Source organism: Pangasianodon hypophthalmus, chromosome 29 (assembly GCF_027358585.1).
Source record: "Pangasianodon hypophthalmus isolate fPanHyp1 chromosome 29, fPanHyp1.pri, whole genome shotgun sequence".
Lineage (NCBI taxonomy): Eukaryota > Metazoa > Chordata > Actinopteri > Siluriformes > Pangasiidae > Pangasianodon > Pangasianodon hypophthalmus.
The window spans coordinates 5,018,998-5,129,312 of record NC_069738.1 but is presented as its reverse complement, the minus strand read 5'-3'; the positions used below and the strand labels follow the sequence as shown (position 1 = coordinate 5,129,312).

Below are 110,315 nucleotides of genomic sequence, written 5' to 3'. Positions count from 1 at the left end.
AGAGATACCATATGGCTGACCATGGAACAGTTTTTACTAGGCAGATTAATCAGCGTGCACAGACGACACATGATCTTTTTCGGGAAAAAAAGATACGATAGGATCTTAAAGTAATGCCACTGCAGGTAAGAAGCACTGACAAAGCCGAGCAAAATAAAGTGCGGCGCAAAGCAGTAACATAACTCTTCTCTTAGTAACACAACCACCGTCACCTCATGGTTAAACATATAGAGAAATAATAATAATAATAAGAAGAAGAAGCCACGCAGACTCCTGTAATATTTTTATGTTATATGAGGACAGAATACGACATCTCATAGCCGAAACATTCGTGAACGACTTTTGATCACAAACATTTCATGTTACATTAAAAAGTTTGTTAAAAGATGATAATGGTCATAAAACCATTAATTGTAATAGCTTTATGACCATTATATCGTAATAGCTCAGCATATTATGCTAGCCAGCTACGTCAAAAAGGCAGTAGGTAAATATTACACGTATAACCTTGGTGAATAGTTCTATCAGTATTAACACTGTCATGCTAACCACACAGGAGTGCATCTCTGGGGAAAAGTGTAGCTCATTGCACTACTAGCTTACTTACCGAGTGAGCTAGCTATCCAGTTAGACTGCTCTGAACTGAAACATGCTCACACAAAATGGAGGCTGTGTGTTTCGCTGGATTAGAAGGAACATGTTTTATGTCTCAGAACAGCATCAGTGAATTGTGTCTCTTCTAGCTGCACATGTCTGTAGTCACTAGTGAAAAACAGGAAATGTCCTATTTTACTGTTCATTTCATGAATATTCTTTAATATAACACTGTTTAATGGCCTGTAGTCGACTTCTGTTTTTTTTTTCATTCCCTTCTGCTTCAATCACGCTCCTACTCATGTGCTTCACATGCCAAGATGGTTTAAAGACTTAAAATGAAGTTAATATGTGATTCTGAATTGTGAAATGAAGTCAGGTGTAGCAAATCTACTTCATTACATTCTGCTGTCATTGTAATGAGCTGGGTTTTTTTTCTTTCCACAAGATGGCAGCAGATTGAAATGCAGAATCTTTGTGAATGTAGTGGTGTGTTTTGTTTTCATGTGAGTATTACAGAGCCATCAAACTCTTATCTATCTATCTATCTATCTATATATCTATCTGAACTTTGTAAAGTGCACTGGATATTTTTTAACTTTTTACTTTTTGAATAGATTACAGTGTCACCCTGGCTTTATCTATATTTCCATCTGTCTTCCTGTCTGTCTGTCTCTCTCACTATCTCTCTCTCTCTCTCTCTCTCTCTCTCTTTCTTGTAACAGAATTTCCAAGGAAATTCCCTTATGATCACAGCACAGGTTTTATTTTATGAACGACAGAGCAAATACTGTACCACCATATTAATTTATTTGAGCCTTTATTATTAGAGTTTTTTATTCTTAAACTTTACACTCAATCAGATGTAGGTTTGTAGCACAGTGTCACATCGCAGCTAAAATCACAGTCAGATTAAAGTTAACATTCAGTTATCGAGTTTTAGCTGAACCCCTTTCCTTTCAGGTGACCTGTTAGTTAGGCTGACAACAATGCTAACTACATAATAACCATAAAAACATTAATATAAGTTCACTGTAATGTGATTTTAGAAAAGCAATACAGTCGTGGGCTCCCTGGATATACATCACAGACCCCACTTTGAGAACTGTGGCTACAGACCATGAAATTCTGCTTTTCTTTCACTTTATTTAAATGGTCCAATATACAGCTGATCATGTTTAGTAGATAATTAGACTAATTATAATAGACGATTAACTCATCCATAGTCCTATCACAATTTCCCATTCAGTTTATGTGGACTCCATTGATGCACTTGATGACACTATTATGTCATTATTAGATTGGAAATGTAATTTGAAAAGGAAATAAAAACACCACAAAGACACAAAGAGATCTCAGCAGAAGCACTGGCATTTGTTTTGTACAGGCAATAACAAAACACAGGATTTCACATATTACCTTCTCAAACATAAGTGATTATGAGCAGGTTGGGGAAACACTGGACTCAAAGTCCCAGAATGCATTTCATCTTGGCTAGTTAGCAATCTGTGAGATGATGAGAGCTGAATGGTGTTGACGGTGGTGTTAGCATGCAAGTTGAAGCTGTGGAAGCTGATCTAGCTCAGCAGAGGGTACAGGTGAGTAAAGCGCTGCTGCATCGCTCTCTTAGGCGAGTGGCATTATGGGTACACTTGCACAATTGTACACACAATACTTTTGCACAATTAAAGATAAATTATAAGGATTAATATACAAGTCATTCAGGGTGGATTTTTCCTTTAAAGGCACAAAATCAGTAAATGGAAAAATTCAATAAAAGAAACGACAATTGTTTTAATTCTGTTAAAAATAAAGCACTAAAAAATTCACATCTACTGATGATGAAATGTCCACAATAAAAATACTGTGCAGTTTTAAGTACAAATGATTAACCACAAATACCCAGAGACACAGGAATGAGCAATGCTTTTAATATACTACATACTTTAAAATAAATAAATAAATAAATAAATAAGACAAATAAAAATTTGAATACATTCAATTGAATATGCACATATACCAATATTTAGTTGCGTAAAAGCTTATTTAAGCGATAATGTGTGTGGGTGTGTTTGTGTGTGTCCTGAAGTGATTCCTTTTCACAGATATGACTGTTCCAGGGGAAACGGTAGATGATTATTAATCGAGAAATAAATGCTTAGTGATTATGCTGTGACGCACACACGCAGCTAAACATAGGACCAGGCACAGGCTGGACTTTAAATGACATACTCAATGCCCTGATTAACGAGCAGGTTAAATGGTGAACTTTTTGTCCATTTTTAATTATTGTGTGCTTTATATTGTATTGGGACTCACAGTTAGAGCTGAGCTTGCTTGGCAGAAGTGTTTCATCAAAGTATGTCACAGCCCTGATTCACTGGAATTTCTTAATACAATTCTTTTTTAAAAAAAAATCAGAAATCGTAAACTTTTCAGGAATAGCCTGATCACAGACAGGGTGAATAAATATAGGCTGCTCCCTCACATATCCTGAGATTAGAAACGATTATAAAATGACTGTAATGTGATTATAAAACCCCCAGGACTCCTATTTACAGCTCATGCCAAACATTCTGTACCCATAATACACTTATCCTTAATATTCTTAATAGCACTGTTTGTCTTCTCTACGATTGTATGGTGTCATGATTTATAATCCCACTATCTGATGTCCCTTTTGAGTCTGGTTTCTCTTAATGTTTCTTCCTCATGTCGTCTCAGGGAGTTTTTCAACACCACCGTCTTCTCTGGCTTTTTCCTTAGGAATCTAACCTAACCTGACCTAACCTAAATCTACATCTGGATTTCTGAAAAAATGCTTTGTGACAATGAAGTGAATCAGTGGATTTAAATGCAAATGTCTCGTTTGTGTATCGAACAGAAGGAGGTGATGATGTAGTGCCTCCTGGGGTTGTGCACTTGGCCAGGTACTAGTGGACTAGTGAACAACTGTATGTTAGAGATACAGCCCACATTTGCCAGAGCATCATATGCCTTGCAAACCTGCATGGCAGCTCTCTTTTATTTGGGCTGTAGGCAGGGCTTCATTAGTCATCACCAGTGTCTCTACAGCAGGCAATGATCTGTATGTATTTTTAAAATATGTGTATATATTATTTACAAAAGATGAACCCTACAACTATTCCTCCAGGAAAACTGGAAAACCCTGTTCACTCCCAGTATGTAACAACAAATAGCAATTTGCAGAAAATAATATTATTATATATTATATATAATATTAGATATTATCTCCTATTATCTCCTGAACTTGAGTTCCTCACCTACATCACTCCAGTTCATAATCTTATCAACCATATCTAATGTGACTGAGTAAGCTAGCTAACTATCTTTTAAAAAATATCTTTCTCCAAATCAGGGGACTGTTGTTTATAGATCAGATTTTCTTTCGGTTTTGGGGTTTGTTACATTCCAGAAAGATCAGAAAACTTCACAGACACGGACAGAATCAGAATATCTCCTGGAGCTGGGATGCACTTACAGTGCTGCTGTGAGTCAAAATGGGGTTCTTAAAGCAGTATTGCATTTAAGAGTGATGAGAAACACAAACAATGAATGTACAAGTTAATATTTTTGAAATTATATTAAACAAATAAATAATTATTTGTGGATTCCAACCAGAGGCATGCTGCCGTGTGCACAACTTGCTGTCTTCGTGAGCGGCCATTTTTTTAAATAAAAGCATATTTCTTTTGTGAATTTCAGGCCAGTTTGTACAGAAATAGGGCAGAAATATATATTTTAGGAGTTCAGTAAGGCAGTGTTTAGGTGAGGCTACTGAAGCAAACAAACAAAAAAACCCTGAACAGTAGTTTATTCTTCTTCTTCTTCTTCTTTTGTTGTTGTTGTTGTTGTTGTTCTTCCTCTTATTATTATTATGATATAGTAAACACTAACTGAATAGCTTATCGATACAAATCTTTCCTTCAGATAAGATAAAGCGCTTAAATACCAGGAACAATTAAGCTCTTAAATAAATAGCAGGATCCCTATCTTTTGAATAAAAACTTTAATTCTTGTTAATCCCTTCTTTCTGTGAATTGTGTCATTTCTGCACAGTCTGTACTGTTTTTGGGTTTCTGTTTTTCCGGAATGAGATCCATGTCATTACTGCAACCTGCTGAAGAAAATCGTCCATCTTGATAGTTCATAGCACATGTTATTTAAATAAATCTCTATCCTGAAAAATTGCTGTTAATACTAATGCCTATAATAGTTATTAATGTTACATTCTCCTTACTGATGGTTTAGAGTGAGCATTATTTACAGCATAGCATTTAAATATGCTACATGGGTCCCTGGAGGACTAGTGGTTAGGCCTTGGTGCTCTCACTGCCATGGCCTGGGTTCGATTCGCAGCCAGGGAACCAACTCCATCATTGGGTTTGCACAAGACAGTGCACAAGACACTTCCAGTGCCGGTCCACAGCCTGGATAAAACTGGGGAGGGTTGCGTCAGGAAGGGCATCCGGTGTAAAAACTGTGCCAAATCAAATATGCAGACCAATGATCCGCCTTGGCTGCTCCCGCTAGGCGAACAACTTAGAAAGAAGAACAACTTAAATGTGTTACATGCCGACATACATGCATTACAAGACTCCTGAAAATAAGTAGTAGAAGATGAAATATCACCGCTATATAATGTAATATAAGATGAAATATCACGGCTTAAATCAATGTGATATCAATATTATATGGGATTAATGGTGTGTAGCTGCGCTTATGTGGAAGAGTTTGGCTTTAATTGAATTTGGGAGAGATTACCTTGGTAACACTTGGATATTGTTTGGTTACACCTAGCATTGTCTGCTTAACCTTTTACTTTTCATTGTTTTCTCTACCTCATTGCGTGGCTATAGAGTCACCATGTAAACAAACCTTATCAGTAATCATCATAACTGTGTTTATAGCAGCTGATAATGTTCATTCAGTTAATGTGAACGATGCCACCTGCGTTCACCTGCGACGGGTGTTACGATTCGCTCTGCTTATTCGATTCCACGCTTTAGGGAATTGAACTCTTTTGGTGAAATTTGATTCAGTATTTTGGAGCAAATTCCACAAAAGCTGCGCAGCCTACAATACTGATCACAGTTTCATACTATCTCTCTGTCTTTAATAAAATAATTTTTTTTTAAAAATTGGAGAGAAATTTTGCAGAATCATAGCTGTGCTTTGATGAGGAAACCAAAGATAAGTATAGAATTGCACAAGAATAATGTAATAATGTAAATTCTATAATGTGAAAGATGAAATAAATTGTTTAAATACACAATCATGTTTCTCCTAAATAAGCTAAGGATGGTGATGTAAATGATTTTTAATTCATTCATTTTTGGAAAGTGATTCTTGTGATTCATTTTAAAGAGTCGTTCAGAAGAACAGTTGTTTGTTAGAGTCAGTTTTCTAAATGGCACTTCATCATAAGGGAGGAGTTAAAGATTAGCACTGGTACTTCTGTAAGAACACATGAGGGTGTGATGCTGGATGTCAAATTTAAACTGCATTAATCCTGTTCCACCTAAAATACAGTAATGTTAAAGCTTCCTTACATGCAGCTGGGGTCTGAAATATTTTCAGATATTTTCCTACTTGATTTGCCACCTTTTAACCCCCCATATATTGCTAACTTAAGCCTAGCAATGAACAAACAGGTTCATCAGTTGCATAAAATGTTCCTTGCTTCTCTGAAAAAAAAAAAAAAAAAAAAAAGTAAAATTGCATATGCACTAGTGAGATGCATTAGCATTAAAAGCTTGCAATTGCAGGAAATAGCTGGTACAGTAAATCTAAAATATGTAACAAAATATATTTTAAAGCACAAGACTACCACACACACAGTTTCTGAAGCTATACACACAAACATTTATACTGAAACAACTGACAACAGACAATAGTTGTTATTTATTTCAAGAGTTTATTTATTTCCCCAAACCATTAAAATGTTAATACAACAATATAAAACATATATTTATATTTTTACAATAATTCTTTACTATTATAAGTTTTACAAAGTCATGAAATCAGATGAAACAATTTACACGTACAATAATTTCTTTAAAAATTCCAGAATCCTGCCATTTATAGCTGTTTTTAGGCAACATTGTAAGGTAGCTTAACTGTGACTGCAAATCTTTCCCTCAGATAAGATTCAAAAGCTAGCCTCAGAAGCACTTTAAATACATGGGTAATAAATAGTATGACATCAATTTTCATCTTACTGGCTATAATACTTATTTATATTCCTGAGATCATGATGCACACATTAGTTTTGTTGACAAGCGGACGTCATGAACAGGTGGCATCCACACGTTTTTCAGTCCGTCAAGATCAACTCTCATCTCTTTAAAATCTGTAAGAGAGAACACAACAGTCATTAGCTTTGGATAAAATTACAAACAAATTTAAATCCTAGCTTCACACTTGGGTTTATGAGAACAGTGCAGGTTAAAATCTCAGATCTGCCAGACTCCGAGCCAAATTTGCTTGAGTTTCGGTACATTATGGCTTATGGCAATGGCCAGGGTAATGTGTGACAAAAGTGGCCCGAATGTAGGATTCCATAGTTAAAGCATTTAGTTGAAATTGGGCCAAAACCCCATTCTTGTGTAGTATTTTTAAATTTTGGTTAAAAGTTCAGCCAAGATATGTTTGCTGTCTGAAATCAGCTTCTTTCATTCTGCAGTGGCGCTTCAAGGCTCATGTAGCTAACAAGTAAGAAGAACTTAGCTACCATCTAAGCATTGTACAAACTGCACACCTAAATTATGCCAAAAACTCAACTCAGTCACGTCAAATTGGTTTTTGATATCTAGGAATATGAACAAAACTATGTTGCATAGCGAAAGCAATACTAGCAGCCATTTTAAAGCCCACTTAAAACGTCAAACTTACACTGAACGTGTCCTGGTTGATCAACTACACTTGGGGTTTGTGGGAAATGGTGTAAATTTGATTTCCTTCTGAATAATTCATTTAAATCTCAACTGCTCAGCTGTTTCAATGGATTGGAGTTTGGCTCACATGATGATCCATTTGGATAAAAGTGAATAAATGTGAATAAATGTAAATGAACCCATATTTGATGGATGTACAGTAGCTCACTAATATTTGTTGAGCTTTTCTCAATCTTATGAGTCAGTTGTGGACATTTTGGTCATAAAGACTCATGTGGGAGTGAGCTTTGATTGCATAAGCCTTTACCCAGCTTACGTTCTCACCACATTCTGCATTCTGACTGAATAACAGGGCGAGGATGTGTCGGCCAAAGGTGTGACCATTACACATGGTGCATATATAAATAACCTTACGGCTTTATTTATATATATTTGGTTGTCATGGATTGCTAATATCTGCTGATCCTTTAGCTAATTTGCCAAATCATTATAAAATGAGTCATTTGTTAGCCTTTATGAATGTACAAAAATCAGTTTTGAATGCTGTTTAATAAGGTGTCATAAGGTGTTGATTAATCTTCTATAACAGCCGCTCTAACAATAGTTCTGGTTGAAAGTCACAGGTTTATATTAATGCGATTAATACGTTATCGTTTTTATAGTAACGTACACGGGGACTTGTGCAGTGGACGCATCACATAAAAGGATTAAAACCATGTGTGATTGTGGATATGGTGACGCTTTCTATAAGGAGATGTTTATTTAATATTTATAGAAGGAGTATCCTGTGTCAGTGCTTTGTAACAGTCGGAGTTAAAGCCGTAACTTTAAGTTATTATAAGTATTGAGTGAAAATCCACAAACAGCGAAATGTTTATGGCTTGTAAACAGTAGTAGAAAAACCTGGTAGAATTTCAGTAGTCTGTTCTAATTGTATTTGGTTTGGATTAAAGCTGCCAGATGAGTAAATGCAGTGGGCCACTGTTTAGTATTGCAGCGGCTTTACATTAGTGCACTGGTCTTTGTGTAAAGCAAGCCACTCCCAGTAATTACTCTGAATCAGACCTACTGCGCTCGAGTCATGTGCGGAAGGATCAATTTATCACGAATATAAAGTATTAAAATCACTCTCGCTAATCCCGAGTGACTGACAGTCAACCACAGCTTGTTTGGCTGCGTGAAAGAAAGATTGTATAACAGTAGTGGATGGGTGTTATACAAACGATAGCAAAGAAGTGGATGAATGCGGTACTTAGATTAATGTTTGCTAAGTCTGTTAAGTGAAAAGACTTCATATACAATGGCTTCAATAGCTTTCACAGCCAAAGCACTGAACCATAAAGAAATCACCGCAGCCTCCTGTTTTCTTTTAACGCCTTTGTTTATTGTTGTAAAGGGAGGAAACTTTGACTGGTGGTTTTAAGTGATCAATGAGATGCTGTAGGACCCTTGACCATAGAAATCGTTATATTAATGTACCAGGCATCAATATTTTGTTCAATGTTTGTCCTGCATCTAAATACCACTACAGACTCATACCGGAGGAGGCTGGTTTAGTTTTTGCCCTGTTAGTTTTGCTTCTGTAATCTCCCAAGCCAAATCACTAGCTTCGCTACAGATTCTGGTATGTTTTGTCAATAACTGGGGCTGAGAACTGCCCACTTTAACAGAAAGAGGCTATTTGACTAACATAGCAGATGACCAACCAGTCCTACTTTTCAAACACATAAGATTGTCTTGTTGTGCTTCACACAAAACTTTTGAATAACTTTTAAAGACGAGATTCTGTCGAACTTTTTTTTTTTTTTTTAAACCAATGACTATATCATGTTACAAAAAAGCAGTGGGTTGCAGTCTTCAAAGGTTTTGCTGGAAATCAGTGCATAGAAGTGTGAAGTGCCAATCAAATTTCAGCCTCCAACATTCTGAAGGTTGTGACCAGAAACGTATTTAAAATATATCATCCATTCACTGAGACTAACTAGTGTTGCTGTAGTTCAGGTTTGTGCTCACTCCTGAACAAAAACCTTTGCTACAGGTTTTACCCTGTACCCTTTAACCTGTAATTCACTTTATAATTAGCTGTTGTCTGTGATTTCTACTCATTTCTTTTAGTGTGATTATTGGGATTTTTTTAAACATTGTGTTAGCACCAAGCTAAGAGTAGTGTTCATTTACCATTTATATGAGAAGGCAACTACCACTATCAGGCCAAGGCAAAAATTCGATCATATTAATCACTTTACAGTATAAACTGCAGCACTAGGTAGCAAACTAAAAAAAAAAAAAGACTTTTAGTTTGGAAAACACAGTAAAGTTTGTTCATGTTCATGACATACCTCACTTACAGCATTGCTGCTTTACTTCATCATCTCTCTGGGTTCACCACATACATCCCTGTTCGGTTAGGCTTAGGTTTTGGGCTTTGAGTTAGATCGTCCTGGTGAAGACACAATGGAAAGGCACAAATATCTCATTAGTCATTGTGGAGATTATAAATTACTGGGAAAAAAACACAGAAATAAGTGTGGTATATGATTGTAAGCCTGATTAAACTAGGAGCTTATATGTGTGGTGGTCTGGGAAAACCTTCCACATGGTGAAATTTTGACATTTTCTACTGTATATATAGTTCTGAAAGCTACTTTCCTGAACTTCTTTTTTGCATGTATCTCAGCCTATGTAATCTGGTGAGTCCCAAAAGTGAAAAGGGATTCATTTAAGGATTTCATTATAACTGCAGCACAGGAGCATTGCAAATATTTTGACAGCTGGTAATTGATTACAAACTGAATTGATTAAGATTATGTCCATTTCACTATAGTATCTAGCTAGTCCATACATCCATCCATCCTCTGTACCGATTAGCCTACACAGGGTCGCAGGGAGCCTGGAGCCTATTCCAGGGGACTTGGGGCACAAGGTGGGGGACACCCTGGACAGGGTGCCAACCCATTGCAGGGCACAATTGCACATACTCGTTCACTTACTAGGGACAATTTAGAGATGCCAATCAGCCTACAACACATGTCTTTGGACTGGGGGAGGAAACCAGAGTACCTGGAGGAAACCCCCAAAGCACGGGGAGAACATGCAATCTCCACGCACACAGAGTGGAGGCAGGAATCAAACCCCCATCCCTGGAGGTGCAAGGCAACTGTGCTAACCACTAAGCCACTGTGTACCTAGCTAGTCAATAACTTAATCAAAGCCTGACATTCACTGTGTCACACTTTTAGACATCGGTTTTAGACCTACTAGCTAATTTTGGATTTTGATGAACAATGCTAGTGTGTATAAGAAATATTCAAGTTATCTGTTTTATGTGCAAAGTGAGAGCCGAGAGTATAAAGAGGGGCTCTTACGAAAGGATAGAGGTTCTTTTGCGGAGTGTGAGGGCTGTAAGCTGGAACAGACAGTGGCTCTCTGAAGGTGGTTCTCATATAGGGAGTGTGTTCCTGCGGTGGCAGAGAACGAACGTCGTCCTCGTTATCCACACAGCACCATCTTACCAGCTGGGGAAACATAGAGACAGACAGAACAAGAAAAGATAAATAACAGTAATACCACGACTGCAGATTAATCAAAGAAACTAGAGTAAAGCTCTCTGAGCGTCAGTAATCTCTGGAGCTTTTTCATATTCATCATCATAATCACTGAAACCTTCGAGACTGTGCTGGTTGTTAATCACTGGGATTTGGGATTTGCTTTCTTTCCTCATAATGCTTAAGGTCTTGCTCAGATTGTGTATGTGCAAAACTAAAACAGTGAAGGAATTCTTACCAGGATGATGATTATGATGATGAGGAGCAGGATGGCGATGGCGGCCAGCACGAGTAAAGCGATAGCCCAGCCAGGGACTCCTTCACCATGGTTAGATGAGGGGTTGCTGGTTGTGGAAACAGGTTCTGTTCTACTATCTTTTTTGCTGGTGGAGGAAGAGTTCGTAACTCCAGTGTGGGTCGCAGGGCCGCTTACTGAATGACTGCTTATGGTGTGGGAAGAGGACTTGGAGATGGAGGTGGTCGAGACACTGGGCTTTGGATGCTTGGTTGGGTGGAGAATTGGAGGTACTGAGCTTTGTCCACTAGTTGCACCGATTGTTTTTGGGGTTGTGGTGGTTGTTGTTGATGTTGTGGAAATTGTGGTGGTGATTGTTGGTTTTGTGGTTTTTGTTGGTGTTGTGGTAGCTGTGGTGGTGGTGGTGGTTGTTGGTGTTGTGGTAGAGGTTGTTGTTAGTATTGTGGTGGTTATTGGTGTGGAAATTGTGATGGTGGTCATTTCTGGTGTTGTGCTTGGTGTTGTGGTGGTTGTTGGTGTTGTGGTAGTGGTTGTTGTTGGTATTGTGGTGGTTTTTGGTGTTGTCGTGGTGGTCATTTTTGATGTTGTGGTTGGTGTTGTAGTGGTTGTTGTTGGTGTTGTGGTGGTAGTTGTGGTCATTTTTGGTATTGTGGTTGGTGTTGTGGTGGTTGTTGGTGTTGTGGTCGTGGTTGTTGTTGGTATTGTGGTGGTTTTTGGTGTTGTCGTGGTGGTCATTTTTGATGTTGTGGTTGGTGTTGTAGTGGTTGTTGTTGGTGTTGTGGTGGTAGTTGTGGTCATTTTTGGTATTGTGGTTGGTGTTGTGGTGGTTGTTGGTGTTGTGGTAGTGGTTGTTGTTGGTATCGTGGTGGTTGTTGGTGTTGTGGTTGTTGTCGTGGTAGTTGTGGTTGTTGCTGGTGTTGTGGTGGTTGTTGTGGTGGTTGTTGTTGGTGTTGTGGTGGTTGTTGTGGTGGTTGTTGTTGGTGTTGTGGTGGTTGTTGTGGTAGTTGTGGTTGTTGGTGTTGTAGTGGTTGTTGTTGGTGTTGTGGTGGTTCTGGTAGTGGTTGTTGGTGGTGGTTTTGTGGTTGTTACAAGTGAATCTGTGGAGAGATCAGCGTTAGTATTTCACATTGTGATTTCACAGACATATTTTGAACATTTGATAGTTACGTACATTGTGTGTGTGTGTGTGTATGTGTGTGTGCATACATACCCTTTATAGTTGCAGTGTTGATTTGTAGGCCATTTATTTCATTATTGATAAGGGCTAACAGAAACATGAATTTGAGCACAACAGCATTGGTCTGGCTATTTTGGAATGCAATGATGGAGTCTGCAATCACTGATCCCTTTCTGTTAGTAAACAGGGTCAAAAAAAAGAAAGAATATTATGAGGTGATTATTATAATCTTCTAGCTAACTGCTTTTACTGCACTTAGTACTGAAGTAGCGTACCTGAAACTCATGGATGTCACACCTTGATAAGCTGCACTATTAGGACAGCTGGGGCAACCATAGACAGAGTAGAGCTTAAGAAAAAAAAAAACAATCGAGGTTACATGTAGCAACTTAGGGTACCATATGTATGTATGCATGTCTAATATATTTGACGTTTAGACTTTAAATACCTGCTGGTCAATGAATACAGCATGTCTGTGAAAGCAAATATGAAGTGAACACTCACTGCGTTGCTAACATCACTGTACATCTTCTTATAGTAAGGAGAATCGGGGTCCAGGAGAGAATCGTTGTAGACGCGGTTCGTGATCTCAATGCTGAAGTAATAACTGAATGTGTCAGTAACAGCCAACGTCTCTGGGTCCATCACATTTGCACATTCAGCTGAGGCTGCAGTGGTAAACAGCATTAAATATCATCATTACTACCTGGATGCTGTTAGTAATTGTGTGGCAGTCTAGGGAAATCTATTACATATCACTTCAGCTGAATTCTGACAAAAAAAAAAAAAAGACGAAAAAATGTGTTTCCACCAAATTTGGATTTTTCTGTCTATGGCATAGTTTAACATCTAGTTTAAGAAAACATAAACGTGTTTTACCAAAAATGATTTGTAACTTTCACAAGCTAAATAAGGTAAATAAGGAGCCAGGTTAATAAGCACAGCTGCAAAAACAGTTGTAGGTCATCTGTATAAACATAGATAAACATAGTTTTCATTTTTTTATATTTTATTTATGGTCAATTAAATGTAAATAAAATCAATAAATAGGAGTTGCTTTTAGACACTCAGTGTTTCTGTCTTTAGGTGGAATTCTTGTTATTATTATTATTATTATTATTATTATTATTATTATTAAACAATATTTCACTTTTGGGGCCAACCAGGATTTTAAACTTTTTAAATTTTCCCAAGGCCATCACACAATTACACAAATTTAAATTCTAAATAAATTACACATTTTTAGTCAAAATCCAGAAATCCGATTTGATAAAATGTAGATGGTACCCTTTGATAAACGCTGACAGTTCTCATGCAGTCCAATGTTTTATTAAGTGTATAAATGTTATTAAGATATTATATTTTACCACAAAAGTATTTCTTGCATTCTTTCACAGGTCTCCATTTCAACTTTTAAAAAAGAACGATTTTCACTGGACAAATATTTGCAATATTACGAAGAAGAACTGCTCATAAAATAATCACGTTTTAATTGAGGAATTTGAGAAAAGTTTGCAAAATTGCAAAAATAATTTGGTGTCTTTTATTCTTATTTCTTACCTGACATCACTAACACGGCGATCCAGAGAGACGTCCATGTAAACCAGAGCTTCGTGGAGACCTCCATCTGGAAGAAACGTGAATAATATTGATAATCTCGGATGTGGAAGTGGAATATTCTTGGGAGTCGGTGTGTGTGGGAGCGCTGGTCAGTGTCAGAATGAAGTGAAGTGGTACAGAGAGGCTGCTTTTGGAGTCTAAAAGAGTCTGATAAAAAAAAAAAAACAACAAAAAAAAAACAGCGTGATTAATCACACGAAAGGTTATTGGCCTTATCAAAAGATCTACTCTGTAGAGAACCAGGTGTGGCTAACAATAACACAAAAGCCGAAAGCTGCTAGACGTTTTAGTAGTGTGTGTATCTCTGATTCATGACACTGTTACGGCAGGTTTGTTTGATCCTCAATATATAAATTACGGTGGTGATATAATCGTATGCTTGCGTCAATAACCTGCTGCACCTTACTCTAACAGTTTCATTTCAACACAGTTTCTGTGTTCTCATGGAAACGTGGGTATTGCACAAAATATAATACATGATTCAACTCTATTCAATGATATTTATATAGCGGTTCTAATAGTAGACATTAGAGGTTTAGATCTCTAATGAACAAGCCAGAGGTGAAAATCTCTCAGATGATATGAGGTCGAATCTTTGAATGGACATGTTTGCACTTCAGTCATACTTTTACATGAAAGGGGGGTGTGTATGTAGCACTGCTCAGGCACCAAAAATAATCACATCACTATAGAAATGTAAATCCATACATTCAGACAGCTATAGTATTATTGGCCCTCTTGGTAAAGGTGGACAAAAAAGGTTATGGAAAGTGGTTTTATGGTTAATTAGCCTAATTTTACACTAAACATACTGTAAATGCAAAGAAATTCTGTAGAGCAAAGATGCTTCAAAAATAATGAAATTAAATGTTTCTACATTTAAATTGAAAAAAGTCAATATTTGGTGTGACGACCCTTTGCTTTAAAAAATGATTATGTTTTTTATCTGAAAAAGTGATCTCTTACATAAAATGCTGCTTTCTTTACTGACATACAAACACTTTTCTGTAACATTTAATTTTGTGCTGGAAAACTAATGATTGGAATCTAAAATGTTTTCGTACTGAATTGATATTGTAAAAAACATAAAATAAAAATCTATAACAAAGTTTGTACTGAAAAAAAAAAATAGGATGCCTAAGTTTTTTGCACAGTACTGTATGTGAGAAATCTCAACTTTAATCGAAGTATATATAGTATATATTCTTTGAAAGTTAAAAAAAAAAAAACCTGCATTCAACATTCACTTAGCTGATCATGTGGCAGCAGCATAATGCAGAAAATCATGCAGATACGGGTCAAGAGCTTCAGTAAATGTTCACATCAAACATCAGAATGGGGAAAAAATGTGATCTTGGTGACTTCAACCATTTTGTCGGTGCCAGATGAGCTGGTTTGAGTATTTCAGAAAATACTCAGATTTTCACACACAACAATCTCTAGATTTTACCAGAATGGTGTGAAAACCCGAAAACATCCGGTGAGCAGCAGTTCTGCTGGCGGAAACGCTAGACTGGTTTGAGTAGTAACTCGGTAATCACTCTTTACAAATGTGGTGAACAGAAAAGCATCCCAAAAAGCACAACACATCAAACTCTGAGGTGGATGAGCTACAACAGCAGAAGTCCACATCAGGTTCCACTCCAGGAATCTGAGGCTACAGTGGGCACAGGATGACTGAAACTGGAGAATTGGAGATTGGAAAAAGACTAGGTCAAATTCATTGAGATCACATTTTCCCCCTGTTCTGATGTTTGATGTGAACATTAACTGAAGCTCTTGACCTGTGTCTGCATTAGTTTACACATTGTGCTGCTGCCACATGATCAGCTAGTCACATCATTGCATGAAAGATCAGGTGTAAATGTGTTTCTAATAAAGTGGACAGTAAATTAATATTAATAACAACAGCACTTCAAAGGTTAAAGGTTAGGTTTCTCTCATCATTTCAGTTGAAACAGTGCTATTTCTGTGTTAAATAAATATGGAGATAAGAAAATAAATAATCAGTGCTGGTTTCAGCCACAAAAGGGCCGACAAGGACTTCATTTCCCAGCAGCCCAAATCACGTGACTCCATCACATGCCCTGTAAATACTTGCACCTGTTTTGAGTTTGCTCTAATTAATAACCCTATTTAAATCCCATTTTTCCTGTGTTTCTTTGGTTAGCTTTTGTCATGTGTAACCCATTGTTGCCTGTAGAGAGTGAGAGTGAGAGCGCGAGCGTGTGTGTGTTTTCCGTGCTTCTTTTCACTAGATCTTATTTCAATATATTTATGATTCTTGCATCTGCTTTGTTTAGTTTATTCCCGTTTTCTTCAGTAAACTGTCTGCACTTGCATCTGTCTTCAGTATCTGACACCTGGTTCTTTTGGTTTATTCATGAAACACATTCAGTCTTTCAGGAACACAAAGAACAGACACAGGTTTGATTATTAAAATGCACAAAGAGAAGCCAAAAACAATAAAGAAGGCCAACAGTGACTAACTTGTATTTATTTAGAATTTAAAGGGGAAAAAGGGCATTTAAAGAAAACAAGAAAGCAAAAAACAGACATGAGCCAAAGTGTTTTCACTGACTAATCACAGGGTAATTGGTAATTAAGGCTAAGTTCTAAGTACTAAGGCAACGTTCATGCTACAAACTTTTTTTTTTTTTGCTCAGATTGGATCTGTCTATCCTGATGATTTACGTTTGTGTCTGCAAGTGACCCATATCCGTGCTTAACAAGAATGCATTTGTTCCTCCAAACACCACACGTGCATATGGATTTCTTTGCCAATTTTTTCACTACACTACACTACTAGATTACAGTTTTGCTTGAATCAGTTCCCTAAATATCAAGTAAATCATCAATTTCTCCATCCTTCCACTGAATATATGCTGCATCTGAATTAAAATGTGTAGTCTGAACTCAGCAAGGGTTCAAGCTACGAAGTGGGAAAAACATAAACGCTTCCATGAAACATGTGTCTCATTAACAACAAGCTAGCCAGCTAACATTAGTGATCATGAGTTTATGACATATTTACTTTCTCAGCATACTGTATGGTCAGTTTCATAGATTTAAAAAACGAATATGTTTATGTTGATTGATAGAAATAAATACTACTATAAACTCATTTAAAGTAATGCAGTGATATTTTATTTACTGTTGATGGTGTGTGGTGTGAGAGGCCATGTTGACATGATGTCATATGCTGAACACGGGGTTGAGAGACTTTTCTGACTTTCCAAATAGGAATTCCAAGTTTAAGGGGCGTTTTCTTTGGTTTTTCCTACTTGGATGTCATCAATTTTTGAGTTACAAGCTTTAGTCGAACGCAGCAGTAGGGACTGTTGTTGCTGTCATCTCTTGTTCTGCTGTATTGGGGCTACAGGATGATGATGATGATGATGATGATGATGACAGTGATATGTGCTTGCATATTGGGAAAAAACCCCATGAATTCCAGTCTGAGGATTCTCATTTATGGCACGTAGACACTTAACAGATATGAATCAGATTTAGGACCACGTACAAAAGTAGCTTATAAATCTGGCAGGAGTTTTTGGTTCTGTTTGGCCTTAAAAAACAATTTACACACATCTTCACTAAAAGGTTGATAAATAAGGCCCACATTAATACTTTTACATTCTCCACTAATGTTTAATAGATTGTTCAGTAGGAAAATAAAAACTTTTGTATTCTACCACAAGATTTCAGCTTTTTATGAAATCTGTACTGGAACTTCAGTGTTTCTAGGAGCATAAATGTTTACAGAGAAAATATACATGTTGAAAAATTCCAGAGAAGTCAGTGTTGAACTATTTTTGGGCTTGTTTAATCTCTTCCTGTTGATGAACCTTTTAGATTTTTGTGTAAAAATATTTTTCATGGTTGAGACTATACACACAATACACTATATGGTCCTTTAGTCAAGTCAAGTCAAGCAGATGTGCAGTACACAGTGAACTGAAATAACGTTTCTCCTGGACATGAGCTACAAGATACATGTATAACATAGACAGTGTTGACAGGATATAAATTACATGCAACAGGAATAAGGAGCAGGGTGGGGGTATGGGAAACAGTGGGGGTGAGTACACAGAGGGACAGTAGAGCATAAATACATCAATCCCAAGAACATTTAACATGATCAAGAGATATTGAAGTATCCATAAGGTTCATAGGTGTGACTAGAATGACATTTAGTATAAAGTATAAGGTGAGAGTGCAGGAATGGTTGTGATTGCAACCTGACATTAATTTAAAGCCACAGTGATAAAATAGAGTGAACTGATAAAACCTGACATGTTCATTTTATTCCACATGAAACGCTGTTATTGATCAGAGAGGTGGGTTTGCAACTTTGCACGATTTTCATCAGTTTTCTATCCTTAAAGACACCAATTCCCAACCCTGATCCTGGAGACCCCTCTGTCCTGCACATGTTAATGTTTTTCCTGCTCTAACACACCTGCTTCAACTCTAATAAGCTGATAAGTTAAATCATGTGTGCTTTAGGAGAAACAGAATGCCGAGCGTTCCTGTGACGTCTCTGTGCTGCTGTGGGTGTGAAGAATGTGACATTAAAGCCTGTTTAAATATTTGTCCTGAATGAGTGCTGGAGTTCGGAAGCTGAATGACTGTGGTCCAGGTTTATGCTGATAAAGTAGGGCTTTGTTAGTAAACTCACACACACACACACACACACTCACTCACTCTCTCTCCCTCTCTCTCTCTCTCTCTGACATGATATTAAATCACTATTTTGTATTGATTTTAAAATCTGGATTAAGTAAATTGCCAGAATATTTACGCAGTAAAGCACTACTGTCAGAGCTGCTGTTATGGAAAACTAATGAACACTTCCTGACCAATCAGAATCAGGAAGAATCATAGAATCATAGTCCTGCAATACAAGTCAAACAGAGCAGTGCAATTTAAAAAATAATAATAAAATACAGTACTAATATCATCAAAAATTTGTCCCGTGCAAAAATGTTGTTGCTATTTTAGCTACTAATATAATATAGAATAGAAATAAATGTAATATGTAAGTTCTTAGTATTTAAACAGTACTTTCCGGTGAAGTGAACTCAACAAACCTCATCATACCTCATACTGTAACCTCATGATATTAAAGGAGTGTGTGTGTGGATCTCATAGCCTGTATTACTACTGCAGACGTTTAAGTCTGTTTATTCAGTATTCAAAATCTGGTACAGCTTTAAAACCTTTTCATTTTAATACAAAGTAGAGTTAATAGTCATTACAGTCTAACTTCTCACACATCATTTATGTTCCAGTGACTCCTGCTTTTGGAAAGTGCTAAAATGGGATAGAAGCAAGGATCAACAGATACACATGAGATGTTAAATGAAGTTCATTGTAAAGAGTGTCATAAATTCAGTATTTCTTTTTTTACTATCATATAGCAGTGCGATAACAGGCCCAAAGTGCAAGGCAACAAAAACAGCATGAATCCATGAGGTCGTCTAAGTTCACTGATTATCTCACTGATTATTTCTATTACACTGTACAGTAAGTTCACTTATTTTACTTAAGTGTTGTAATCCGTGCTAATAAAAAAAACAATTATGCCACCTATGGGTCAGAAAGCAACATTACTGATCTAAATAATGTTTTGCTTCAGATACAGTATGTTTGGAGTGGACGAGTTAATGGCAACACCAACTGAACTTTTTCTTGCAATGCAATCTGGGATATGACTCGCATCTATCTTTTTAAATTCAAGGTGTGTGGGTTATTACAATAATTTCTATAATTAAATACTATAGAAAATCCCCATTAATTGTAGTTTACATGGCATGTGGTGTAGATTTAAGACATAGCCCTTGTTTCCACCCAAGGTGCTTGTGTGTTAAAAATAACTGAGGTTCTGTGAGGAATCCAAAACTCTCATGATTTATTATTAGGACAATATTAGAACAATAAGAACAATACTGCTGCTTTAACAAAACCACACATCTGTTTGTCCCATTAATACCATTAATAGTTAACTGATAAATTATAAAGTCAGTTACACAAGCCTACACTTACATACTGTAGGTAAAGTAGGTAACACACACAGTTTTCTGTTCTTTAACCAGTAGGTGCTTAATAGGTCATTTATCGGGTCATTTATTCCTGAATATTCCACCTCATGGTCATGTCCTTTAAGACATGATGCTGATGACGTCAGTGCTGTTGTCCTGCAGCTAATATATACGTATATGAAAAATATTAAGCACGTTTTGGTCAAGTTTACATTTAAATGGATATATATGACTTGCTAATGTGCTATTTAAACACATTATATTGTAATTAAATTCAACAACACAATTCAACATGACTCGCAGTCCAAAAAACGCTGACTTGGAAGAAGAAAGACCTCCTTTCAATACAAACGTGAAGCAGCACGGTCAAAGGCGTAAGGAAGTTGTGTGGCTGATTTTTACACCTAATCACAGGAGTCTGGACCAGTGGCTCAGGTATGCCAAGATGAGGAAGTACAATGAAGTATTATGTTCATGGGACACTTGTCCTGGATGCTATATGTCCAGCCCTGAAAGGGGGTCAAAACCAATGGACAGGAAATAATCAACAATGAAGAACGTGTGATTAAAGGCTGGTGAAAGAGCTGTTAGCAGGAAAATAAGACAGCACAAAGAATGTACAGTATTACAACCAAAACACTGAAAAAAATCACAAAGAAAAAACAAGACATACAGAACAATCAGATCATGACTGTCACATCACCTCAGGACATTTCACCTTTCCACCAGCAGAGGTTCCCCTCCCAAGAGTACTACTTCGTAGACACTTCCTGTTAACACCATATATAAAACAAACTCAAATTCTTTGCAAAGTCTTGCCAACTCATGTCTCATGTTTTGACTACTCTTTGACTACTTTACTACTTTACTAAATCACAGAGGAAGTGTGTAGGGGAGATACTTGACAAATACTGGCTTTACCAGCATAACCATGGACTTAATCATACAGCTTACACAATTTCAGGACAAATATTTAAATTCAAATTAAAATCTCCTTCCTCAAACACAGGACCGCTCAGTCAAAAGGAATGTCATGACGAGGAATGACGAGGCTTTCTCTCCCACTTTTAGTCACCACTCTGCTATGGCTCGGCTTTCTGTTTATCCTAGGATAAACAGGATAGAGAAAGGATTAAAGTAGTAAAAATATAATAAAGTGGTCATAGCTATAAGCCATAAGCTTGTAGGCGGTGTTATTGGTAAAGTACGGCCCCAAAAGGGTCAGAAACAGACCTGTTGATAGGTAACTATGCAAGAACTAAGCAGGAATAAATTAATGCTACATTAACACATAAGTCAATACTATGAACTACAAAAGAAGCCTGCTTAATTATTTAGCAAGTAATAATTAGAGTAGCAGTAATGACTACGTTTTACATATCTCATGAGAACTACTAGATATCCATGACTCTTTCATAATAACTAATTAGTTGGCTTACAGGAATATCACATGAATTTCATGATTATTATTATTTTTTTTTTTTTACATGCGTTGTTATGTTTGCTACATTTTTCACATGTAGTGCTTGTGGGTTTTTTTTCATGTGTCATTTTTTCATGTTTGTTTTTAATACGGGTTTTCTCACGATGATTAAATTCTTTACGCGTTATTTTTTTTTTAAACTGTAGAGCCTGTGACTTTTTTAGATTTAGATTTAGACTTCATTGCCCCGTCACAGCTTACACAGGATTAAATAATGTGAAATTCTTACATTAAAGAGCTGAAATGTCAAAGCAGCCATAAGCAAGCATTTTTTGGAGTCTCTCTTTTTCTGTTTTTCTTGAATGCTATTACGTTATACATTAAGTAGTAAGCATCTGGAATAAAGAGGAAGCATTTTGAGAATCAATGTGAAGACATTCTGTGTTGGAGAATGTTTAATAATAGTGAGGCATGTGTTATTGTTGCACTATTGTTTTATCCCTGCTTAGTTACCTATTAACTATAAGAAAATGTTATAAATTGTTGCTCATTAAGGTCATTAAGTCATCATATAAGATGACATGCCCCTTGGTTGACTAAGAGTCCAAAATAATGTCCAGATTATTAAAGTTAATAGGAGGAAGTGTTCAGAGTAAAGTATTTCTCCTATCTGTTATGAGGTCAAGGTAATACAGTAACATCTATTTATCTTCAGTAAGCGCTTTATCCTGGTCAGGGTCATAGTGGAGCTAGAGCTTATCCTGGGAACGCTGGATGTGAGGTGGGAATACACCCCGAATACACACATTCACATACTGGCATGATTTTGGGAGATGGGAGGAAACCAGAGAACCCAGAGGAAACCCAGACATGCTGGAAAAATATGGCATTATTTCAACACAAATAAATATGTGTATAATTTAAAATTCTAAACAAGTAGTTAAATATTGGTAGTGGAGGCTCTATCAATGCCATACACTCTTCCTGTACTCTAAAAATAACGAACAGGCTAATACAGAAATATTTAGAACAAAGTGCAGCAGATTACTGGCACAAACAGATACAGATGCCAATTTTGACATCTCACAAACTAGCCATGATACCAGTTCATGAATCAGATTTACACACACACACACACACACACACACACACACACAAAAAACACTCCCCTCTTGCAGCTTTTAAAATTTCTGGTGTCCTTAACCACACCTTGGGCCTTTGTGTGACTAATCACTCTCCTTTGTTTATCTCACACTCTAATAGACTTCAATAATCAGCCTCTCCATATCACTTTCCTTCATTCTGGCACTTAGCTGTGCTCTCACACATCGACTCCTGAGAATATTTCAATTCCCCAGCTGAGATTAATCATATTCTTCACATTTCTTCACAGATGGAGGTCTGTACAATGCGATACACATGGGCAGCTCTCTGCATCACCGTGTTAGTGATGTCAGGTAAGAAATCTCTTTAAGATGAAGCTCCATGTTGTTTTACCTGCAGTTATCAGCCATATTAGATCACTCGAAATAACTCCTGGTCAAAAATATATATATATATAAAAAAAGCTGTGAAACATTTTAACATCTCCAACAACAAAATAATGCCTCAATGACGCAATTAAATTCAGAATTCTGTGTTAAAGTTGTTTATTTGTTTCTGTAGTTCAGTCACAGTTTTGCAGTTACATGAGGAAAAGTTTCTCAAATGCCTCAAATCAAACATTTATTTACACAAGTTGTTTTATTTCTTCCTACAAATTTGTTGAGTGTAAGTATTCCTCTGAACAGAAACCCTGAAAAATGAATCTGTAGCACTTTACTATAAGGTCCACTAATAAGCAATAAATTAATATTTAATAAGCAAATTTAAATTAATCATTAATGCATCAGGAAATAATGAAGCGTATACATTAACAGCCTCTGAGTCATATGAATAACCATTAATCATGGCAATAGTTAAGTATTAAAAACCATTCTGTTTATTAATGTCATGTCTTTCTCGGTCTGAATAAATGTCATTTACATTATGAGAAGTCTGGAAACAATATATATTAAATTATATATAATTTAATATACAGTATATAAAAGTTCTCTGTTGGTAATCTACCGAAGGAGGAATACATAAGCCCAAATTATAGTCTAGACCCTTTTGTATATTTGTTTTACAGCACATCCTATTCCCTTACAGTGGATAAATTATAAAAGAAAAGAGAAATATACATATTGTTAAAATTGTTACCTGTGATATGAAACACACAGTGTTCTTAAATCACGTTTATACACACTTAACAGCTGCTTGTATTAGCAAAAGCTGCAGTGTTTGAACGGATCAACCTTCTGTGTTTTTATAATATCACACAGATAAAGTTGATTGGTTATGATCACGTGATCTCAAAGCAAATTGTTCGTCCCAATTTACTCAAATCGCTCGAGGTTTTGTTTAACCTTCATTGTATACAATATGTACAGTGGGGTCCAATATGTCACCACATAAATGACTTAAAAACCTGTTATATATTGGGTAGGCTTTCACACGTTTAGTTAGACACGAAGGAAGACGAGTTGCGTGAAAAAGAGATCCAACTCCACTCCTGTATTTCTCCATCTGTAGACCTTCTCCAAATAAAATTCATCTACTGTGAAGCTCCTGTATCCACATTTACCCTTCCACCCTTTATATCTGACTGAAGTGTTAGAACCATGATAAAAACATGATACTTTTCTCAATCCAATGATACTGTTCAATCTGATCTCATAAAGAATTTGTTAGTATTGTATGGAGTTGAAATTTACAGGCAGCAGTTTAGCTCAACATCATAACATCATAACATCCAGAGACTGTCTTATTAATAATCAAAAGCAGGGGTTTTATAATCACGAGCACACGCAGATCCCCACAGTACAGGTTGTTTTCTTTAAGTGTGTATATATAGTTGGTTATGTATTGGAGCCACTATGATAACCAATGGCTCTAAAGCAGGATGAATATTAAATAATAATTAAAAATAGAAATAATGTTCTTCTAAAGGTTCAGTGACATCTAAGGAGGCTTCAGTGACTTATGAGCTCACCATGGACATCACCAACCGCATCTACAACGACTCTCTGCTCAAGCCTGGCTCTCCTGATTATGTGATATTGTCCACACAAGTTAGCGGCGCAGTGAGTTTTTCACTTTTCACGTTTTTTATTCACAATCTGACCACAAAATATGATGCTTAGAGTAATAATTGACCATCCAGGATTTAGGAGGTAAACTATTAAATAAAGCACACAAATTGCCTCCTTATCATCTTTTAGAAATGTTATGTACCAATCATTGTGATTTTGATTTTTTAAAAAAAAAAAAAACATTAAATGACATGACATAACCCAGTGTTGGTGATTCTTTAGGACACAGGATTCTTAAAGGACATGTTAATTAAAAATGTCCTGATTTCCTTTCACTCACCATTCACATAAAGAGAGATGTCAGAGCCATCATTTAAAAAGAAATCCATTCCCATACTTCTAGAAATTGCCTCTGAAAATACAGACAAAGTGGAAAGACACCTTTCATTACGCAATCACTGAACATCCCAGAAATCTCTAAATGTGACTCTGTTCTTCTTTCAGCTCTACTCCATCTACGGCTGTGTCACTTGTAACACACACTCGTTTTATCAAAAAGTATCAGCGATGACCTTCAGGTACAATTTTAAATATCACTTTAGTTCCTCATGTTGTAATAGTATTTATTTTAAAAGGACACAGGACTTTGTAAGTGTGACTAAACACAAAGCATTAGCTAAGTGATTCTACTCAACCTCGCTACTCATTATTTCTCTTTCCGTTTCTTTAGTAATCAAACTGGAACCGTGCTTGTGAAGGCTACTCTCATGTTCCAGTCAAACCAAATCAACGCTGATGTGATCAAAGACATGTTTATGAAAGCGATTGCTGGCGATAATGAAATAAACGGCCTTACAGTCAACCCTAATTTCACACGAGGTAAGCATGCGTGATGATTTATCTAAAGTGCATAATGTAACTTTTTTTATTTATCATACTGGGAAATACTAACGCTGATGTTTTCACACAGTCATACCACCATCCACCCCTGCACCAACTGTCTCCAGCACTTCCCATCCAAACAAGACTACAAGCACTACTCCAACCACTCGTCCTACAACTCGTCTTACAATTCATCCTACAACTAAACACCGCAACGCCGCCTCATCCTTTAATCAAAGTCCCATTACTCTGACTTCATTTCTCCGCTATAGTGTTTCATTCGGCCTGCTTTTCATCATCAGCTATTCTTTTTAATTTTTTAAATCTGCCGCTAGAGGTGCCACAACATATCTATATAAAGACATACTTTAATTTTTAATGTGAATAAATCTGAAATAGTTATCATGTTCTCCCTGTGTGGGTTTCCTCTGGGTTCTCCAGTTTCCTCTCACCTAGTAGCCTCCCACTACCCAGTACCTAGTACCCTCCCACTCCCAGTTAGTAATCTGGCTACGCTAAATTACAGCTAGGTGTGAATGACTGTGTGAATGTGTGTGTGTGTGTGTGTGTGTGTGCACGCAGGGTGCCACGCGATGAACTGGCATCCCATCCAGGATGTATTCCAGCTTCACCCAGTGTTCCTTGGATTGGCTCCGGATACAGACGATTATTGAATGAATGAATGAATGAATAAATGAAATATTTATACTATTATTACTACTATAACTATTATACTTATACAATTATACTACTATAACCTTATGCTATAGTGGTATAAGTAATGGCAATAAATTATTATTTTTCTTTTGTGGTGCTTTGCTTTGCTTTTGGTGCTTTATTTTACAAAATGTTTAAAAATCTGAATCTATTAAAATTTATTCTCTTGTAACATTGTTTTAAAACAATGATGTCACATGATTGACTAAATAGTCTGGAATGAAATGCATAGAAATGATCAATTTAAACAAGTTTGTTGAAAATTTATGAGCTTACAACATAACATACCAAAAAATATATGATATAATATAGTTTTGTGTCTTTATTGTCTTTACATACTGTGTTCCTGTATGCTTCTTGCCTAACCTGTTCCAAGTACTGTAATACATGCTCATACCACAGCACTGTTTAATTCTAGCTTATGATCATTCAGAAGGTGTTGATTAGTTTTCTATAACAGCATGTTTATCAATATTTCTGGTAGAGGTGAATGAGTGTGTGGAAATGTGTGTGGTGTCCCATCCAGGGTGTTTCCTTTCCTCACATCTAGTGTTCACAGGATAGGTTCTGAATCCACTGCAACCACGACCAGGATAAACTAGTTCCTGAAGATGAATGAATGAATGAATGAATGAATGAACCCTTAATTATCCAATGAACTACTAAATAAACATTTAAAGAACCCTTTTGGTTTTCTTGTACATTACTAAGCTTCTATAGTAATCTAGTAATCTAGTAATGCAAATGCTCCATAAATATACAGTACTGTGCAAAAGTCTTAGGCACAAAGATGAGCAAAGATGCCTTCAAAAATAATGAAACTAAATGTTTCTAAATTAAAAAAAAAATACTATAAAGAGCAGTAAACAGTAATAAATGAAACAAAGTCAATATTTAGTGTGATGATCCTTAGCTTTAAAAAAAAAAAAAAACAGTATTCTCAGGTGCAGTGTGTGCAGTTTTATAAGGAAATGAGCTGTAAGTGTTACTGAGCATCTTGCAGAAGCAGCCACAGTTCTTCTGGAGACTTTGACTGTCGACTCGCTTCTTATTTCTGCAGCGAAACCCAGCAGCCTTCATTATGTTTTTATCTGAAAAGTGTCTCTTATGGAATCTGCTGCTTTCTTTACTGACATACAAACATTTTCTGTAACATTTAATTTTGTGCTGGAAAACTAATGTTTGGAATCTAAAATGTTTTTGTACTGAATCAATAATGTAGAAGTCAGAAAATAAAAATCTATATAACAAATTTTGTGCTAAAAAAAAATAGGGTGCCTAAGACTTTTGCACAGTACTGTATATATATATATATATATATATATATAACTTACATTTTTAAAATTTGCCAGAATTTATTTTTAAGTTATCTTATCACAATAGTGATTTTCAGGACAAAGTACACTATACTGGTGAAAGTATGCGAACACCTGATCATCGCACCAATATGTGCCCAATCCAAACCCATGGGCAGTAACCCTGAGTTGGTCCCCCTTTACTGTTATGACAGCCTTCACTCTTCTGGGAAGGCTTTCCACTAGATTTTGGAATGTCACTGGACTTTCTGTTCATTCAGCCACAATAGCATTAGTGAGATTGTTCACTGATGTCAAATGAGGAGGTCTGGTGCACAGTAGGCCTTCCAGTTCATCCCAAAGGTGTTCAGTGGGGTTGAGGTCAGGGCTCTGTGCAGGACACTCGAGTTCTTCCACTCCAACCTTCACACACCATGTCTTCATGGAGCTCGCTTTGTGCACAGGAGCATTGTCATGCTGGAACAGGTTTGGGCCTCTTAGTTCCAGTGAAGGGAAATTGTAAAGCTACAGCATACAAAGACATTCTATAAAATTGTGTTCTTCCAACTTTCAACCATTTCAATGCTCTTGTTTGCTGTGATATCAAGAATGAGACACCATGAGTACGAAACTCCTATTCTACCCTATTAAACTCAGCCACTATCTGGGGGGTTACAACAGGAACAGTCGTCTGTTACAGTGGTGCAGCAGTTACAAGTGGTACAGATGATATTCTCTAAAAACAATACGTCAGCAATAATCAAACAGTAATCGATTTAAAGACATGACACACGTGCAAGTCCTGGCCTTCTCCTCTCAACCTGGAACCACCTTGCAATGACTTAATCTTCTGTAAATTAACTGCTGCAAATTTCTCAACCTGAGGCCTTTGGACTTCATCATAGACCACAATTAAAACTATATTTTTTTCTGTTTTTCAGTTCTTTAATCCAGTGGTTCTCAAAGTGGGGTCCATGAAGCGTAGTCGAGGAGCCAGTGTTCTTATTGTTTTTTTTGTTTTTCTAGCATTGGATGTCATAACTGTAGCATGTGCTTAGAAGAGGCATGATACTTTATTTGAGCAAATCAAAAAATTATAATCAGTGTTCACTGGTCAAAACACATGCAGGAAGCAACAGACAGGAATGATCCATAACCACAGTCAAAAAAAGGTGAAGGGCAAACCAGAAAACTATACACACTGAACAGGAACTAAAAAATAAGGCTTAACAATACAAGTGCATGATAAGACTTTGCAAAGAGAAAAAGAAACCACAAGGTATACACAGACAAACAAATCAAGGACACAGTACAGGTGAACACAAGAGGGCAACAACCAAAGACAGGGCAGAGAAGGAAACAAAAAAGGACGTAATATCAAAAAAACACAATGTCACAGCAGCACTTGTCATGTTGGACACTGCAGTGTGCTGGGAATTCTTGACAGGAACGCTCCATTATAAAAGTTAATATCTTTATAGAGTTTTATAGTTATTAGCCTGTTTCACTGTTCACTTGAATTGAAATAGTTTAATCTGTAGTAGACCATAAATAATGTCAAATTAGACTTAATATGTTCTACTGGTGGAAGGTTCAGGAATAAAAATGCTCGATTTCTAATAAATAGCCAAAACATGATTGTACACATTGAAATAATGAGCCTAATAGTGGAATAGTTGGATTATGTTAGGAGAGGGTCCATGGAACTAATTTTACAGTCAAGGCTTACAAAAAAATGATGAAAACTCTTTGATCACGATCCATCCACCTTGAAAACCTTTCCATTGTATAGTTGATACGCTTGATACACAACTGTTAAAGTTGTTGGGAGAAATTAAATGTAAATTATTTCTGTCCCTCATGAGGCTGAACTACTTGATTTCATTCAGCACAATGGGAATATATAAATATATGAATCTTGCTACATTAAATCAGTGAATTAATTTGGAGAATATGCTGGATATACTGGAGCATATTGTGGTTGTCTAATCTCTACTATACTTTACAACTTTTGCAAAATATAAATATACACATATTTCCCATAGAACACATGCTGAAAATTTGGACCATAAAATAAAGTGTGCAAGCAGCTTACAGAAGATGTAGATAACGGTGTTTTTCTGATTAAAAAAATTGTGATTACAATTTATGAATCAGATAAACATAGAATAAAAAAACCCACTTCCTTGTACCAATCTACCATCTTTAGGGATTTCTGGAAATATTAGCCACCCCTGGCTCTGGTTTGAAGCTTATCAGCTGGCCCCTTGATAAAAGCAAGGCTCAGATGACAAATCACTTCACTTTCTTCATCTCATACTCTTATAAACTCGAATAAATACACTCTCCACATCTCACACTCTGACTCCTGACACTATTTTACCTCCACATCCGAGATCGTTCATATTATTCATACTTGTTCCAGATGGAGGTCTCCATGATGCGATACATGTGGGCAGCTCTCTGCATCACCGTGTTAGTGATGTCAGGTAAGAGATCTCATTACGCTGAAGCTCATGCTGGAAAATGTTACTATTTTTGAAGTAAGTTAGTTTTGGTCTAAGCTTGTAAAACTTACCTCATGAAGTTTATTATCTATATAACAAAGTTTATTAGAATCATAAAGAAAGTTTATTAGAATCATAAAGAAAGCCTTTTAACTTACTTTTATATAAAGATTTTATATAAAGATTTTAGCTCGACTGAAGAAACTACAACAAACTTAGATGCAATGGTCTTATTTATAATCTCAATGAAGATGAAGAGCAAAATAATAAATGACATATTAATGTTTCTCATGCCGATAAAGCTTTTTTTTTTTTTTTTTCAGTTTTACAATTCTTGATATTGATATTTGATATAGATGTATATGTTTTATATTTACATAATTTATTATATAATAAATAAAGGTAATATTTAAGGATGAGGACAAGGTCATCAACATACATAGAGTGATGTGCCAAAGGAGTTTATTATCACATAATGTTTAGTGGAGGTAATTATTTTAACCCTGCTTTTTTAACCCTGCAGATTCTCTTAATGGTATGAGTTTGGGGAAATCTAGGGGAAATGATGAGACTACGGGCCCTTCATTCAAGTACAAGCTCAGCATGGACATCACCAACCGGATCTACAACAATTCCCTCCTCAACTCTGGTTCTCCTGATTATGAGATATTGTTCGCACAAGTTAAAGGCGCTGTGAGTTTTCCACTTTGCTTTTGTTCTTGATTAGAAAGTCTGTGTGCAAAAAGCAATGCTAATTGGAGTTGGGATCACTAAGAATTTTAAAATATTTTTAAAAAATTTTAATAAAAGGCATACAATCTGGCTTATGATCATCTTTTTACATTTCAATAATTGTGAACACGTTGACCGCAATAAAAAGTATTGTGTAATATTTTGAAAAAAATAAAAAAGTCATTAGTGCAATCAGCATCCAGAATAAATATGCAGCATAGTCAACTGTGGCCAATCAAGTTCCATTTTCCATTTACACAGTGACCAGAAGAAAGCAGATTCAAAACCACAGTGTGAAAGAAAAAAGACTTTAGATGTAAATGTTTTTTCTATGCTTGATAATAAAAAGTAAGTCTACAAAACAGGATTGATCGACTGTTGCTCTTACAATCTGTAAACATTTTGGCAGATGAGTTAGACAGCCTAGATGTTCAGCACAGCAGAAAGCTAATATCAAATACTGTCAGTTAGCTACATTAGCTAGCTACATGCAATATGCTTCATAGGTCAAATTAAGCAGAATATATTAGAGTTGAGTGTGGTGTCTGTATAATGTACGATTAATAATGTATGTTTATGTATATTGTTAATGTTTTCAAATTTTTCATGTACAATATCTTGTTTGGGAGTGAATAAAAATTTTAAAGGTGAAATATCTTGCATTTATCTTGCAAATCTAAAACTATTAAACAATTGTAAAAACTATTAAATAGGATCATAATGTGATCTAAGCAGGCTTAAAATGGTCTTTTCTGCCAGGTTTATACCTTTTATTAGTGTCTTGAGATTGAGGGATTATTGTAACAACCTTATAAACCTTATAAAGAACCATATAAAGCCAAACTGTATTCTAGTGAGTCTGTTCTTCTTTTGCAGTTCTACTCCGTCTACGGCTGTAGCACTTGTGACACACACACATTTTATCAAGGAGTATCAGCGATGACCTTCAGGTATCATTCTAGTTCCTCATGTTGTGATAATATTTATTTTAAATAAATGTTTAATATTTATTTTAAAAGGACACAGGACTTTGTATGCATGCCAAAACACAAAGCAATTATTATTTCTCTTTCTGTTTCTTTAGTAATCAAACTGGAACTGTGCTTGTGAATGCTACACTAGTGTTCCAGTCAAACCAAATCAACGCTCTTGTGATCAAAAACCTGCTTATTAAAGCTATTACAGGCAGTAATGAAATAAACGGCCTTATAATCAACTCTGAATTCACACAAGGTAAGCATGCATCATGATTTATCTAAAGTGCATAGAGTAATTTTGACATATTGATTATCATTAACATATTTAAAAAATACTATTACTAATGCCTCCATACAGGCACGTCAAGATCAACTCCTACAGCAACAAGTCCTACCACCACAACCACCACTACAGCCACCACTCGTTCTACCACAAACACTCATCCTTCCAAAACAACCACCACTAGTCCGAATACTCGTCCCACCACTCATCTCACCACTACAACCACCCCCACACCCATCACTCGTCCCACCACTACCACCACTCATCCCAATACTACTACCACCATTCGTCCCACCACTACAACCACCAGAACAACCACCACTCATCCCACCACTACCACCACCCATCGACCCACCACTACCACTACTACAACCACCACTAGTCCTACCACCCCCACAACCACCACTCGTCCCACTACTACAACCACCACTAGTCCTACCACTACCACCACCACAACCACCACTCGTCCCACTACTACAACCACCACTAGTCCTACCACTACAACCACCACAACCACCACTCGTCCCACTACTACAACCACCACTCGTCCTACCACTACCACCACCACAACCACCACTCGACACCACAATGCCGCCTCTTCTTTCTTTCATCAAAGTCCCATAACTCTGACTTCGTTTCTCCGCTTTAGTGTTTCATTTTGCCTCTTTTTCCTCATCAGCTATTCTTTTTAATTTTGTAAACCTGATGTCATAATAACCAGGTCTAGTGTGTCAGTGAAATAATATTACACCCATCAGATGTCCCACCACTACAACCACCACTCTTCCTACCACTCCAACCACCACGTATCCCACCTCTACAACCACCACTCATCCTTTCACTACAACCACAACTAGACCTATAGCTACAATCACCATTTATTCTACCAGTGAAGCTACCACTCATCCCATCATGACAACCACCACTTGTCCCACCACTCATCCCATCACTATGACCACCACTACAGCATCATCCCACCACTACAACCACCACTCTTCCTCCACAACCACCACTCTTCCCACCATTTAGCCTACTACTACAACCCTCAGGACACAATAATGCCACTTCTTCTTCCTTTTTTTAATGTCCTATCACTTAATATCTTTGGTATAGTGCTTCATTCATCCTGCTTTTCCTCATCACTTCCTGAACCAAGTATCATTATAACCAGGTACAGTGTGTCACTGAAATAATATTATGGTAAACGTTTCATAAAAGTAAAATGGAAATAATCGTATTGCAAGCCTGTGTGAAACCTAGTAAATTGAATAAATGTTGTTACAGCATGATTATTTGAAAAAATCTTGAGTGATTTTCTAAGGTATAGTTTCTTGATTTTTTCTTCGGAATCTATTAAAAGCTGTTTTATTTTAACTAGCCTTGTCTTCCCTTTACTGCCTATGTGTTTTTTTTTCATACTGCTTGTTAACCACATGCATTTAAAGACCACAATCATGATAATATGGAAAACCTTGTGTTGTATGCTTGGGAATTAAAAAAACCCAACACTTAACATTTTCTCAAAAAATTTCAACAAATACTTTCACACACCATTTTTCAGAAACCAGGTTTCTATGCTTACGGCCACTGTCGCTACATAACCAACAGTCTATGAAACACCTGCAGCAATCACGTGCATGAATAGTTCTCAAATTATCCAATGTTGGTAGACCTGTGGATTTCCATCTGCACGGGTCCACACATGCTGGGAGGCCATGTGGGTAATACTCATGTGGGTAATAATGGAATCAGTTGATTCTTACAACCTTATTCTTTCGGTCATTACCATTGGGTGCAAACATAAAGATGGAACCTGACCATAGACGAGGTTTGATTGTGACCATAGGTGAAGTTAAGGTATATAGATTGACCGGTAAACAGAGAGCTTCATCTGAAAACTGAGTTCCTGATTCATCCACAGACCAGTTTGTCAATCTGATGCTCTCTTTTTCCATCACTCATGAATATGATCCCAAGGTACTTAAACTTAAATTGGAGTTCATGTTGGAGGTCCATGTTGGATGGTGCCAATGAACATGATCTGCAAATAACAGGGATATTACTTGTAGCCTCCATACTCCTTGATATGCTGTCCTTGAAAACCAAAAACAGGAGAGTAGGCAAGACACAGTCTTGATGGAGTGTGAAACCCACCTTAAATGGTTTTGATTTAATGTCAAGAAAGTGGACACAACTCTTATTGTACTAATACAGAAACCAGATTGCACAAGTAGCAAACCAAATACTCCATTCTCCTGCACTAGATTCCACAATAAATGTCAAGGCACCCAATCAAATCAAATGAAACCTTCTTCAACACATGTAGATTGGATTATTATTCTCCCAGGGCTCCTCGCAAACCTGTGCAAGAGTAAAGAACTAGTCCACTGTTCAATGGCCATTGGGAAGAACCTGCACTGAGTCAGAATCTCTTCAGAACCATGAAATAGACCTGAGTAGTGTGATTTCCTATAATTTGAACAAACCCTAAGGGGGACCACCGTCCCAGTTTGCCAGTTCAGAGGCAGTGCCCCATGTAACACTGAAGAGATCAACCTAACAGACCCTACAGACCCTAACACTGTCCAGTGCCTTCAACACACCTCCGGCCAAATCTCATCCACCTCTTCAGGCTTACTGCTATGAAGGTTTCTAACTGCCATAACAACCCCAGGCCTTGCAATGGACTGGCGTCCCATCCAAGGTATATTCCCACCTCATACCTAGTGTTCCTGGGATAGGCTCCAGGATAAAGGAGTTACTGGAAGTGAGAGAGAGAGAGTGATACTTACCTCAGCCAAAGAGATGGACACCAGAGATGTCTGCCACTTTGTCCGGAAGAGAGGGCATGTCCACTAGGTATGTCCACAATGATTCCTCCATCCCTTAACAATCTAGCCCTTTGGTTTGTCTGGTAAATTGGTTTTAATAAATCCTGAAACCCTGCTCTTGCATCTGTCTCTCTACTTCTTGACTTATTTATTTCACTCCACGATAGTGCCAATTATTTCTATGAAAAAAAAAGAAGCAGAACATGAGTCTTAAAACATGTAGCTAACATTTACTAATCAAGCTGGTTTCAAATGATTCCTTTCACATAAAGAGGCCACAGTCCATCATGAGTAAAAATAAACTTACGGTTTAACTGTTTTCTTTCGTTGTCAGGTTTAGTTACATACTGTAAATGCACCATTGTGGGCGCTGTATCTTTGGCACTATCTATTCACTGAAAGTGTTCCTTGTGCTCCACACACACACACACACACACACACACACACACACATATATATATATATATATATATATATATATATATATATATATATATATATATATATATATACATTCAGCTACATTCAAGGTGTGACCTTCATGACCTTGAGCTAAAACACCGTGTTGCATTTAGTTCAGCAAATCTTTCTATAGAAGCTTTCTATAGAACATAAAGTACTGATTTCATAAATTATTGACACAAGCTGATGTAGATAATGCTTTCTGTCAAACAAACCAGCCATGATTCCAGTTAATGAATCAGAGTTACAGTAACATGCGTTAATTAAAAAAAAAAAAAAAAAAAAGTTTCTTTCTCTTTGTATTTTTTTTTTTTTTTTTTTTTAGCCACACCTGTTTCCGTATGTCGGGCTGTTCATAAGGGATATCAGCTGCTTTGCAGTGAGATCTTTTTGATTTGCTGAGCTGTACTCGCAGACTTTGTCGTCTCAGAATATTTCTACACCACATCCAACACTGACTTTGCGTTCCTTCCACATGGAGGTCTTTATGATGCGGTACGCATGGGCGGCTCTCTGCATCGCTGTGTTAGTGATGTCAGGTAAGAAATATGGTTAGTCTGAAGCTCATGCTCTGTCTTTAGAGATGACTCTAAGTTGTTTTGCCTGTAGTTATGAGTAACATTAGTTATTCCTCAATGATAAATAAGCTGTGAATCATTTTAAACTTGTCTGTAGAGTACAGTCTCAAATAACTGTAACAAAAACAAATGATGTCTTAATGAATTAAGTAAAATATTTGAAATAAATAAAATCTAGACTGTGTTAAAGTCAGATTGTGTAGTGCAGTGATGGCAAATTTGTAGTCATATGTGGAACTTTTTGCAAGTTCCTCAATTAAAACATTATTTTAGTTTTTTTTTTTTTTTTAATATGTTTTTAAGAGGATTTTTTTTTATTTTACATTCCTTTGTTGCTATATTTGTTGAGTTAAATTGATCTGAATTGAGATCAAACTCACTCTAGTGTTAAAATATTATCCTTATCAAAAATTTATACAGTCAAACACTCATATAAAATTGATGTAATTTGTGATTTATTGGAATTTTCTGTATTAAAGCCATTAAACTGAATCTATTATAGTAACGAACAGGTGTAGCTCCTATAGCTTCATTCTTAAGCAAAAATTATGATCAGAATAAATGAAATGGTAATATTTATGAAATGTTGATCATTCTGTCAACATAAATATATGACAGACAATTTTTTTTTCCCACTGCAGGCTCTGCTGAAGGTGCAAGTTTGGTGACGTCAAAAGCAGCGAACACGGAACCGTCCTTCACGTATGACTTCACCATGGACATCGCCAACCGCATCTACAATGATTCTCTCCTCAACACTAAATCTCAAGACTATAATGTGATGTATGAGGACATTAGCAGTGCGGTGAGCGATTTACCTTGTTAACGTCTTACAGGAAAAATAAATAACTTTATTCATTATGAGATTTGTCATGTCTAAAGAGCAAATCCAAGACATGCACATCACACTCTATCTAAGCTCAGTCTTTATCATATTTCAATGTCTCATGTGCCAATTACTGAATATCAAAATGGATTTGATATTCACTCAATAATTTCAATATTTCCAGTGTTGGTCTTATCACAGGTTGTTGCTATCAGCCTGTAATTTGACAGCAATGTAAAGGAAAGATTCACCTAATCTTTTCTGACAATTCTGTCAATTTGCATTTTCTAGATTTCAAAAAATCTGCATAAAATTCTAAATTCATGACTGAGTTCAGATTCGTCACTCAGTGAGAGTTCAAAATTAAAGAAACAACTGAAGGAAATCCAAATATGGACTTTTTTTTAGACAAATTCACCAGTGAGACAATGTAAGAATTAAAAAAAAGCTAGAAATGTCAGCTAGATCATTGAGATATGTCTGGTTGTTGTAAGTCAAAATGTAACAATCTGCCTTGACTTAATATTATAGGAAAAGAAAGATTTAAGAATCTCTAAACGTGAACTTGTTCTTTCTTCCCAGCTCTACTCTGTCTACGGCTGCCCCACTTGTGACACACACACATTGTACCGAGGTGTAACAGCCATGACCTTCAGGTATGACCTTAAATAACAGTTTACTTCCTCATCAAGCATCAGGTTTTATTCTATAAGTACACAAATCTGAATGGTTTATTTCACCCCGACCAGGATAAAAAACGGTTACTGAAAGTGAGAAAGAGAATGAGTGAACGTTTCCAACAACGAAACTCTGAGATCAGCCCGAAAGTGGCTTCTGAGTGGTACACTTACCTTGTATTTACACATATTGGCCAGCTCATTCATACATGGAAAGAGACCACCACTGAGCAGATCTGATTTGGGTTGTGGTTCATTTCTCAGTACAGCAGTGTATTTTAAACACCTCAGTGTCATTGCTGGCTTGAGATACAGTCCAACAACCAAAAATATTCAGCTAATGTTGGAGCTGTGGTCAGAAACTGACACTGATGAAAGGTAGAGGAGGATTAAAACACATTATGCATTAAAAATGATGTGCTTTAATAACTGTATATATGTATCTGCATATGGGCACAGTTTAAATTACATTTTAAACATTTTAATTGTGTATATCACAGGTATTTATACAGTACACACACACACACTTCCATGAAGCACAAACTAGCTAACCTAGTTCAGTGCTAAAAGCTCTTAAAACAGTTACATAGTATGAGATTCACTGAATGAAGCAGTGTGTTTTACATGCCTTTGAACATAAAGTTGGAAACTAAACTCAGAAATGACTTTCGCACACTGCATCACTCCACATCATCATCACTGATCGCAAACACTACTTAGCTGACACAAGCTAATGCAATAGGATTTCTGAGAGGTTTTTCAAAACCATGAAAATATACGCAATCAACTTAAGTACAGTTAAATACAACAATTATTCAGTCAGTGATTTCAATCCAGCACTTATGATGATGCTCAGGAACAGTTTCCAATAATGCATATATTCAGGTAGCAGTTAGCTAGTTAGTCAGCGGTGTCCAACTTGTGAACATTTTAACCAGGTTCAAAAGTCCATCTGAATCTAACTTTGTATGACATGTACACAGTTATTAGTTAGAAAATTCTAGTAAAATTATAACTATCCAACAATTTAACATCAAAACTTGTAACACAAGACACCATGTAATCTAATTCCTATCAATCGCCCAAAAGCACGGACATGGTAGTGCCATCCTATTGGCTGTAGTATCAGTGGTGGTGTTTACTAGCCCCTTTACTAGACACACCTAACCTCTTGATCCTCCTTGTAGCCATAAACTTAATCTACAACCTTAAATAACACTTGGGTTCTGCATGCAGCAACAATATCTATTCTAAAATGACACCGGAACTTGTTCTTTCACAATGAATACCTTTTAGTGGGCAAAAGAATGGCTCACCTTGGATAAGTTTTTCATTTGAACTTTCCCCAGGCCAACTCTTATTACCAAGACTGGTCATATGGTGTACATGACACAGACTAACTCAAACCTGCATGGCTTTCTTCCCCTCACCTGCTAAATGGCTTTTATGCTAATGCTTCAGGCATTTGTAAATTTGTGAAGAAATCTGCACATCAGCCAGTGACATGCATATCCTTTAGTGAATAAAAGATTCAGATTATAATCTTGTGTAATTATTATCTCTCTGGCTCCATCTCTAGTAACAAGGCTGGAACTGTGGTTGTTCAGGCCACCATCAAATTCAACTCGGACCAAACCAATTCCATCGTGATAAAATACCTATTTCTAGCTGCCATCAGTGGCAGAAATGAAATAAACGGCCTGAAAATCAACCCAGAATTCACAAAGGGTAAGAAAAAATACTGACTTATCTAAAGTGCAAAATATAACATAACAATCATAATGAAAAATACTAACACTAACCTCTTCACTCAGTCATAGCAGGATCAGATCCTGCACCGACGAGTGTCTCCAGCACTTCCCATCCAAGCACTACTCCAGCCACTACTCTAGCCAATACTTCAAGCACTACTCCAGCCACTACTCCAGCCAATACTCCAAGCACTACTCCAGCCACTACTCCAGCCAATACTCCAGCCAATACTCCAAGCACTACTCCAGCCACTACTCTAGCCAATACTCCAAGCACTACTCCAGCCAATACTCCAAGCACTACTCCAGCCACTACTCCAGCCAATACTCCAAGCACTACTCCAGCCACTACTCCAGCCACTACTCCAGCCACTACTCCAAACACTACTCCAAACACTACTCCACACACTCCTTATCCATTAACTTGTGACCCCTTTCTTTTAACCACTAGTCCCACTCACATAATTATGTCATGTCTTACCACCACTCCTACAACTACTCCAACCACCACTCCTCCAAACACCACTCTTACAACTACTCCAAACGTCACTCCTACAACTACTCCAACCACCACTCCTCCAAACACCACTCTTACAACTATTCCAAACGCCACTCCTACAACTACTCCAATCACCACTCCTCCAAACTCCACTCTTACAACTACTCCAAACGTCACTCCTCCAAACACCACTCTTACAACTATTCCAAACACCACTCCTACAACTACTCCAATCACCACTCCTCCAAACACCACTCCTCCAAACACCACTCTTACAACTATTCCAAACGTCACTCCTACAACTACTCCAATCACCACTCCTCCAAACACCACTCTTACAACTACTCCAAACGTCACTCCTCCAAATACTCCAATCACCACTCCTCCAAACACCACTCTTACAACTACTCCAAACGTCACTCCTCCAAATACTCCAACCACCACTCCTCCAAACACCACTCTTACAACTACTCCAAACACCACTCCCCCAAACACCACTCTCACAACTACTCCAACCACCACTCCTCCAAACACCACTCTTACAACTACTGTAGTCTGTTGAAACAGGGTGGAACCATTCTTTTAACCACTCTCCTACCATTACTAAAACCATTAAATCAAATTGTTTAAAAAAAAGAAAAATTTCTTGTAATTAGACATATATCATGATATTAAATTCACATTGAAACACATAAAATGAAACCTTGAAAGGCTTGATTAAAGTATAATATTCTGATTTTAAAGAGCAACTCCACTGGTTTTTGTCAGGGATCCTAAGAGCACTCTAATCGTTGTCAAGGATCTGAGCAGGTGTCAGAGCACAGGCAGACAGCGACAAACTAGAATGATCCATAATCGTTAGACGGAAAACAGAAAAAAAAAAGTTGAGGGTCAAAACCTGGAAACAATACATGCAGAACTGGAACTAGAGAACAAGGCTTGTATTTAAAGCTAGAAATGCAAGATAAATAAAGAAATAGCAGGATATACATAGACAAACGAATCAAGTACTAAACACAGGATTAAAACAGAAACAAAAGAACATGGCAACATAAAGAAAAGCACAACACAAAACTAGCGCTCATCATGCCGGGGATTCGACTGAGGGAATTCCTGACAGCTGATTGACAGGGAATTTTGGTCCTTTTCACATGTCAAATATTCTACAGACAAAATATGTGAGTCCTTTAATTTCCATGAACTGATCATGACTTCAGAAAGCCTGCTGTGTTTGTGCCTTCAAATAAACTTAATGATGAAAAAGATTATTGTATGTCTGTGTTCAGTCTCATCTTTGTTTTCACTTTGCATGAGGTTTAATGTGAAGCAATGGGACCCTAAAATGAAGTGAAAAGCTCACTGAAGCATTATAACCAGCAGCACTTCAATAAATGTTTGTTTTTAAACCTGATATGTGGAAATTGGTTTTGTGCACACTAAGATTGTTTCATTAGTATAATAAAATTCATTTTATCTTATGCAGTATCAAGATGTTTATAATAATCTTCTCAATACAGATAATTTGCACAACATATTAATTGCTCATAGTGAAAAACTCATAGTGTGAATTGAATGAAAGAGTCGTGGGCCATGTGAATTGAAGTGAGAAGCTTGGCCTGCACATTCATTGATGGTTATGGGTCCATTTCCTGATTTGCATTAGTTGGTACTGGACTTCAGTTGATATTAAAAGTGTTAAATGTATGAAAGAATTTTACTTGGCGTTCAGTGCCTAAGCATGTCCGGATTGTCTGTGGGACATTCAGGAAAAACTATCAAAGTCAAAGAAAAACCTGTATAAAAAAACAGCTTTAAGAAGTTCAGAAACCATGACCGCGTGTGTAGCAACTTTTACGAAAAATTACTTATTAAGAAAAATATATCAGTTGCCGTTGTAATTTTTCACTACCAAAAATTTAAAATTTTCTTCAGTTTTCTCCAGTCTCTCATTTATAGCCTACCCATAAACCTCCTACAACTACTTCACCTCTCAAACACCAGACATTTACAAAATCCGAATTTCAATGATCTTTCACTAGTTTTAGGTAAACCGCATGTTTGAATCAGATAGATTTTTTACAGAGTGGGAATGAAATAATCTGCCTGCAGGATGTCATGTTGCCACACTCATGTCTAAGGACAACCTCCTTTTTTGTAGAAAAAAAAATCACTTTTGTTTGGTCAGAAATTATTTAAATAAGTGATAATACATCTTAAGATCATGTTTTTGTTACATGTTTCATGAAATTTACTGGAGTTACTCCTTAACAAACTTTTAACATCAATCATTGATCTTATATTTCCTATATGATTCAAGAACCTATGTTTTAAACCTGCCTTCGCAAATTTTATACCATACTTCCTCAATTCAGTATCTTTCTTTTTTCTTATCACTACTGTCATTTTCACATAATCGTTAGAGGAATAGATGCAGATTTTTTCTACATTGTCTCAATGCCTGATGTAAACAGCACAAAACAAATGAAATGGAATTAAACGAGCTTGAAAACAAGTTCCTTACAGGATGTGTGTTTACATAATTGTATATCTACTGTATGATATGTAGCTCAGTCTAAGACAAACTGTTAGAGTCAAATACAGGGTTTCCATTGCAGAGAATCAAAATGAATCAAAATGTTTGGTAGTTAGATGTAGTACTTTAGTGTTTACTTGGAAAGCAATTAAATACAAATGACTGTGTCATATAATCTAAACATATTGCATACAACAAATATTCTTACAAACAATAATACCAAAATCATAATAGTTTATAAAGATCTCTGAATGAAAACTTCATAGAAAATGTTGTTTTTTTAATATATAATGCATTTTTAAAGCTGTAATGAACAAAGTTCATCAATGATCAATTAAATTAGCATAAATCAAAGTCCAATCCAAACAAAAAGCAGTTAAAGCAAAATCCAAAATCCAAACGTCCAATCCAAACATAGAGCAGTTAAAGCAAAATCCAATCCAAGCAAATTTCTGAGTGAAATGGATTTTTAAAACAGGGCATCCTGCTTATTTATGTTTCGAAATTATTTTAGATCACATGATTAGACACATGATTACTAATAAATTGATAATGAAGTATGTAGAAATGAGATGCTTAAGCCTTATTACACTGGGCTGTACAGTTATTGTACTAACTTCAATAACTGTTTATCACAGATATTGTCTCTCTTTAATCAAATGCGACTGAGCTAATCTCACATTTGCAAATTTCATATTATAAATTCATTATCCAGGAGAGATGTCAGAGCAAATTGCTAATATTGAAAAAGTGCTGAAAAATGTTTGTCACTTAAGAAATACTTTATGTTCGCATATTTTTATATGTATATCTCCTAACTATGATATTACATGCATGTAGATAGTTTCCACAGTCACTTATTGGAGTCACTTTTTTTTTGATGACTTAATTTTACATGGTGCGTTGTTGGAGTGACTTTAGTTCTGGGAAAGTTCCTTGTATTCAGAGTCAGGTTATGCACGTGCTTAAGTAGATTTCAGAGCAGCCCATTCATGTCTCTGTGGTTGCCTGATATTTATTGATTTATATTTGTTTATGTTAAAAATCTCACTCAGCTGTCTGAATAATGTTCAAGTCTGTGGTTATGTCTGAGGTCTGAATAGTGATATGCAAAATTTTGCTATTAAGTCTTCACTGCACAGGCATAACTCAACTCTGAATACAGCCCATAATGCACTATTTGTTATACACCATGAAGTGGGCAGATATAGTGAACACATAGCCATTTGGGGCTTTCTCAATGAATTTTAAAGGGAAATAAATTAAAGAACTAATTCTTGCATTAAGAACATTAAAGATAGTGAAATTTTATGTGGATCCTGAGTTGCCCAGGAAAGATAAAATCCAGGTAAATATCACAAATAGCAAAACATTACACTACATAAATAAATATAAACTGCTATTTATTTAAAAAAATAGAAATCTTATCTCTTATTAAATCTTATCTTTATCTCCTAACTGATTTGTTTACTGTAACTGTGTAGTGTTTATTGTAATCAGCACGAGACTAATAAAATGGATTTGAACAAGCATGTAAGCTGTGTTTACATCATTTTACCATCTACTGTGTTCAACTCATTAAAGACAATCTGCAGGAAAGTGCAAAAATACAGAGGATCAAATGCAAAATCCTCAAATCAAATGCACAACTTTCACTCCTCAAGTCCTTTCCCCTTCAGTGAATTGGCTTTTCCACCAGGTGAATTTGATTTGTGTTTGCTTTGACTGCTTCTTTAGCTGAGAAAGTGGAAAAGCGTAATTTTTAAGTGTCTCCTGCATCATTATAGCAAGAGGTCAAAAATCATAATTGGTTAAACAGCACATTATAGAAGACTGAGCCTAGAGGAAACACATTTGACCAATGCCAAGAGAGAGAAAATACATAAACAAGGGCAAGCTATTCTTTGTCCATTGTTCTGTGGACATTGGGAGGAACCTGCACTGAATCCTAGGTTCGACTATTGGACAGAGTCTCCTCTTCAGAACCCTGGCATAGACCTCTCCAGAAAGGCTAAGGATTGTGAGTCACTATAATTGAAACAAACCCTATAGACCCCTTTTTTTGTTTTTTTTAAATATGGACCACTGGACAACATTGAGGTTGAATGTTGCGTGGAGATCTGGGGCAATGCATTCAATGCCAGTTCAAATGCATTGCCCCAGATCTCCACACAGCATTCAACCCCAACCTTGTCCAATGACTCCAACAGCCAAATCTCATCCACCCTTGCAGACTTACTGCTATGAAGGTTTGCCATAATAACCTCAGGCCCTGGGATGCACTGGCCTCCTATCCAGGGTGGATCCCCACCTCATACCCAGTGTTCCAAGGATATGCTCCAGATCCACCGTGACCCTGACCAGGATAAAGCAGTTACTGGAAATGAGAGAGAGAGTGACTGATAGTAACCTCAGCCAAAGAGATGGACTCCAAAACACCAGAGATTTCTGCCAGTTCCTCATGAAGAGAGGGCATGTCCACTAGGCAGTTCCACAGTGATTCCTCCTTCCCTTAACAATCTAGCCCTTTGGTTTGTCTGGTAAATTGGTTTTAATAAATCCTGAAACCCTGCTCTTGCATCTGTCTCTCTACTTCATGTCCTATTTATTTCACTCCAAGATAGTCCCAATTACTTTTATGAAAAAACAAGCAGAACATGAGTCTTAAAACAGGTAGCTAACATTTACTAATCAAGCTGATTTCAAATGATTCCTGTCACTTATGCACACCATATTTTCATATTTGTTATTCATTATAACTAGATCCTGATGATCTAAAGAGGCCACAGTCCATCATGAGTAAAAAAAAAACATGTAACTGTTTTCTTTCCTTAACAGCTTTAGTCAATTAAACTATAAACCCTTCATTGTGTGCGCTGTATCGCTGTCGCTATCTATTCACCTTGACTGTGACACTGAAAGCGTTCCTTGTGCTGCATAGACGTAAAAGATAAGATCCAAATGGGTCCAGTAGAGGAGTGAAATTATATGTATATACATTCAATTCCCTTCAATGTGTAATCCTTCATGACCTTGAGCTGAACCACTCCCATAGAATTATTGGTGAATCTTCTAGGTTTAACTTTATATGCTGAAAAATGCTTCTTCTTTCTCTTTGCTAAAATATTTTTGATAAAACACTTCATGTGATTTGCATTGGAAAGAGTAAGGTACCATAAAATATTGACACAAGCTGATGTAGATAATATTATTTTTATATCAAACAAACTAGCCATGATTACAGTTAATGAATCAGAGTTACAGGACACACATTAATAATAAAAAAAAGTTTCCTTCTAGTTGTGTTTTTTTGTTGTTTAACCACACCTGTTTCCGTATCTTGGCCTCTTCATAAGAGATATCAGCTGCTTTGCAGTGAGATCATTTCGATTTGTTAAGCTACACTCACACTTTTTCGTCTCAGAATATTTCACTTCCACATCCAACACTGACTTTGTGTTTCTTACAGATGGAGGTCTTCATGATGCGGTACGCATGGGCGGCTCTCTGCATCGCCGTGTTAGTGCTGTCAGGTAAGAAATCTTTTTAGGGTGAAGCTCATGCTCTGTCTGTGGTAAATGCTACTCTAAGTTGTTATGCCTGTAGTTTAAAGTAATATTAGATGGCGTAATGACTCCTGAATGTTCAGACAGCTGGGAATCATGTTAGCATATGTGCAATACAGAGTCTCAAATAATAGGAACAGAGAACAAATAATGAATTAATGAATTAAGTTTTCTTCAAGTTGAAGCATTAGATATTTTAATGACCAGTTCTTTGGTTTTATTTTACATACAGTTTGGAAAATTTTTCTATTATGCATTCTTTTTTTAGGAATAGTGCAGAATCTTGAATACTGAATATTCAAAATATTAAACATTTACTTTCATTGTTTTAATTTTTAAATTTTCTGTTTATTTCCAGTTTTATATTTTAAAAAATCCCAAATTTTCAATGTGGTCACAGACCTTTGGACCCTACTGTATATCTGTTGGGGTGTTTGTTGAGTTAAAAAACAAGCCTGTGATTGGAGACTGAAATTACTTTTGTGGTACAATATCATGTTTTAATCCATTTACACATTTACACATAAACATGCACATTTGAGGATTGTGTAAAAATGCAATTTGCCATTTATTGGTATCTTCACCATTCACATTTATTTAATAGACCTGTTTGTGATGTTGGTCATAGTCACTAAGGAATATTTCATATTTGCAGTGTTTGTGACTGTCCACAGACAAACCTATAAAACCAACCTGATCTCATGATTCATTGGAATTGTGATAGATGAAAGCAAAAAAAACCCAAAAAACTTTGGATTTAATGTGAATTATTTAGTTCAGTATTAGACACTAGATGATAGCAGGTGTAGCTGCTATGGTTTAAACTAAATTATTATTAAAATAAATTTAAAAAAATAGTATTTAAAAAAGCAAAAGTTATTCCCTTGTAATTCTTTGTCCCACTGCAGGCTCTGCTGAAGGTGCAAGTTTGGTGACGTCAAAAGCAGCGAACACGGAACCGTCCTTCACGTATGACTTCACCATGGACATCACCAACCGCATCTACAATGATTCTCTCCTCAACACTAAATCTCAAGACTATAATTTGATGTATGAGGAAGTTAGCTGTGCGGTGAGCGATTTACCTTGTTAACGTCTTACAGGAAAAATAAATAACTTTATTCATTATGAGATTTGTCATGTCTAAAGAGCAAATCCAAGACATGCACATCATACTCTATCTAAGCTCAGTCTTTATCATATTTCAATGTCTCATGTGGCAATTACTGAATATCAAAATGGATTTGATATTCACTCAATAATTTCAATATTTCCAGTGTTGGTCTTATCACAGGTTGTTGCTATCAGCCTGTAATTTGACAGCAATGTAAAGGAAACATTCCCCAAATCTTTTCTGACAATTCTGTCAATTTGCATTTTCTAGATTTCAAAAAATCTGCATAAAATTCTAAATTCATGACTGAGTTCAGATTCGTCACTCAGTGAGAGTTCAAAATTAAAGAAACAACTGAAGGAAATCCAAATATGGACTTTTTTTAGACAAATTCACCAGTGAGACAATGTAAGAAGTAAAAAAAAGCTAGAAATGTCAGCTAGGTCATTGAGATATGTCTGGTTATTGTAAGTCAAAATGTATCAATCTGCCTTGACTTAGTATTATAGGAAAAGAAAGATTTAAGAATCTCTAAACGTGAACTTGTTCTTTCTTCCCAGCTCTACTCTGTCTACGGCTGCCCCACTTGTGACACACACACATTGTACCGAGGTGTAACAGCCATGACCTTCAGGTATGACCTTAAATAACAGTTTACTTCCTCATCAAGCATCAGGTTTTATTCTATAAGTACACAAATCTGAATGGTTTATTTCACCCTGACCAGGATAAAAAACAGTTACTGAAAGTGAGAAAGAGAATGAGTGAACGTTTCCAACAAACAAGAACATTTCCAACATTTGAAACTCTGAGATCAGCCCTAAAGTGGCTTCTGATGTGGTTCTTTCTCAGTACAGCAGTGATGCTGCTCTAAGTGTATCAGGTGTAGCAGTGTTGATGAGCTTTTGGACATACTGTACATATTTGAGTAGTAGTTAACTAGTTAGCTTGAGCACCAGTCAGTGGTTTTTGACTTGTGAACATTTTAAACAAAAGTCCATCTGAATCGAACCTTGTAGCATGTACACAGTGTCGCTATTATAAGTTAAAAATTCTACTGAAATTCTAACTAACAGTTTAAACTCAAAACTGTAACACAAGACACCATTAATCTGATATGTTAAGAAGACTATTTTGAAACTGAACGTTGTCATTGTTATCCATTGTCATTGTTCAAGATAAAAATGAACCAAAATCCGAGGATCCTACCAGTGAATGAACTGATTCCAAGATCCCATGATTTTATTGTTGCTGTTGTCTTATATTCATGAACATGGATAATGAATATTGATAATGATAATGATACACAGCAAAAAAAAGGTAAGGATGCTTTTAGTATTGGGTGTTGTTTAGCTACATCATTGATAGATTTAAACACATCCCTTAAAACAACAGGTAGATGGTGTGAATGAAAACGATCTGTGCTCAAGTTACTACATTAGCTTACATAAGCATGCAAAGGTTAGAAGTTTATATGGCGAATTCACAAATGAATCAGCTCTTTGTATCTGAGTTGTACGTGGGGAGTCAAGTCACCGCAGTGATACACTTTCCTGTAGATTATAAATTGCCCTCCTAATTATTATCTCTTTGATCCCATGTCTAGTAACGAGACTGGATCTGTGGTTGTTCAGGCCAACCTCATGTTCCTCACAAGACAAACCAATTCTGTGGTGATCAAATATCTATTTCTGCAGGCCATCAATGGCAGCAATGAAATAAACGGGCTTAAAATCAACCCTGAATTCACACAGGGTAAGCATGAGTGCTGGGCTTCAAAATATAGCTTTCATTATCATAATAAAAATACTAACACTAATTTCTCTATACAGTCATAACAGGATCAGCTCATGTGCCAAGTGTCTCCAGCACTTCCAATCCAACCACTCCAACCACCCCTACTTCAACTATTCGTCTAACCACTTATCCTTGTGAAACCTTTATTTCAACCAATCATCCTTTCTATTACATATTTATGTGTGAACCCACTACTACTCCTACTCCTACCACTCGCCCAGCCGGTACTTCTACCACTCCCACTACTATTCCCACCACGCGCCCAACCAATACTCCTACCATTCCCCCAAAAGCAGATTCACTGACATGGTAGAGGCATCCTACTGGGTGTTGTATCAATGGTGTTGTTAGTGTGTTTAAATGCTGGGTACAATTACTGGCCCCTTTATTAGACACACCTAACCTCTCAATCATCCTTGTAGCCAAAAATCTATAACCTTAAATAACACTTGGGTTCTGCATGCAGCAACAATATCTATTCTAAAATGACACCAACTTTTGTTCTTTCAGAATGAATACCTTTTAGTGGGCAAAAGAATGGCTCCACCTTGGATAAGTTTTTTTTAATCTGAACTTTCCCCAGGCCAACTAGGACTGGTTCTATGACGGCATTTGCCATGACACAGACTAACTCAGACCTGCATGGCTTTCTTCCCCTCACCTGTTAACCTTCTATTGCACACTGTTGCCTCAGGGTAACAAACCCATTTTTCATTTTGTAAAGACATTATAGAATACGTATTAATTGGCAGTAAAAGTGTTATTAATTAAGAAGTGGCTTGAAATCAACCAATAAACAGCTTTTATTGGTCAAAATACTTCCTGGAGCCCATTTTAAAGTCTTCTTCTTTGGCATTGTGCACCATGTGGATGATACACACTTTTGCTCTGGAGAACTGCCCTCAGAATGTTCTTGATTTTCTCACCCATCAAAAATTAGATTCACATTTGTTAGTTAGTGAACTTCTTTTCTAAACATTTAAAATCAAATGAAATATTTGTGTTATCAGGAATTGCATAAATGTGTAAAATTATTAGAGTATTTGCCTTTTTCAGTATCTATTTTATATGATTCTCTCTCGTGACAGTGTACAGTATATTACTCCTAATGTACAGGTTCCAACCCAGGTCATGCCTGGCGTACTCTAGTAATATGCATTTTAGTGTTGTCCCTGCTCTGACACACCCACTTCCACTGTAAACTAGCTGACTAGTTGACTAGTTTAAGCTGGTTTAGGAGCAGGAAAATACTAAAATGTGTAGAACAGCTGGTACTCCAAGACCAGGATTGGGAACCAATACATTAATGTCACCCTTTTTTACTCAGAAAATGAAAACCTCATAGCACTGCAGAAACAAAAGAGTGGAAAAAAGAGCTCTTTCACTAGAGCACACTTAGGATGAGCTAAGATTTTATGATGAGGCAGCAGTTAAGTTGGAGGAGTTTGAGATTGAAAATGACAGAGAGGAAACCAGTGAGGAGGCCAGTGAGTAGCCAATGTTGCAGTCACAGAATTAGATAAAAACCACTGAGACAAACAAATTGCTCACTGAAATCAAGTATGACAATACATGAAAATCCCAAGAGGGCTACAGATTTGACCTGGAAATGTTTGACATGACAAAACAGACCATTTGCCCTTGTAGGTGGAAATCCGAGGCAGATGCAAGTATCCTGTATCCAAGAATATATATATATATATATATATATATATATATATATATATATATATATATATGTATAAAGATATATATAATATAAACTTAATAATAAGTTTATTTTATGCCAGAAAAGTAAATCAAACATTTTTAAAACATTTCTTTCATAATGTGTGCAATAGGGGGCTAAATTACATTTATGCCACTCTTTCAGGCATTGGTAAAGGTTGTGAGGAAATCTGCACTCCACCACATCAACCAGTGACACCTTTTTTAGAGAGTAAAAGATTCTGATTCAGATTATAATCTGACAAAATTATTATCTCTCTGGTTCCATGTCTAGTAACAAGTCTGGATCTGTGGTTGTTGAGACCACCATCATATTCTACTCAGGCGATTTCCCTTCCATCGTGATTAAATACCTATTTCTGCAGGCCATCAATAGCAGAAATGAAATAAACGGCCTGATTATCAACCCTGAATTCACACAGGGTAAGAAAAAATATTGACTTATCTAAAGTGCAAAATATAACATAACAACCATAATGAAAAATACTAACACTAACCTCTTCACACAGTCATACGGGGATCAACTTCTGCACCGATGAGCACTGCCCATCCAACCATTACTCTTACCACTACTCCTCCAAATACTCCTACATGTATTCCAAACACTATAACTCCAATTACTCCTAAAACTACTAGTTTGATGACCCACTACCCCTACCATTCACAGAACCACTACCCCTACCATTCACAGAACCACTACCCCTACCATTCACAGAACCAATACCCCTACCACTTGATGAACCACTACCCCTACCATTCACAGAACCAATACCCCTACCATTTGATGACCCACTACCCCTACCATTCACAGAACCACTACCCCTACCATTCACAGAACCAATACCCCTACCACTTGATGAACCACTACCCCTACCATTCACAGAACCAATACCCCTACCATTTGATGACCCACTACCCCTACCATTCACAGAACCACTACCCCTACCATTTGATGACCCACTACCCCTACCATTCACAGAACCACTACCCCTACCATTCACAGAACCACTACCCCTACCATTCATAGAACCACTACCCCTACCACTCGCTGAACCACTACCCCTACCACTTGATGAACCACTACCCCTACCACTCGCTGAACCACTACCCCTACCATTCACAGAACCACTACCCCTACCACTCTTCCGCAATTCCTATCCTACCACTATTCCAACCACTACTCTTCCAGATACTCCTACCACAACTATTCCATCTAATTCTCCAAGTATTCCAATCACTACTCCTCCAATTACTCTTACCATTGCTTCTATAATTGGATATACACCTACTTCATCCAACACTATTCCAATTACTCCAACCACTGCTCTTCCAATTACTTCTTCCACCACTCCAACCTCTACTCCTGTAACTGCCAATGCAACTATTTCAACCATTACTCCTCCAGATACACCTACCAATACTCCCACAACTACTCCTACAACTATTACATCCACTATTCCTACAATTTCTTCTACCCCACTCGCCCAACCACTCCCCGACCCACTGCCTGCACCAGTCCCTGAACCATTACCCTTACCACTTGATGAACCACTACCACTACTCCTACCACATGCTGAATAGCAGTGACACTGACATGGCAGTGGCATCTTAGTGGTTGTTGTGTCAGTGGTGCTGTTTAAACACTGGGTACAATTACTGGCCTCTTTATTAGACACATCTAACCTGTAATATTCTTTGTAGCCATACACTTTATCTAACTAAAACTTCTGTTCTCCATGCAGCAACAACTATCTATTCTTACCACAAATTAATGTCAATGGCAGAAAAGAAATAAAAAGAATGGAAATCAAAAAGCCTGAACCCACATAGGTTAAGAATAAATACTTTCTTATCTATAGTGTAAATTATAACATAAATAGTCATACTGAAAAATACTAACACTGAGCTCTTCTCAGAGTCATACCAGGAACATCTCTATTCTCTATTCCTCTCTCTATCTTCCTAACTCCTATCTCAATTCCTACCCCTTATCCATTACTTTGTATACTCTTTCTTTCAGTCACTAGTCCTATACTTCAGATAATTAATCATCATGTCTTAGCATACGACTACTCCAATCACTACTCCTACCACCACTCCTACAACTACTTCTACTACCACTCCTACTCTGCCAACCACTACTCCAAGCTAAGGTGTAAAATTTATTTTAATCACTACTCCTACTACTACTTCTACAACCCATCCAGTCTATTAAGTCTATTAAGTCAGGATGGAACCATTCTTTTGATGACTCTCCTACCATTACTAAAACCACTAATTCAAATTAATTAAAAAAAAAAACAGATTTCATGTAAAATTAGACATATGATATTACATTCACAATAAAATACATAAAAATTAAACCCTCAAAAGGCTTTGTTAAGATCTGTCTTTAAAGAGCAACTCCTCTTTATTCACACATCCTGTCTTCAAATAACATCTGCATCACCAGCCGTTAGCTTAATCCTTTAGAAGGAGGGAATCCACTGAAGAGGCTCCACGTTATTTGTTTGTCAGTGTTATAAGCAGTGAAAAGAGACAGGACACAAGTGTGTAAACTTACGATGTGCTTGATTAAGGATAATCATAGTCAGAGATCCAAGTGGGTGTCAGAGCACAGGCAGACAGCAACAAACCATAATCCATAATCGTTAGTTTAAAACCAAGAAATAATGCACACAGAACCAGAACTAGAAAACAAAGCTTTGATTTAATGCTAGAAATGCATGATAAGGCTTTGATGATAAGGATAAACTAATAAAGGACTAAACACAGAAAAGGTGCACACAATGGGTAACAGGCCAATGACAGGAGAGGGGTGGATACAGGATTAAAACAGAAACAAAAGCCCAATGTAAACATAGTCGAAATGATATTTAAAAATCTCCACTGTTTTCTCCAGTCTCTCATTAATAGCCTGCCTGTAAACCTCCCACCACTACCTCACCTCTAAAATACAAGACATTTACAAAGTCTGGTAAACCATCATGTTTGGTCACATATACCAGCGGAAAGATGCGTTTTTACAGCTTGGGAATAAAATAGACATCTTAATGCGGCACACATGCCTAAGACCACACATTTGTAAAATACACTAGTAACAGAACATCACTGTTGGTTTTGTCAGAAATTATTACAATTCTGATAATACAATTTTTCATGAGTTGCTCTTTAACAAACTTTTAACATCAGTCATTGCTCTTCTGTCCTATATGTTTATGAGAACCTATGTTTTAAACTTGCCTTCACAATATTATAACATACTTCCCCTATTCAGTATCCCTCAGAAGAGCAAATCTATGTATAAGGTTTCTTTTCTTTATTTCTGTTTTCTTACCATTACTGTCATTGTCACTTAATCATTAGAGGAATGGATGCAAACTTCTGTAGAGCTGATTTATCTACATTGTCTTAATGCCTGTTGTAAACAGCAAAAACAAATAAAATGGAATTAAACAAGTATGATAAGTTCCTTACAGCATGTGTGTGTGTGTTTGCATAATTGTTCAGAGTGCAGAGTCCAATCCAAACATAAGAGCTGTGAAAACATGATCCAATTCCAAACATAGAGCTGTCAAAAGTAGGCTCAGATCCAAACATAGAGCTGTAAAAGCAGGATCCAATCAAAATATAGAGCCGTTAAAGCAAAAGCCAATCCAGTTACAGAGCTGTTCAAGCAGGATCCAATCTAAAACATAGAGCTGTCAAAAGTAGGGTCAAATCCAAACATAGAGCTGTAAAAGCAGGATCCAATCAAAATATAGAGCCGTTAAAGCAAAAGCCAAACCAGTTACAGAGCTGTTCAAGCAGGATCCAATCTAAAAAGTAGAGCTGTCAAAAGTAGGGTCAAATCCAAACATAGAGCTGTAAAAGCAGAATCCAATCAAAATGTAGAGCTGTTAAAGCAAAAGCCAATCAAGTTACAGAGCTGTTCAAGCAGGATCCAATCTAAATATTGCTCTGATAAAGGAGAATCCTATCTTAGGATAGAACTGTTAAAGCAGTATCCAATCCTGAGAGGTTAACTGGGAAGAACAGGTTTAACATAAAAGCAAACCACATTGCAAGTGAGAGCACACTTAATCTATAAATAAAATCAAATCTAACTCACACACAGCTGAGACTCTTTCAATCATTATGGAACCATATACAACACACATTATATTTAAAAAATAATGGATTACTTCTCTGCCCCTCTGTTTAGTAACAAAGATGGATCTGTGCTCGTAATGGGGACTCTTGCGTTCAACTCGAGCCAAACTAACGCTGTAGTCCTCAAAGGCCTTTTTGAGCATGCCCTTGCTGGTGGTACTGAAATAAATGGCCTTCAATTCAACCCTGAATTCCCAATTGGTAAGCAATGCTGATTTAATATAATCTAAGTGCAAAATATAATCTGTATTATCACAATGAAAATACTAATGCTAATTTCTCCATATAGTTGTTTCAAGATCATCTCCAGGACACCACAACGCCGCATCTCCATCCTTTCATCAAAGTCCCATCACATCGTTTCTCCGCTATAGCTTTTCATTTGGCCTGCTCTTTCTCCTTAGCTATTCTTTTTGATCCTGCCACTATGGGTTGCATAATCTATTGTCATAAAGGTGTATAAACATAATCAAGTCTAAACAAGGGATATCATTAACATTGCTATTCTTCTATATATAATCAATTCACAAAATGAATACTTTTGGGTGAAATGGATTTTTAAAACAGGGCATCTTGCTTATTTAAGAAGTTTCAAAATTGTTTCAGAGATTAATAATAAATACATGGTGAAGTACTTGGAAATGAGATGTTTAAATGTTTGGGGTTAAGCCTTGTGAGCATGAAATGTTACATTTGGCTGTAAAGTTGTTATACTAACTTCAATAATTGTTTATCACAGATATTGGAGGTGTGACTATTTATCACACCTATTGGAGTCACTTTTTTATGACTGAATTTAAGTGCAGTGTTGTGCACATTTTCAGACTCAGCTGCTTAAATAGGAACCTCTAATTTTGGGAAAGTTCCTTCTATTCAGAATCAGGTTATGCATGTGCTTAAGCTGATTTTCAGAGCAGCCCATTCCACTATTGTTATACTCTATGAAGGGAGCATATATAGCAAATAGAAGCCAATTGGGGTTTGCTCTATGTGTTGAGGGAGGGAATTCAATTTAAAAAATATGTGTAAAGATTATTTAAAAATTGCATCATTTTATGTGGATGCCAAGCTGCCCATGAAAGCTTTTTAAGGAAGTCGATAGCCCTCTAATCTCTATCTCCTAACTGATTTGCTTACAGTGTTTATTGTAATCAGCACGAGACTAATAAAATGGAATTGAACAAGCATGATAAGCTGTGTTTGCATCATTGTACCATCTACTGTGTTCAACTCATTAAAGACAATCTGCAGGGTAGTGCACAAATACAGAGGATCAAATGCAAAATCCTCGAATCAAACGCATATCTTTCACACCTCACGTCCTTTCCCCTTCAGTGAATTGGTTTTTCCACCAGGTGAATTTTTTGGTGTTTGCTCTGACTGCTGCTTTAGCTGAGAAAACTGAAAAGAGTCATTTTCAGATGGTACCCCTATCACCATAGCAAGAGGTCAAAAGTCATAATTGCTATGGTTAAACAGCACATTATAGGAGACTGAGCCTAGAGGAAACACATTTGGCAAATGCCAAGGGAGAGTTTGTGCTAGTTTGTTTAGACAAACTTAAATTACTACTGAGAGCTTATATTAACAAAGATGTGTAAAAGACAGAGATTGTTGGAGCTTTTCCTCAGAGAGTAGTAAAACCCGGGTATCTGGATTGTATAGAGGCAAACACTGCCATGCAGCCAGAGGAGAGGAGCGGTTCTGATTAAGCACAAGAGATTTAAGTTAAAGTACACTTTGCTAAATTGCATTAAAGATTTCTCAAGATATTTACATGACTAATCCAATCTAAAGTTAAATTACAAAATTGTTCAAATATGATTATGCCCATCTACCGAAACTGAAAAGTGGTAGGTGCATTTTTGAGTCCAAAAGGTATAACAGTGTACTGAAGAAAAATCAGGTGTAACAAAAGCATCCATTTTGAAATCACTGGGAGTCAGAGTTATATGGCAAGACCATTTACATATAAGTATAACAAGGTTCTTAATTTCAGTTAATTAAATTTATGTCTCATATCACTCGTGTAAAGTTCATTTTGTGGTTTCTTAACACCTTGGATTCAAATGAATCAAATAACCTAATATTATTGCTGGTATCTGGTAGGCTTGTGACAAATTTACAGTTGTCAAATTGTGTCCCCAAAACAAGCAGGTGTCCTCTTGCTTTAGAATTGATAAGTTATCAACGTTACTACCTCCTTAGATATGTTTATATTTTGTTAAAATTATACACTACATGGCCAAAAGTATGTGGACACCTGACCATCTCACCCGTATGTGGTTCTTCCCCAAACTGTTGCCACAAAGTTGGAAGCACACAATTGTACAGAATGTCCTTGTATGCTGTATGATTACAATTTCTCTTCACTGGAACTAAGAGACTAAACCTGTTCCAGCATGACAATGCCCCTGTGCACAAAGCGAGCTCCATGAAGACATGGTGTGTGAAGGTTGAAGTGGAAGAACTCGAGTGTACTGCACAGAGCCCTGACCTCAACCCCACTGAACACCTTTGGGATGAACTGGAACACCGACTGTGCACATACAGTATACATGAAAAGGTCAGAGGGTTTTGGATTTAATATATGGCTAAATGCTTTTTACTTCAATACACATGTAGTCTGAGGGTTTAAAATTGGGGCACAATCCTAGGTGGACATGTGCAAGCTGTTTCTAACAGCTGCTTTAATACTGGAGAGCCACCAGCTTCCTGGAAAAAGCTGAAATTTGACGAGATGGAGAATATGGCATTATTTTTACTTGATTGGTAAGTGACTATGTTGATTAAATGAGTGGGCGGAGCTAGACACCTTACATGACATACTCCACTTTATAAGACAAGTATAGCAAACAGCTTTCTAAAACATCTTTGGGTTATGTGGGTCTGTTTATTCTACAGCTATTCAGAAATTATATACTGTGTGTGTGTGTGTGTGTGTGTGTGCTACAAGGTCACTCTACTTTCTGATGACTTGTTTTCTCCACCTGCCCTTCAGAATGCAACAATGTAATGTGCAGTATTCTCCCCTCAGCAATGGAGGAGTGTGTGTGTGTGCGTGTGTGTGAGCAGGCACTAGACTACGTGCCCATATACATGTTCTGTAGATAACATAGAACCACAACATTCCTCAGTAATGTGTTATGGGAAAATACAAGAATAAGACAAGAGTACAATGTATGTGTGTGTGTGTATGTGTGTGTGTGTGTGTGTGTATGTGTGCATTTCAGTACACACAGATTTCAGTATCTCAATCTCCTTCTTCAGTGACCTTCTGAAGAGCTCAAACACTTGTGAGCTGTAGGGAAATGGTGCAAACTCCTCACCGCACACCTCAAGGTTAGATTAACACCACAAATGCAAAGCATCATGGGAAAAACAAAACTATAGTGCGAAGCATATAACCTTTTCAGGGGAAAAAAATGTAACTGTTTCCTGGTATAAAAAGGTCATAATGATCAAGATAAAACTGCTTCAGGGACTGAGGTCATTTCTCCTGTTTTTTTATGCATTAAGAAAATTCTAGTGGTATTCATACTTTTTTAAAATTATTTTTACATTTAAACAGGGATTTCTACCACCTCTTCATTACTTATTCTTTGTTTTTACATTTACAGATATTATTTGTTGGATGTTTTCAATTTATATTAACATACAATATAAGGGAGAATTTTTGTGAAAAATGTATTTTCATATCCTTAAACTTACTATATCCAGACCTATAATTATTAAATTCAATAATAACAATTAACACATTTTTGGCTTTGTTAAACTATGTGCAAGACCATTATTATTATTATTATTATTATTATTACTATTATTATTATTATTATAACTGCAGTTATCATTTATGTTTGTACTTGCCTGTGATATTTTCTAACAAATTTAGTTTGTTCTGTTTCCCAAAAGGTAAACAAACTAGTAGATTAATTTAAACTGCTACAAACCTGACCAGGCAGGTACTAACGATGAATGAATGAACCTGTAAATACACTGCGCAGGTTCATGTTAATGAACACTGTGTGTTTATGTTGTACTGCATTGTAGTGTGAGCTTCATGCAGCACTTTTGTTCACAAGATCCCAGTCCCAATGCACATCTCTGTCTCTCTCCCTCTCTCTCTCTCTCTCTTTTTAATCCACCTCCATTTTTGGGGGCCATCACATTTTTGTCTTTTCCTGCATTTTGTTGTTTTTGGCACCTTATCATGACTCTTACACTGATGTCTTTTGCACTCAGTGTTATTAGTTAATATGTTGTATGTGTAACTCTGTTGTGTGCATCAATGTCTTTCGCTGCTCTGTCCATCTGTCTATCTGTCTATCTACAGAGTGTCCCAAAAGTCTTCATACATAGGGGAAATTATCACTTTATAGCAAAATGTAACTTTATTAACAAAACCTCCTCTACATGATTGCCATTTCTTTGTAAACCCACACAGAGTCCTCTCTCCCACTCATGATGAATTTGTGTTCACACAACTGGTGTTATGAGTGTAATCGCATGTCCATCTCAACCTTGTGACAGCTTCCCAATCCAGCCATGAGAATGATTTCAATACGTTCTTCTTTTGTCAAAGGCATTCTTAAAGGCTAGCTGAAAAAAATATAATATAAACTAAGTATTTTATAAATTTGGGAGACATTTTGCTAAAAGGTCTTAATTTCCCCTATGTATGGAGACTTTTGTGACACCCTCGTATTCATCTATCTGCTTAAATCGTTTAGTTTTACATGTTGCATTCCAGACAATAGTGAGGTTGTGTGCACCATCCTGAACATCCACCTTTCTCTATCCACCTCTAGTAACAAAATGGATAGACAGAGGTTATATGAGAAGGAAAGGAGGAAACACATGCACATCTATAGTTAACTTTTCTGTGTGTGCCTCCTATGCATATCTGTGTTTGTGTCTCTGTAGAACACATAATCTGTTCAGTCCAAATAATGGATGCACACTCTGGCAGCATCTCTATACTGAATGAATTACTCCCCCTGCTGGATGGTTTAATTACCTCACAGTGCATGATGGAGCTTTAAAACTTCTCCCCAAAACCAAACAGTATTTATTGTTCTATGTTTTTAACAAAACAGATCATTTATTATTAAAAGAAATCATGATTATAATTACAGTGCCACGAAAAAGTATTTGCCCCCTTCCTGAGTTCCTTCATTTTTGCATATTTGTCACACTTGAATAATTGTTTCATATCTTTAAACAAAATTGAAGACAAAGACAACCTGAGTAAACACAAAATCAGTGTATTATTTCATTCACTGTAGTAAAAAAAAAAAAGGCTATCCGAAACCAACTGGCCTTGTGTGACAAAGTAATCGCACCCTTAGTTACTCAGATACAAATACACTCCCTGCTTCAGCGGAAATTAAACAGTAAAAACTTGAAACGTGATCAAACATTGCCATGTATATATATATATATATATATATATATATATATATATATATATATATATATATATATATATATATATATATTACACTCCTGAACAAAATCTTAAGACCAGGGAAAATATTACAAGTATTCACACTTCGCATTGGTGGATTGTAACCAGGTTGTAAGTACTTCTTCAAAATGCCAAAAGAAGAAACAAGAGCAAGAGACAAAAAAATAGAGAGTAGGCAATTTATTGAAAACTGCATTTAAACTCAAACAGGCTGGTCATCAGCTGATCAAAGGTTTAAGACCATAGCCTTTAAAAGTTAAAATCTGTGCAAAAATATGGCTTTAACATCATTGTCCTTCAGACAGTCACACTGTCATGATCTCCTGATGGCAAAAACAAAAAGGCTTTCTGTTTTTGAACATGGCAGGATTGTTGATCTGCACAAGCAAGGGCTCTCGCCACGTGCCATTGCTGCCGAGGTTGGACGCAGTAAGACAGTCATTTTAAATTTCTTAAAAGATCCTGAGAGTTATGGGACAAAAAAAATCAAGTGGTTGACCCAAAAAAATTTCACCTGCACTGAGCCGGAGGATCCAACAGGCTGTCCGTGAAGACACAGGCCGATCCTCAACCCAAATTAAGGCCCTTACTGATGCTGACTGCAGCCCAATAACCATAAGACGACATCTGCGAGAGAAGGGCTTAAAGAACAAAAAACATCTTTGAAAGCCACGTCTCCTCCCACACCACAAACTTGCCCATTTGGAATTTGCAAGGGAGCACCAAACATGCAATATTGAAAGATGGAGGAAAGTCTTATTCTCGGATGAGAAAAAATTTAACCTGGATGGTCATGATGACTTCCAACGATACTGGCATGACAAGGAGATCCCACTGGAGATGTTTTCTACGTGGCACAGTGGAGGAGGCTCCATCATGATCTGGGGTGCTTTTTCCTTCAATGGGAAAATGGAGCTTCAGGTTGTGCAGGGGCGTCAAACGGCGGCTGGCTATGTGGACATGTTGCAGCAGGCATCCCTCTTGACTGAGGGCCCTCGTCTGTGTGGTAATGACTGGGTCTTTCAACAGGACAACGCTGCAGTTCACAATGCCTGCCTGACGAAGGACTTCTTCCAGGACAATAACGTTGCACTTCTGGACCATCCTGCGTGTTCCCCTGATCTAAATCCCCTTGAAAATGTTTGGGGATGGATGGCAAGGGAAGTTTACAAAAACGGACATCAGTTCCAGACTGTGGATGTCCTTCGTGAATCTTCACCACATGGAGCAACGTTCCCACCAGCCTCCTGGAAACAGTTGCATAAATATATAATATATATATATATATATATATGTATAATAAGTGCAAAATGGGATTTATGTCATTTTTAGGTATTTTTAGGTATTTTATTGCTGCTGTTTACATTTATTAGCAGCTTTGTTCGTTATTTATTTAAGGATATGCCAGAACGCAATGCATTTTGGGACATTCTTTTTTGCCATAATGCCATTGAATGGGTTTGAGACAATAAGCTGTAAAATCGTAGTTTTTTTTTTTTTTTTTTTGTAATGTTATTGAATGAGTCTGAAAGAATAAACTGTGAATCATGCTGATGAAGAGATGATGAAGTGTTACATGTAAGCTCTGTAATGTGAGGGTAGAAATAATGAAGTCATCCAGCAGGTGGAGTAATTTACTGCAGTAGCAGAGCTGTTCTGTTCTGTCCAGCTCCTTCAGTTGAGCTGAAGCTCTAATCTCTAATCTCTTTTTAAATAAAGGGGATGGGATGATATCAGGGTATGATGGAATAATGTGATATGACAATCTTAAACAATGATGTACTTTAAGTGCATTTATGAATTAAAACTCTGCCTCAGTTTAGTGTCTGGTTATTCTAATTGATTTCGCATATCTCAGTTTGTATTAGTGTTTAAAATGGAAACATATACACTTAATTTTAAAAAAAAAAAGTTTATTTAATGTCCAGTTTGAAAAGTCCACACAGGAAGTGATGTCATCATGTATGACCAGTTAAAGCAGGTTTTCAATTTACATTTGTGGTATTTTTTTTTCTTTTTTTTTTTTTTTAAATCGTTCATCTTCAGTAAACGCTTTATCCTGATCAGGGTTGCAGTGGATGTGGAGCCTATCCTGGGAATTCTGGGTGTGACATGGGAATACACAATTTCCATACCAGGGCACTACACACTCACACACACACACACACTCATGCACACTTCGGGGTGATTTATTTCAGCCAATCCACCTACCTGCATGTTTTTCACAGAAAAGCAGAGAATCCAGAAGAAAAAACCCAACATGAATACGAGGAGAACATGCACAGAAACTCGAGAGTAACTCAAGCTCAGGATCGAATCGTGGCCCTGGAGGTGTGATGCACTACTGCGCCATACTTTGTAGTTTTTATAACAGCAAAATGTTAGAGAATGTACAGTAAATGTAATACTAATTAAAATACATGACACAAAATGACCTTGTACAGAAAACACAGAAAAGGAGGATATGTATTGCGCATGCTGGACAACACTTTCTGTTTAACGGACATGACAATGCTACACAATACGAATGTCACAACGTATTATGAAACAAAATTGCATGCTGAGGAGATGACAAGACTAAAAAAGCAACGTATGAATATGCATTTAAACTGCAACATTATTTTTCCAGCAAAAAAAAAAAAAAAAAAAAAAAAAAGAAAACCTACTGAATTCATATAATAAACAGAAAATGAAGGAATATGCATAAACATCATGTGCTAATGCACGAAGCATCAGGAGGAATGGTCAGAAATGACCTTTGACCCCAGAATCTTCCCGTACACTAAATCTGGTTTATCATTTATTACCCGTTCATTTCAGGAAGAAAAATGTGCATCTGTGCTTCCTGAAATATATCAGTTTTTCTCCTATAATGATTCACATGATTGAACAATACTGACCTTGAGGTTTGAGGAGAAGTGTACACCATCTCAACACACTTTCCCCTTCAAACAGCATTTGTGTGTGTGTGTGTGTTTGAGCCTGTATGAAGGTGATGGAAAAATACGTTGTGTAACACTGAAGGGCAGGTGGAGAAAAGTAGATCATGACACAGGAGCAAATAAGAGAAACACACACACACACACATTTGCATGTATATGGCTTCATGACGTCACAAATTTTCCCTGCATTGTGTGTGTGTGCGTGTGTGTGGATACACGACTACTTCCAGCCTGAGCTCACACTGATCCAATGAACACTGTTTAAAATTTCTCACTCACAGCATTTCACCAGAACAGTATTTACTGTATAGCTTTAACCCTGGATCATAAGAATCAGGTTTATGATTTCATTTTATTGATAGTCACAGTCACACAGGATTAGCTCTAGATACACAAGTATAAGAAGCTGCGCACCTAGTTGTGACCTTTGACCCTGAACGCTGGTACATAAACGTAATATTTGTTATCATACACTGCAAAGATTTTTAAATTTCACTTCCATTTTAAACATCTGATGTTAGAAAAGTAATACAGGATGCTATTCAGTACTTTTATTATTCTTTTTGTATGTACCTCCTCGATTCTGATTGGCCAGAAGCTGTTGATTCATTTTCCATAACAGCAGCTGTGACATTAGTGCAGGTTTATATTAATGCACTCGTTCTAATATATTAACGTTTCTATAGTAACAACATTCACGGGGACTTCTATTGCGGATGCGCCACATAAATGGATCAAATAAATATGTGTAATCATCGATACAGTGAAGTTTTCTGTAAAGATATGTTTATTCATCATTAATGGAAGGAGTCTCCAGTGTCAGCGCTTTGTAACAGTCAGAGGTAAAGCTGTAACTTTAAGTTTTCCAACATGGGAAAGACTTCAGGATCAAAGAGTTTTTGGTTTCATGACAGAGGAAAAAAAGAGAGGCTGGTGAGAGAAAGACTGTTTATAGCTGCTATAACATAAGTGATACAGGAACTAACTGATGCAGGATGTTACACATGTACTGTAACTATAAACTGATAAAAAGTACAGGTCTTCAATTAATGAAAAAATGACATTTATGATGTATAAGTGGAATAAAACACTTTATGTGCAGTTATTGGAAAATAATCAACCTTGGGGTAGTAACAGTAACTCTGCTTCACATCGCACCACCACATTGTTGCTAATTTTTCCATAACAGCATCACTCTGCTAGTCCCTGCTGAAACACACACTCCGTTAGAAAACAGTAGAGATGTCTAGTCTAATGTCTAATGAGGTTTATTGTGTTTCTGGTGATGTGTAATGGTAGTTTGCATTGCATTGATCCTGATGATTTTTGGTGGCTTTTCTAATGTTATTCTGATGGTAGTCATCTACACATGGTGGGATTTAATAGTGAAACCAGAAAACTCCTAATGCAAACTTTCCTAAAGTGCAGGGAAACCAATATAACCATATCTGAGGGTCCACTGCTTGATGGAAATCATTAGACATTTTCCTAATGGATGGGATTTTTTAAAATCAGGAATATCACATTGTACAAACATGCATGGTGTAGGTGATACACATTTCTGGGTCATGATGGATGCTATCAAGGGCCTGCATTAAACAGTTTTTATCCTTAAACATCATGAACGAATGAATTATAGCACTTTATTTTGAGGCATTGGTGTAGTAAGACAAAATTATAAAGACTTATAAAGCAATTATATATTCATATTGGTTAAACGTTTAAACCTGCACGCCAATAAATTGTTTTCAGATTCTGAGAATATTCATTGACTTGTGTTCTATTAACTTGCTTATACAGTATGTATATAAGTATTGTGTGTGAGACATAGCATAATATCCAATCTGTCTAATCATTATCGAGGCATGCACCCAGTAGGCCCGGCTGGTAATCCATCCCTCTTCCTGTGTATTTCCTGTTTTAGTCTGCCAAAGGAAGTGTGACTGGGGAGTAGCTGCTGCCACAGTTTCCCTTATTTGAGTACAAAGCTGGGCTCTGCCATAATGCTACAACTCATGTCCAGTTTGTTCCAAACACTAGAACATATAAAATCTATAACTATTACCCATAATGCATTAAAAGCATGCTGTATTCTAGCCCTAATGTAGAGAAATGGCAGCAAGTGGTAAGTCAGCATTCAAACACAATATTCAAGTGAGTGTGTAATGATAAATTACACATAAATTAGGCTCTTTAGGCTATTACCTACCATGCTGTACACATTGTTCAGGGCTTCAAATTCAAATTCAAATTTTATTGGTCACATACACAACCATACACAGTATGATACACAATGAAATGCTATTTTTTACTGTCTGTGACATAAGAATAAAATTTATATAAACTGGAATTTTCTTTTATACATGTAGGAAAGGAAAAATATAAAAATCTGATATGAGATACAGTGGAAGAAACAACATGACTGTGTTTTGAATAAGGTGCAGATATGTACAGTTGTTTGTGTAATATATGATGTGCAATATCAGACTGGTTGAGGGCCCAAATGGCCAGTGGGAAGAAGCTCCTCCTCATTCTCTCTGTGTTGGCCTTCAGGGAGCGGAAGCACTTCCCTGACTGCAACAGAGAGAAGAGTCCATTGTTCAGATGGCTGAGGTCCTTGACTTTCTTCCTGGCCTTGGTCCAACACCGCTTGCTGTAGATAGACTGCAGGTCAGGGAGCTCATTGCAGATGGTGTTTACAAACATTTTAAATTTGATCTATAATTGATAATCAATAACTTTCTCAGCAAGCACATTATGATAGTATTGATGACTTAAAATTCAAAACCCTTGAAATACACTCTACAATAGGTCAATATAACCCTTGTTTGCATTGTCAATTGTCGAACAATGATATTACAATTTCAGCAACAGTAAACAATTATCTTGCTTGTACAAACTCTTTTGTAATAGACTCTCAATTTCGGCCAGACCATTTCTTTAGTCTACTACCCCTTTTAGTTTACTTTGTAGAGTAAGTCAACAATGTCTTCAGTCGCTTATGTTTAGCAATTTTTGAATCAGTTTTTCTTATCTCCTTGTCCATGAACACATTTTTTTTCCGCAAGTTGATACACAGTGGATAAACAGTGTCAGTTTAACTGGTTACCTCCAAAAATGTCCACGGTCACCACAGTCTTTGGACTGAAGTCTCTGTACTCACATTTAGTCTATCCATCACAACTTCCACCACAGATGGCTGACCCAACGATTCAAAAGTCAGAATCTTTGTTCGGCAGTGTTCTCTCCTTGGATAAGAATTCACAGGTATAGAGTCGTCATCCTCACTTTCAACTGATGCTTGCTCTCCTGATACCTCTGACTGTCATGCAGGCATCCCAGGATCCTCCTCCTGGGACTCCTCTAGGGCCCCTTCTGTTATCTCCTCCTCAATCCTCGGTGGCTGTTGTTCCAAGCACTGCTCCACACTCGGCGTGAAAGGTTCTGCTTCAGGATTGAGACGAGCAGGATTCCAGCACTGACTCAAAGAGGTAGGGAACTGTAACACCAGCTCACCATTTTGAAAATCCTCACTCTCTGACACATCACTCTGAACTTTTTCCAAGCATTTTCTGTCTTTTCTCCTTGCCTTTGTCTTGGTCACTGTCATTGTCTCTGGTTGCACTGTTGCTTCTGAATTGTCCTGTGGCAAACTATCACAAGGCAGAAGAAGGTTTCAGTGTAACACTCTGATTTTTCCTCCCCCTTCAGGTATGACCTCATACACAGGACTCACTTCTCCTTTTGACGATTACATGCACTCTGTTTTCCCAATATGATCGGAGCTTCCCATGTCCTCCTCTTTCAGATAGATTTCTAACCAGCACTCGTCCACCAGGCTGAAAAGCTGCTCCATGAATTCTTCTGTCGTACCCCTGCTTACTCCTGGAGGTTTCCTTTTCAGCTGTTCTGGAGGAAATCTCATAAGCCTGACGCATCCTCGCTCGCCAATTTTCCACATACTCTGTATAATTCTCGTTCCCTTCTGTTGGCTGTAAGTTGAAAAGCAGATCGACTGGCAGACGGGGAGAACGGCCATTAAAGCAGGTAAAAAGGGGAAAAACCAGTGACCTCACTACGGGTACAGTTATAAGCATGAACCATTCTCTCCAGTGACTTTTTCCAGTCTGCCTTTTCTGTGTCTGTGAGTGTCCGCAACATGGACAGCAGTGTACTGTTAAAGCGCTCCACCTGTCCATTTCTTTGTGGGTGATAGCAGGTAGTATGAGATGCTCGCACACCACAGCACTTTTGCAGCTGGTACATCAACTGGTTCTCGAATTCCTTACCCATATCATGGTGAATCTTTTCTGGGAATCCGAAACGTAGAGCAAAATCATTAAAGATCTTGTCCACCACTGTCTTGGCTGCTTTGTTTTTAGTGGCATAGGCTTGTGCAAAACGAGTATAATGATCAATGATGACCAATATGTACTCATACCCTCCCTTGCATGTTTCTAAGTGTAAAAAGTCTATGGACACTAGCTCAAACGGTTGTGTGGTGACAACTGAAACAAGAGGAGCTCTCGTGGCCTTGTGTGGTTTCTTTCGAATTAAACATTCACATTCATTGGCAATGAAATGCTCTGTGTCACCCTGCATACGGGCCCAGTAAAACCAATCACGAATCAAATTCACTGTCCTCTCTACTCCTAAGTGTCCCATTTCTTTAACACAAGCTGATCTCTTCCAACAGCTTTCCTGTACAGTTTGCCATGATCATTGGTGTACAATTTAGGCCACTGTCTCAAAAGCATTTTCACATCTGTTGGCTCTGTTTTGAGTCTTTGCCTTGTCGGTCTCTGGTTTGCAACTTTATACTGTAGCACTCGACTCGATTACAGGATTGTTCTTCTGGATTTCTAAGATCTGATTTCATGTGAGCGGTTTGTCTGCCACAGACACAGAAGTATCACTCACCATCTGGAGAGCTTGTACTGGGGTTGTAGTAACCCATGCAAGTGGAGTGTCTTTGCCCACCAACACTCCCAGAATAGAGGCGCTGATAACTTCTTGACTCACTCCTCCTGTGCACTGCTCCATGAATTGATCAATGTTCACTGGCATCCAGGAGAGACCATCAGCATCCGCATTGCTCTTTCCAGGACGGTACTTTATGGAGAAGTTGAAATCTGCCAGCTGAGCCAACCATCTATGGCCTGTGGAGTTTAGCTTGGCTGTGAAGAGAACATAAATCAAAGGATTATTATCAGTATACACTGTAAATTGTGGAGCATGATAAAGGTAGTCTTGAAAACGGTCACAAATTGCCCATTTTAATGCTAAGAATTCTAACTTCCCTGAGTGAAGGTGGTAATTCTTTTCAGGTGTAGTTATAGTTCTGGAGGCATATCCAATCACCACCAATTTCCTGTTCTGCCTCTGGTACAACACAGCTCCCAGCCCCTCTTGTGATGCGTCACAGTGCAGAATGAACGGTTGGGTCAGATCTGGATAGCCCAATATTGGTGGGGTGGTCAGTTTGTCAATAAGAAAGTTCAATGTCTCTTGATGGCTTTGAGTCCACTGTATCGGTATGTTTGATGGAAGACCACCTTTGCGTCATCCACTGATACCTTTTCCTCTTACTCTTTTCTCCACAGGTGATGCTTCCTCAGGAAGTGAAGACAATAGCTGGTAAAGGGGTTTCGCCAGTCTGGAAGAATCAGGTATATATGCCCGGTAGTATGAGATGAATCCAAGCAGCTTCCTCAAATCACCAACAGTGGCAGGAATTCGATCTTTCAAGGCCTGCACGGGAGCCACTTCAGCAGGATCCATGGTATATCCCTCTCCTGACACTAAGCGTCCAAGGAATCTCACCTTCCTCTTAAAGATCTCACATTTACGAGAACTGAGCTTTACACCATGCTGCTGATATCTCTGTAACACAGCTCGTAAGTGATTGACATGGTCTTCAAAACTAGAGCTACGGACTAGATTATCATCTAGGTAGGGTAGACAAACAACATCCCTAAGATCTGCCAGACACTCCTCCATGATCCGTTGAAATTCGGCTGGTGCCGAACTGAGGCCGAAGGATATCCGCACCCAATGGTATAAACCCCACGGGGTTACGAAGGCAGTCAAGGGTCTACTCTCCTTGTTCAGGAACCCCTGGTGATATGCTTTTCCCTGATCCAATACTGAAAACCAGAAACTAACGATTAAAGAGTCCAGCATGTCCTGAATTCTTGGAATTGGGTGTCAATCAGGTACTGATTTTCTGTTCAATTCCCTATAATCACAGCACAGTCTCAATGTCCCATCTTTCTTTCTTACACAGACCATTGGTGAAGCATAGGGTGACCTTGACTTGTCACTCCACCCCCGGTTCAGTAAGTCTTGTAAGTACTCTTTCACTTATTGATGTAATGGTTTTGGGACCTACACATATGTCTTTTTCACAGGAGTGGTGTCGTGAAGTGTAATGTGCAGGTTCAATGAAGGAATACAGCCAACATCATCTTCATCAAATGCGAATGCATGACATTCCTCCCTTAACAGCCGTCTCACAATCTCCTTGTGTGTTCCACTCAGGTGATCCAAGGAGACTGGAGGTTTCTCTTTCATTGAATCACCTTTATTCATAGTCTCCTCTTTTTTTATGTTGTCAGCGTTGTCTGGGTCTTTGCGGTCAGTGGAATCATCCCTGTTTGTCTGTTCTGTAGCCACAGGTAAGGCAGATTTTATGACTTGAAGCTGACCCAGGACTATTCTACGATCTAAGGTAACAGCATAGTTATTGGTATTAGCAATCGGCACTGGTACAACTGCAAATCTGTTAGTGGGAACAGTAACTAATCCTTCTTCAACAGCGACCCCTTCTAGCAGTGAAGGCTTTTTGTTTGGAACTAAGAGTAGACTCTGACCTTTAAACTGAGACCCTGCATTGATTTTAACCAATACCGTCGTGACTTGGTTAGCAGTTAAATGAATTTGTCTTCTTCCTGTCTGCACAATACCTGCTTCACTTCCAGAATCTATGGACTGAATTAGCCTGAGCACCAACTTCGCTGTCTTAAAGGGCACAGAAAAAGCTCTACTTATTTCACAGATGGTATCTCTCTCTGACTTGGGGCCCCTCTTTTGACTAAGAACTGCTTCAATTACATTGAACCCAATGATAGGCTGTTCGGCTACATATGGGTCAGTCGATACTAACATTGGAACCAGGAGCGGTGAGATAGCACTTGAGTCGTGGCCAAAACTAAACTCAGCTTCAATCCAGCCCAGGAATGTTATGACAGTCTGGTTTACAGCTAACTCAACCAGGGTACTGGACTCCAGCAGCTCGTGGAGAGGTATCACCATTCAATGAGGTATGTTTTCTTTCCTCCATTCCTCATTGATAACACTTGCCTGTGCACCCGTGTCCCACAACACTTCCACAGGGACTCCGTCTAGCAAACAATGAACCATACACTTTCTGCCAGTGAGGTTTATAAGTTTCGGATTTTGATAAAGAGGAGTGTCATTGATGTTTGTCAAACCATCCTGCTTCCTAGTCTGCTTCAAGCAATCGTGGGGGGACTCTATCTCATGGGCTACTGAGGGTCCCGACGCAGTAGCCCTCTCCCATTTCCCTGCTGTTCTCTGGGTCATCAACAACCTCTGGATAGGTGTCCTTCCTGTCCACAACGAAAACAGTGGTTGCACTGCTCACCGGCTCGAGCTTTCTGACAGGCCCTACATCCTCGAAGTCTGTTGGTGTTTACAGGTATTACTCGTTCTGTTCTGCCCTGCGCCTTAGCTGTCTCCATTGTCTCATTCACCATCCTTTTCATTGCTAGGACCTCTGCTCTTAGCCTTTCAATTAGTTGGCTCGTGCTTGAGTCTGCCTCCTTCTGCTTGACTTGACTCCTTTTGCTGATGGTGGCTGAGTCAGCTTTAACTGCAGGTGCTCTGTCATTGCTCTTGGGATCCATGCAGCCTCGAGAATGTAGCTGAGACTCCAATGGACATATGTTGGTTTGTATTTCACTCAATCTTGGTGACTTACTCATTACATTCTTACTCATTACATTCTGCGAGAAAGCAGAAGCGCGGCAAGAGGGCTAGGCTAAAAACAAACCCTAGCCGGCCAGCTCTCCCGTCCATCCTGCTCTCCAATGTCTGCTCCCTGGATAATAAACTGGACTACATCCGACTCCAGCAAGCTACGCGGCGTGAGTTTAGAGACTGCTGCGTCTTTGTTTTCACGGAGACGTGGCTAAGCGACAGAGTTCCGGACGCCGCCATTCAGCTAGACGGGCTAGCCTCGTTTCGTGCCGACAGAAACCTTTTTATTTACCACGGGAATTCTGTTTTCATAAACGGTGTCTACATTCCCCCCAGCGCTAATGCTAATGCTAAGGAGGCGCTCTGTGAACTGTATGGGGCTATTAGCGAGCTGCAGAATTCACACCCTGACAGACTGTTTATTGTTGCCGGAGATTTCAACCATGCAAATCTCAAGTCAGTGCTCCCTAAATTCCATCAGCATGTGGACTTTGCAACGAGAGGGGAAAACGTGCTGGACCTTGTTTACACAAACATCCCCGGCGCGTACTGGGCGGAGCCCCGCCCCCACCTCGGCTACTCAGACCACATCTCTGTTATGCTAATGCCAGCATACAGACCGCTAGTCAGACGCTCCAAACCGGTTCTGAAGCAGGTGAAAACCTGGCCAGCAGGAGCCATCTCTGCTCTTCAGGACTGTTTTGAACACACTGACTGGCACATGTTCAGGGAAGCGGCAACTGACGGCGACTTCACTGACTTGGAGGAATACGCGACATCAGTGACCAGCTATATTAGCAAGTGCATTGATGACGTCACCGCCTCCAAGACCATCACCTCACGCTCCAACCAGAAGTCGTGGATGACTGCAGAGGTGCATGCGCTACTGAGGACTCGAGACTCCGCCTTCAGAGCAGGCGATAAGGTGGCCCTAAGAACAGCAAGGGCCAAACTGTCCCGGGCCATCAGAGAGGCGAAGCGTGCACACGCCCAGAGAATCCACGACCACTTCAAGACCAGCAGAGACACCCAGCGCATGTGGCAAGGCATCCAGAACATCACCAACTACAGGTCATCACCATCTGCCTGTGACAGTGATGCCTCCCTCCCAGATGCGCTGAACGACTTCTACGCTCGGTTCGAGGCACAGAACGGCGTGACGGCGAGGAAGATCACCCCTTCTCCCAATGACCAGGTGCTGCGTCTAACCACGGCTGACGTGAGGAAGACTCTACACAGAGTCAACCCACGGAAGGCTGCTGGACCAGACAACATTCCTGGCAGGGTGCTCAGGGGATGTGCAGACCAGTTGGCAGATGTTTTCACGGACATGTTCAACACCTCTCTGTGCAGCACCGTTGTCCCGACCTGCTTCAAGGCCACCACCATCGTCCCCGTGCCAAAGAAGTCTTCAGTGTCCTGCCTCAATGACTACCGTCCCGTTGCACTTACACCCATCATCATGAAGTGCTTCGAGAGGCTCGTCATGAGGCATGTCACGACCCTGCTGCCTCCCTCACTGGACCCCCTGCAATTCGCTTACCGCCCCAACCGCTCAACAGATGATGCCATCACCACCACCCTCCATCTGGCCCTCACCCACCTGGACAATAAAGACACTTATGTTAGAATGCTGTTCATAGACTTCAGTTCAGCATTCAACACAATCATTCCTCAGCACTTGATCGGAAAGCTGAACCTGCTGGGCCTGAACACGTCCCTCTGCAACTGGATCCTGGACTTCCTGACTGGGAGACCTCAGTCAGTCCGGATCGGGAACAGCATCTCCAACACCACCACACTGAGCACTGGGGCCCCACAGGGCTGTGTGCTCAGTCCACTGCTGTTCACTCTGCCGACTCACGACTGTGTAGCAATGCACAGCTCGAATCATATCATCAAGTTCGCCGATGACACGACCGTGGTGGGTCTCATCAGCAAAAACGACGAGTCAGCATACAGAGAGGAGGTGCAGCGGCTAACGGACTGGTGCAGAGCCAACAACCTGTCTCTGAATGTGCACAAAACTAAAGAGACGGTTGTTGACTTCAGAAGAGCACAGAATGACCACTCTCCGCTGAACATCGACGGCTCCTCCGTGGAGATCGTCAAGAGCACCAAGTTTCTTGGTGTTCACCTGGCGGAGAACCTCACCTGGTCGCTCAACACCAGCTCCATAACAAAGAAAGCCCAGCAGCGCCTGTACTTTCTGCGAAGGCTGAGGAAAGAACATCTTCCACCCTCCATCCTCACCACGTTCTACAGAGGGACTATCGAGAGCATCCTGAGCAGCTGCATCACTGCCTGGTTTGGGAATTGCACTGTTTCAGATCGCAAGACCCTGCAGCGGATAGCGAGGACAGCTGAGAAGATCATCGGGGTCTCTCTTCCCTCCATCACGGACATTTACACCTCTCGCTGCATCCGCAAAGCCACCAGCATTGTGGATGATCCCACACACCCCTCACACACACTCTTCACACTCCTGCCGTCTGGTAAACGGTACCGAAGCATTCGGGCCCTCACAACCAGACTGTGCAACAGTTTCTTCCCTCATGCCATCAGACTCCTAAATACCTAAATACTAATACCTAGGAACACACACACACACACATACATATACACACACACACATACATATACACACACAACTGAACTGGTCCAAAGGAACTCACGCATACATACATACATATATATACACACAACGGAACATCCTCTATGCACATGCACTGCACATGTTTTGCACATGTCTTATTATTGCTGCTACTTCTATGTTTACACTGTTTACACTACCTCAGCTGTAATATTTGTACTACTGTCACTTTATCACTTTCAACAGGACTGTGTACTGGTCGGCGTCGTAGTTATGTACTGTCTGTTTTGTCTTGTGCTGTCTGTACATGTTTGCACTTGTGCACTTTACGTTTAATTTATGTAATTTATGTAGTCCCCGTAGTTCTGTGTTGTTCTGTGTTGTCTTATGTGGCACCTTGGTCCTGGAGAAACGTTGTTTCGTTTCACTGTGTACTTGTATATGGCTGAAATGACAATAAACTCCACTTGACTTGACTTGACTTGACTTGACTTGACTTGACGGCTTCAATGATTTCTGTCTCTGAATGACCTTTTCTCCGTCCGGACTCAATTTGGTTCATGAGGCTTGTGTAAGGACAGTTTCTCTCGCTGTCCTGCTTCATCAATTTGTCCAGAGATCCGAAACTCTCTCCTTAAAGTCACCTCTTAACGCGGTGGAGAAGCAGAGCTCGGAGAGAGTCCCTTTTCTGCTATCCCAACCAACGTGTTGTGTAAATGCTGTTGAGCAAAAGTGTAATCGTTGAATCTGTTGTATGAATACAAAGTGGTCATTTGATCTTTTTGTGAGTTAAACAGTAAAACCGTGTAGGGAGACGGGGGCCTATTCATTTGGGTTTTACCCTCTTTCTGTTTTTCTCTTGTTTTTACATTAGTCAGGGAGAGAGGTAAGACAACTGTCTTTTATTTGCTTTTCTTTTGGTAGGTAATTTATATTGTTTAAACTCTTTAGGAAGATCTTGCTTTGTTTATTATTTTGGCACTGCCCTCTCCTGACAATTTGATTGTTTTATGTTTATCGATCTTTATCTTACTTAATTGGCTTTGCTAAGCCGGCAATAAAACCACTTCATTTGAGGATATTCCGTGTTTGGGTGGTGTTAATTAAGTGTTGTGGGTGTAAACTTGAGCTGAGATAGGAGAAAAGGAGATTTCTCCACGCTTGCTGTAATTTTTCGTTGGCTAATTTTTTTTTTAGAGCCACATCTTTATTTATTTTTTTTTTTACTTCCTCCCTAACCCCTAGACTAAGGAGGGAACGTAACACTGTGAACACACACCCGGAGCAGTGGGCAGCCTTTTTTTTTTTTTTTTTTGCTTAGTGGAAGAAATTGAAAAAGATGCATTTATTTAACATTGTCCAATCTCCAACAAGCATACCATGGAAAGTCAGAATGGCTGAAAGTGGCCAAATAATACACCAGTTCCCCTTGTGTATATTCATTTTTACCAAGTTTTTAAAAAGGCTGTCTCCAGACATGCACTGAGATCACATCCGTCCCTGCAGGACAAGAACCAGAAGGTCACTGTGGAGATGTGAAAGGAGAACCATATCTCCACCACTCTTCAGTAAAAAGTACAAAATGGCTTACTTGGAGTTTTCCAAAGTACTATCAAGCCATTAGAAATATAAAATTCTGATGGTCAGATGACATGAAGCTTGAACCATATGTTACCAGGTATCACTCCTCACCTGGTCTGTTCCTTCCCTACAGTGAAACATGGTGGTGGGAGCATCATGCTGCAGGGATGTTTTTCAGCAGCAGAAACTGGGATGCTTGTTGATGGGAAAAAAATAATGGATCAAAATGCAGGGAAAAAGTAGAGGCTAAAGTGAATGTTACACTCCAAGTCAAAAGCACTTTGGGTTATACATCAACCTATGAGTCTGTGAGTATAGATCTAAGTTGTTTGATATATTTGATGTTTTCTGTTCAAGTCAGTAATAAAAGTGTAAAGTTTAGGCTCCATCCTGCTGTTACACACCCAGCTGAATGGTGTCTGCGTGATTCAGTCGAATCAAATGTGCAGAGCAATTGAAAATGAAATTATTGAGAAGTATAACACATCAAACACACACTAACACTCCCTGTATACACAGTGACCTACACTGACACAAACACACATGTTTACAGTTTTTCTTAATTGCTTAAACACATTTCTTGAAACTATGCCTCGTATTCTCAAAACAGTAAACACAAATCCATAACGTCTCACCCAATTCCCCAAACATCCTATTTTCAGGTCAAAATGAAGCTCTACACCCAAAACCATTCACTCTTGCTGAAAAACCAAACTTTGCCCTCAGGCATCACACACAAGCCCTCAAAAACACACACACTACAACAAAGTCTTACACACTGGTGCAATAAATTCAAAACAATATTTCCAAAACTGGTAAGTTATGTTGCTTGTGGTTCCCTCCCTCAAAAGCCTTTTCACATGATGAACACAAAAGACACAACCAATGTATACATTGGCACATTTTTATTCATTCATGTACTACACAGGACAACACAAAAAATAAAAAAATAAAAAAATAAATAAATAAATAAATAAATATTCCGCCTCAGCATCCCGTCTTTGGTCCGGGTCAGGCCAGAGAATCTCGTCCACATCACAGGCTGTATTGGCCCTAGCCAGGCAGCGGGGGTAAAATCCTCTTGCATCCCTGATCCACCCCGGCATGCATCTACTGATATGTCTAGGCAGGCTTCTTCCATGGCCTGGAGGAGATGAACATGGATATGAGCCAGGCTGCTCTGGCTGTGCTGGTTCCCTGTGGTCCAGCTGGAACATATGCTCTCTTAGACCGTCAAGGAAAGCAAGGAGGAGCATAGTGTTATAGGATCCTAGAATGGCATGGTGGTAGAGTACTGCTCATTGGCTGATGGCTGCGCACATAGTGACATTCCCTCCATGCTGACCAGGGACATTCACAATAGCCCGATGGCCAATTATGTTCCTTCTCCTCCTCCTCCTCTCCCTCCTCGACCTATTCCTTCATTTCTCTGTGGATAAATTGTTCCAAAACTCAATGAACTGATTCGGGCCCTTTTATCTATCTATTGAAGGATCTGATTCTGTTCAATTTTGACTCTTAGTGTTTTCACCTGGGGAATTGTGTGCTAATTGAGCTCAAGCTGTGCTGACTTGAGTGAACAGTATTGAATGCAAGCGCTTTCAAAATGACCACATGGTGTTTACGCAATAAGAAATTAAGGGATTTGTGTGTAGAGTTCTGCAGTGACAGCTCAACAAATCTGACTAGTGTCAAAACAGGGGAGTAGTGTTTAGAGTTTAGGGAACTGGGTGTGCTTTTTGATAAATGGCGTTATGGTTTTGAAATTTTAGTTTAAAATCCTGTTTTAGCAATCTTCAGGAAGGATGTGTTCATGAGTCAGACTTGATAGGCAAAAATAAGAATGGCGCAATCTTTCTAAAAGAAATAAATACACATAATGAACTTTTGTGATATTTGTGCTTATATTGTGATATTTGTGTTAGTAATAGTCCTGAACTGAACAGAAAAACTGTTATTTATGTCTAGGGTTCATGTTTTTTCTAGACTGAATTGATACATATTTTATTCAAATACAAAAACAATATATTAATTACACACAGAATTGGTCCTGCATCAAGAAGATGGAATACTTGGAAACAGCTTATTACTTTTAATTACTTAGTTTATAAAAGTAACTTTTTGAGTCAATATTTTTCTTCCCTGATGGCTACAAGGTAGAAAAAAAACTTTTACTTTTTCTTGTTCTTTTTTTAACCTCCAGGTCACTAGCGTGCTTTCTGAGACATAACAGCTTCACACTTGTGTCCAGGTCCAGATTTAAAAAAAAAACAAACTAAAAAACATTTTTTTAGCTTGTGTCTAGATTTATATATTACAGTTTTTCTCGATTCCTAACACACAGTTCATGAAACAATTCACTATTTTCTCACAACTATAAACACAATCTCAAAACTACACATCAACTTGCACAAACCTCAAACTTCCAGGTCAAAATCAATTATTTACATCAAAAACATATTCTCTTTTGTCAGAATCAAACTTTGGTCTCAGATAACACACAAACCTGACAAATACGCAGATTGCTTTCCTGCCTAGAGAACACTAGTGTGATAAATTCAAAACACTGTTACAAAAAACTCTTTTTGCAAGTCAATGTCTATTACAGGATACAACATACAGATGCAGATACAGCGAAATTCAACAATAAACTTTAAGAAAAGTTCATTTTCATTACACCACTGTAAAGAGATCTTGCAGTAGGTGAATTCATTCATTCATTCATTCAGCATCCTCTGCTAAATTGCATTACATTATTGATAATGGCCTTATTTGCCATATAGTAGAGCAGTTTCTTACAGTAGTCTTCTGACAAAAGACTTTCTCTACCTCCCCTAAACAGTCATCTCTCAGTTCTGCAAAAATATAGTACATGTAAGAAGCACTTGGCTACAAATCAGTTCAACAGTTACGAGTTTGCGGGTGTACAACATGTGCTACAGTATTTACTGTACATAGAATAGTGAAAGTTATCTTATCTGAAGTACTTCTACTGTTCTGTCATTATACTGTAACTGTAAGGGTTTTTTGTCTCCCAGCACTAGGATTCATTTTCCAAAGCACATAATCTATGCTCCTATTTATATTATCCTGATATTCTGACTGGTGTGTCATCAGTTTTGCTACTTGATGTTCACACATGGATAAATGTGTGCTATTTGTATATGTATATATAAACTTCTTAATTCAAAAAGACTTAATATCTTTTGTCATTGTGCATCTAAAGTGAATGATCAGTGTTATTTTGGTATCACTGAAATACCATTATATTTTTTATTAATGTTTTGAATCAGTTTTTATTTTTATATTTTCCATTTTCATTTAAAGTTTTATTAGTTTTGTTGTGTGTTTTTGTTAGTCTTTTTTGTTTATATATATATATATATATTCAATTCAATTCAATTCATTTTTATTTGTTTAGCGCTTTTTACAAAGGTCATTGTCTCAAAGCAGCTTTACACAAACAAAAGTAAAGTGAAGTGTGTGTGTGTGTGACGTCTCTGATGAGCAAGCAGGGCGACGGTGGCAAGGAAAAACTCCCTGAGATGGTGATAGGAAGAAACCTTGAGAGGAACCAGGCTCAACAGAGAACCCATCCTCATATGGGTTTACACTGTAGTGTGCGTGTGTGTGAGTACAATGTGTGTTGGTGTAGTCCATGGAAAACAGCTGAAGCGTTTTCGTGGCAGTGTGAAGCATTGCCGGTGGACAGGTCCAGAGTGAAGGGGGGGAGGTCTGGATTACCAGCAGCTCAGGAGTGATGCTCATCTGGTCCAGAGCGTAGTGGGGTCTGGATCACCGGCAGCTCAGGAGTGTAGCTCGGCAGAAGGAGAAGGAAAGTGGTTAGGTACACTCACAGTCACCGTGTGGAGATAAAACTCAACATCCACGAGTCCCCCAGATCTACTCCTTTGATAAAAACACTAGTCGCTAAATGCTAGGTTAAATAAATAAGTCTTCAACCTCGACTTAAACACTGAGACCGTGTCTGCTTCACGTACATTAACTGGGAGGCTATTCCATAATTTTGGGGCTTGGTAAGAGAAAGCTCTGCCCCCTGCCGTGGTTTTGGCAATGCGTGGTACTGATAGACAGCCTGCATCCTTAGAGCGAAGTAGGCGCGGCGGAACGTAAGGTACTAACATATCGCTTAAATACTGCGGAGCGAGACCGTTTAATGCTTTATAGGTTAGGAGTAATATTTTAAAATCGATGCGGAATCTTACTGGGAGCCAGTGTAATGTAGATAAGACTGGCGTGATATGCTCATACTTCCTAGTCCTAGTCAGGACCCTCGCTGCTGCGTTCTGAACTATCTGAAGCTTATTTATGCATCTAGACGAACATCCAGATAGTAAAGCATTACAGTAATCTAATCTGGACGTGATAAATGCATGGACTAGTTTTTCAGCATCACTTAGCGAAAGTATATTTCTAATCTTAGCGATATTTCTGAGGTGGAAAAATGCTAACCTGCTTACATTATCTACATGCGCCTCAAATGAGAGATTAGAGTCTATAATCACACCGAGATCTTTTACTGTTAGACTACTTGAAACAGAGAGACCATCTAAAGTAACAGTGTGATCTCTAAACTTACTTCTAGCGACTTGTGGTCCCAGTACCAGAACCTCTGTTTTTTCTGGGTTTAGCAGGAGAAAGTTGCTTAGCATCCAGTCTCTTATGTCTATCGCACATGCCTCAACTTTCTTTAACTGGCTATTCTCATCTGGCCTAGCTGAGACGTATAACTGTGTGTCATCAGCATAACAATGGAAGCTAATATTATGTTTACGGATTATGTTACCTAAAGGGAGCATGTATAACGTGAAAAGCAGTGGGCCTAAGACTGAACCCTGCGGAACGCCATATTCTACTCGATAACGTGCTGAGTGGTCACCGTTTAAATCTACAAACTGATAACGATCGGTTAAATAAGATCTAAACCAGTCGAGGGCTGAGCCCTTAATTCCTATGACCTTTTCTAGTCTGTGAAGCAGGATATTATGGTCGATAGTGTCGAACGCTGCGCTAAGGTCGAGTAAAATTAATAGACTAATGCAACCCCCATCAGAGGCTAATAGCAAGTCATTGACTACTTTAACTAATGCTGTCTCTGTGCTGTGGTGGGGCCTGAAACCTGACTGATAAGTTCATAGATATTATTACTTTGTAGATATGTAGATATGTAGATATATATATATATATATATATATATATATATATATATATATATATATATATATATAAACAAAAAAGACTAACAAAAACACAGTTTTCTATATATATATATATATATATATATATATATATATATATATATATATATATATATATATATATATATATATATATAAATGTATGTGTGTGTGTGTGTGTAGCAGAAGGACAGTAGAAGGACAGAGTGCACTGAGATCACATCTGACCTGCAGGACCAGAACCAGAATGTCACTGTGGAGATGTGAAAGGAGAACCATATCAGGAAGGGTGTGTTCATGAGTCAGACTTGATAAGCAAAAATAAGAATGGCGCAATCTTTCTAAAAGAAATAAATACACATAATGAACTTTTGTGATATTTGTGTTTATATTGTGATATTTGTGTTAGTAATAGTCCTGAACTGAACAGTAAAACTATTATTTATGTCTAGGGTTCATGTTTTTTCTAGATTGAATTGATACATATTTTATTCAAATACAAAAACAATATATTAATTACACACTGAATTGGTCTTTTAATTCTTGTCACTTTTTTGTGTCGGGATTTTATATTAGTAAAAATGATTTCATGAGAAAATGTTTGAGTGAAGCACTGAAAGATTATTGGCAGAAGTTGTGGTTGTTATTTATGGGCAAGTTAACTAAAGGATTATCAACTAATCAAAGTAATAAACGGAGTAATCATAAATATAATCACTAGATTAATCAACTAATCATAAAAATAATCAATAGATTAATTGATCAGTTAGTTAGAGGCCTAAAAAGACATTACAGAGTGCAATTTCTGTTAGAATACAACTTCCTGTACAGCTGTTTTGTGGAAAGCACAATACAAACACGTGAAATGTGAACTGAATTAACACTCCGTGGGCTGAATGTCATCTGTCGAGGTGTGTAAGTGGACAGAGATGTCTGCGCATTTGCTGTGTCTCTGGGCACATGAGCGTTTACAGAGTTTGAATTATTCTTCATGGAAATCACACCATTGTTCTGAAAGCTTTGTGCAGATGAGCATTTATGAGAGTCTACAGTCATTAATGTCAGAGATTTGTTTTTACTGAAAATGAAGTATACTACTTGTAAAAATTGTAAAAACGTAAAAATTTGCAAATGCATTATAGATTTTTTTGTATATGTTTTTATTGAGATTTTTGTTTTTGCATACATATACTCTTTAAGCTTAAGCATTTTAAGCATTTTAAGCAGCTGTTAATTTCAGAAGCACATATGAGAGTCTTTATTTATAATTTGTAGGTTAGTAAGACCTCATAGTACAATCACAATCAAATTTGCAAAGTCATGCTTTAGCTATAATGATACCACACATTGTAAACCAACTATCATCCACATGATGTGCAACAGTAATTCCAGTTGCCTTCATAGTCTGTGTAGCACCACAGGTAATCTTCCCCATGGTAGCCACACGTGTGATTAGACCTGCAGGTTTGGCCATTCACAGCTGAGTAGCAGTCATCAGAAGTACAGCATTTGTCATAATTGCCTTCACCATCCGTGTAGCACCACATATATCCTGATCCATATTTGGCACAGGCATGGTCAGTGCGGCAGTACTTCCCGTTTCTAGCTTTACTTCTCCACAGCGGAGGGCTGCAGTAGTCCCAGCTGCCAGAGATGGTCTTACACCAGTAGTAGTCTTCACCGTATCTGGCACATGGGTGATCATCCAAGCACTTCTGTCCATTAAAAGTGACGAGTGAGTAGTGGGCTGAGCACTCAATCTGGGTCTGGCCTGAGTAACACCTATAGGAATTGAGATTCTCCTCGTACAGGCAGGGAGTGGAGCAGCAGGACTTGGTTTCACCTTTTGTTTCACATTGACAGCTGTATCTAGAGTCAGAGAAGCTCGAGCAGGGCGATCCATCAGCTGCAGTCTTCTGCTTCTCTTGGACCAGCAGGCATTCGACAGCATCCGACACCCCTGATATGTTACTTTTTCTGAGATCGTTCCTTACTAGTGGTTTCACACGAGTTAGAAGACAAGTGCTTCCAGAAGAAACCTTCAGATCCTTTACTACATCGTGGTAAGTGCTCATGCTGTCAAAGGCTAATTTTATCGTCATCTCACTCACCTTGAATTTCTTTTCAGGTATGATGTCACTGCTGACAGCCCTTCTCAATGTGAGATAAATGTTTTGCATGTCTGAGCTCATTTGGACTCCTGGGTTCACTGGTAGATTGCTTAATGTCTGAAATTTGGCCTTAACCTCATCTAATTTATTATTGTCACCAAAACACTCATCCACAAAAATGCTAATTTCTGCGCGCTGACGATAGAGATTTTTTATGTGTGTGTTCAGGTTTGAGACGCTCATCAGGCTTATGCTGCCTTCCGGCCTGTTTTCCCCCATATAGCCGAAGGAGAAAGACTTTTTGTTATCAGAGAGGTGCTCATAGCAGACGGCTGTCCAGATGTGAGAGGGCACCGTCACCCTTTCAGGCTCTTCAGAGATTTCACGTTGTGGTATCCGTAGGTTCGCACTGGGTACTGTACCTGTGACAATGTAGGCTGTAGCAGCACCACCGTCACTTGCAAGCTTGTCTTTTAAAAAACTCCTCAAAGTTTTCTCCCACTTTCCCCATTGGTTACGGTTGAAGCAGGCATCCATAGGTGCTGCATTGGTCAGCGTGAACGTAGCCATACGGCCTTCATTGCATTGGAAGCTGTTGGGGTTCAGGTGTCCGCGATCATATCCCGTTTCACTGTAGTCGTTGCTGATGGCTTGACTTCCTTTATAAGCGTTTTTATTAGATTGAGTCTCATGGACCATATAGTATAGAGTTTGTTGTTCAGGTTTGGAAAGCTACAGAAGAAATATTATGTTAGATGGTTAGTTTGATGTTTCATTATTTTTATTTTTTAACGTTGTTATTTTATTTATTTACTTTATTTTATTTTAGTTATTTATTTATTTTTTGTAACACTAAGTAAGATAACACTACAACAAAGTTTCATTAGTTAACTACATTAGTAACATGAACTAATAATGAACTGCACTTCTACCGTGTTTATTAATGTCATTTCAACATTTACTAATACATTATTAACATTAAAAGTTATGAACAAACAATGAACATCTGTATTTTGTTAACTAACATTAACAAAGATTAACAAATACCATATCAAATGTATTGTTCTTACGTTGTTATAGTACAGTATAAGAACGTTCCATAAAGCATCATCAGTCTAATGTATTTTATATATTATTTGGAATGACAAAACAGAATGGAATGCAGAGCTTAAACTGCAAATGAAAGTCTTTTGTTAGACAGTGAAGCACATGGTTACCTGTGGCTCTAAATGCCAGGTGCTTGGCCTTCCACTGTCGGTGAAGCATTTAGAGTCAAATCTGTAGGCGCTGTAGAGAGGAATCTTGTGATAAACCGAGTACAGAGTAGCGTAATAAGGGCCTAACTTTTCTGCATACTGACAGATTTTCTTGGCATTCTGGTCCATTCCCCCCGGTTCTGTTTTCTTGTAGAAAAAGTCTTTACACTCCTGTCTAAAGTCATGAACTACTTTTGCTTGAGCACTGAATGCTCTCAGCACAATACAGATGAGCAGAGCCGGAACAAACATGTTGTCAAGCTACTCTTGTGTTACAGAGCAGAGACACCAGAAGTGCAGCGACTTTAAATACACAGTCAGAATCAGAGATGCTGTTGTGGGTGTGACTGAAATTAACAAATGAGAAGAAAGGAGAAATATGATGGCAACTTCACTTCATCATGTGTATGGGACTCATTTTTAGATGACTGACGTCTAAAAAAGTAAGTTGTGCTCTTACTGCAAGCAGAGCTGTCAGTACGGCAAGCCTAGTGATCAGTGTACAAATTATGCAGAGGGTCGACTATTTTAAAGGAATTAAAGTTTTATAAAGGATTTTTTATAAAGTACTTCTACATTACTCAGTGTTTACGGTCTCTGTCAACAGTTACAGTAACAGAGTTTTGTCTTGCTTTAAAGCAAATTGTAATATTGCGCCACTATTTACCTCAGAAATGTTGAATGTCTGAAATCGAATTTTTAACAAACCAAAAAGTTTTATTTTAATTTTATTTCTATGATAAAGTGATCTATCTCTGTCTGCCATTCTGTCTGCCGTTCTACATTCTATCTATCTATCTATCTATCTATCTATCTATCTATCTATCTATCTATCTATCTCCGTCTGCCATTCTGTCTGTTGTTCTACATTCTATCTAACAATCTATCTATCTATCTATCTATCTATCTATCTATCTTCGTCTGCCATTCTGTCTGTTGTTCTACATTCTCTCTATCTATCTATCTATCTATCTAATTATCTATCTATCTATCTATCTATCTATCTATCTCTGTCTGCCATTCTGTCTGTTGTTCTACATTCTATCTAACAATCTATCTATCTATCTATCTATCTATCTCCGTCTGCCATTCTGTCTGTTGTTCTACATTCTATCTATCTATCTATCTATCTATCTATGTCTGCCATTCTGTCTGTCATTCTACATTCTATCTATCTGTCTTGATGGAGATTAACAATGTGGAGCCCCCTGCTGTTTAAATGTCAGAGGTGTCAAGTAGGTTGTGGTTATGTTGAATGATCCTCATGTAGCTCCAGTGACCAGCCACTGACGTGATATAATGAATAGACCACAAAGACAAAAGTTTTCAAAATCTGAAAAAAAAAAAAAAAAAAAGGAATCGATGTTATCACCTCTGATTATTTAATATCACTCCATCACCTCCATGATGTTGGCACTGTGTCCTGTTGCCATATTTCTTCAGCTGGCCTCTGAGTAACCCCACACCCTCATTTGTTTATCATCACCTCTTGTGGACAGAGAACAGACGCTCAGTCAGAGCAGAATTCACATCAGTGCTGTTTCCCGGTTATCTCTTCACTGCCACAGCGACAGAATTTTGTCACAAAACCAGACCACCTACAGTTTTCCCATTTCTCCAGCATTCAAACTGCCAAAGCACTGATGTGGTTTTAAACTCATTCTGTCCTCTTTACATTTGAACAAATGTCTAGGATAATGGCCAAATGGCTTATTTTTAGACTTGCGCTTTATTCTACTGAGATCTTATATGCAAAATGAGTTCAAAGTACTGAACATGCAGAGCTTAAAGACTTTTTGTGTGGATAAATGTCTCTATCTCTTTCAGTGTGCCATCCCTTTGCATAAGAGCATATTCGAAGATATTTTTGTCTTCAGAGGCACATTTACATCCTTCCTTCCTTTCTTTTAGTTGCATCTATGTGATCAAAGACACAGAACAATGCAGAAAAGCATGACACAACTGCTAACCGGACTGTTTGCATGTGGACTGGAAAATGAGAAGAGTGATTCTGTCTAGTCTGGTTTGCAGATCCACAGCGTCATGGTTCTCTACATTTTTTATTAAACGTCTAACATTAACTTCAACTGTCTTGAGAGGATCAAGAGAGACCTTGGGGATAAATAATAAACATGATGATAAGGTCTGCTGTCTGTCTGTCTCTATTAGCAAGCTGTGCAGACCAAACAGATTTACACCAAATACTGATAATGAAGGAGCTTTACTTTCTACTGGAAGGAATAATCCCTTTATGGGATTAAAAATAGGCAAATTCTTTCTTTTATGAAAATTACTCATTTTTCTTTGTCATTTACAGAGAGAACTGCAACAATGAACCCTACTATGGAGAAACAACGATCAGAAAAAAATTATCCATGGCATGAGTATCAGGGAAAAAGAGGTGATTAAAGAATAATGTTTTAGAATAATTTTTTTTTCAAATATTACATTGAAAAACTACAGAAAATAAAACAAATCCACACACTTAGAACCACACCACACACCTTTTAGGTACTGTACAAATATATACCATTTAGGTACTAATATGTACACTTTCGGTACTAATATGCACCTTTAGGGGTAAATAAGGTACAAAAATGCACCTTTTGAGAAGGTACTGCCCCGGTGACAGCTTTTGTACCTTTTCTTCTTAGAGGGTAGAGTGTTTTCTTATATAGTACTGTAGGTGCATAACTAACATTTTTGATTATATGGGCTCTAAGGCTTGATGTTAGTTGTTTGACTTGCACTTGGTGCTGCAGACTGAAGCTTTGGTCTCTATTATGGTTATGCATTCATTGGTTCTGGGAAAGATGCCTGTCGCCCCATACTGTGAATGTTTACTGTCAGTATCAGCATATTTCACTGGTGCAATATGCTAGACTGCAATCTAATCTTTTTTCCAGGCTGAAATATAATAGATAGAAGCACTTCTAAAATCTCACCGCATGGATTTTTATGTCATGACATCCATATCACTCATTTTAGATCACGGATATCACTGTCTTTGAACCTTTTGCAGATTATTAGCTGATTATGGCTGTCTCCATGCTACTGAATCCTTTGTCAATGCAATAAGATCAGACTCTGACTGAAAGTCCGGGTAAACTCTGGGTCTTCCTGTTTGGCTGAACAATGGCAGACGGGGGAAGTGCTTCAGAAACCTGTTTGAATACAGTCATTATTTTTTGAAGTTTGTTCGCTTACAGAAGCTTTCACTTCATCAAAATTGATCTCAAGATAGCGATAAGTTAGGTGCACATGAATATGGGTTAGCTTAGGGAGCCCTCTAGGGGTAAATCAAGACAGCGTACGCAAGAAAGAGACATTGCTACAGCTGTTACACCTGTTTTTGTTGAATGACTGCTCTGTTGTGGCTAACACTGATGGAGTGCACCTGAAGTGTAAGTAAAACGGCATCAATCTCTCTTCCTTTGGTGGCCTTAAAAGCCCTTGTAAAATGAAGTCGGAATGCATCCTGCCCTGTCAGATCCTCACTGTTTGTTCCTCACATACAGAGAAAATAACTTGAAATGACTCAATTAAGTGAAAATGACTCACTGAAAGAAGAAAATTGCAGACTGAACTACACATGAGTTATGAATATACTTAGCGTTTAGCACAATCCAAAACATTTTGTTTACCAGTGTTATTTGTTGTTATGTTAATGAAAACTATTACATTTGTTAATTGAAATGAAGCTGAAATAAAATAAAATATAAATATTAAATGAAATTAAAAATGTTGCCCTGGAAAGTAACTAAAATAAAATAAGTTCAAGTACTAAAACTGAAAACTGAAATAAAAAATAAGAATAAAATAACAAAAACACATGAAAGCTATTCGAATCTGATTTGAAATTGATCAATCTGATTGATCGGAAAACAATCAAGTATTTCTGCTGTAATGTTTTGAAATGGTTTATGTACGTTAGAATAATTCAGAATATGCAGTCTAAGAAGGACATGGGTGTTATAGAGGAATCTACTGTATAGTTATGCATAATGTGTACTGACCATTTGCCCCCTGACACCTCTGTCCAGTTCATATTGCTCAGAAATGGGCAATTTAGGGGTCAAAGTGGAGTCGTATCCGGCATGGACCACCCATCCGTATGCACAAAATCCATTCAAGTCAACATATGTTTGAAAGAAGACCCCAATAAGCATGTGTGATAAATGACCATAAAAAGAGTCATAAAATGGGCTAAAAAAAAAAAGCAAGCGCTTTGCTGTCCTGTTGAAAGAAGGATTTTTTTGTTGCTGACCTTTTCCAGCGTAGGAATCAGTTTAAATGGCTCTTGTACACAAAGAATGACTTTTAGCTGAGAGAGAACCTTACGTTTTGAGATTCCCCTGTGTGTGGGAGAGCAAAGGATGAGCCAGGCTATTAGACTTCATCGAACAGATCTCTATTCAGCTGTGTCTCAGTCATAACTGGTGATGAAAATTGACATTTCTTGAGAAAACGAACGTCTTGAAAAGGGACAGAATGAAAACAAATTTCCAAAAAATGCGATTTATCCTGATCGGTGTCCTGTGATAATGGAATCGACTAGGAGCGCATAAAAACGCTTTTCGAATATGATAGTTACGGATGCATGTGAGCACACGTATGTATATATACACTCAGATAGCCTTTAAGAATCATCATGAGTGGGAGCGAGGACTCTGTGTGTGTTTACAAAGAAATGGCAATCATGTAGATGAGGTTTTATTAATAAAATTACATTTTGCTATAAAGTGTTATTTGTTATTGGAGACTTTTGTGACACCCTTGTATTCATCTATCTGCTTAAATTGTTTAGTTTTACATGTTGCATTCCAGACAATAGTGAGGTTGTGTGCACCATCCTGAACATCCACCTTTCCCTATCCACCTCTAGTAACAAAATGGATAGACAGACGTTATATGAGAAGGAAAGGAGATAAGGGAGGAAACACATGCACATGTATAGTTAACTTTTCTGTGTGTGCCTCCTATGCATATCTGTGTTTGTGTCTCTGTAGAACACATAATCTGTTCAGTCCAAATAATGGATGCACACTCTGGTAGCATCTCTATACTGAATGAATTACTCCCCCTGCTGGATGGTTTAATTACCTCACAGTGCATGATGGAGCTTTAAAACTTCTCCCCAAAACCAAACAGTATTTATTGTTTTAAGTTTTAACAAAACAGATCATCTATTATTAGGAGAAATCATGATTATAATTACAGTGCCACGAAAAAGTATTTGCCCCCTTCCTGAGTTCCTTCATTTTAGCATATTTGTCACACTTGAATAATTGTTTCATATCTTTAAACAAAACTGAAGACAAAGACAACCTGAGTAAACACAAAATCAGTGTTCAAAGTATTATTTCATTCACTGAAGTAAAAAAAAAAGACAAAAAAAAAAAAAGCTATCCAAAAACAACTGGCCTTGTGTGAAAAAGTAATCGCACCCTTAGTTACTCAGATACAAATACACTTCCTGCTTCAGAGGAAATTAAACAGTAAAAACTTGAAGCGTGATCAAACATTGCCATATATATATATGTATATATATATATTCTACCTAAACCTCCTGCATTAGCGAGAGGAAAGCACGTGCGCGTTGTTTACATCTCTCGCAAGCGCGTGACTTCCGGCTCCGCCCCCTTTCCTGCCGGTGCGGAAGTGGAATTCGGTGTGAGAGACTCGGCATCGCCCACGTGGTTAAGAAGAGACTTCGCTTTACTGTTAGTCGACAGAGAACACAAAACTATCGAGTTATTTCATCATATCTGGTGTGCTTTTTATATTGTTTTATTTATTTTATCATAGATGGAGAGTTAGCTAAAGTGTTAGCTTAGCAGGCTAATTAGCAGGTTAGCACTGGAGGGCCTAAAGGAGTTGAGCTGAGCATCGATCAGAGGTAAAATAACAATAATAATAATAATAATAATAATTATAATTGATTTTATGAGCTATGGGTTTGATGCTTTAGTTATGTCACAAGGTCAGAATGAACAGTTTTGTGGTTATAATTTTGGTTAAAATATGATATAGTTGTGTTATTATGTATATTCTACATATTTTAATCATTATAAATGTGTTATTATACGCTGTGTTTATGTGTACATGCTTTATTAAGTCATGTCATGATGTAATGTAATAAGAATGTCTTTAATATGTTATAGACTATAACAGGCTTTTTTTAATATAAACATAATACTTATAATTGATATTATTATAATGCTTGATATGAATCATATGGTTTATCATCAGGATGTTTATCGTCACTTTTTTTACTGATAAATAATAACAAAATGAAATAATAAGTGAAAAGTAGGTGAGGTTGACCAGCTGACATCACTTCCTGAGATATTTTTAAGCCTGATATAAACACTAAATAATTTAAACAACACAGAATTAAATTCTCAACCCAGTGTGTTAAACGCAAAGACATAAATATTTGACTTCACCCAGACCAAATAATATGTATTTATATATCAGCTTATAAATGGAATAATAATCTAATTATTTTTATCGTTATTATATTTTTCAAGCTAAGAAACACTTGAAGCTGTTGTGTTTGAGTCTGGCGTAGAGGTCCATGTGAGGAGAGTGGTGTTGGTTAAAATGGCTGTGTGTTTGTTCATTCTGTGTTTGTCGGTAGACGTCATGTCTGGAAGAGGTCGAGGCCGGAGTCTCTTCACCTTTAACGTGGACTGTCTGGGTTTCGGCAGAGGAGAGGCTTTACCCAGCAGCGCTCAGGCACCTTCACCGCTCTACCCTGTACGCATGAGTTTCACTTCATCGCATTAATATTAATATACATACACAAATATCCTGCAGATGACTCACAGTGAACGGTGTAATCTTATCCATAACAAGCCAAAGTAGTTGATACGATTAAGTTTTCTGTACGAAGTTACGGCGTTTATTTAACATTTAAGGAAGGAGTCTCCAGTGTCAGTGTCCGTGTATTTCCTCATGTCCACGTGTTTATTTTCAGCCCATGCAGTTCAGGCCGGTTCCTCTGCAGACGGGAGAGGAGGTGGAGTACATGCTCGCGCTTAAACAGGAGCTCCGAGCCTCCAGCAAGAACCTGCCCTTCCACATCCAACCCTCTGCACCTAAGAAAGGTAGAGAGATAGTAACGATACGCGCACACAGCTAACAAAGGACTTCTAATAAAACAGATATTATTAAAACATTAATAAGTACATAGAATAGACACATAATTACACATCCAGTAAAATGTTTTTATTGTAGGTTATACCACAGTGCTGATGAATTCTCAAATCTGATTGGTCAGAGGAATTCATTTTCAGCTCCAACAGTAGTGCAGGTTTATGATAATACACTCTTTCAAATACTTTAGCAGAGGCTAAAACAAACACATTTGAAAGTGTATGTAATTGTTGATATGGTGAAGCTTTCTGTATCGAGACGTTTACGTTTTAGCAGTTATGGAAGGAGTCTCCAGTGTCAGAGCTTTGTAACAGTCAGAGGGAAAGCTTGAACTTTTTAAGGTTTTTGACATGAGACTCTGTCCTGCAGTCACTTCTATTGTGTTGCTAAACACATGGGTGTAGCTATAGACGTCTCCCTGTTTGTATTGTTTTGTTTTGTTTTTTAAGTCGTTTGAATGTAAATGATGCCTGTATGGGTCTAAATGTCCAAACACAATAGGAAACTGTTTCTCAAGTCGTCACGTCTCTCAATGGCTCAGTGACTGTTTCTGTTTTTTGTTTCAACAGATGTGGGGCGTTACTCTGATAAATACCAGACTGGAGAGGCCAAGCGCGGCGAATGGACTCCAGGTAAGCAAAAATCCAGGCATCAGATAATCAATGTTAATTTGCTTTTAAAAGGTACGGCAGTTGTGTTTGTATACATGCATACCACTAATAATCATGAGTAAATTGGGTTTGTGTTTCAGACTGGAGTCGACTCCCTAAAGAGCTTTGCATCAAAGTTCAGAAGTCGCGCAAAGCCAGTGAGTGAATAACTACATTATTAAAGACCGTGTTTAATAAAACCGCTGATGGTTTAGTAATGTTGCGGTAGACACATCACGCACAATACAGCTCACTGTGGCTACAAATTCAACCCCAAATATGTCTTTGTGTCTAACACACACACACACACACTCACTCACACACGCTGTTGTTTCTGTCCACAGAGACCAAACCGGTAGTCAAGAGCAAAAAGAAACCTGCTGCTCCCAAAGAACTCTTACAAAAACTGGAGGTAAGATATCATATTGTAACATGTCTGTGTTATAACAGTGGTGGTGTTATTAATATTTATACCACAGCGCTGTCAAATTCTGGATTCTGTTGTTGATTTTCTATAATAGCTGCTCAGAAAGTAGTTCCAGCCGCAGGACAAATGACAGGTTTATATTAATACACGCATTCTAATACGTTATCGTTTCTATAGTAACAGCTAACACAGGGTCTTGTACAGCAGACGCACCGCATGAACGAGTTAAAAACACGTGTAGACGTTGATAAGTTTTCTGTAAGGAGATGTTTAATTAACATTTATGGAAGGAGTCTCCAGTGTCAGCGCTTTGTAACAGTCAGAGGTAAATTAGCATATTACTGTGGTGTAAGAGGAATAAAACACTTCAGGACATGCTGTTATAGGAACATAATCAACTTGTAACAGTAACTCTGCTTCACATCAGGCCGCATCACACCACCTCCCTGTCAGTGATTATTTTCCTACAACAGCACAACCCCAAGTGATTCCCCAAATGATTCCTCAATTGATTCCTCAAGTGATTCCTCAAGTGACTCCCAAATCACCTCAATGACTCCCTATGCAGATGATGTAATAACAGTGTAACTAAATAACGACATATTGAAATGATCTTGTCTTGTTTTCTCCATCATATATTTGTTATTATTATTATCTTTCATGATAGAAGACAGATCGACAGATTGATGAACAGATACAGCTCCAGAATTATTGGCACCCTTGGTAAAAATGGCAAAACAAAAGTCTTTTTGGTTAATTAGTTTGATCTGACACTGAAACTATGTGAGAAATCGAATCTTTAACTGTCGTAAATTTCACAGATTAATAAATGAATGCTGATAAAATCCTGGCTGTAGGTGGTGACAGATTGATTCAAGGGTTGATAGACAGACAGATAAAGTGACACATAGATGTCTGAATTCAGGCAAGCGAATATATATGACACTAAACATTTCCCGTCTTAACAGAACCTGGAAAAGAAAGAGGAGGAAAACCAGTCCGAGGAGGAGGAGGACGAGAAGAAGAAGAAGACTGGAGAGGAAGAAGAAGAGCCTGATGATGCTGAGGGGTATGATGAAGAAGAGTTTGAAGAGGTGAGAAGTTTGGAGATGTGCTCGAGTAATCAACGCTGTAGATTTGTATTAGAATCACGTTTGTGTTTGTTACTGTAAAATGAATCAACCCCTTCTGACCAATCAGAATGGAGAATTCAAGCTTGATCTCAGACACTCTTTAACATCACCACCGCTGCTGTGTGTTTCAGGAGACGGACTACATCATGTCCTACTTTGACAACGGCGAGGAATTTGGAGGAGACAGCGATGACAATATGGACGAAGCTACCTACTAAAAAACACAATTTTATACAATGACATTGTATTTATTTCTCATGTGCTGGAGATTTTTCATTTAGACGAGGGAATGTGTGTGTGTTTGTGTGTGTGAGTGTGTGTATGAGGAAGTGGTTATTAACACACCATCATGGCATCTGTAAACACTCACTCCATTCCTGTATTGTTTCTAACACACCCTTGTTGATTTCTCAGATAGAGAGCTTTAGCAGTATAAGGGGAGGAGTGTGTAGCGTGGGAATGGATTATTCAATCAAAACACAGAACGCAGCCAAAAAAATCACGTCCATAAAGAATTTAAATTTTACATAGATGGAATGTTAATTCCTGTTAAATTGGTATAAAAAGATGTAATTAATTCTTGTTCCATCAGAGGTGAGTACAATTGACATAAAACCCAATTTGCACTCATTATATATATATATATATATATATATATATATATATATATATATATATATATATATATATATATATATATATATATATTAGATATTTTATTGCTGCTGTTTTACATTTATTAGCAGCTTTGTCCGTTATTTATTTAAGGATATGCCAGAACGCAATGCATTTTGGGACATTCTTTTTTGTCATAATGTCATTGAATGTATTTGAGACAATAAGCTGTAAAATCATAGGGTTTTTTTTTTGTAATGTTATTGAATGAGTCTGAAAGAATAAACTGTGAATCATGCTGATGAAGAGATGATGAAGTGTAAGCGCTGTACTGTGAGGGCAGAAATAATGAAGTCATCCAGCAGGTGGAGTAATTTACTGCAGTAGCAGAGCTGCTCGGTTCTGTCCAGTTCCTTCAATTGAGTTGAAGCTCTAATCTCTAAGCTCTGTTCAACTCAATAAAGAGGATGGGATGATATCAGGGTGTGATGGAATAATGTGATATGACAATCTTAAACAATGATGTACTTTAAGTGCATTTATGAATTAAAATGTGTTATAAAATGTTTATTGATCTGCATTTAGCAGTTAAAACACTGCCTCAGTTTAGTGTCTGGTTATTCTAATTGATTTCGCATATCTCAGTTTGTATTAGTGTTTAAAATGGAAACATATACACTTAATTAAAAAAAAAAAAAAAAAAAAGGTTATTTAATGTCCTGTTTGAAAAGTCAACACAGGAAGTGATGTCATCATGTATGACATCAGATCCTGCTTACCAGTTGAAGCAGGTTTTCAATTTACATTTGTGGGGTTTTTTCTTTTTTTCTGTAATCATTCATCTTCTGTAAACGCTTTATCCTGATCAGGGTTGCAGTGGATGTGGAGCCTATCCTGGGAATTCTGAGTGTGACATGGGAATACACCCTGGATCTTTCCATACCAGGGCACCACACACTCACACACACACACACACTCACACTCACGCACACTTCGGGGTGATTTATTTCAGCCAATCCACCTACCTGCATGTTTTTCACAGGAAAGCAGAGAATCCAGAAGAAAAAATAAAACATGAATACGAGGAGAACAGGCACAGAAACTCCACGCAGACAGTAACTCGAGCTCAGGATCGAACCGTGGCCCTGGAGGTGTGATGCACTACTGCGCCATGCTTTGTAGTTTTTATAACAGCAAAATGTTAGAGAATGTACAGTAAATGTAATACTAATTAAAATACATGACACAAAATGAGCTTGTACAGAAAACACAGAAAAGGAGGATATGTATTGTGCATGCTGGACATTTTCTGTTTAAGGGACATGACACAATGCTACACAATACGAATGTCACAACGTATTATGAAACAAAATTGCATGCTGAGGAGATGACAAGACTAAAAAAACAGCGTATGAATATGCATTTAAACTGCAGCATGATGTGTGTGCATTTTCCTAGCAAGAAAAGAAAACCTACTGAATTCGTATAATAAACAGAAAATGAAGGAATATGCATAATCATCATGTGCTGATGCACGAAGCATCAGGAGGAATGGTCAGAAATGACCTTTGACCCCAGAATCTTCCCGTACACTAAATCTGGTTTATCATTTATTACCCGTTCATTTCAGGAAGAAAAATGTGCATCTGTGCTTCCTGAAATACATCAGTTTTTCTCCTATAATGATTCACATGATTGAACAATACTGACCTTGAGGTTTGAGGAGAAGTGTACACCATTTCAACACACTTTCCCCTTCACACAGCATATGTGTGTGTGTGTGTGTGTGTTTGAGCCTGTCTGAAGGTGATGGAAAAATACGTTGTGTAACACTGAAGGGCAGGTGGAGAAAAGTAGATCATGACACAGGAGCAAATAAGAGAAACACACACACACACACACACACACACACATTTGCATGTATATGGCTTCATGACGTCACAAATTTTCCCTGCATTGTGTGTGTGTGCGTGTGTGTGTGTACATGACTACTTCCAGCCTGAGCTCACACTGATCCAATGAACACTGTTTAAAATTTCTCACTCACAGCATTTCACCAGAACAGTATTTACTGTATAGCTTTAACCCTGGATCATAAGAATCAGGTTTATGATTTCATTTTATTGATAGTCACAGTCACACAGGATTAGCTCTAGATACACAGGTATAAGAAGCTGCGCACCTAGTTGTGACCTTTGACCCTGAACGCTGGTACATAAACGTAATATTTGTTATCATACACTGCAAAGATTTTTAAATTTTACTTCCATTTTAAACATTTGATGTTAGAAAAGCAATACAGGATGCTATTCAGTACTTTTATTATTCTTTTTGTATGTACTTCCTCAATTCTGATTGGTCATTTTCCATAACAGCAGCTGTGACATTAGTGCAGGTTTATATTAAGGCACTCGTTCTAATACGTTAACGTTTCTATAGTAACAACATTCACGGGGACTTTTATGGAGGATGTCAATACGGTGAAGTTTTCTTTAAAGCCATGTTTATTCATCGTTAATGGAAGGAGTCTCCAGTGTCAGCGCTTTGTAACAGTCAGAGGTAAAGCTGTAACTTTAGGTTTTCCGACATGGGAAAGACTTCAGGATGGAAGAGTTTGTGGCAGAGGAAAAAAAGAGAGGCTGGTGAGAGAAAGACTGTTTATAGCTGCTATAACATAAGTGATACAGGAACTAACTGATGCAGGATGTTACACATGTACTGTAACTATAAACTGATAAAAAGTACAGGTCTTCAATTAATGAAAAAATGACGTTTATGATGTATAAGTGGAATAAAACACTTTATGTGTAGTTATTGGAAAATAATCAACCTTGGGGTAGTAACAGTAACTCTGCTTCACATCGCACCACCACATTGTTGCTAATTTTTCCATAACAGCATCACTCTGCTAGTCCCTGCTGAAACACACACTCCGTTAGAAAACAGTAGAGATGTCTAGTGGCTCCTAATGAGGTTTATTGTGTTTCTGGTGATGTGTAATGGTAATGATGGAAATCATTAGACATTTTCCTAATGGATGGGATTTTTTAAAATATCACATTGTGCAAACATGCATGGTGTAGGTGATACACATTTCTGGGGAATGATGGATGCTATCAAGGGCCTGCAGAAAACAGTTTTTATCCTTAAACATCATGAACGAATGAATTATAGCACTTTATTTTGAGGCATTGGTGTAGTAAGACAAAATTATAAAGATTTATAAAGCAATTATAGGGAGCCAGAGACATAATTAGACAGTGTTATGAATGTAAACACCACCACTGTGCATTAGTGTGTAGTAATTTTGATTGACAGCTGTGGCTGCACATGCACGTACAAGCGGTAAAATCTTATTTATGGATTTATTATTTATTATTATGTTCATACTCTAACAAAACCTATCACCGTGACCTTTGTTCACAGTGCCAAGCGCTGTGTGGGTGTGTGTGTGCCTGTAACTTCCTCTGTACATATGCATCATGCATTTGTGGTGAGTTTGAAGAACACAGTGTACCACAAAGACCAAAATATCACTCATGCTTGTGTGCTCCATATTACTGTGAGAGAATAAATCACACTCAGATACAAAAGCTTGTATATATACGACATACACAGATACACACAGCACACAGCACGTACACACGTATAATACTATTGCAGCTAACAGAAATAAAGTTGTGCACAACACTAGAACTGGAAACAGTCCAGATATTGTAACTGTTTTTGGATTAGCAAAATAATAAGATGAAAAGTAGAACTACGTCTTCCTCATTTTTTATGTAGCTGATCAGCCAGGACATGTTTTTTTTTCTAATTTTGCATGAAAGTTACAATACTAATGTTGCTTAGATGTATAAACAGATTAGCTCTAGTTTAGCTAAATTATATATACAACATTTATCACCTCAAATTACATTAGTTGTCTCACTAACAATTCAAATAATTTAGTAAAAGTATTAATAAAAGTAAATTTGATACCCTATTATCATCTGAATCATGTTTAATCAAATCACAGTGTTGCTGATTCTGCATCCAGCTTCATTCCCTTCACCAGTAGTAAATGACTCCATCAGGGTAAAGCGCTGCCAGGATTTATTCTGATTTTAATGTTTCTTGTTAGGTTTTTTCGAAGCAATGCATGTTTTTTTTGCTCACAGGAGAATTATCTGGCTGTGCTGGGCGCCTACAGATTTCAGCCTGAGATGTGAACAGAGCGAAGGGGCATTAGGGAGTGTCTCTAAAATGACTGACAAGAAGCACACGTAAACACATACAAGCATTCTGGACCATAACATAACCATAAGGCTTTGGCTTAAACCATTATTTTTGATGATGTTCTACGTATGTTCTAGGTTATCTGTACATTTTTAGGTGATCTATTGTTAGTTTGGTTACTGTGACCTGAAATCAGTTTTTTGCATATGTGTGTTTATTTTTTAGGCTTTTCTTAAAGGTCCAATAGTTGATTTTTTATTCCTTACTTGTACAAATAACCTGGAAGATATGTAGATATGTAAAAATAAATGCATTAAGCCGTGGCCTTAACAAAAGTGTATTAAGTTGCTGAGTAGACTCGCTTGGAAAACTGACTTCCGGTCTGGAATGCTTGTTTGTCCCTCTTGTCAGTCATTTTATAGACACTATATGGGCCACCTAAGATCCTGGGGGCGGAGCTTCGTGAACATGGGCAAGAATGATTCAAACATGGAACCCACCTAATTGTAAGAGACCTAATCTTAAACAAAAAAGTCTAATTTTACCTAGTGCACCTTTAACCACAGTGCCTTATAGACGAAAGGTGGCACAATAATGCAACACACACACGTCTTGCAACATGCCTAAATTCCTTTTAATTTGCATCTACAGCACTGTTTACAAGACATATTATCTTGAAGCAGCTTTTCTGAAATCAGTCTCCATACCTCTACACTGACATATACAGCAGCAAAAAAAAACCTGAACTGTTATGAGAAACAGAATCGTTGAGAGGAAGTGAGTCTTCCTCTCATCTGATACTGATAGAGAATTGGTGATGTTGGAAACTTTTTCAGTGAAGACCGGGAGACTTGGATTCTCTTCAGCAGGATTGTTTATTGAGAACGCGCTGGTCGGTTGCTGCAGTCATCAAGTCTTGTCTGGATGAATATCATATTTTTGGGTTAAATTCAGTCTGACTGATTCGGTAATTATAGAGTTCATTTGTTCTCCTAGTTTAGATTTGAACTCTTTATCCGTCCATAAAGGGGTAGCTAACCCACCCTTTTCAGTTGTGGGAATTAGCCTAGCATTCTTTTTAAACATTCTGACCTTTTTAAGAGGGCAAACTTGTCCCTGACAAAACAGAGGTTAAACTAAATTCTTCCCTGATAAACAGAGGATAAACCAAATTCTTCCCTGACGAACAGAGGATAAAACTACTTCTCTGACGGAGCAGAGGATAACCTTTGTTAACACGTTGTAACTGCTGTTAACCTTCCCTGATTGAACAGAGGATATATCTTTCCTGACTTAACAGAGGATAAACCAACTTCCCTGGCAGAGCAGAGGATAACCAATTTGCTAACACACTGTAACAGTTGTTAACCTTCCCTGACTTAACAGAGGATAAACTTTCTTCTCTAGCAAAGTAGAGGGTAACTGTTCTGTTAACAAAACCCTGCATCTGTTTGTTAACACTTCTCTGGCGGCGCAGAGGATAACCACATGTACTGGTCTGTAGCGGTTCTTTGGATAGAGTGAAACTCACCAAATCGTGGTTGAGCTGAAAAGATTCAGTCTGGAGTGATGTCTGGTGAGGTAGCTCTATCCGGGTCACGGCACCATCTGTTGGAAACTTTTTCAGCAAAGACCAGGAGACTTGATGACTGCAGCAACCGACCAGCGCGTTCTCAATAAACAATCCTGCTGAAGAGAATCCAAGTCTCCTGGTCTTCACTGAAAAAGTTTCCAACAGTGACATAAAATTCGCAGAAATAGTTTTAAAACAGATGCACTGGGTTCAGAGAAAGGCCTTAGATATATAATATAAGATCAGGGATTGATGTTAAAAGTGTGAATTGGAGAATTTACTAATCAGATTAGATGTATACAGGACCTTAATTAATGATTAATTAACATTAATGAGATGGGGATTTGATGACATTTGTTGTACAACAAATAACAAATATTTAACTATAAAATGCAGCAATGTAGCCTGAAATATTTCTGTTGAACCTCGCTTTTAATTTGAAATGTTGCTTTGTATACATTAAATAATAAGAAATCCTAAGAGATTTCACCATGTCCTGAAACTGCACATGTGAATTCCAGTAAACACATCATGACGTCATGTGAAGAATAAGTGATCAAATGTCAAAACGAATTATTAATTTAAGAAACTCCTCTGTAAAATGAAACCGCATGCCCTACATGTGAAAATAATCACATATAAGAATCAATAAACTTTAGAATAAAATCACACATGAAGGAAAATAAATAATGTGAATATTATTAAATAATTTGAAAAAACACACTTGAAAATAATCACTTAAATTAATCATGTGAAGAATTTCCACATGAAAATAAATAAATAGCAAAAAAAAAATCACATGAAAATAAATTAATCATGTGAATAAAATCATGTGAAAATTAAAAAATAAAATAATCAAGTGTCTAAAAAAACGTGCGTACATTTCCCACAAACATGAATCATGTGATTATTGTGACTTTTGTGTAAGAGTACAGGACAATTAAAATAAAAATGTGTTAAAGGAGTTAAAATGTGAGAGAAATCAGGCAGGAGCCCAAGCGAAGTTGAGAAGTCATGCCTCAGGAAGGAAAAGCACTGAGGAGGGAAGAGGTTGGAGAAAAAGGCCTTGAACAACCACCATGGATTAATTTTCATACCATTCCAGTACCACTGGTTCATCCTGCACTGTGGCCTTATCATTAAAAGGAGCTCATTTTCATTTTCTTCTTTTATATCCAGGGTAACTCATGGGCAAGGCAGAATCCTCAACTTAGAGCAACGTAGAACTATTAAAAAAAAGTTTTATTAAATAAAACGGAATTGTTGCGAAACGTCTCAGCTGTCTGATTACACCACTAACATGGAGCTGAATGCAAAATTATACACAATCAGCAAGTTCCTCTAATAGACAGTTTGTTCAGAACTTCCTCTAATAGACATTTTGGTAACAAGTCACTTTTTTCCCCGATTTTCTGCCTTATTTAGTTTTGGCCAATTCCCACCCAAAGGTTAGGTCTTTCCTACCACACAACAGCTACCAGTCGGACGGGTGAAGGCATCACATGCTTCCTCTGAGACACATGAAGCCAGCCAGTTCCAGCTTGTCAAACTGGTGCTAATGATGCATCATAGGGAAGCGTAACACACTCGGAGGAAAGCAATATCCTTCCTTGGCTAGTGTCACTGTGATTGATAAACATCCAATAGCAAGCTGCACATAATTACTTAACCATTTATAAACGAGTCATAAGCACACAATTAGTTCACTAACTTGACATTTCTAGTTTATATCTGGAATTCTATGACCTTGTGAATGTTCTCTATTGCTGAGTTTATACAATTATTTGCATAATTACATATATATTATAATTTCTTTAATTACGGTTTGCAGGAAGCCCTGAGAGGCCTGCCCTACAACCAACCACATAAAAAAAAACATCCATTATGAGTGTTTGAGTACTCTAAGTGCTATGCAGAAGGCATGTCCTGATTTTACCAAGTCACGCTGCCTTAAAGTCAACAAACAGCACCAGCCAATCAAAATCCTAGCTAGCCTACATTCAATAGCTTTCACAGTAGCAAGCTAAGTGAGCAGCTACCCAGCCAACATTTGCTAACTTCTGGTAATATAGCAGAAACCTAAAGTTATCTTACTATGAGTATGTAATAGAAGAAAATAAACCATTAAATAGTGGAATAAAATTGTGCCTACTGTAGAAAAAAAACTTCACTGAATCTTGGCAATCCAACAGCTCAGATTTGTGGTGATGATGTCGCAAATGTTAAGGTTAGACACGTTTTTTTCATCTTCTTTTCTAGCTCTAGTTAAAAAACAATCAGTGGTTAAACATTAAAATCTGCACGCCAATCACTTGTTTTCAGATTCTGAGAATATTCATTGACTTGTGTTCTATTAACCTGCTTATACAGTATGTATATAAGTATTGTGTGTGTGACGTAGCATAATATCCAATCAGTCTAATCATTAACTTTAAGTCTATGCTCATCGAGGACCCACTTGGCATGAACCCAGTAGCCCCGGCTTGTAATCCACCCCTCTTCCTGTGTATTTCCTGTTTTAGTCTGCCAAAGGAAGTGTGACTGGGGAGTAGCTGCTGCCACAGTTTCCTTTATTTGAGTACAAAGCTGGGCTCTGCCATAATGCTACAACTCATGTCCAGTTTGTTCCAAACACTAGAACATATGAAATTTGTAACTATTACCCATAATGCATTAAAAGCATGCTGTATGTTAGCCCTAATGTTGAGAAATGGCAGCAAGTGGCAAGTCAGCATTCAAACACAATATTCAAGTGAGTGTGTAATGATATAAAGCATAAATTAGGCTCTTTAGGCTATTACCTACCATGCTGTACACATTGTTCATGGCTTCAAATTCAAATTTTATTGGTCACATACACAACCATACATAGTATGACTTGCAATGAAATGCTATTTTTTTACTGTCTGTGAATTTCCTTCTATACAGGTAGGAAAGGAAAAATATAAAAATATAAAAATATGATATAAGAGATACAGTGGAAGAAACAACATGACTGTATTTTGAATAAGGTGCAGATATGTACAGTTGTTTGTGTAATATATGATGTGCAATATCAGACTGGTTGAGGGCCCAAATGGCCAGTGGGAAGAAGCTCCTCCTCATTCTCTCTGTGTTGGCCTTCAGGGAGCGGAAGCACTTCCCTGACTGCAATAGAAAGAAGACTCCATTGTTCGGATGGCTGAGGTCCTTGACTTTCTTCCTGGCCTTAGTCCAACACCGCTTGCTGTAGATAGACTGCACGTCAGGGAGCTCATTGCGGATGGTGCGCTCAGCTGATCGCACCACCCTCTAGAGAGCCCGCCTATCCTGCTTGGTGCTGTTCCCAAACCAGGCTGTGATGCTTCCCTTCAGAATGCTCTCGATGGTGCAAGTGTAAAGGTTACTTAGCGCCTTAGAGGGCAGCTTAAAGTCCCTTAAGACACTGATGGGCCTTCTTCACCAGGGTGTTAATGTGACAGGACCATGACAGGTCCTGCGTGATGTGAACACCAAGATATTAGAAACTGTCCACTCTCTCCACTGGGGCCCCGTTGATGTTAAGGGGGTGGTAGCTCCTCTCCTGCTTCATGCCGAAGTCCATTATCAACTCCTTTGTCTTGCTGATGTTCAGGAGGATCTCCTGGCTTTTAATTTCCTCTAGGTAGGCCTTCTTGTTGTTGTCAGATATCAGGCCCACCAAGACAGTGTCAGCAAACTTGACAATGGTTTGTGAGTCGGAAGTGGCCGCACAGTCATAAGTGTATAATGAGTACATCGGGGGCTCAGGACACAACCCTGGGGGCTCCAGTGCTGAGGGTGAGGGAGGTTGAGACATCTCTGCCCACCCATACTGCTTATGGTCTGTCTGTCAGGAAGTTGGAGATCCCCTGGCACAGGGACAGGCTAAGTTCCAGGTCCTCCACCTCGGTGATGAGTTTGGAGGGATTTATAGTGTTAAACGCTGTAGTCAACAAAGGGCATTTTAACATAATTTCCTTTCCTGATGTCCAGATGGTTCAGGGCTGTGTGTAGGAGATGTGTGATGGCATTCTCGGTACTGCGATTGGGATGGTATGCGAATTGTTACGGGTCCATGGTGTCAGGTAATGAACAGGTGATGAAGTCTTTGACTAGCCTTTCAAAGCGCTTCATCACCACTGAGGTCAGGGGTACTGGGCCATAGTCATTGTGGCAGGCAGGCTGGGGTTTCTTTGGGACAGGAATGATAATGGACTGTTTGAAGCATGTGGGGATTACCGACTGTGCCAGGGCTTGGTCCAGGGTTAGTGCAAAATGTATTTGTAATTAGCACTCCAAATATCAATACAAAATGTCAATCCAATAAATAAGACAAGAACATGGGAACAATTTATAAGGGCTTATGGAGTGTATAAGACCAAAATATCTAACAAAAGGTTTTAATTAAGAAGGAAAAGAGCAAACAAGCTGGAATATTTACATTTACATTTACATATATTTATATTCTACCATCCTTTTTTATGCCTTTTGGAGGAGCAACTAAAAGTAGAACGTCTAAGTACACATTGTCTAATTAAAGTACAGATTACGCAAAATGACAGACAACAGAACCTTAAATTTAGGTTTTGTTTGTTTCAGTGAAAGGGCCAGTAGAGCATTATGGACTTTAAAATATTTTAAATCACATATTCTGCTGCCTTTCTGCCTTTAAGTATGGGTGTAATAGTTTACCCCACATCATTATTATTATGCCATTGATGAGACCTTGTGATATAATGCATTGCTTAAATTTGATAGTTTCAATGTTGAGCTAATGACAGGTATTAGCTTTTAGCCCTCCCATCTAATATCAGCACCAATATTAGTTCATTTTTGGTAAAGTTCCACAATATCTGCTTATCTTGTTTTTTTGTAACTTTATACAAAAATGCTGGGACACAGCGTTGGTCTCATGTCAGGATAATAACGCAGCTGTAGGTCTCGCTGTACGCTTTCTTCTTTTGTTTGTCTTAGAGTTATCACTTCCTCCTGCACTGCGCTGTGCTTCTGACTCAGGTTCAGATCTTCCATACAATGCTTGTATTATTTCAATAAACAGTGCAGTTAATACGGCTGCTCACATTTCCCAAGTCAATAAACCATCTGCTTCGGACTTCCTTACAATCACAAGCCACCTCTTCACTGCTCATGTCTTCAGATTTTTATATGGATGCATTTGTAATATTTATTTTAAAATCCTGAACATATCACATATTCATCTCAATTATGAGATACTAATACATGACATAAACACTGATGATGGAAATGGAGCTTCATAGGCCCTTCTCATACTCAGGCCTAGTCCTGATGGCAGGTGAGTGGTCAGGTTAGGGTAGAAAATGAAAATTGAGAAATGGGACAGCAATTACATCACGTTTTGGTTATAGACTTGTAAACATAAATAGTTTTTTTTTTTCACTTTAATGTCACTCTCAGGGTTGAGATCAGAAGAACCAGCCCAAACCCTAAACCCTTAACCATAAACCATAAACCATATTGCTAATACTAATCCTAAATCCTAATACCCACCACTAGACCAGGAATCCTAAACCCTAATAAATACTCATAATAAACACTAAACCTTAATCCCAGCCCTAATACTAAACTTAAACAATCATGCCAAGCCTGACCCTAACACTCAATTCTAGATACTAACCCTAAACCTAATGCTAACTTTACCATAATGCTAACTATAATGCTAACTTTAGCTAAATCCTAGCCCTAATCACTAAACCATATAAACCTGGTTTATCTATGGTTATGCTATCACATATTAATAAGAAATAGACAAGAACAAAAACAATAATCTGAGCTCAGTCATAACACAGAGTCAAGGCCTGTAGGCCGAGTCTGTACTTTATCATGTGTTTTCTTTACTACATGTTTGACTTTCCAGCATGTTTATATTTTGCTGCTGTTTTACAGTAAAACTGTGAAGATTACAAACCCAAAACATATGAAATACTGAGGAGGGAAGCAGAAATTTACAAGAACTTGGGAAGACATATGCAATCAATCAGGGCCTAGAGCACCAGCTTTATGCAGGAGGAACCATCCCATCCTTAAATGGCTTTCTCTCTCAATCTATCCATGTAATCTGTTACATACAGCATTGCCCAGTAGTTCTTGGCCACCTTAGTGGAAAACATAGCACACCACACCCAGAGCCCTGAGCTTCAGCCTGGAAATGGATGAGACAATGATGTGCTGTGACATTGTTCCAGTGTTTACACGCACACCAAACCATTTCTGAACAGAACAGGAGCTCTGCAACCTTTTACCTACTTACCTATCACACACTTACCTACAGTGCCAACTGGTTGTGCCAGAGCCTGGTACGATGTTTATCTTACAATGTCACAGGTGTGATTTATACACAGTGTGTAAACTGCACGGATTTCTCACCATGCTGTAGAACTGATTCAGTGGCAAGTCCAGCTGTTAAAACTTACTACTACAAGGTATTAATAATTAAAAAAAAAATGAATAGTAATCTTTCTTCAGTCTCACAAACACTCTATCAACAATCAATCAACCCACAAGACAAGAGCTCTGTTTTTCTAAACTCACTCTCACCTGTTCCCAAGGAAATTTTTGCAATATTTTCTAATCAATTTAGTAGGTTCTATTTCCCGAAACATAAACACAAATGTTAAATTTATACCACAGTGACCCTGACCAGGATAAAGCACTTACTGAAGTTGGAGGAATGAATGTGATAAAAATGTTGTGCAGTGCCTTCCAAGCAACCCACCACATCCAACACGCTCCTGTGTTAATGAACATGAATAATGGCCTTTATTTGTCCTGCAACCTTCATGTCTGACCTCCGCATTCAGATAAAACCCGTACGTTCCTGTGAATTTTTGTTGGATCCTGCATGATTCCAGTCCTGATGCACACCTCTTCACCAGGACCTATTACACATCACATCTCTCTCTCAGCATAGATAATGTGGAGATGATGGGTTGTGCAAAAGTGAACCATTTTAGGGAGCTGGCAAGCTGTCGTAGTCTCCGCAGTTTCCTTGAGTCTTCCAGTACTGCAGGTGGCACTGCTAAAATTTCATGACACTCCAGGAAGAAGATTGCTGCTCCTTAAAGTCATTCTTCTGGAATGAATTAGCTTAAGCACAGCTTATTTATTACTAAAAATCACAGGCTTAGTCAGGTAGCTTGTTTGTTTGTGGAGTTCACCCAGTTGCCATGTGCACGACACGGTGAGTAAAGCCTCGACAATATATCCGTTTGGCACATTTATTGCACATTTATTCATTTGCTTTCTTTAGTGACAGGGTAGCCTAAGAAAGCATCGAAGCTGGATATTTAATTTGTAGCCTGCTTATGTATGGCTGTTAACTGTGGTTTGGCAAGTTCTTTGATAGTGGCTTTATTATCATTCCAATCATATTCAGCTAGTCAGTACACAGTGAAACGAAACAACGTTCCTCCAGGACCATGGTGCTACATAAAACAACACAGAACTACAAGACTACACATTTTTTACATAAAGTGCACGTGCAGCCATGTATAGACAGCACAAGACAGTACAATGACTACCAAAACAGGACAACAGGCACAGTAAGATACAGTGCAGCACCAACTAGTACACAGTTCTAGTAAGAATCAGATATGACAGTTGTGCAAAAGAGTAACAATATAAGTTGCTGTAAATGTAAACATAAGGAGTAGCAGCCAGGTAGAGAGTATAAAAAATAATATACAGTATTTTATAAATATTGTTGCAGCAAAAATGCAGGTTGTGAATACAGAGATGTGCAAAAATTGCGAAGAGAATGGTGTTCAGTTTGTGTGTGTGTGTGTGTGTTTTCAGTCCACTCTCTGAGTGTTGAGGTGTCTGATGGCTTGGGGGAAGAAACTGTTGCACAGTCTGGCCGTGAGGCCCGAATGCTTCGGTACCGTTTGCTAGACGACAGGAGGGTGAAGAGTTTGTGTGAAGGGTGTTTGGGGTCATCCACAATGCTGGTGGTTTTGCAGATGCAGCATGTGGTGTAAATGTCTGTGATGGAGGGAAGAGAGACCCCGATGATCATCTCAGCTGTCCTCACTATCTGCTGCAGGGTCTTGTGATCCGAGATGGTGCAATTTCCAAACCAGGCAGTGATGCAGCTGCTCGATAGTCCGTCTGTAGAATATGGTGAGGATGGGGGGGGTGGGAGATGGGCTATCTTCAGCCTTTGCGGAAAGTAGAGATGCTGCTGGGCTTTCTTGGTTATGAAGCTGGTGTTGCGGGACCAGGTGAGGTTCTCCGCCAGGTGAACACCAAGAAATTTGGTGCTCTTGACGATCTCCACGGAGGAGCCGCTGATGTTCAGTGGAAAGTGGTCACTCGTTGCTCTCCTGAAGTCAACAACCATCTCTTTAGTTTTGTCCATGTTCAGAGACAGGTTGTTCAGCTTTCCAATCAGGTGCTGAGGAATGATTGTGTTGAATGCTGAACTGAAGTCTATGAACATAACTGTCTTTTTTGTCTGGTGGGTGAGAGCCAGATGGAGGGTGCTGGTGATGGCATCATCCATTGAGTGGTTGTGAGGATACACGAATTGCAGGGGAACTAGTGGGGGGGGGCAGCAGGGTCTTGATGTGCCTCATGACGGGCTTCTTGAAGCACTTCATGATGATGGGTGTGAGTGCAACGGGACGGTAGTCGTTGAGGCAGGACACTGAAGACTTCTTCGGCATGGGGACGATAGTGGTGGCCTTGAAGCATGTTGAAACGACGACGCTGCTCAGGGAGGTGTTGAAGATATCAGTGTAAACATCCACCAGCTGGTCTGCACATCCCCTGAGAACTCTGCCAGGAATGTTGCCTGGTCCAGCAGCCTTCCGTGGGTTAACTCTGTGTAGAGTTTTCCTCACATCAGCCGTGGTTAGACACAGCACCTGGTCACTGGGAAGAGGGGTGGTCTTCCTCGCCGTCTCGTCATTCTGTGCCTCGAACCGAGCGTAGAAGTTGTTCAGCGCATCTGGAAGGGAGGCATCACTGTCACAGGCAGGTGGTGTTGTCCTGTAGTTAGTGATGGCCTGGATGCCCTGCCATGTGTCTCCGCTGGCCGTGAAGTGAAGCATTCTTTATTTCCTGAAGCCTTTTTTTGGTTTAAATATGGAAAAGCAACTAGATGATTACTTTTTGAGTTACTTGCAAACTAGTAAAAATTCCTCGTTGTGTAACTACTACCAGCTTTAGGAGAGAGGACCACCCCATGCTAATATGGTCTTCTCTCTCAGGCGTACTGTCAGCAGCATCGACTCTGTGACTTACAGCAGTAGTGCTTGGCCCTCTTAGTGGAAAACATGGCACACCATATCCAGAACTCTGAAGTCCAGCCTGGAAATGGATGAGACTGTTGTGTCCTGTGACATTGTTCCAGTGTTTACATGTATGCCCATTACCTACATACCCACAGTGCCATCCAGCTGTTTCAGACCATGTTTATCTCACAATGAATGCAATTACACCATATTATTTGTGGAAGCCAACCGAAAATCCTGTCCTTATAATGAAGTATGCTAAGACCTTTACTCCCGCTCTCTCAATCTCTCTCTCCTTCTCTCACCTTGCTCACCCAGAGTCTTTTTATAGCAATGCCCTCAATGTGACAGGGACCCATTAGAGTAACCTTAGTGCTATATAAGATTTATTTTAAAATGTAGTGATACACATATAAGTCTCATTGATGGCTGTTTGTAAATTAGTTAAAATGACATGTATCTATCAATAGCTCAACATTGTAACTCGTAATGCACTATATCACAAGATCTAATCAAGGGCATAATAAAAATTATGTGAAACTATTACACACACACACTGAAAGATAGAGCAGCAGCTGTACTGACCTGTATGATTTCTGTTGTTTTTTATTTAAGGTTGCAAGTTCATAATGCTTTACTGACTTCATGTCATGTTTCCTCTGAATAGCAAACAGAAAAAAATGGGGAAAATGGTTCTGACATCTGTCCTTATGTGTAATTTTGTGCTTTGATTGGGGGGAAAAAAAGGATGAATGAGTAAATAATCCACCTCATTCACCTTCATGACTGTGTTTCACACACAAACACACACACACACACAGACCCCTTCTCAATCACTGCTGATGATGTGTGTGGAAAAACAGATCAAATCTAGGGGGCATGTCACTCCGTGTAATCACCTGACCTGACCATCACTGCATGGATCTATAGCTAGAAAGAAATCAGCACCAGCCTCGATTCTCACTTCTATTTCTATTTTGTGTATTTTTCTTACAATCGTTGGTGGAAAAATGAAATCGTGATCATTTCCACAAAAATGAAAAATAATCTGCTTTTAAGTCTTTTTTTTTTAACAGCAAATATTCTAGAAAAAAAAGCAACCTTATTTTGATCTGGTTTATCTTTGAAAACCAGGGAGCCTCATTTACACCAGATGCCCCTGCACTGTCTTTCAATTTGCCCTGTCTGTTTTCTTTCCTAGTGCTCTTTTCTGTTTTTTTCTTTTCTCCGAACTAGACTGAGAACATTCCGATCTCAGCCTTCGAAGGGAGGAGTGTGTTTGCACACTTATGTTCCTATAGCTTTCTCCTGTGCCTGCACGTCTGCACGCCCCTACAGTACACGTACACACACACACAAACACACACACGTTTCTGTACCTGATCACGTCTTGCATGCCTTCCTGTCCTGAAGCTGTTGTGAATGAAGTCACAGAGATGAAATATGACACTGTGCTTTTGCCACTGAACACAAACAGCAGGGATTGCGTAATATTTTATCTGTTTTTTATTTTCTCAACTG

The 110,315-nt window shown here is 38.0% G+C and overlaps 7 protein-coding genes and 1 long non-coding RNA gene across 10 annotated transcripts; 5 read left to right on the top strand and 3 right to left on the bottom strand.

The window, feature by feature from the left end:
* Positions 1-6,549: 6,549 nt before the first annotated feature.
* LOC128317714 (salivary glue protein Sgs-3-like) lies at positions 6,550-12,369 on the bottom strand. Its single transcript, XM_053231504.1, has 4 exons — positions 11,295-12,369; positions 10,877-11,026; positions 9,851-9,951; positions 6,550-6,967 (listed from the first exon to the last, which is right to left on the bottom strand). The coding sequence occupies exons 1-3, from the start codon at positions 12,108-12,110 to the stop codon at positions 9,880-9,882; spliced, it is 1,038 nt and encodes a 345-aa protein (XP_053087479.1). The 5' UTR covers positions 12,111-12,369; the 3' UTR covers positions 6,550-6,967; positions 9,851-9,879.
* Positions 12,370-22,841: 10,472 nt separating this feature from the next.
* Positions 22,842-26,962, top strand: LOC117596408 (uncharacterized). Its single transcript, XM_053231496.1, has 5 exons — positions 22,842-23,033; positions 24,607-24,740; positions 25,194-25,267; positions 25,420-25,568; positions 25,660-26,962. The coding sequence occupies exons 1-5, from the start codon at positions 22,970-22,972 to the stop codon at positions 25,884-25,886; spliced, it is 648 nt and encodes a 215-aa protein (XP_053087471.1). The 5' UTR covers positions 22,842-22,969; the 3' UTR covers positions 25,887-26,962.
* A 2,942-nt stretch (positions 26,963-29,904) lies between these two features.
* LOC128317717 (uncharacterized) lies at positions 29,905-33,393 on the top strand. The gene is made up of 5 exons (XM_053231509.1): positions 29,905-30,072; positions 30,614-30,783; positions 31,699-31,772; positions 31,907-32,055; positions 32,158-33,393. The coding sequence occupies exons 1-5, from the start codon at positions 30,009-30,011 to the stop codon at positions 32,772-32,774; spliced, it is 1,074 nt and encodes a 357-aa protein (XP_053087484.1). The 5' UTR covers positions 29,905-30,008; the 3' UTR covers positions 32,775-33,393.
* Positions 33,394-35,779: 2,386 nt separating this feature from the next.
* On the top strand, positions 35,780-40,714 carry LOC128317712 (mucin-2-like). The gene is made up of 5 exons (XM_053231484.1): positions 35,780-35,914; positions 36,595-36,758; positions 37,362-37,435; positions 39,036-39,184; positions 39,271-40,714. The coding sequence occupies exons 1-5, from the start codon at positions 35,851-35,853 to the stop codon at positions 40,266-40,268; spliced, it is 1,449 nt and encodes a 482-aa protein (XP_053087459.1). The 5' UTR covers positions 35,780-35,850; the 3' UTR covers positions 40,269-40,714.
* A 4,929-nt stretch (positions 40,715-45,643) lies between these two features.
* si:dkeyp-92c9.4 (uncharacterized) lies at positions 45,644-55,771 on the top strand. Of its 2 annotated transcripts, XM_053231472.1 has the most exons (5): positions 45,644-45,772; positions 46,714-46,877; positions 47,480-47,553; positions 54,649-54,797; positions 54,886-55,771. In XM_053231472.1, exons 1-5 carry the CDS (start codon positions 45,709-45,711, stop codon positions 55,011-55,013), a joined length of 579 nt encoding a protein of 192 aa, XP_053087447.1. In that variant the 5' UTR covers positions 45,644-45,708; the 3' UTR covers positions 55,014-55,771. The 2 variants fall into 2 exon arrangements, with proteins under 2 accessions (XP_053087447.1, XP_053087448.1); XM_053231473.1 differs by lacking the exons at positions 54,649-54,797; positions 54,886-55,771 and adding an exon at positions 50,719-51,037.
* A 9,456-nt stretch (positions 55,772-65,227) lies between these two features.
* LOC113543842 (uncharacterized) lies at positions 65,228-66,679 on the bottom strand. Its single transcript, XR_003404448.3, has 2 exons — positions 66,115-66,679; positions 65,228-65,658 (listed from the first exon to the last, which is right to left on the bottom strand). It is a non-coding gene; the product is annotated as an uncharacterized LOC113543842 (long non-coding RNA).
* A 14,837-nt stretch (positions 66,680-81,516) lies between these two features.
* si:ch211-165i18.2 (uncharacterized protein LOC100149646 homolog) lies at positions 81,517-84,039 on the bottom strand. The gene is made up of 2 exons (XM_026942159.3): positions 83,707-84,039; positions 81,517-83,221 (listed from the first exon to the last, which is right to left on the bottom strand). Exons 1-2 carry the CDS (start codon positions 83,995-83,997, stop codon positions 81,740-81,742), a joined length of 1,773 nt encoding a protein of 590 aa, XP_026797960.2. The 5' UTR covers positions 83,998-84,039; the 3' UTR covers positions 81,517-81,739.
* A 5,349-nt stretch (positions 84,040-89,388) lies between these two features.
* polr3gla (RNA polymerase III subunit GL a) lies at positions 89,389-94,299 on the top strand. Of its 2 annotated transcripts, none has more exons than XM_034301692.2 (8): positions 89,389-89,516; positions 90,389-90,507; positions 90,728-90,857; positions 91,476-91,538; positions 91,658-91,714; positions 91,901-91,968; positions 92,952-93,077; positions 93,248-94,299. In XM_034301692.2, exons 2-8 carry the CDS (start codon positions 90,394-90,396, stop codon positions 93,332-93,334), a joined length of 645 nt encoding a protein of 214 aa, XP_034157583.1. In that variant the 5' UTR covers positions 89,389-89,516; positions 90,389-90,393; the 3' UTR covers positions 93,335-94,299. The 2 variants fall into 2 exon arrangements, with proteins under 2 accessions (XP_034157583.1, XP_034157582.1); XM_034301691.2 differs by having other exon boundaries at positions 89,390-89,644.
* The last annotated feature ends 16,016 nt before the right edge of the window (positions 94,300-110,315 follow it).

Coding starts and splice junctions, on each gene's coding strand:
- LOC117596408 (XM_053231496.1), top strand. CDS start 22,970: ATGGAGGTCTGTACAATGCGATACACATGGGCAGCTCTCTGCATCACC. Junction 23,034..24,606: donor CACCGTGTTAGTGATGTCAG/GTAAGAAATCTC, acceptor GTTCTTCTAAAG/GTTCAGTGACATCTAAGGAG. Junction 25,268..25,419: donor GTATCAGCGATGACCTTCAG/GTACAATTTTAA, acceptor CCGTTTCTTTAG/TAATCAAACTGGAACCGTGC.
- LOC128317714 (XM_053231504.1), bottom strand. CDS start 12,110: ATGACCACAACTACCACCACAACACCAACAACAACCACTACAACACCA. Junction 11,027..11,294: donor TCATCATAATCATCATCCTG/GTAAGAATTCCT, acceptor ATGTTTCCCCAG/CTGGTAAGATGGTGCTGTGT. Junction 9,952..10,876: donor AAAAGAACCTCTATCCTTTC/GTAAGAGCCCCT, acceptor TGTCTTCACCAG/GACGATCTAACTCAAAGCCC.
- si:dkeyp-92c9.4 (XM_053231472.1), top strand. CDS start 45,709: ATGGAGGTCTTCATGATGCGGTACGCATGGGCGGCTCTCTGCATCGCC. Junction 45,773..46,713: donor CGCCGTGTTAGTGCTGTCAG/GTAAGAAATCTT, acceptor GTCCCACTGCAG/GCTCTGCTGAAGGTGCAAGT. Junction 54,798..54,885: donor CAACCCTGAATTCCCAATTG/GTAAGCAATGCT, acceptor TTCTCCATATAG/TTGTTTCAAGATCATCTCCA.
- LOC128317712 (XM_053231484.1), top strand. CDS start 35,851: ATGGAGGTCTTTATGATGCGGTACGCATGGGCGGCTCTCTGCATCGCT. Junction 37,436..39,035: donor GTAACAGCCATGACCTTCAG/GTATGACCTTAA, acceptor CTCCATCTCTAG/TAACAAGGCTGGAACTGTGG. Junction 39,185..39,270: donor CAACCCAGAATTCACAAAGG/GTAAGAAAAAAT, acceptor CTCTTCACTCAG/TCATAGCAGGATCAGATCCT.
- LOC128317717 (XM_053231509.1), top strand. CDS start 30,009: ATGGAGGTCTCCATGATGCGATACATGTGGGCAGCTCTCTGCATCACC. Junction 30,073..30,613: donor CACCGTGTTAGTGATGTCAG/GTAAGAGATCTC, acceptor TTAACCCTGCAG/ATTCTCTTAATGGTATGAGT. Junction 31,773..31,906: donor GTATCAGCGATGACCTTCAG/GTATCATTCTAG, acceptor CTGTTTCTTTAG/TAATCAAACTGGAACTGTGC.
- polr3gla (XM_034301692.2), top strand. CDS start 90,394: ATGTCTGGAAGAGGTCGAGGCCGGAGTCTCTTCACCTTTAACGTGGAC. Junction 90,858..91,475: donor ACCCTCTGCACCTAAGAAAG/GTAGAGAGATAG, acceptor TTGTTTCAACAG/ATGTGGGGCGTTACTCTGAT. Junction 91,715..91,900: donor TCAGAAGTCGCGCAAAGCCA/GTGAGTGAATAA, acceptor TTCTGTCCACAG/AGACCAAACCGGTAGTCAAG.
- si:ch211-165i18.2 (XM_026942159.3), bottom strand. CDS start 83,997: ATGTTTGTTCCGGCTCTGCTCATCTGTATTGTGCTGAGAGCATTCAGT. Junction 83,222..83,706: donor CCTGGCATTTAGAGCCACAG/GTAACCATGTGC, acceptor TTTCTTCTGTAG/CTTTCCAAACCTGAACAACA.